Raw genomic sequence first — 121,896 nt, 5'->3', positions numbered from 1 at the left:
ACCAATCAGAAGCCTCTCATTGGTCAGTTCCACTAAATTCCTATAATTGCCTCAAACAAGAACTTGCAGGAGGTGTGCATGATTCTGAGTATGCCTCTGTGGAGAGCTTTCTTTCTGTGGATTGGAATAAGCGCTAATGTATAAATGATCAGGATTCTCTCCCTAACACTAGAAGAGTCAGCTGATTCCACAGCCAAAGCAGTTGCAACCCAACAACAGTTGCTTAACTCATTGGCCAGAGGAGTTTTAGATACCTCATTGCTGAGCAGGGAGGAGTCCGTGCAGTAAGAAACACCACCTGTTGTACCTGGATAAATAACTCTGGGGAAATAGAGATCCAGTTACAGAGAATTAGGGAGCAAGCACATTGGCTGCAACAAATTTCACCCAATAACCCACTAGACAGTGGGTTTGATTTATTTAGCCTGTTACAAACTGTGCTGTTGTATTGTTCTTAATCCTGCTTTGTGTACTTGTTGTTAAACTCTGTACCTATTACCTGTTGAACCTTTGTAAACATGACAAACCTAATCAGCTGATGTTAACTCAAGAATTTCTAATGATTTCTGATGCTTATGATCTTGGACAACTACAGACTTTAAATAAGAGATGCTTGAGAGTTCTCCCCCATGGCCTTCCTTGTTACTCACATGTGGCCTCAATGGTTTCCAACCACTATGCACTTTCCCTCCACCATGGGACATGACTACTAGGAAATGTCCTTCCTGGCACCAGGGGACAAAACCACTACATGCAGAGAACCTGACTTTTGATCAGCAATGCTCTGGAAGAAGATCTTGATCAAAATGGGAAAAAGTGAGAATTAATAAGGGGAAATCTCATTTAAAAAGGAGCTGGGAGGCCAGAAAGGGGAGTTCTCATGCAGTACCACTTAAGGTCAATCACATAAAAGATAATCAATCATAGACCCCAACAGAAGTCATCAACAGGAAAGAATCATCATTTACAGGAAGAAATGTACATTGCATCTCAAACAGAAACCCAGTACCCCAGCAAGGGAGCCAATGAGAAGCCATCGCCACTCTGAACTCTTGCTTTTCTCCAATGGATTTTCCTTCAAAACAACTCCTCCCAATTTCTTCCTTTTTCCCCATGAAATAACATTCCCCTCCTTTGATTGTTGGATTTGCCTATGGTCTGCCACAGCATGCACATTCCGAATTGCAATTCTTTAGCTATTCTGAATAAATTCATTTCACTGGTAAAACAATTGACTTTTATTTTTAAGGTTCATAATCCTTGCCTGCATTTAAATGTCTATGAGCTTCTTAAAAAAAGGCCTTCCTCCATACACATACCTCTCCTTCTATCTTACAACTGCTAGGTCCCTGTAACAAACTTCTTGAAAAAATTGTTTACAATTACATCTCTACTTTCTAATCTTTCACTCACTCATTCAATAAATATTTATTGAGAGCCAACTATGTACCATATACTGTTTCAGGTGCTGATCATTGAGCAATGAATTAAACAAAATCCTTGCTCTTTTAAATCTTACATTCTTGTGAGGGGAGACATGTCCAGAAAAATTGTCCAGAACTTGTAAATGGGCAGAAGAGGATTACTGGGTGCTCTTTCATTCTAGTGCTGTGGTTTACATTTGATTGACTTTATATTGACTAGGCCGTCTTGCAATTTTGTTGGGGTAGAGGTTAACTTGTAGAAAACTGATGGCAAATGCAAATAATTCTTGTCTGAGAGCAATGCAAATGACTCCTGTGCATAGTAATGCAAATGAATTTTGTCCAGTAAAGATAAAATTGATTTTCATCTGGGAGAAGAGATAATCCCAAACATTACAGCTTATTACCTAATAAAATACTGTTTTTGCAAGTATTAGCAAGTTTATTTCAGCATTCCTTCGGCTGATAATCTAAATCTCTAAAACTCAAATTCTCATCTGAATAAGTCTTACCAACTTACTGGTTCCCTCATTATTTAGGATAGTAATGGATGAGTGGTTTATGATGATGAATAAAATCTTCGGGATGTGTTCATTATATATTTATATAAGCATTACATTGGTTTTTACCCCTCTCCTTTTTTTGAGGAGGATTAGCCCTGAGCTAACATCTGCTACCAATCCTCCTCTTTTTGCTGAGGAAGACTGGCCCTGAGCTAACATCCATGCCCATCTTTCTCTACTTTATACGTGAGATGCCTACCACGGCACAGCTTGACAAGTGGTGCCATGTCCGCACCCGGCATCTGAACCAGCAACCCCCGCCTCATAAGCGGAAGGTGGGAACTTCACCGCTGCACCACCAGGCCACCCCCTAGCATTATGTTTCTAACCTTCTGAAAATTACAATTTAGCAGACTATAAGAAAATAAATACATGTCAGGTGGTAATAAATTATAAGAATAAAAGCAGAGTAAGAGGACAGCTATTAACGGTGCTGTGCGGCCCAATCAGTCAACCAATCTTGTAATCCTCTCTTAATCGTAAGTGGAATCCATCCTCTTCTGTCCAGCTTCACTGCCACCACACTAATCCAAATCATCATCTTTTCTCACCTGATCTCCCTGCCTTACTCCTACCTACTCCTATCATCGGCTGTCAAGATGATCATTTTTAAAAACACTCATCTGCACATGTCCCTCCTCTCCACTGGCTCCTTGGTAGACTGAAGTTTTGTGTGGGCTAAAACTTACACAATTCGGGAGGCCTTCTTTAAGAAAAATAATATAAAATTAGGTACAGGGCCTTAAAGGGGGCAGTGCAAATGACACATCCTTAGCTTCACTCTAAATCCGTCCCTACCCACAAGTCTAGCCTAGTTTTTGTTGTTGTTGTTGTTTTTTAAAGATTTCATTTTTCCTTTTTCTCCCAAAGCCCCCCGAGTACATAGTTGTCTATTCCAGTTACAGGTCCTCCTAGTTGTGGCACGTGGGATGCCGCCTCAGGGTGGCCTGATGAGCGGTGCCACGTCCGCGCCCAGGATCCGAACCGGGGAAACCCTGGGCCACCCAAGCAGACCGCGCCAACTTAACCACTCGGCCACGGGCAGCCCCCTAGCCCGGCTTTTATCTACCTTAGGATCTTGTCTCCGCGCAACTTCTGCCTAGAAGGCCCTTCCTGCCCCTTTTTAGTTAACTCTTTAAGTATTCAACTGCCAGCTCCCAGTCCTCCCTGATCCCCCAACTGGGTTAGGGACCTTTATGGAGTCTCTCCCAATGCTCCAAGCATCCAGGCGAAACCACCATTAGGTGCGAACGGTTGCTCCTTTCCAGCGCTCTCAAAGATCTCTGGCGGGGCGGCGTTTGCACCGGGGATGTAAAGGTGGGCGGAGCCTCGGGAGACAACAGTAATTCCCTCCTCTTTTCGTCCAGAGTGGCGCGCATCATCTCTACGGAACCCGCGAGTCTCGGGTTGCGGTTCCGGTCGGAATTACCCGGCTGCGCACGCAGACATGGCTGCGCTGGTAGTGAGAGGTGTTCGGGACGTGCTGAAGCGTGCAGACTTCGCGACCGTCCCGCGGAGACATCGACATAAGAAGAAATGGGTAAGGTCCAGCCGGGCCCAGGAGGGAACAGTGATAGCGCCTCTTGCCGCCACCTCTCGGGAAACCTCTCCAGGCCTTCCGCTGCCAGCCGGCTCAGTTAGGTTCGCTACTCCTCTGGAACGTCTTCGGCCTCTTGTCCCGCCCCTTGGGAGCGTCACTAGGCTCCTTCCTCTCACATCTGTTACGTCATCGCCTCTGTCCGCCCTTTTGTTTCGTCGCGCGTCTTCGGCTCTCGCTCCTGTTTCGTCCGCAGCCTCCTGGCTCCGCCCCTCTAAGTTACGTCATCACCTTCGCCCTCATTCTTTCAGTTATGTCACCGCCTCTTGCTCCCTGGCTCGCGGTTACCTTCTCCTGGGCCGCCACTGCCCCTTCCCCTTCCCTTCCCCCCCTCCCCCGCCCCCCTTCTTTCCTACCCCGCCCCCATCCCCACCTCACCCACTATGACCTCTTCTCCTCCTTTCCTCCGAGAACTTCGAGCCCGGCCGCCCTCACTCTTCGAAAAATGTCGGAGCGACTTCCCCTTCCTTCCTGGGTCTCCGCCGCCCTCCAGGAAAGGAGTCAACTCCCTCACCCTCGAGCTGCCTTTGGTGCCCAGGAAAGGTTACAGTGACCACCCTGCCCTTACTCCCGGCCTCTCCCCAAACCCTGGCAAAAGGTGCAGCGACTCCTCTCACCCCTTGGGCTTTCCCCCGTGCTCCAGACAGCCTTTCTCTGGCCCCGCCTGTTGCCCGGGAATTTCTTCCGTAACCGGCACGCCCCCCTCCCTACCCCGACCGATTCCCTCCCCACCCCCACCACCCCCGTCCCCACCCCCACAGCCGCCCCTGCGTCCGGGGAGATGTTCTTTTGAACCCTCTTCTCCGCTCCTCGGAAGGCCCTGCTGCCCTGAGCCTATCCTCCCGGGCTCGTCCCCTCTGAGCCCTTGTTTTGACCGGTTCAGCCTTCTGCAGTCACCCCCTCTTTGTCCCCGGAGTCCTTGTTGCGGCTGGATCAGTTCCCCGAGAACACCGTGTCCCTGTCCCCGAAGCCCGTACATTGACCAGCAGACGTACATCTGTTACTGTGGTGGATACCCTTTAGCCCTGGTAACCAGCTCGGTGACCTCCCCTCCTCTAACTCATCGGCCCCCAGGAACCAGCCCAGTGACCTCTCCTCCCCTCACTTGTGTGCCTTTGGAAACTGGCCCCATGATTTCACCACCTGTCACTCATCAGCACCCAGCAAACAGCCTGGGGACCTCCCCTCCGCTCGCTCATATAACTTTGGAAACTCGTCCCGTGATTTCACCTCTTTTCGTTCGTGAGCCCCCCAGAGCTGGTACCGTGATTTCCCCTTCCATCACTCTTGGATCCCAGGGAACTTGCCCCATGATTTCACCTCCTCTTACTCATAGGCCATTGGGAACTGGCCTCGTGATTTCACCTCCTCTTGCTCACCGGCCCATGGAAACTAGAGCTATAATTTCCCCACCCCTTTCTCACAGGGTTTTGGAAACTGGGATCATGATTTCCCCTCCACTCTCTCCCTGGTCCTCAGGGAGAAGTTATAGTGACCCTCCTCTTTCCCAAGCATCTTCCCCACCAACGGGCAGCTTTTACCATGGCCACCTTAAGCCTCCAGACTCTTGTGAACCGAAACCACAGCTTGACTCGCCCTGTGGGAAAAATTATTGTGGCGCCCCACTTTCTTCTCAGGCAGGCACATCTGGCTGTCCCAGCTCACCTCCAGAGGGCTCTCATCACTGTTCCCATCTTCCCCCAGAGACCCACATACCTGCCCCTGGGAGCCCTTGTGGTGCCATCCGCCTGCCTCCTGGGAGTACTGGTTCTCCTTGCTCACCCCAGTCCCAGGCTTCCAGGAAGCCTTGCTTTGGGTCCACGTTCTCCTGGGAGACTGCTGGGAGCCCTTACCTCTTCGTAACCCCAGTCGCCATGATTTCTGGTCCTCCCTGTCCCCAGGAACCACCTCTTCCCCTGTCCTCCCCCTGTCCTTGTTCTGCCTTCTCTTTTCCTTCACCCCTGGGCAACCAGTTGATATCTCCACCTCAGTCACCCCCCAGCAGAAGCTATAATGAACCTCCTCTCCCTACCCCAGCTTGCCCCCAAGTGAAGTCCCCGAAATCTTCAGAGTTAAGGCAGCCACGTGCTCCCCACAGAAGTCGCTCCCTGGTCACCCCTCTCCAGCAAACTCCTCCTGATGAGCCCACGCCCCCTAAGGCCAGCACCTCTCCTCCACCTCCCTCCTGCTCGTCTGATCTCTCAGGTGCTTCTTGTATAGTGACATCCGTGACAACTTGCTCAAATTCCTGCCCTAAAGAACTTCCCCAAGGGACTGCCGTACCTACTGTGGTCCCTACAATCCTCAAAACTGTTATCCCCACTTCTCTTCCCCCCCGCCTTGCTTGTGATCCTGTCCCACCCAATAGTTGTGCTCAGAGCAGCCCCCGTGGACCTCTCCTAAGGTCCCCCTGCAGTACCCATGTATATTCTGTGATTCCTCCCACCCCCAATCCCTGCCCACTCTCTGATTCCCTCAGTCAATCCACAGGCCCCCCTCAGTGTCATAGGCAGCCCATGGTGCCCCACTGTGGCCCTCCCAGGGGCCCACCACAACCCCGTCGCCAGAGTGTGGCACCTCCTTGTTCTACCCACATCTATTCTTGTATCCCTTTGAGAACACCCTTTGACCTCCAAAGTTTACCCATTGCCCCCCGAGCCCGGGGCCGCCCTGATGCTATGCCCTGTGGCCTCCATGTCTACTCTGTGGCTTCTCGAGGCTCTTGCAAAGAATCTCCCCAGATTCCCTACAGCTGTCCTTTGCCTTCATCCAAGAGTTCCAGCTGTAGTTCAACTATTATTATTAATGAATGCCAGAGTAGTGACAGCCAGAGAAAGAATACCCACGAAAGCAGAAGTCGGAGCCCAGGTGAGAGTCCCCACCGCTGTAGCAGAAGTGAGAGTCAAAGCAAGAGTTTCCATCCTAGTAGAAGTCACAACCGGAGCAAGAGTCCCTCTGAAAACGAAAATTGGAGCCAGAGTGACTCTACCCACCAAAGTAGAAATCAGGATCAGAATGAGAGTTTTCCACCTAGAGGAAATCGGGGCCACAGTAGCAAAAGTCGGAGCCGAAGCAACAGTCCTCACCATGTCAGAAGTCGGGGCCAGAGCAAGAGAGCCCGTCATAAAGGAAGTCGGAGTCGAAGTGGGAGTCACAGCGGTCACAGACATCATGGTCGGAGCAAGAGCCCCCGCCATAGCAAGAAATGATGATCAGAGCGAGAGAGTTCTGACCAAACCAAAAATCCAGGCCAGAGCAAAATTCGGACAGTAACAAGGTTGCCAGCCACAGCAGGTGTTCCAGCTGTGGCAACTAGGGCCAGCTTGTGGACTTCTCAGCTGAAGTCTTAATTTTCCTTTTAATCTACTTTTATGCTCTTCAAACCTGACTCATGTCCCTCACTGCTACCCCCCATAGCAGTCGTCCTAGAAGTCCCCATTTTGGTTCACACCTCAAGGTTTCTGTGTGCTCTCCTTATCCCACCTTCCTGGGGTCTGGGAACTCTCCCAAAATGACCCTTAATCCTGTGATTCTGAGCATTATGGTGTCAGTCACTGCATGATTGTAGGTAAGTTACCCTCATCTCTCCATCAAATATGGAAGGTTGAAATTTTTTGTGTCCCACTGAGCTATCTGTTGTGATGCTCACATAAGCTAGGAGATGTGAAAGTGCTTTGAGAAATGGAAGGACTGTTCAGAGAGAAAGCGTCTTTTGTTTTTAAGCCTGAAGCTTCCCCCAGAGCCTCTGTACTTTCTTCCAACCTGCTGTAGACTCCCCTCAAGAATCCTCTCCTGAGCTCCCATTCTTTTAAGTTCCTCTTACTCCAAGGCCTCAAGGAGTGTCCCCTTTCTTGGTGACCCCCACATGCTACTGTGAGAGGTACAGCTTCCTTTCTCTCACAAACCTGAGATAGAAAGGGCAGCTCTCCGCTATTCTTTCCCGCACTTCTCTTCTCAGGCAGGATGCAAAGGCAGGAGTGAGCACTAGCTGGATCCACATTTGCCCCAGGGTTCTGAGGTATTGGTGGGGTCAGGAAGTAGGGGGTAGAGGCAAGACTGGAAGATCAATAATTCTGTTCTTTCCCTTTTAGGCTGCCACAGAGCCCAAATTTCCTGCCACTCGACTGGCTCTGCAGAATTTTGACATGACCTACAGTGTGCAGTTTGAAGATCTTTGGCCATCAATCCGGGTCAGTCTCCTCTCAGAGCAGAAGTATGGTGCATTGGTCAATAACTTTGCTGCCTGGGATCATGTGAGTGCTGAGCTGGAGCAACTGAGTGCCCGGGATTTTGTGAATGAAGCCATCTCCCACAGGGAACGGGAGCCTGAGAGTGGCCAGACTGCAGTTCCATCCCCAGCCTCCTTGGCCTGCAGTCCCAACCTTCGATGCTTCACTTTCCCCAGAGGGGATGTCAGCCGTTTCCCTCCTGCCAGGTAGGGTGTGAAGCCATGGTTGGGGCTGTCCTGAGCATCTGCTGGAAGTAGACGGGAAGTGACCCAGCCCCTGCCCTCTTTAATAAGGATCATAGTATTGCTAATATTTACTGAGTACTTATACATGCTAGGCATTTTTCTAAGTGCTGTATATATGTTATGTCCTTTTGTTCTGTCAACAACCCTCTGAGGTAGGTAATATTGTTCCTCTTTTACATTTGAGGAAACTGAGGTGCAGAGAAATTAAGGTAGTTATGTTGCCGAACCAGAAGTGGGTTCACTCACCGGTCGCACAGCAAGCCAATCTCTGACACCAGGTGTAGTGGAAGAAAGTAGGAATTTTATTGCAAAGCGCTGAGCAAGGAGAACAGGCAGCTAACGCTGTAGTTCAAAACTCCCCAAAAAGCTATAAACAAGGGTTTTTATTTGGTGTTTTAGGTAGGGGAGGGGGAGCATGTGGCCTTGGGAGCTAAAGTTTTAAGAATCCTCTGCACAGGTGCGAATGCCTTTCATGTTTCTTCATGGGTTGCATGTGCAAATTTGGGGGGGGTTCTATGTGTTGCATGTGATGGACTTTTAGTGTGTGACATCTAAAATTTACAGTCCGTCATTTTAGCTTTTCTCAGTGCACCTGTGCGATGTTTAGTTGCAGGGGAGCTGCAGCAAGCTGCTCTCTTATCATTGGTCTTCCTGTTGTTCTGTAAAACAAGCTCAGAAACTTTGGTTATTTTGTCTCCCACATCAACTTTGTGGGTACAGGCATGGTTTCACCCTAAATCAGGGAAAGTTATACTCCTTTGTTCTCAGTTTCACTTACTTTAGGTCCCTTAGATAGTAAGTGGTCCAGTTAATGTTTAGACCCAGGCGGTCTAACTCCAGAACCTGTGCTTTGAACCTGTTGTGCTCCACTGCCTCGCATAGAAAACAACCACCTCTTCCTTGAGCACTTACTGCACCCTCTCCAGTTAAAATGTGTGTGATTTACAACTGCTTTCTCAGTTTGCTCTTGTAGCCACCCATCAAAGTGAGTAGGTTTGGTACCAAAGAAGTGGGACTTGCCTAGGAAATGGGGCTTCCCCGGGGGCACAGAGTTAGTAACAGATGAGGTGTGCGGAGAGGGAAGGAGAACTTCTGGTCTTCTGATCCATTCCTCGAATGTACATGAAGTTGAATGAAAAAAAAGACTCCTTAAGGCCAGCCAGTGGCCTAGTGGTTAAATACAGCGCTTCAGTGGCCCGGGCCCGGTTCCCAGGTGCAGACCTAGACCACTCATCTGTCAGTGGCCATGCTGTGATGACGGCCCACATACAAAAAGAGGAAGATTAGCAGCGGATATTAGCTCAGATGAATCTTCCTCAAAAAAAAAAAAGGAGACTCTGTAATCAAATGCTAAATTGTGCTTTAGAAATTGAGAAAAGGAGAGCTCATTGTTAATGTGGGAATTGATTTTTGCAGGATTAGTTCATTCATTCAACAAGTATTTATTGTCTACCAAATGCCAGGCATTCTCAAGTGCCTGGGTTATGGGTGTGCAAACCCTCTTTTTTTATTTTTTGAGGAAGATTAGCCCTGAGCTAACTGCTGCCAATCCTCCTCTTTTTGCTGAGGAAGACTGGCCCTGAGCTAACATCCATGCCCATCTTCCTCTACTTTATATGTGGGACGCCTGCCTCAGCATGGCGTGCCAAGCAGTGCCATGTCTGCACTTGGGATCCAAACTGGCCAACCCCAGGCTGCTGAAGCAGAACGTGCGCACTTAACCGCTGTACCACCAGGCTGGCCCCATGTACAAACCCTCTTGGAGCTTCCAGTCTAGTGAGGAAGACAACTATTAAAAAACTATTTGTGATTGTGATTAACTGCTACAAAGGAAAAGTACAAGATGCTGTGAAGTCTTAAAGAGAAATGTGCCGCATCATGTTTCAGTCAATGATGGACTGCATATACATTGGTGATCCCAAAGACTGGTGCCGTATAGACTAGGTGTGTCGTAGGCTACACTATCTAAATTTGTGTAAGTACACTCTATGATGTTCACACAATGACGAAATCGCCTAATGACGCATTTCTCAGAATATATCCCGTCGTTAAGCGACACATGACTATTAGGAGACCTAACCCGGTCTTTTCTGAGGAAGTGAAATGTAAGCTAAGACCTGAAAACTGAGTATGAATTAAAGCTGATGGCAGGGGATTGGGATGGGGGTGAGAGGCTAAATATGAGGCTACAGAAGCAGGCAGGAGCCAGATTATGAAGGTCTTATAGGCTATAGGGGATTTTGGACTTTTTCTCTAAAAGAAAGAGGGAGCCATGAAAAGTTCTAACCCGGGGAATGACATGACCAGATTTGGATTTTTTAAATATCATTGTAGGGGCCGGCTAGGTGACATAGTGGTTGAGTTTGCACTCTCCACTTCAGCAGCCTGGGGTTCACGGATTTGGATCCAGGGTGTGGACCTACAGACCACTCATTAAGCCATGCTGGGGCAGTATCCCACATACAAAATAGAGGAAGAGTGGCACAGATGTTGGCTCAGCAACAATCTTCTTCAAGCAAAAAGAGGAAGATTGGCAACAGATGTTAGCTCAGGGCCAATCTTCCTCACCAAAATAATAAAATAAAAGAATAAATAAAACAAATATCATGCTAGCTGCTGTGTGGAAAACAGATTGGAGAGGGGCAAGGCTAGAAATGGGGATGTAAAGTAGGAGGCTTTGCAATAATCCTAGCTACTAGCTTGAGGAAAGGCTGTATGCTTAAGAGAAGTAAGAGACAAGGCTGGAAAAGTGTATGGGGGGCTATGTGTGGGAGTGCCAGGAGCTTGCAGTTTGGGGAAAAGGAATTTTTCTGGTGGCCCAGGGTTGCTTATAAATGGCTGGAATTGCCAGGGCTGGGTGGCTTCAGACCATGTGCCTTTTACTACCTATTGCTCTAAGTTGCCAAGATCTGTTCTAGGGAACCACTGAAAAGAGTTTCTGAGCAGGGGAAAGGCAATAACGCACAGTAGTTATAAGCATGGGCTTTGGAGTCAGGAAAATCTAGATTGGGATCCTGCTTGCTTCACTTATTAGACTTGGCATTGGGTAACTGAGACTTGGTGTCCTTCTCTGGAAAATAATGATAGTAATAGCTGACACTATAGCTCACTATGTGCCAGCTACTGTTCTAAGCATTTGACTTCTGTTAATTCCTTTCTCACGGTAGTTGTATCTAGTGGGTACTCATTACACGTGAAGAAACTGAGGCACAGAGAAGTTGAGTAATTTGTTGAAGGTCACACAACTAAAGAGCAACTGGGCTGGATTTTGAGATCCATGCAGTCTGGCTCTGGAATCCGGGTTCTCCTGCCTCGTAGGGTTGTGGTCAGGATTACACGAAATGATGCATATTAAACACCTACTATAGTACCACAATATAGCACTCATAAATAAATCTCTTGCTATTGATGTTATTTTCATCAAAGTTATGCTTCAGGGGAGCTGGCCCGGTGGCGCAGTGGTTAAATGCATAAGTTCTGCTTTGGCTACCTGGGGTTTGCCAGTTTGGATCCCAGGTGCAGATATGGCACCGCCTGTGCTGTGGTAGGCATCCCACATATAAAGTAGAGGAAGATGGACACAGCTCTGGGCCAGTCTTCCTCAGCAAAAAGAGGAGGATTGGCAACAGGTGTTAGCTCAGGGCTAATCTTCCTCAAAAAGAAAAAAAAGTTATGCTTCAGGAAGATCATTTTAGTTGTGGGGGGTGGGTAGAGGAGAGAGATTGGGCAAGATTGGAGGTCAGTTTGGAAGCACTGGCTTTATGCAGAACCTTGGGGTAAGAACCATGTGGTTTCCTACGTTGCCTGAGGGGCTTGGCTCCTACTCAGGGAGGATGCCCTGAGAGTAGCAGGGAAAGCAACCCCTGTATGTTTGGGTTTTTCCTTCTTGTCTTGATGGACTCCTTATAAATCAAGGAATCTTAACCTTTCAGGGTTAAGATTCAGGGTATTCAGGGAGTCCAGGAACCTCTTGGAATTGTCTGAAAACTTGTTGTACTCTTTTTTTTTTTGGAAAGAGGGACTGTAGCTTTCAGCAGATTCTCAAAACTGTCTGTGAACTGAAAAAATATTAAGGAGTGATGCTTCCAAAAGGAAGGAACTTGATGAGAATGGATTTTGTGGGCCAGTGGTGATGTGATAGCAATTCTCAGATTTCTCAGTTTTCTTCTCGTTCTCCTTTGTGAGACATGAAGCACACAATTTGGCAGACAATCCAAGTGTAATTGGACTTTGAAAATATCCTATCACAGCCTGAGCCCATTTGTGAATCCTGGAGGTGTCACAACCTTACTATTGGGGATTGTAGCTCTTGTAGCTGACCCTCAGTGGTTTCTGTCTCCTTGAGTCTGTCCCCAGTGGCTTCCTGCTGAGTTGTGTCTCAGCCTGGGGAATGGCTCTACTACCAGTTGCCCTTTGTCAACTGGCCTGGGAGTGAGGAGTCCATCTGTGACCATTAGGTTGTTGTCTGTTGTTCCTCTCTCTCTACCCACACCATTGCTGCCTCTCTTCATGCCTCATTGGCTCTCACTTGGACTCTTGTAACAGCCTTCTCACTGGTGTCTCTATTTCTAATTTGTTCTTTGTAGCCTACCTAGCTTTCTAAAACTCTATCTAGCTGATCAGGTCATTTTCCTTAAAAAATTTTGGTAACTGCCTATAGGTTATAGTCCAGACTCCTTAGCATAGGGTTTAAGACCTTTTACAACCTGGCCTCTATCTGCTTTCCAACCTCAATCTCATACACCTTGTATTTCTACCACACCAGATTTCTCATTGTTTTCTGAAAGAAGCTGTGAGTTTGCATGCTTCTGTGCCTTTGCTTGTTCTCTTTTCTTCTGCTTGGAATGCTGCTCTTCCCTTTTTTTTAAACCTAATGAAGGCCTATTCCTTCATCAGGCCTAACTCAGATAACTCTGACAGGCACAGTTGATGGCACTTTTCTCTGAACCCACAAAGCTCTTTGATCTCAATATGTAACCCAATAAAACTGAGTTCTTACTATAGGCCAGGCACTGTTTCAGGTGTCAGGGATATTAGAGTGAACAAAGCAGACAAAATCCCTGCCCTTGTTCTAATAGGGAGAGAGAGAGGGGAAAAAATACACACACACCTGTACATGTAAAGTGATTAAGAAGTGTTCTAAAGGAAAATAATGCAAGATAGAGAGAAGGTGATGGGAGTTGGGTGCTGCTAGTTTTAGGTAGAGTAGTCAGGAAATGCCAGTGCCTCTCTGATGAGGGAACTTTTGAGGAGAGACTGGAAAGAAGTGAGGAAGCAAATGAGGGATATTTGGGGGAAGAGCTCTGCAAGCAGAAGGTACAGCAAATGCAAAAACCTGAGAAGGAGCATGCATGACTTTATTACGGAATAGCAAGATGGCTAGCTTGGCCGAATTAGAGTGAATTGATCTATGTTTTAAAAGGATTGCTCTGGCTGCTGTGTAGATGAATGAGTGAGTGAGTAAATAAGTGAGTGTGGGTTTAAGAAGTGAGTTTTTGCTGAGTAGAACTCAGTAGCCCCTGAGGGCGTGAACTTGGTGCCTTGACTTCCAGTGGGTCTCTTGACTTGGAATTTGACTGTAAGGTGGTCTCCTCTCTTCTAGGCTTGGCAGCCTGGGTGTCATGGACTACTACCTGATGGACGCTGCCTCCTTGCTGCCTGTCCTGGCCCTTGGCCTGCAGCCTGGTGACACGGTGCTTGACCTGTGTGCAGCCCCTGGGGGAAAGACACTAGCATTGCTTCAGACTGGCTGTTGTCGTAAGTCAGAGGGCTGATGTCTTGGGCAGGGAGGGCTCCCCACCTCACCCAGCCGGGGGCACCATGAATATGGTGGGCTCTTTGGTCCAAGATCAGAAGGGATAGTGCTTGCTTGCTAAGCTGGTATATTTTTTCTGTTTGCGATTATTTCCTCCCTTTCTCTGTCAGTTGGCCAGCAAAGATTGCTGAGCAGAGCAGGGTCTCAGAAGGCAGATTAAAGCAGGGCCCTGATCAATCTACCGCAGACACTTTCACTCCTCTGCATCTGTTTACTTAGTCTCTGAGATTAATTTCCATTTCCTTAGCCTGCCAGCTAAAGCGATGAGATCTGGCTGCAGCCACCCTTTATAGCTTGTAGATCTTTCTTCCTCCCGCTTTATGTGCTTCAGCCACATCCTGCTACTCTCTGGTGCCTGAATAAGCTTCCACCTTTGCTCATGTTATGCTTTCTCTCTAGAATACCCCCACCCCATCCCAGTGGGCCTATCTACATCCTTTTAGTTTTCAAGCCTTAGCTCAAGTGTGCCACCTCCTGGAAGTCTTCCCTCATGACCTCTGCTGGCCAGTTGAGAAGTGATGCCTCTGTCCCCTGTGCTCCTACACGATGGGCATCACCCTTGCAACTGTTAGCACATTAGCCTTGCACCCAAACTTTATTGGGTGTGCATCTTCTCCCTCTTCAAGACTATGAATTCCTTGGGGACAGGCCCAAGTCTTCCTCATCTCAGTAGCCTAGTCCAGCCAGGGCCTGTGCACTGTAAGTGTTTACTCCAGCATCTACTGGCCAACATCCTGCCTTATACTAGGCAGTGTTTTTTCCTTGGGGACCTGAGAAATAGCCACAAGGGGTCTGTGATTTTCACACTCACCCTGGAGCTCAGCCAGGCTTCTCTTGCCATATGCCCTGGCCTTTTTGTTGGACCTGGACTCTTCTTTTCCAGTTCTCATCAGCCAACTTGCACAGTTTGAGTTAGCTTCCACCCTCATGGTAGGCCCCATGAGTGATTCAGAGAGGTACCACATTTGATCTTAGCCGTCTGGAAATCCACAGATACTTTGGTATGGCTTAATGAGTCCAATGCAAGAGAGCCCAGCCTGTGTGCTGGGCTGTGCTAATCCGATTGAGTGGTGTGGGAATCTGTCAGAAGGGGGATGAATGAGGTAGAGTTACTAGGAAGAGGAGGAACTTGAAATAAGAGTCGGGAGAAGGGCCAAGGAGAAGTAATTGAGAGTTGCTCTTCTAAGGTGTGCTGAATTACCAGCACCTCACCCTCATCCCAGCAACTCACCCAAGTGACTCCTTGATCCCATGGAGATGGGAGCACAGAATTTCAGTGCAAGAAGGGAAATTAGAGATTACCTAGTTCAGCCCTCATGTTTTATGGAGGGGGAAATTGAACTCTGGAGAGATTAAATAACTTAAAGTTTTTACACGAGTTGGAGGTGGAGCCAGAACTGGAACCCAGCTTTTCTGTTCTCAGTTCATATCCTTCTGCAAATTCTTGTTGAGCAGAAAACCCAATTTTTAGTTTTTTTTTTTAAAGATTTTATTTTTTCCGTTTTGTCCCCAAAACCCCCCGGTACATAGTTGTGTATTTTCAGTTGTGGGTCTTTCTAGTTGTGGCACGTGAGACGCTGCCTCAGCGTAGCTTGATGAGCGGTGCCACGTCTGTGCCCAGGATCCGAACTGACGAAACCCTGGGGTGCGGAAGTGGAGTGCGCAAACCTAACCACTCAGCCATGGGGCCGGCCGCTCACTTTTTAGTTCTTTGAGTGCCCTCAAGAGTTGGGACTGGGGCTGGCCCCATGGCTGAGTGGTTAAAGTTCTGCATGCTCTGCTTCAGCAGCCTGGGTTCTCAGGTTTAGATCCCGGGTGTGGACCTACTCCACTCATCAACCATGCTGTGGAGGCATCCCACATACTAAAGTAGAGGAAGATTAGCACAGATGTTAGCTCAGGGCAAGTCTTCCTCACACACAAAAAAAGGGGGAGGGGGGCGCCTGGCTAGTGGTGTAGTGGTTAGGTTTGCATGCTCTGCTTCGGCTGCTTGGGGTTTGCAGGTTTGTCTTCTTCTTTTTTTTTTTTTTTTGAGGAAGATTAGTCCTGAGCTAACATCTGCCACCAATCCTTCTCTTTTTGCTGAGGAAGACTGGCCCTGAGCTAACGTGTGCCCATCTTCCTCCACTTTATATGTGGGACACCTGCCACAGCGTGGCATAATGAGCAGTGTGTAGGTCCACATCCGGGATCTGAACTGGCAAATCCTGGGCTGCCGAAACAGAAGGTGTGAACTTAACCACTGTGCCACCAAGCTGGCCATGGTTTGGCTCCCAGGCACGGACCTAGCGCTGCTCATCAAGCCATGCTGTGGCGGCATCCCACATAAAGTAGAGGAAGATTGGCACAGGCGTTAGCTCAGAGACAATCTTCCTTAAGCAAAAAAGGGAATATTGGCAACAGGTATTAGCTCAGGGCCAATCTTCCTCACACACACAGAAAAAAAGAATTGGGACCATATTTCTTTGTGGGAACACTAAGCTAGTTCATAGTAGTGACCACTCCCGTTAGATAAGATATGCACTTTCTAGCTCTTCACCACAGTTTCCACCTCTCCCTTTCACTCCTTGGCTCTGAGGCCAGGTATCAAGTGCTATTTAGCATCAAGATTGCAGTAATATTTTTTCTTATAGTAGAGCCAAGAGCAAAGTGAGATATTTCTTGAACTCGTGTCTATCACAAAAGGGAAGATGAAAGACAGATGGTGAATCAGGATCGTTAGGATTAGGTTTGGTTATATATGATAGAAAACTCAACTAACTGGCTTAAAGAAGAAAAGTTTATTTCTCTCTTACATGAGAGAAGCTGGGATATAGGCAGTCCAGGGCTGGTATGGAGGCTCCACAATCATCAGGGACTTGGGTTCCTTTTTTCTTTTGGCAACCTATTTTATTGCTGGCTTCTGTCCTCAGGATTCATGGTCCAGGGTGACTGCTGGAACTCTAGTTATCACACTCAAATTCAAGGCAGGAAGAGAAGATGGGGCAAAAGAGGCACATCTAATTGTGTCAGCTTCTTTTAAACATCTTCCCAGAAGCGTCACACAATAATTCTGCCCATAACACTTGGACCAACACTTAGTCATATAGTCATACTTAGTTGTAAAAGGAGGCTAAGAAATGTAGACTTTTGGGGCACATTGCTCTCTCCTCCCCAAATAAAATTAGAGCTCCATTACTAAAGAATAAGGGGAGAATAAATTTTGGGTAAATAATGTGTAGTGTCTGCCAAAGATGAAGAGAGATACATATTTCAAGAAAAGTGCAAGAGAGTGTATTTCTTTAGAAAAAATATTCTTACCTGGTCTACTTTATTTATTTACAAAAACTTTTTGACCTGTGTAGGTGTTTGCTGTTGCAGCCCCTGCTCCAGAGTGTCTAGTACAGTGCCATGCACATAATAAAGGTTTCTCCTCCACCTGCCCCTCCCCTGCCCCAGGGTCTGCATTGATTGGCTCTGCCTGAGAAGTGGTCTGACAGTCCATCAGCGCCATTGCTAATGGGATGTTTCACTGGGCCATGGCACCTGAAGTTTCTTTATTCCCACAGGCATAAAATATCCATACTAACCAAAGCCATCCATAGATTCCATGCAATCCTTATCAAGATTCCAATGGCATTTTTTACAGAAGTAGAATAAATAATCCTAAAATTTATATTCCCACAGGCAATCTTGCTGCCAATGATCTCTCCACTTCCCGAACAGGCAGACTACAGAAGGTCCTTCACAGCTATGTACCTCAAGATATCAGGGAGAGGAATCGAGTTCGAGTTACCTCATGGGATGGCAGGAAGTGGGGAGAACTGGAGGGGGACACCTATGACCGGGTAAGTGATTCCTGACCTGGGACATCCAGCCAGCCAAATCTGGCCTCCCCATCCTGGCTCCAGGCCCTGAGCCAGTAGGATCCAACCCTACATAATTGAGTATGTAGGGCTGTTTCTGGACCTGGGCAGCTCTCCATGGGTGATTGGGAGAAAACAGTCATCTGCGGAATTATCAGTTCAGCTTAGATGACTGGCTACTGTCTTCATTAGAGACAGCAGCAAAAAGAGTTTGAACCTGATCGAGTGGAAAAAAGTTAACTTATTTTATTTCTTGACTCACTTGGTTGCTCAGAAACCCTCATTAAAATAAGTATGAATAAGCCCATTTTATTTATTTTTTAATATTAATTCAGCACATGCTGCACAATTCAGAAGGCACAAAAGGGTATCGAGTGAAAAGTACATTTCCCTCTTACTCCTGTCTCACAGCCGTCTACTTCCTCTCCCTCAAATGACCAGTGTTTGTGTTCTTCAGTAACCTTTAAAATACATCCTTTGTGTATATACAAATATAAATATGTGTGTTTTTTATAAAAATGGGAATAGTAGTATATTATATTGACTATTCTGAACTTTGTGTTTTTTCAGTTAATAACATAACATGAGGGTCAATCATTTTTATGTTTTTTTTTTTTTAAGATTTTATTTTTTTCCTTTTTCTCCCCAAAGCCCCCAGGTACATAGTTGTATATTCTTTGTTGTGGGTCTTCTAGTTGTGGCATGTGGGACGCTGCCTCAGCGTGGTTTGATGAGCAGTGCCATGTCCGCGCCCAGGATTCGAACCAACGAAACACTGGGCCGCCTGCAGCGGAGCACGCGAACTTAACCACTCGGCCACGGGGCCAGCCCCTTTTTTATGTTTTTGAAGTATAATTGCTGGGAACAGTTTATATGCATTTAAGATTTTGGCTGAGGTCACTAAATCTCTTTCTGTGGAGGTTAAATCAGTTTCACTTCTACTGGCAACGAATAAGAGTAATGTTTCCTCACATCCTGCCATCATTGGTGTCGTCAAACTGGTTTTTGCCAAACTGGTAGCATCTAATTTGTATTCTCTTATTGTGAATGATGTTGAAAGTCATTTCATATTTTCAGGTAATCTGTATTTTCTTTTAATTGGCATATTCTAAAAATATTTATTTAAAACATATACTTCTTTTTTTTTAAATTTTTTTCCTTTTTCTCCCCAAAGCCCCCCAGTACATAGTTGTATATTCTTCGTTGTGGGTCGTTCTAGTTGTGGCATGTGGGATGCTGCCTCAGTGTGGTTTGATGAGCAGTGCCATGTCCGCGCCCAGGATTCGAACCAACGAAACACTGGGCCACATGCAGTGGAGCGTGGGAACTTCACCACTCGGCCACGGGGCCAGCCCCTAAAAAAGATACTTCTAAAAAATATGTAACTATTGTCTCTGTGTTGTCATCTAGCTCGTTTATCTAATGTGTCCAGTTCTCACCACCCTGCCTCAACCAGTCTGAGAAATTGAAAGACCAAGGCTTATAGAATCTTAGGTAGGCTTAGGAGATGTGCCTCCTGCCTGTGTGAGAATCCTCTATTCGGCTTTTTTTACTTGGAGTCAGCAGAACAGAGTGGAGAGAGCATGACCTCTGCTGTCAGCCTAACCTGTTTCTCTGTCACAGGGCTGCCACTTACTGACCTTGGAAAAGCTGCTTGATCTCTCTGAACTTCAACTTCTTCATTTGTAAAACAGGGAGTATTACTATGTAGGATTATTATGAGGATTCAATGGGAATGTCCCGGGAAAGTGCTTAGCACATCACCTGGCCATGAAGATTAGGCAGGTAGTAGCCATCATTGTCACTCAGCCTGTTCTTGCACACTTCCATTGACAGGGGCTCACTGAGGTTCTGTGGTTGGACAGGTTTGATGTTAGGAAGTTCTTCCTCTTATTGAATTAAAATCTGTAGATGGGGGCTGGCCCCGTGGCCAAGTGGTTAAGTTCGCGTGCTCCACTTCGGCGGCCCAGGGTTTCACCAGTTCAGATCCTGGGCGCGGACATGGCACAGCTCATCAGGCCATGCTGAGGCAGCATGCTCCATGCCACAACAAGAAGGACCCACAACTAAAACATACAGCTATGTACCAGGGGTCTTTGGGGAGAAGAAGAGAAAAAAAGAAAAAAAAATCTGTAGATTGTATGGTCTATGGTTGAGTACAAGGATTTTGGAGTCAGACTGCTTGGATTGGAGTCCTGACTTCATCACTTACCAGCTAGAGAAGTTTGGGTAAGCTAACCTTTCAGTTAAGCTTCAGCTTCTTCATCTGTAAAATGAGGATTGCAGTGCCTATCCCATAGGTGAAGATTAAATAAGAATGCGTTTAGCACAGTTGCTGGCATATAGAAAGCGTTTAATAATATTATCATCATCACAATCCTTATTATTTCCATTCACTGATCCTAGCTATGCCTTCTGGAACAATATAGAATGAGCTGCCTCCCGTTTCACTTGAAAGTGCTTCAGACATTTGAAAACAGTTTTAATGTCCTGAATATGTCATGATTAATTTATTTGTTGAACAAATAGTTATGTACAACATACTATGTGTTAGGCAAGTGTTAAGCACTTTAGATGCAAAGAAGAATGCTATTTCAGGGCTCCACACACTCTTGATAACTCCTTCCCTCCGCCAACTCTTCCTGGCCATCAGCTGGAGTGAGGACAGGACTCCAGAGCTCTGTGTGTTCCTGGCAAGACACCTACTCCCCTTCCCGCTCACAGCTTTCTTTCTGGGTGCATTGTGGTTATAACTTTGCCTATCCCTTTATATTTAGCCTTGTTGAATCACCTCCTTTCGGATGTGTCTCTTATATACTGCATAGAGTTTGGTTTCACTTTGTGAACCAATCTGTAAATTTTATTCTTTTAAAACAATTGATGCCACTGATACATATGGTGTCAGCTCTGTCAAATTATTTTACTGTGTTTATTTTACTCTGATCTCTCTTCTTTGCTTCTTTGGTTTTCTTTCCACTTCTATTGTTATTTAGGTAGGTTTATATTTTAATTTTACATTAGGTAATTTCAATATCAAAACTGTTTGAGGGTTTAATTCTACTGGTTGTAGTTTCTGCTAACTCTTGCTCAAGGAAGCTTATTTCTTTCTAAATTTTGTGGTTATTTTGGTTACCTGTCATAATTTTCTGACAACTTTTCTATTGGAGTATAACACAAAAGGGATCAAATTGTAAGTATACTTCTTAAGGAATTATAGTGAAATACACTTATGTTATCATCACCTTTTCAAAGAAATGTATTACCAGTGTCCCAGAAATTCTCTTATGCCCGTTTCTACCCTCCTAGAGGTGATCACTATTTGACTTTGGAAACCATAGATGTTTTGAGCTCTATCTAAATGTGATCATACAGTCTGTGCTCTTGTCTGACTTTTTTTGTTCAACATTACGTTTGTGAGATTCATCCATGCTGCTGCCTGTAGCTGTGGTTTGTTCACTGTTGTGGCTGTGTTACATCCCATGGTGCGCATATATGACAATATTCTATTTGTCCCTTCTTTTGTAATAGACGATGGGGTTGTTTCCAGTTTGGGGCTATTACAAGGAACATTGCTGTGAACATTCTTGAAAATGTTTTCTTGGTTCACTGCTGTACCCATTTCTGCTGAATTGCTGGGTAATGGAGTATGTATATGTTTGGCTTTAGTCAATACTGTCAAACAGTTTTCTAAGTGATTGTGCCAGTTTACGTTCCTCCCTACACAATATGAGAATTCCAGTTGTTCCACAACCTCATCAACATGTACTGTTTTTTCCCCATTTAACCTGTGTAATGGTGTGTAATGGTGGTTTTAATTTTCATTTCACTGGTAACTAATGAATTTGGACACCTTTTCTTGCATTTATTGGCCATTCTTTTTGAAGTGAGAATTCAAGTATTTTGCCCATTTTTTCTGTTGTCTGTTTTTTTCTTATTGATGTATAAGAGTTCTTTATGTATTCTGAATATGAGTCCTTTATTGAATCTATGTATTGTGAGAATGTCTTCTTCCACTCTGTGACTTATCTTTTCACCCTCCTAATGGTAAACAGAAGTTCTTAATTTTAATGCGGTCTAATTTATCATTATGGTTAGTGCTTTGGGGTCTTATTTAAGATACCTTTGCCTACCTAAGGTAATGAAGATATTCTTCTGTTATCTTCTAGAGACATTTTTATTTTATTTTTCCCACCTAGATTTTCAATCCATTTGAAACTGATTTTTACATAGAGCGAACAAAGTAAGGATGCCAAAAATGGTATCTGATTGGCACAGTATCAATCATTGACAAGATTATTCATTTCCCACTGCTCTGCCATATCACTTTTGTCATAAATCAAATATCCATATATGTGTGAGTCTGTTTCTGGACTCTGTTCTGTTTATTGGCCCATTTGTCTTTATTTTCAAGAAACTATACTGTTTTAATTGCTATAGCTTTATAATAAGTTTTGATGTCTGGTATAGTAAATCCTCCAACTTTGTTTATCTTCAGATTTCTCTTGGCTATTCCTGGTCCTTTGCATTTTCATAAATTTTAGAATCAGTTTGTTAATTTGCACAACAGAATCATCAGGGCTTTGTCCAGGGGTTACACTGAATCTGAAGAACAAATTTGAAAGATAATTTCGCTGGACATAGAATTCTATGTTGGCAATTGTTTTCTTTCAGCATTTTGAAGATTTTATTTCATTTCTTTTACTATTCATTGTTTCTTTTGAAAAGTCAGCTATAAATCTTATTAAAATTCTTCTAAAGGTGTGTCTGGCTGCACACCCAGTTGTGCAAGCAGTGTGGGATAGGTTGTGGAGAGACTGAAGAAAAGATCCAGAGATGGCATATGAGACATAAAGGTTTATTGGGTCTTACTTATGGGGAATGTCCAGGAGCTGCTGGCTGGATGGAGTTGTGCACCTACACCTGCTACTGTGAACAGAGAGGGGTTTGCTTATCTGAGCAGGGGAACAAAGGCTACATACTTGCCAAGAGGGGCTGTCCTCACATGACAGCATTCCAAGGCCGGGTAGCTCTCATGGAAGGGCTCGGTGTTCCTCCAAGAGGTGGTGTTCTTTGCGAAGTCCCTAGATTGTTACAATACCAAGATGGTTTGCGGCATGCCCAGAACGGGGCCAGAAGGACACATGGTTATGATAGGGCACGTAGGCTAGTGCCCTTACAAGGGGATATATATATTTCCTGCTTTGGGTTTATAGTGCTTCTTGAATCTGTGGCTTGATTTTCTCATCAGTTTTAGAAAATTTTCACCTGTTATCTCTTTATGTATTTTCTCTGCCTCGGTTTTTCTCACTTATGATTTTGGGACCCTAATTAGATGTATGTTAGGCTTTTTCACTGTGTCCCATATATATTTTATATTCTTTTATATTCTTCTCTCCTTTTTTCCTCTTATAATTCAATCTGAATATTTATTTTGACCTGATTCACCAGTCCTTTCTTCAGCTGTGTCTAATATGCTATTAAACATGTCTTTTGAGTTGTTATTTTTTTTTTTTTTTTGAGGAAGATTGGCCCTGGGCTAACATCCACCACCAATCCTCCTCTTTTTTGCTGAGGAAGATTGGCCCTGAAGTAAATTTGTGCTCTTCTTCCTCTATTTTATGTGTGGAACACCTGCCACAGCGTGGCTTGATAAGCAGTGCATAGGTCCATGCCTGGGATCTGAGCTGGCGAACCCCGGGCCACCGAAGCGGAACGTGTAACCTTAACCACTATGCCATTGGTCTTTTTTAAAATTGAGATATAATTGACATATAACATTGTATAGTTTTAGGTGTTCATCATTAAACATAATGATTTGATACATGTATACATTGTGAAATGATTATCACGATAAGTCTAACATCCATCACCACACACACTTACAGATTTCTTGGATGACAACTTTTGAGATTTATTCTCTTAGCAACTTTCAACTGTATGATACAATATTGTTAACTGTACCACCATGCTGTACATTACATCCCAGGATTTATTTATTTTATAACTGGAAGTTTGTACCTTTTGACCACCTTCACCCGTTTCACCCACTTCAACCCCCCACCCCTAGCAACCGCCAGTTTGTTCTCTGTATCTATGAGTTCATTATTTTTTTTTTTTTGATTCCACATATAGGTAAGATCATACAGTATTTGTCTTTCTCTGTCTTATTTCATTTAGCATAATGCCCTTAAGGTCCATCCATGTCACAAATGGCAGGATTTCCTTCTTTTTAATGACTGAATAATATTCCAGTATGTATGTATGTGTGAGTGTGTGTGCACACATGTGCACGTGCCACATTTCTTCATCCATTCATCTGTTGATGGACACTTAGGTTGCTTCCATGTCTTGACTGTTGTAAATAATGCTGCAATGAACAAGAGGGTGCAGATATCTTTTCAAGTTAGTCTTTTCATTTTCTTTGGATAAATTCTCAGATGTGGAATTGCTGGATCATATGGGAGTTCTATTTTTAAATTTTTTTGGAATCGCCATACTGTTTTTCATGATGGTGGCACCAATTTACATTTCTACCACATCTATTGGGTTCTTAATTTTAGTTATTATGTTTTCCATTTTTAGAATTTCCATCTGATTCTTTTTATAAAAAATTCCAGTTCTGTTGAAATTGGAAACTATAAAATTTTCTGTTGGGGCCAGCCCCACGGCCAAGTGGTTAAGTTCGTGCACTCTGCTTCGGCAGCCTGGGGTTTCACCGGTTCAGATCCTGGGCACCGACATGGCACCGCTCATCAAGCCATGCTAAGGTGGTGTCCCACATAGCACAACCAGAAGAACCTACAACTAGAATATCCAGCTATGTACTGGGGGGCTTTGGGGAGAAGAAGAAGAAGAAAAAAAGAAGATTGGCAATAGATGTTAGCTCAGATGCCAATCTTAAAAAAAAGGAAAAAAATTTTGTGTCTTTTCATCTAACTTTTTTTTTTGCTGAGGAAGATTTGCCCTGAGCTAACATCTGTTGCCAATCTTCCCCTTTTTTCGCTTGAGTAAGATTAGCCCTGAGCTAACATCTGTGCCATTCTTCCTGTATTTTGTATATGGGTTGTTGCCACACATGGCTGATTAGTAGTGTAGGTCCACACCCAGGATCTGAACCCATGAACCTGGGTCACTGAAGCAGAGCATGCCAAACTTAACCACTACTCTCCATGGGGCTAGCCCATCATCTAACTTCTTGAACATGTTAATCATGATCGTTTCAAAAACTATGATAATTTGAATATCTGGATCTCATGAGTCAGCTTCTGTCATCTGTTTTTTTCTCTTGGTTTTTGGTTATTTGATTTTGTCTTCTGGTGTTTGTAGTATTTTTTGCTTGAATGCCAGGCATTTTGTGTGAAAATTGTAGGGATAATCTGAGGCTCTAGATGGTGACATCTTTCTCTAGAAAGGATTTGATTTTCCATCAGGCTGACAGTTAATATCAGAGCAGATCGTCTTAATTCAGTCAGAAATTAGTCTGATTCCAAGCTGGAGTTTGTGAGGGCTGTTCTCTTTGCAGTTTACCTCTACACCTAGGGTATTAAATTTCAGGGCTGCAACTCAAGGCATGATGTGTTTGTTTACCAGGACCCTCTGCTCTTTGGTGTGGACTCTGGACTCCAGTTTTTGTTCCCTCAGCCCCATAGGATTGCTGAAAGTTCTCTTGGTTTGCAACAAGCTATTCTGTCTTTACTAGAAGTGGAAAAATCTGATTTTGTTTATTGTCAGCTTAGAATCCTTGCCTGGTTAATTATAAGAGCCCTGTTTTGAGGGCTAATCTGCATTCCTCCAGAAAGAAACCTGCTTTTGCCAGTTGTTTGGGGGATCTGTCAACCCAGGACAATTAATTACCCTCTAGGGGGTTTTCTGGGTCATGCAGGCATTATGAGTTTGAACCGTCTACTTGACTGGTTACACATTCTCAGGGAGACTTCCTTCTTTTTCTCTTTTTGCCCAGAGTTAAAGCCAAAGCAGACAAGTTCTCTTTTTGTCTTCTATTGTGGGCTGAGGCTTTTTTTCCTACTTCACTCTTTGATTGAAAATGAAGCCCTTTGAGGATTTTGGCTTTGCTATGGATTTCCATTCCAGTCTCTACCTCAGGTGGGCCCAGTGCCCTGTTGTCTGTCCACCAAGGCTTTGGGTTATCAGGGGTTGGTAAAAGATAGAAGCCATCAACTCAGCTCCAGCATGCCTCCCTAGATTTGTGCTCTTAGTTTTTCTTTGGCTTCTGAGGATTTCTCTAATTTTCTGTGAGCTGTGCATTTAAAAGTATTTTTGAAAAATATTTTATCCAGCCTTTTTAGGTATTTTGTACTCCAAGGGTTTTCAGGATATCTAATTTACTACATTGCTGGAGATAGAGGTGTTAATTTCTTCTGGGATGTGGTTTCTAAACATCCCACAGGCCCTTCTCTGGGCATCCCTATTTAGTTACTGTCTCTTTTTCCTGTGAAGGCCAGCCCCATCATAGCTCTTGAGATGTGACCTGATCAGAATACAAGGTAATCATTATTTCTCTTACTCTGCATGCACTGTGTCAATTCATGCAGCCTAGGAATATATCAGAAAATTGAACATTGGGTCATTATTAATTTACTCTTGAGTTTTTGCTTAACTAAAAATTCACAGATCTTTTCCATAAATGATTTTACTTTTTAAAAACATAACTATAGGATTTTATTTTTAATTTTTGTTTTTGTCTCTAGTGCCTAGCACCCAGTAGGCTCTTAGTAAATGAATGAATGATTTTACATTTCTCACCTTAAAGCTTTTCCATATTGGATATGACATCGTTTCAACATAAGATAATTTTGAATCCTGATCCTCTTATTCAGTATATTGGCTACCCTCTGAGCATTGTATCATCTGTAAATTGGATGTTTTCATTCAAATAGCTAATGACAGAACCAAGGACAGAACCTTGAAGCACTAAAGACTTCTTCCTAGGCTGATATCAATTATTTAATTATAGTTATATGTGTGTTGATGGCTTTTTGACCAGCCCTGAGTATATCTAAATATACGATTTTCCCACTTATTATTCCACAGTTGTCTACCAGGTTAAAATGAGAAGCTTCGTCCGGTACTCTGCAATGGGAAGATGGACAGAGGGAGCACTCCACAAAACTTCCCAAGCCAGGGGCCTAAAACAGCCCTGGCCTAAGGAAGAGGAGCCTGTAAGGAGCTCTGATATTTTACCCTTTAACACTCTGGGCAGGTGCTGGTGGATGTGCCCTGTACCGTGGACCGCCACTCCCTTCATGAGGAGGAGAACAACATCTTTCAGCGATCGAGGAAGAAGGAGCGGCAGATGTTGCCTATGCTGCAGATGCAGCTTCTCGCGTGAGTGATAGATTTACAAAAACTCAGGATTTTAGACCAGAGTGTTCCGGGTGTCTGGTCGCCTGGGGGACTGGAAGCTCTTACCAAGACCATCAGCTATAGAAGGGTTTTCTGGCTGGGGATCTGCCTGGAGGAGACAGACATCATGGGTTGGTCTTCTCTGGAACATAAAAACCCTATGCGGTAGGACATACATAGCAGGTGAGCTGCACAGATTCACTTATGCTATCCTACCCCCATGCTAGTCCAAGTACCACTGAGTAGTACAAGTTTGAAAAATAGTTATTGAGGTCAAGGCTCTGTAGGGCTGGGGTAAGGACTCAGTCCATAGCCAGCATCAGGGTTTGGTCCATAACCAGAGTCAGAGCTCAGGAGATCATTTCAAGAATACTTCCTGGAGAGAGCCCATGGAGTAAGGTTGGGTTGTTCTCTGCTTTGAGAATGACTTTTCAGGCACTGTCATTGTGGAAGGGACTTCAGAGGCTGTCTAACGCAACTACCCATCCCACAGTAGACTTCTCCATGCTTCCAGCTGCTTCTGTTGCCCTCCTACTGCTGGGAAGCTCACTAGTCACTGCTTCTCTCTCATTCTGGTTTCAGGGCTGGACTCCTTGCCACCAAACCAGGAGGCCACGTTGTCTATTCTACCTGCTCACTCTCACACTTACAGAACGAGTATGTGGTACAAGGCACCGTTGAGTTCCTGGCCAATCAGTACAGCATCCACGTTCAGGTGGAAGACCTGACTCACTTCCGAAAGCTTTTCATGGACACATTCTTTTTCTTCCCCTCCTGCCAGGTTGGAGAGCTGGTAATCCCAAACCTCATGGCCAATTTTGGGCCTATGTACTTTTGCAAAATGTGTAGGCTGACGTAGCCTTACCCCATTCCTGAAGCCCTGGTGTAGGAAGACAAAGAGTGTACCCCCATGGAAGCACCAGAATCTCAGACCAGAGGCAAAGATGCGCTCTGGGTCCTGTCTTCATCCTGTTCAAGTCTTTCTATAGACAGTTTTCAGCAGTCGAAAGTAGGAGTTTTTCAGTCCTGCTGTCCAATTGTGGAGCATCAGCAGGTTTCTAACTTATTACACCTCATCCCAACACCCCATCACCAAGCCTGTGCTAAAGTTTCCTGCCCCATTGGGGGCTTAGGAGGAGGAGCCAGTGAGCTGGCCTACACTTTAAGCTGTAAACTTGGGAAGAAGCATTTAGCCAATAAAATTGTTGAAGCTCCATAGAGCTGGGGCTGAAGTTGAGGGCCTCATGTCAGTCAAAGTGCTGTTAGTTCTGTTTGTACCAGCTACTGCTACTGAGCACCAGTTCCTAGGTGCCCAAAGCCCCGGACCTCAGCCTGGTTACAGGCCTCTGGTTACAGAGCCCTTCTTACACTTGAGGCAAGTTCTGCGTGGTCAGTCTTGAGCCCAGTGGGCCCAAACAAGCCTACCTAGTTTCTCCATATGGCTCATGATCTAATTTAAGGAATGAGTAACTAAAAATGTTAAGCCAATGCGTAATAATCTCCTTACTTACATCAAGAGAGCTCTCCTGAGCTGGATAATTCCACCATTCCTCCTGCTCTCTACAGCACTGCTGCCTAAATGTGGCTGGGGAAGCTGCTCTGCCCCAGGGCTGCGATGTTCTCTTGTGTGTTCCTTCCATTGTTCATTCCTCCAGCAGGTATACCTTGAGCTCCTATCTCACAGGTAGCCAGAGAGCTGCTGGAGTTGTAGCAGTTGGGATCGTGGGAGATAATAAGACCTCATCCTTTGGAATGGCAGCTCTCCTCCTTTGGCTCTCTGAGCACTTAGGAATCTCCTGATGTCTTGTTATATTCTACTTTTTGTTTTGTTTTGTTTTTTCTCATTCCTGGTGTGTAACTGAGCTCTGGCTCCAGTTCTTCGGCCCATCCCTAATCCCTCAGGGCTCTTCCCGCAGCGTCACAAGGCCTTACCTCACACCGTGTTTGGGGCGACATTACATCATTTACTGACTGTATGCTAGTTGTGTTGTTTTTGTGACTTTAGCATGAAGAAGGCAATACTTTAATGGCAGGGATATTAAAAATTGCTTATGGTCACTTGCAGATATTGCTTTTTTTTTTATTAAAATTTTTTTTCTGGGGACGGCCCCAGGGCCAAGTGGTTAAGTTCGTGCACTTTGCTTCAGTGGCGTGGGGTTTCATCAGTTCGGATCCTGGGTGTGGACATGGCACCGCTCATCAGGCCATGCTGAGGCAGCGTCCCACATAGCACAACCAGAAGGATTTACAACTAGAATATACAACTATGTACTGGGGGGCTTTGGGGAGAAGAAGCATGAAAAAAAAAAAAAGAGAGAAGATTGACAACAGATGTTACCTCAGGTGCCAATCTTTAAAAAAAAAAAATTTTTTTTTTCTTGGGGCAGCCTGGTGGCATAGTGGTTAAGTTCATGTGCTCCACTTCAGCTGTCCACGGTTCGCAGGTTTGGATCCTGGATGTGGACTTACACACCGCTCATCAAGCCATGCTGTGGCAGCGTCCCACATACAAAGTAGAGGAAGATTGGCATAGGTGTTAGCTCAGGGACAATCTTCCTCACAAAAAAAAAAAAAAAAAAATCTGAAAAACTGGTTCTTGTGCATAAAAGGGTTCTTCCCTCTTTCCTTATCCCTCCTCTTCCTCATCCCTCCTCTTCCTCTTTCTGTCACTCCCTTTGTTCCTTATGCCTTTCCTGCTAATCCTTGTTTGCATATTACAGGTGTCAGCTGAGAAGGATTTTAGATAAGGTTAAGCCTTCTTCTTTCTTAGGATTTGCCTTGTAACTGAGGGCCCTTGAAGACCTTCCAGGCTCAAAATAGAGTGAAGGTGAGCGGATAGAGCTCCAGGGAGTAGGACCCTAATTAGCCTCCGTGTGTTGTATGTGATCTCTGCCTGCTGTTTATTCTGCACTCAGTATTTGCTGAGGCTGGGAGGTCTCAGGTGCTTGGGCATCCAGCCTGGTGCTAATTGAATGCTAAGCAGTGATAATTCAAGAGGGGGTCTCCTGCCCCTGGGGTCCTAGTCTAATGGGGACAGACAGACCCAGTTAAGAAAAACAGAGATCTGCTTTGGAAAACACTTTTATTATCTCCTGTAATTGAACATTTACCTAACCTACAGCCCAGTTATTCCAATACTAGGGGCAAATCAAAGAGGAACTCATACATGTACACTAAGAGACATGTACAAGAATGTTCATAGCAGCCTTGGTCACAAAAGCAAACCCAAATGTCCATGAGCAAGAGAGTGGACAAATAAACTGAAATATTCACACAATGGAATATTATACTGGTGTCAAAACAAATGAGCTACAGTGATATATAACAATATGGATGAATCTTAGCAATAAAATATTAATTGAAGTTTAGTCTCAGAATATTAAATGTAGCATGATGTCTTTTTTTTAAAAAAGAAACAGCTTTTGTCTTTTTTATGTTATTTACATACAATATAATTTATCACTTTTAAGTGTACTGTTTAATGAATTTTGATAATTGTCAGATAGTATTATCACTGTCACCATCAAAATATAGAAGAAAATTCCATCTCCTAAAAAGTTCCCTTGTGCTCCTTTGCACAATTCCCTTTGCCCCTCCCTGGTCCCAGGTAGTCACTGATCTGCTTTCTGTCACTATGGTTTTGCCTCTTCTAGAGTTTCATATTGTGGGAGATAGAGTTGATTTACAGCTGCATTGCGAAAGCTCTGTCTTTATCTGGATGTCTTGTTTTTCACTCTTGGCCAAGGTAAGGGCATTGGGATTCCTAATGTGCCACTTAAAGTGACTCCCAGGGTTGCTTTCTTTACTGATGGTTTACAACTGGCCTAACCGGTGTTGGTTATGTGGCCAGAATAGCATAAAAACTCTGCCTGGAACTTCTAACTTGAGCTCTCCCAAAGCCAAGATTCCTCACACAAATCATGGTGATGCCATCCGAAGATAGAGCACTTTGCTTCACATCCTTGATGACGCTTGGTATTCTAAGTTTTAAACTTTGTTCTAGTTGGTGTGTTTTGATGTCTCATTGTGGTTTTATTTATTTATTTATTGCTGAGGAAGATTCACCCTGAGCTAACATCTGTGCCAATCTTCCTCTATTTTGTATGTGGGTTGCCGCCACAGCATAGCCACTGATGAGTGGTGTAGGTCCACACCCGGGAACCAAACCTGGGCCGGCAAAGCAGAGTACACCAAACTTAACTACTAGACCACTGAGCCAGGCCACCTCATTGTGGTTTTAATTTGCATTTCTCTGATGACTAGTGATGTTATAAAGTTAAATACAACTAAGAATTTTAAAACATTTTTAAAGAACATATGTGCAGTAAAACTATGTAAAAAGGGAAGAATGGTTCTCGCTGTGGGATTCAGGATGATGTTTCCCACAGGGAGAGGGATAAGATGGGGCTGGAGGGAGCATAGAGTTAGATTAGGTTATTGTCAAGGTTCTGGCTTTCATATTTGGTGTTTCTTACATTGTCAAAACAACTAAATTAGTGAAAAGTTGTGCTTAAAAGTGTGTTGTGGGGGCTGGCCCAGTGGCACAGCAGTTAAGTGTGCACGTTCCGCTTCAGTGGCCCAGGGTTTGCCGGTTCAAATCCCAGGCTTGAACATGGCACCGCTTGGCCAGCCATGCTGTGGTAGGCGTCCCATATATAAAGTAGAGGAAGATGGGCACGGATGTTAGCTCAGGGCCAGTCTTCCTCAGCAAAAACGAGGATTGGCAGCAGTTGGCTCAGGGCCAGTCTTTCTCAAAAAAAAAAGTATGTTGTGCATGATAAAATTGTATCGTGAACAAGGATTATGCTTAGTCTAATTCTGTGCACCTGATGTCCAAGAAAAGAGAGGAGGGGGTAGAGAATGAAGAGTATAACTGTAGAGTATAACTGTGCTAAATGTGGCTTGATGTGGGCTGTGGGAGGGGCCATATCTAGAGAGCTGCCCCAGACTTGCTCCTGCGTTCTCTTTCGTTGTGATCTACAACAGCCCATCGTTGGCAGAGGACCAGGTGTTGAGGCAGCCATGGGTCATGGTAGGGAGACAGCTTGGGTCCGTGGTTTTTACCTTATGGGGAGTCACAAATTGTTGGAGAGTCTGGTAAAAGCTTTGGCTTTTCTCAGGAAAAAAATAAAACACCACATTTTACACATAATCTCAGTGGTTTGAACACTCCCTAAAGCCGATCTGTAAACCCCAAGTTAAAAACCTTTGGATTAGAAAGTCTCAGAATTTGAGGGTCTTGGGGCCAGCCCGGTGGTGCAGTGGTTAAGTTCACACGTCCTGCTTCTCGGCGGCCCGGGGTTGGCAGGTTCGAATCCTGGGTGTGGACATGGCACTGCATGGCACGCCATGCTGTGGTAGGCGTCCCACATATAAAGTAGAGGAAGATGGACACGCATGTTAGCTCAGGGCCAGGCTTCCTCAGCAAAAAAAAAGAGGAGGATTGACAGCAGATGTTAGTTCACAGCTAATCTTCCTCAAAAATAAATAAATTAATTAATTAATGGGCTGGCCCTGTGGCTGAGTGGTGAAGTTCGCGCACTCCGCTGCAGGCGGCCCAGTGTTTCGTTGGTTTGAATCCTGAGCGCAGACATGGCACTGCTCGTCAAACCACGCTGAGGCAGCGTCCCACATGCCACAACTAGAAGGACCCACAACGAAGAATATACAACTATGTACTGGGGGGCTTTGGGGAGAAAAAGGAAAAAAAAAAAAAAACTTTAAATAAAAAAAAAAGAATTTGAGGGTCTTTAGAGGAAGCCAAGGGGGCAAGCAGAGCCCCCAGGCCAACTCAAGTCCCCACTCCCTCCCCTGCCCACCTGCTCTTCTTCCCTGCTGCATTCCTCATCTCCAAACACAGCGCCACCGTCCACCCTGCTGCCCAAGCCAGAAACCACAGTGGCTTCTGATGCCTATGTAATAATAGCAGTGACAGGAGTCACTTCTGCATATCGAACGCTTACCTGAGGCAGGCCCATGCTGAGCATTGTTTTACACGCAGCATTTTTCCTTGTCCTCAAAACCCCCTGAGAGATAGGTACTCTTTTAGTTCTATTTTATAGATAAGGAAATGCACTTAGACCACTTACGTAACTTCCAAAAAGTTACATACAATCTGAAATTTCTTTCTTGAAATATCTCTTGTATCTTAGGTCAGGCCTTATTTCTCACAGAACAATAACAGTAGCCTGAAAATTGATTCCTAGGACTCTAACCAGTCCTAAATCCTTCCGTTCTCCCCACCCTCTCATGCCACCTGTTATCTGTTATGTGGTAGCTGACCACAGTAATTCTTCCTATCCCGTCCCAATGCAGTGTGACTTTTGCCATTCCTTCATCAAGAAACAGTCTGGTTTCCCACCCTTTGAACCTGGGCTGACCTTATGATTTGCTTTGACTGGTTAAATTTGGTGGAAGGAACATTGTGTAAGTTCTAAGCTTGGAGCTCAAGAAACCTTGCAGCTTCCGCTCTCTCCCTGGAACTCTTTTACTGCCATGTGAAGCAGCTCACGTTAGCCTGTTGGATGCATGTGATGGACACCATATCAGACCTTCCAACCTCAGTGAAGTGGTCAAATGACCCAGCCTGCATGCATGACCCAGTCAAAACCAGCCTAAGCTGCTGACCCTCGAATCATGAGCAAATAAAATGGTTGTTTTAAGCCATTAAATTTTGAGGGTGGTTGGTTTCATAGCAATAAGTAACTGACGCATGTTAAAAGCCCAAATCTGATAGCATCATTCACCTATTTATAATCTTTTGTTCTCTCTTTGTTGTCTGCAGGATCAAGTCTAAACTCTGCCCTGGCCCCTGGTTATTGATTCTTTTCCATCTCTGCCATTCCCCACTGCTCTCTTCTCTCACAGATTCTTTGTCTATCCCAAGTGTAACGTGCCCCACTGATGCCTGTGTGTCATGACACGTGGTCTTTTCTGTCTAAATGCCCTGTTCTCTCGGCTCTTCTTGCTAGCCCAAATTTCCCTTCTGAGAAGCCTTCCCCGATCCTTCTAAAGCAGACTGAGTTGCCCTCTTCTATGCTTCCCCAACCCTCCGTGTGTAACGTGAACACAGCACTTCCCATGTTTGATTTCTCTCCTCACCCCATCCCCAGACTGCGAATTATTCAGAGCAGGAAGCTAGTATTCATTTTTGCATCCCTAACCCGAAAGCACTGATATGTTTGGTACATATTAGGTAGTCAGTACATATTGAGTATCTCTTATGTGCAAGGCCTAATCCTAGAAACTAGAGAGTGGTGAACAGAACAGACAAGGTCCTTGTTCTCACGGGACATACGATCCGGTGGGCGAGACAGACAAGTAATTACAAATGAATTACAACTAAATTATAGGTGAGCAAAGTGCTGAGAGAAGGGGGTCATATCCCTGGGGACTTACCCTAGCCTGGTGAAGAGATTTTTAAACAGACCTGATGATGAGGATTAGATTAGTGAGGCCAAGGGGGGTGTTGTGTGAGGGGATATTCTCTAGAAGAGAGAACAAGTCATGTTACTGTGAAGCTCCTGAGGCAGGAAAGAGTACATTCTAGGACATGAAAGAGGTTCGGTGTTCTGCAAGGTGTAGAGAGAAGGGGATGGTTGTGAAATATGAGGTTAGAGAAGCAGGCAGAAGCCAACTGCACAGGACCTTGCAGGCCACTTGAAGGAGTGGGTATTTTACCCTGAGTAATTAGAACCCATTGCAGGAGTTTCAAGCCAGAAAATGATCTGATCAGATTTCCATGGGCCTCCCACTGGGAATATGATTATCAATAATATTTGCCAAATGAGGAAATTAAATAATTGGCTCAACAGAAAATGCTCAAGGCTAGTCCTGTCCTTAAGCTTACTCAGCCCTCATATCTCTGAGTAAATGGGAACTGCTGAACTCCAAGCTGCTCAGACCACATTTTGAGGTGACGCATTACAAGGTAGATTGGCAAACTCAAGTGTAGCCTGAGAAGGGAGACCAGGATGGAGAGGAAATTGAAAGTCTCATCTTGGGAAGAAGAATTGGGGGAATGGGGAGTATTAAGCCAGGAGAGGGGAAGAATTGGGGAAGAAAGATGCTGTCTCTAAATAGGACTGTGCTGAGGCAGGGGGAGCTGATGTGTTTTGAGTGTCCCCAGGAGAAAGCTGGGGCCAGTCGAAGGAAGTTGTCATGAGCCAGATTCTGGTCAACATGAGACAACTTTAAACTAGTGTTTTCTGAACAATAGTTCACAACCATGACTCATTAGTGGTCACAAAATCAATTTTGTGGGTGTGGTAGGCATTAGGGCTCTGCACAGGTACTAGTTACTCCTCCTGGGCAATTGGCAGGGTTTCCTTTCCCACTCCCCTGCAGTTGGGCATGGCCTGTAACTTGCTTTATGAAATATTAGTGGAAGTGTCATCTGTCGTTTCTGGATAGAATCTTTGAGAGTGAGCATCAGATTTCCTATGTCATTCCCGTCACAGTGATCATGGAAACATTTGTTGAGATGGAACCTACATCCGCCTGAGTCCGCAGGTGACTGTGTGGAGCAGACCGCCATGGACCTGAATTAGACATGTGGCAAGAGTGAAAAAAACCATTGTGTCAAGCTACTGAGAGTCTGTGTTGTTACTGCAGTATAACTTAGTCTATCTTGACTGATAACAGCAGGTATAGACCAGCTACACGTTTTTAATGAAACAGAATAGAACAGAAAACATCAGAGTACATCACATATAGTAAGGGTAAATATCATTTTGTGAAGTATTTGCTTGTGTGTGTGTGGGCACACACATTACTAGGTTTTAATTTAAGGTCTATTCATAATTCTATGAATCATGGTAAAAAAAAAAAAGGTATAAAAAACACCCCTTTAAACAATGACAGTGGTCTAGCAATGGAGAGTGCTACTTTGTAAGTGTATTAGACACTTGCTGACATGGCTCCCAGAGATCTCTGCCTCCTAGTACTCATGCTTTTGTGTCATCCCCTCCCCTTGAGTGTGGGTTGGACCAAGTTATTGCTTCTCATACAGAATATGACAAAAGTGATGAGATGTCATTTGCATGATTAGATTCCAAAAAACTATGACTTCCATTGTACTGGTATTCTCTTTCTTTCTTTTTTTTTTGAGGAAGATTAGCCCTGAGCTCTGCCGCCAATCCTCCTCTTTTTGCTGAGGAAGCCTGGCCCTGAGCTAACATCTGTGCCCATCTTCCTCTACTTTATATGTGGGACGCCTACCACAGCATGGCTTGCCAAGCAGTGCCATGTCCACACCTGGGATCCGAACCAGCAAACCTGGGCCACTGAAGCGGAACATGTGAACTTAACCGCTGCACCACTGGGCCGGCCCCTGGTTTTCTCTTTCTGACTCTTACATGTTTTCCCTGATGGAGAAGGCCACCTGGCAAAAAGCTGAGGGCAGTCTCCAGTCATCATCGAGGAACTGAGACCCTCAGTCCTGCAACCCTCAAGGAACTGAATCCTGCCAACAGCCACGTGAGTGTGGAAAAAGATCCTTCCCTGGTTGAGCCTTGAGATGACTGCAGCCCCAAATGATATCTTAATCGCAGCCCCAAATGATATCTTAATTGCAGCTTGGTGAGACATCGTAAACCAGACAACTCAGCTAGGCCATGCCCGAATTCCTGATCCACATAAACTGTGAGACAGTAAATGATACATCTTGTTTTAAGCCACTAAGATTTAGGGTAATTTATTACACAACAATAGATAACCAATACAGTATTGCACTCTGATATTTTCTAGTCTTTAGAAGTTGGAGTGGACATTGTGGTTCCCTCCTTGTCATCCATGTTCCTGTAATGCTTGTCAGTCTTATAGTTTGGGTGGAAGCGACCCTACCCCTTGCCCCAAGACTGGTCTAACCCTGTCGGGGTAAACCCTTCCCTCTTGTCTCAGCAACTGATTCAGTGGATCAGAGTAAAACTAAGGACTTTTGTTCAAGGGTTGTGGGAAGTAATGCTTTCTTCCTGGCTGAAAATGAGGAAGCATTGCTGCTTGACAGCCATCTTGGGACCATGAGAAAAACCAGCCTGAGGGTAAAGCTGATACCAGATTTGCCATGTCGTTCCCATCACAGTGATCATGGAAACATTTGTTGAGATGGAACGTACATCAGCTTGAGTCCCCAAGTAACTGTGTGGAGCAGACCGCCATGGGCCTGAATTAGACATGTGCCGAGAGTGAAGGCAAAACCAGGAGTATTGCAGAGAATGAGTGCCAGCATCCTGATCAAACCAAATTTCACCCTCGTGCTGGTTTTTTCCATTATTTTGGCCAATATCTTTATTACGTAAGCCACTTTGGGTTGGGTTTTTTGTTACTTGCAACTGAAGGCAACCTAACTGCTATAGAAGTATTGATAATAAGATCCAGAATTTGATGTTCTTCCAAGTGTGGAGAATAGAATCATCTGGAGTGATTGTTAAAAATACTGATATCTAGGTTCCATCTCTACTGATTCAGGCTTTCTGCAGAAATATGCATTTTTAGAATTCTTTTCCAATGACTTGAGAGTACATTAAAAACTGAGAATTAGTGACCTAGATCGGCTTGACACAAGGATGTTACTGGCAGGATTTGGGTACTGTTGGAGACTGGACCAAATGACCTCTGAGGTCTCTCTTAAGAGCTGACACGAGCCCAAGTTCATTGACATCTCTCCCATTCTCTCTCTCCTCTTGGCCAGCCCTTATCCTACCCAAATAAGCCCGGTGGAAGCTTACTTCTGTCTTGGAGCATTCCTAATCCTCTGTACTGCTTGAGCTGCCTTTCCAGCAGCACTTACTCATGGTACAGTATTTAATTTCTTCCAAGCGTCTGTGACATGCAAGCCAAGGGTGCTGAAGTTTGGGCTCCGATGGCCCTTTACACTCAGAATCACAAGGTGACCGTCCTATCTGAGCCCTAGATAAGAGCACACGCCCCACACAAGTTACCCTCGAGCTGGAGTCAGCTGCGAAAGAGAAGAGGAGCCTGGCTTCAGGGTCACATGACCTGGCTTCTATTTCCTGACCTGCCACTTCTCACCTGGATGCCACTAGGGACTTCCGTTTTCTGAGCCTCCATGTTTTCAGGATTAAAGGGTAGAACATGACTGAAAGTACAGTATAAACTACAGAACCCTCTAGAGAGATAAAGTATTAATAAAAGGGGATGGTCAACTAGGTGCTTCAATCTGTTAGCCTCAGTTCCATCTGTCAAATGGGAAAAAACATAGTTCCTACCTCAGAGGGCTGATAGGGTGAAATGAAAAAAATATTTGTCACATGCTTAACATGTAAAAGCACTCAATGAGGGCTGACTGTTACCTCCGTGGCTGAAGTAGGATGGGACACGGAGGAGGCATCAGTGGCTGCCAGAGCCTAGGCTTGGTTCTGGGAATCCTGGGGCTGCCCAAAGGAAAGGGGGAGAGTAATAATCAGAGTAGACAACTGACCAGTGAGCTCAGCTGGGTCTTTTATGGAGTCCTAGGGACTTCACAGGGCAGGCAGGAGGGACATTTGTTGCCTGCAGTGCTGAGGATGGCCCAGTGACTTTGGGCTGCCACCTTATTCTGAGTCTTAGGTGCCAGCTGTTGCCAAGAAGCCAGCCAGATGCCAGAAGCTGCAGGTGGTGGGTAGCAGGAAGGAGCCAGAGATGCACATGCCCAGGCCTCAGAGCCACCTGTTTGGTCCTGCATTGGGCCCTTTGCTTTCTATTCCTCCAGGTAGGCCAGGAAGGCTTCTCAGGTGAACCACACCTGATTTCAGTCACTCCACAAGCCCACGGGACACGTGTCTCTGGGTGTACACAGATATATCTGCAGTTTATCAGGACCCCACTGTCATCTGCAGCGACAAAGTCAGGAGAGGGTAGTCTGAGGAGGCTCAGTTTGAACATGGCCATCCTCCTCCTTTAGAGGACAAAGGAATCGTGCCTGCTTTGGGGGACTCTGCTCCTGATCCAGTGGATTGTAGGCTGCCAGCACTTAGCATAGGAGAAGGATTTTTAGAAACTTACCAGTCTTGGGGTTTGACCAGCAAGTCCTGATAGTTTATCATTAAATGTGTTAAGGAAGGACAGTAGCCACCAGTTGCATACACTAGCCACTGGGATGTAAACAGAGGTGTCATTAGTACAATTCAGTACAATATAATACAGTTGCTGTCATTCATTTGTTCCTTCATTCATCCAATCTATTCAACAAATGTTCACTAAATGTGCATAGTGCTAGGAATACGATGGTATAGGACACAGTCCCTGCTCTAAGGAGCATCCAGACAGACGTGTAAGCAGATGGTTTCAATACTGTGTGATAAATCCTCCCATCAGGAGAACACGGAGTTTTGGGAGCACAGAGGAATGGCCCTGGCCCAGGCTGGGGAGCTGCAGTCCTCCCAGAGAAGGGATGCTTCAGCTGAGACGGGAAAGACAAGTGTACCAGCCGCACAGTAATGAAGTAGATGCCAAAAAGAGGAAAAGAAAAAAAGATCAACTACGATCCTTTGAACACTGTGCACCCAACTGTACATTTATAGTTCTTTTATATGTATATATATTTTTGGTGAGGAAGATTGGCCCTGAGTTAACATCTGTTGCCAATCCTCTTTTTTGCTTGAGGAAGGCTGGCCCTGAGCTAACATCCGTAGCAATCATTCTCTATTTTGTATGTGAGTTGCCGCCTCAGCATGGCTTGATGAGTGGGTGTAAGTCTGTGCATGGGATCTGAACCCACGAACCCTGGGCCCCCAAAGTGCAGCCATGCTGTGGTAGGCATCCCACATACTGCCTGGCAAACTTCTATGCAGATGAAGCACATGCATTTACCTTCCCCATTAAAATAACAGAAGATGGGCATGGATGTTAGCTCAGGGCCAGCTATGCAATGTGTGTGTGTTTTAAGCTAAGTGTTTTAAGCAGAACGTGCAAACTTAACTGCTGCGCCACTGGGCCGGCCCCTGGAAAATATTTCTTTTATTACTTCCTGGCTTCTGGAATGCCACTAGATGGATGTTGAACCTTTGGATCAGTTTTCTTGCCTTTAAATTTTTTTCTTACATTTTCTATTTCCCTTTCTTGTTCAGTATTCTAGGAGATTTCTGTATTTTTGTCATCCATACCACCAGGTTGGCCTGTTGTCCTATTTATGACTTTTTCTTTTTTTTTAGGAAGATTAGCCCTGAGCTAACTATTGCCAATCCTCCTCTTTTTGCTTAGGAAGACTGGCCCTGAGCTAACATCCATGCCCATCTTCCTCTACTTTGTATGTGGGACGTCTACCACAGTATGGCTTGCCAAACGGTGCCATGTCCGCACCCAGGATGGAACTGGCAAACTCCAGGCCACCAAAGGGGATCGTGTGAACTTAACCGCTGCACTGCCAGGCCAGCCCCCCTATTTATGACTTTTATTGAGTCTGTCTGTTGAATTTGTTTATTTCAGCAATCCCCATATATTTAATTTCCAGGAACTTCCCCATATTCTTGGATTGCTATTTTTCCATAGCAACCTGATCTGTTTTTATGCTTGTAATTTTGTTGTTGTTGTTGTTGTTGAGGAAGATTAGCCCTGAGCTAACTACTGCCAATCCTCCTCTTTTTGCTGAGGAAGACTGGCCCTGAGCTAACATCCGTGCCCATCTTCGTCTACTTTATATGTGGGACACCTACCACAGCATGGCTTTTGTCAAGCAGTGCCATGTCCGCACCCAGGATCCGAACCGGTGAACCCTGGGCCACCGAGAAGCTGAATGTGTGAACTTAACTGCTGCACCACCAGGCCAGCCCCTATGCTTGTAGTATTTTTAATTTATTCTGAAATGTTTCAGATTCTACAGTATTTTTTCAAACTTCTCTAAGAATACCAGATTTTTTTTGTGTGTATGAGGAAGATTGGCCCTGAGCTAACATCTCTTGCCAGTCTTCCTCTTTTTGCTTGAGGAAGATTGTTGCTGAGCTGACATGTGTGCCACTCTTCCTCTATTTTTTATGTGGGATGCCACCACAGCATGGCTTGATGAGTGATGTAGGTCTGCACCCAGAACCTGCGAACCATGGGCTGCTGAAGCGAAGCAGGCAAACCTAAGCACTATACCATCGGGCTGGCCCCCAATCAGAATTCTTTTTTTTAAAGATTTTATTTTCCCTTTTTCTCCCCAAAGTCCTCTGGTACATAGTTGTGTATTTTAGTTGTGGGTCCTTCTAGTGGTGGCATGTGGGATGCCGCCTCAGCATGGCCTGATGAGTGGTGCCATGTCCGCGCCCAGGATTCAAACTGACAAAACCCTGGGCCACCCGAAGCAGAGAGCATGAACTTAATCACTCAGCCACGGGGCTGGCCCCCCAATCAGATTCTTTTAAAGATTTTTTTAATATAGAGTTGTGCATTGCTTAACCATGGAGATATGTTCTGAGACATGCATCGTTAGGCTATTTTGTCATCGTGTATACATCACAGAGTATACTTACACAAACCTACACACCTAGGCTCTATGGTACAGCCTATTGCTCGTAGGCTACAAACCTATACAGCATGTTCCTGTACTGAATACTGTAGGCAATTGTAACACAATGGTAAGTATTTGTGTATCTCAACATAGACAAGGTACAGTAGAAATACAGAATAAAAGACGAAAAAATGGTACACCTGTATAGGACACTTACGATGAGTGGAGCTTGCAGGACTGGAAGTTGCTCTGGCTGAGTCAGTGAGTGAGCGGGGAATACGAAGGCCTAGGGCGTTACTGTACACTAGTGTAGACTGTAAACACTGTAGACTTAGGCTACGCTAAAGTTATAAAAAATGTTTTTCTTTCTTCAATAATAAATTAACCTTAGCTTGCTGTAACTTTTTTTTTTTTTAAAGATTGGCACCTGGGCTAACAAATGTTGCCAATCTTCCGGTTTTTTTTTTTAAGGATTGGCACACCAGCTAACAACTGTTGCCAATCTTTTTTTTTTTTTCTGCTTTATTACCCAACCCCCCCCCCCCGCCCCCCCCACTGTACATGGTTGTATATCTTAGTTGCAGGTCCTTCTAGCTGTGGCATGTGGGACGCTGCCTCACCGTGGCCTGAGGAGCAGTGCCATGTCCGCGTCCAGGATCTGAACCCTGGGCCGCCGCAGCGGAGCGCGTGAACTTAACCACTCAGCCACGGAGCCGGCCCCTGCTGTAACTTTTTTTGCTTTACAAACTTTTTATTTTTAAAAAATTTTTTGGCTCTTTTGTAATAACACTTAGCTTAAAACACACACACATTGCATAGCTGTACAAAAATATTTTCTTTATATCCTTATTCTATAAGCTTTTTTCCATTTTTAAAATTTTTATTTTTTTTACTTTTTAAACTTTTTTGCTGGAAACTAAGGCACAAACACATACATTAGCCTAGGCCTGCACAAGGTCAGGATCATTAATATCACTGTCTCCTACCTCCACATCTTGTTCCACTAGAAAGTCTTCAGGGGCAGTAACATGCATGGAGCTGTCATCTCCTTTGATAACAATGCCTTTGCTGGAATACTTCCAGAAGGACCTGCCTAGGCTCTTGTGGAGGAGGTGTTACGTCTCAAAATATGTCTATGGTAGTTTGCTTTGTTTCTCTCTCTCTTGTTTTTTTTTTTTTGGTGAGGGAGATTTGCCCTGAGCTAACATCTGTGCCGATCTTCCTCTATTTTGTATGTGGTATGCCTCCACGGCATGACTGATGAGTGGAGTCATTCTGCTCCCAGGATCCAAACCTGTGAACCTGGATCGCTGAAGTGGAGCGCATGGAACTTTAACCACTTGGCCCAGAGTCAGCCCGTTTCTCTTTTTCATCATAGGTTTGAATAAGTTTGTTATCTTCTAAGAATTTTACATTTTTTCTGGCTTGCCAATAACTCCTCTGTTTTTCTTTTAAAAATATGTTTTTCTGTTCTTTTAATGGGGAAGGTAAATGCATGTGCTTCATCTGCCATCCGGAACCTGAGGCCTCTGAATTGGGTCTTGAAGGATGCATAGAAGTTTGCCAGGCAGTATGTGTCACAGGGTGGGGGTGGTTGGAGGAAGAATATAGAGGAACACTGGGCATTAGAGGCCAAGGGAATAGTGTGTTCAAAGGCACAGAATCATACTAGGGCCTAACGTGTCTGAGGAAGGCTTAGAAGTTAGTTAGGACCTTCCTTCATACCTGTGCTCATTCCAACAGCCTGCCAGAGCCATTGGATACTGAGTTTTAACCCTATCCATTTGTTCACCTGATACTGGCCCTGACATCAGTTTCCCTACATTAAACCTAGCATATATGGGGTTAAAACCAAGCACTCATTCCTTGCTTACTCCCTGGCTTCCTGGCCCCAGAATCCACTCTCTGCCCTGGAAACAAATGGCCAAGGAAAACGACCTGGATTCATTATCTCCTCCCCACAAGGAGCTACAGGCTAGTGGGAAAATTGCTGACCAGCAAGGTCATGGGCTCCTTCCTCTCTGCAAGTAGTCTCAAGGCCAAACACAGGCTGGTGGAAAAGCTCTGACCAGCAAGGCCATATGCACCCCCTCCCCTACCTAAAACCCCAAATAAAACCCTTCCTTTTAGCTTTTCGGGGAGTTTGGGATTTCGGCATTAGCTTCCCTTTTTCCTTGCTCAGCACTGTGCAATAATAAAGTCCTACTTTCTTCCACTACACCCCGTGTCAGCAATTGGCTTGCTGTGTAACGGGTGAGCAAACTCACTTCAGGTTTGATATCACAGCTAACTCATAGAACTAGATGTGGGCATCTGCTAGATGTGGGCTACATCTCTCTTAGATGCCCCTGTTTGTGAAGGAAGTTGTAAACAGGTTGTTGCCAGCTAGGGCAGAAGCCAGAGAGCTTGATAGCTGAATATTCAGACTATCAACAGCGTGACAGCAGAGTCACTGAGGACCACAGTCCTGCACCTTCTGGTTTCAAAGGGATTCATCTTGGTAGAGCCAGGAATCGCAGGGTCCCAGTCCTAAAGGGCCAAGGGCAAGAGGCCAAATGAGAGGAGGCAAGAGGCCTCTTGGGGTTGTATTGAGGCTCAGTGGCATGCAGCCCTGGAAACTGTGGGAGGAGCCTGGAAAGAGAGAGAAGGACCAGAGTCCCCTGAGGGGACTAGATGGGCAGGTTTGCTTTAGACACAAAGAAATTCAATCCATCTGTAGTCAAAATTTTTAATGTCCCTCAAAGGGATACTGATTTACTTTACAAAAGCCATGTTCACTTTGCAGAATGATTCCACAGATGAGTTCTTTGCATAACGTACATTTATGTTAGGATTTGATTTATACACCACCTACCAAGAATATACTCTCTGTGAAATATGAGGTAGATGTGTAACAATGTCCTGCCAGTGCTTCTCGAGAAAGGAGGCATGTGCTTTTCTGTGTGTCTGGTTTTCAAAAGCTGGTTTGCCACCCACAAGATGTCTCCCACACCACCTTGGATAGAGCTTATGGCATACCAGCTGACTCAACCCTCACACTGATGTAACCAGATCCAAATGAAAAATATGTAGCTCTCAGGATCAAAATAAAAAGGTTTCAAGAGAATTGCTATTGCTGTGGCTCATTTTTCGTCACATTATTTTATATAGCCCTTGCTATATGTCAGGCACCATTCTAAACACTTTACCAACATTAACTCATTTAATTCTTATTAATAGCCAGTGAGGGAGTACAATATCCCCATTTTACAGATGAGGAAACTCACCTACAGAATGGTAAAGAAACTTACCCCACAGTTTCAAATAAATTTTAGAAGGGAGAAAGCATAGCATTTCACGTATATCCAAAGAGGGCATGGGTTGAAATAGGTTAAGGAAAAAAGATTTAAGGTGAGGTGTGGTTGGTGTGTTTCCAAGCTAACAACTAGGAACTTTTAATAACAGTTCTAAAGTCTAGATGTCTGTTACAGAGGCAGTAGCAATTCTGAGTCTCAAAGACCCACGTTTGACTCTCAGCTGGGCCCCCCACTGGCTATGTAGCATTGATCGAGTCCCCTAACGCGGAGGAAAGTGTAGGGGTAGTAGGGGGCCTCTGAGGTGGTGGTGGGGGGGGGGGGGCGCTCAGACAACTGAGGTCAAAGACCTGACAGTGCTTTGAAAATTATAAAGCGCCCAACATAGTGCTTTTGAGTGTGGTGTCCTACCTCACCTGTGGGACTGTGAGTTCCTTGGAGCACAGCTGTGTCCCCCTCCGGCCCTCTCCTCACAAAGGCTGAGGAAAGGCTCACAGAAGTGAAAAGAAACAGAAGCAGGGCAGTTACTGAGAACAGGGGAACACTCTCTCTGTTCTCACCCCAGAACAAAGTCAGATTGAAAAGCTCTGGAATCTGAGAAGCTCCCTTCCCTTCTGCAAGCTCTCCCCAACTCCTTGCAGCACCGCCCCCACCTCCAAGGGAACTTAGCAAAATATCACCTGTCTTCCCACTCGACAGCTCAGGACACATAAGGATGACTTGCTTAAGGTCACCAGCTAACTGGGGAGGACCCTGATCCTGCTCAGGGAACCCACCAGGACCTGCTTGAGGGACTTACCTGCTACATGGAAGAGTAATTCTCCCTTACATGCACCACCTGTGTGCAGGTCCATGCTCTTCTGGCTCACTGAATGGTGTGGTGTTGACTTACAGTTGCTTCTCTGATGACACTGGTGGAGGCCTGGAAACCCATCTCCACGGGATCTGTTACCAAACCAGGTTCGTTTTTGCCCGCTGCCCAGAAAGCCAAACACCGAGACAGCAAGATTGCAGCAGAGACAGAGTTTACTCACAAGGCAGCCACGTGAGGAAATGAGAGCAGGAGCCTCAAATTTGCTTCCCCGAAAATAGGGACTCAGGGATATTTACGGGATAGGGGGCAAGGTGGTCTGAAATGTGGAGATAGGTGATTGGAGGTGAGGAGAGGTGAGGTAACTGATGATCTGTGCAAGCATAGTCAGACTTCATGCCGCTTCATAGGACCCATGTTCAAAAAATGGCGGCGTGAGCATGATCTGAGTTTTTAGCCTCTTGACATCAAAAGGTCACCTATCAGACATCTGCATGGGCCCAGTTGATGAGCTGGTGGTTTCTACCAGCCTGAAATGGACAAGGAGTTCTAATTCCTGAAAAACAGCTCACACACCCATTACCATGGGGACCCAGGCTCCAGGGAGATGTTATCTATATGAGCCTAGTGGGAGTCAGAGAGCATTTTGCCTAAGCAGCACAGCTAACGATGGGCAGGTCAAACAGCTAAAAGCTGTAATCAGTAGTTGCAAAAACAAAAAAAAACTTTAGTACCTAGATACTTAATCATCAATGGCTGTTTGTCAGTTTCAATCCCGCCTATTCTTTGGTCATTCCTTGTTCTTGAGGGATTTGGGGCAATGATCAATCCAGCTACTTCCTGCTGAATTGGGGCATAGATCTGAGTTAAAGGAACGAAACTCTTTAGCACTCATTTGGAAATATTCTCTTGTTTCTGGCTTACCAGAATGGTAAGAAGTATAAACAACCCAAATTTTAACAGTCCCTGAAAAATAGACCTAATCCCAGTGCAAGTCTGGGTCCTCTGATCTCCAGGTGGGGGCAGACATCTGGTCTCAGTTCCTGATAGTCATTTCTTTTACTGGATATGCATCAGAGACCAGAGCAATGGCCTATACCCTGATCTTTTAGTTGTCATTGATGATGGCCATCAGCACAGACTCTCTGCCTGGGGGTCATCACGTTCCTAAGGAACTCAAAAGAACAAAGTTATCAATTTATAGCAGCTGAGAGGGTCCATAAAATCTACAGAGCATGTCTGGGTTAATCAGAGGTCATTCAAAGTTAGAATATGGTTTCTTTTTTACAATATGGCTTCCATTATGTCAACCTTGTGTTGACTGGTATCAATCTCCCCTTTTGTTGTTCATCTTCAATCCTGAGGGATTATCCTGTTGATGAGGGCATAGGTTGTTCCATCTCATTGAACCAGTCTCTTAGTAAGATGGTGATGCAGGTGGTCTCCCAAAGTTCAGCCTATATTGTGTTAGCAAGTAACAAGGTATTTAATAAGTATTTCTAGAGGCACAAAAAGAAAAACAAGGTTAACAGTGGGAGCAAATTATACACCAGCAAATTATAAACCTTTCTGAGCCCAGGTGGCAGCCAGTCAAAAGATTTCTAGGTGTCAGAGTTGAAGCCTCTTTTGCAGTTTGAAATGTCTCTGATGATGTCATCAGGTGTTCAGGCATCTTATTGAGTGTCTTACACAGCAACAGACATGAATCTCTCTTAAGTTTATATTAAGTTGTCCTGCTTCAGTTTGCAAGGCTTCAGGAAAAAGGGCAGGCTCAGTTCTCAATGATTCCAAATGAAAATGATCCGGAAAAAATTGAAAACATTAATTTAGAGATTTGTAGCCAGATATTTCAAGAGACTAGAAGAATTCAGGATCCAGTCCAGTTAACAGATATAAAATAAAAACCTCAAAGACAATTATCAGGAGAACCTAATATCCACAAATGTGTACTATAGTTTTTACTGAAACATAATTTTTCTCTCTAAAATCACCCTCATTTTTACCAAAGATAGCCAAATTAAGACTAATCGGTTTGCAAAATAAGTTTAGTTTCAACAAACTTGGCCCAATTATTTACATAAGTACAGCAAGAATAGCACTTGATTATATAGGTTCTTTCAAATCTGCTTTGCAGGAACTCTTTATGAGGAATCTCAGATTGAACTTCAAAGGCCTCTCGAGGCCAGGAAAGCCAAGTCAATGACTTGTCATCAGATTTTGCCTGCAATACCTGCAGATTTAGGGGGATTCCTCTCTTGAGGTTCCCCAAAGTATTTCGAAGTCCCAGGCACCTGCCAGATAAGTGAGCTACCTTACTTACCCAGGTTGCTGGAATCCTTGTAAACAAGGTACTAGGCCAATATTCCCAAGTGGCTTTATTCCAGGAAGTCAACCTTTATTCCTCAAAAGCTGTCTTGTCATATCTGAGTCTGTATGTTTCTCTCAAATATGACATTCCAGTCAAAGCTTTGGTAAGATAACCAATGTTTCCAATTGTGTCCTGTTATAAGGAGAATAGATTCTTATTGAACTTATGCAAATAAATATATTGCCATGAAAACAATACTCACTCATTAAGAGTTTTCAAATCCTGGAGGGATCAGGTAGGGAGAGAAATAAATGTTTCAAGTCTGCTTACAAAGGTATAATTTATCAAAATGATATAAGTTATAGTTAGCATGAGAGAAAAAGAGAAAAAGACTTCTTTAAATCTGGAAACAAAACAGAACATCAAAAAATCAGCAATATCTCAAATGAAAAGTCATATAAATCATAATCATTCTCATCAGTTCATTCAGTCCTGTGAAATCGATCCTTGATCTTCATCTTCCGTTGGCAGTTTTATGAGGTCATCAGTTTCTCTGTTAGAGTTCTGTAATTTCTTACTCAGTTCAGTTTTATGATCTGAAAGTTTACCAGAAACCTGTATTCTAAAGTGTCAGAGTCCTTTCCATGGATTTCTCTGAAGATGAAACATATTTTGCGAAAGCATCAGAGTAAAACATTAACTGTCCGTAAACAACAAGATTCCAAAATGGCAACTGACAAAGAAATTTGGTTAATTTTGTGACATGCAATACTTTAAAATAATAACCAGAATTATGGCTGACAACTAGAACCGATCAGAATTTTAGGAATGTTATATAATTTTTAAAACATTTATATCAATAACATTTATCCACATAATACCACCTAACAAAGTTTATTATCACTTATTTGACAATGCTTCCCATGTAGTTTAACATACCACATAAGCCTAATTAGCTTAGTGTCTTCCTCCTTATAGGAAGAGAGAGAAAATCTCTTTGAGAAGTCTCAGAGGCCCTCTGAAAATCCTCAGAGAAATTCTCTCCCTTCTTCCAGGCCAAAAGAAAGCCTTTATTCAGGATTTGAATATTTTGGTGGGGCGGGGGGAGGCTTGTTAAAAATATCAAAAGGTTTTAAAACACTTGTTCATATAGGAAACAACACTCGGCTATCTATTCAAAGTGACAATAGAAACAGTCAAGGGCAAACAGTTAAAACAATCAAAAAATCTTAACAGAGAGACCTTAGTCTTTCTGAACATAGGAAATTATTCTAAGAAAACAGATTCTCTGTCTTTTAGGTACACTTTCTCAAAAATAAAGAAAAAAAATCTTTTATAACCTCTTTATCAAGAGCAGACCAAAAGTTCAAGAAAATTATCCTGAGAGAGAAACTAAATTTTAATTTTTGCACCAGCTCATATGTATATTTTTTTAACATTAAAACTCGTTTTCTTAATTGGATTTACTTCAATCTTAGCCAACTTGACCAGGCATAAAACTCCTTTCAGAATTTCTCTTTCACAAACCTTCTATAACTTTCTTTTTACATTCAGAATTTGTCCCATGCTTGCTTTCTTCCCTTCTAGTACTTGAGGACAAATTTATCGTTCTTAACCCAACAAACAAAAATACTTTCATTCTTTATACCTTCTTTACTGAAAACATACATTTTAATTTCCTTGTATACAGAGCTGTTTGCCTTATTAATTTTTAGTAGCTTTAATTACATATATTAATTAGAATTTTTAACCCTTACAGACCCTAGTAAAAACTAAAAACTAACCAATTATGAACTATTCTTTACATTAGCATCCTGTGGCTTGGCAAATTTATAAATATGTTTTATAATTTCTAGAAACATGCTACTTTATGGCATAATCTTAATAAAATACAAGACAGGCCACAACTAGAAGGACCCACAATGAAGAATATACAACTATGTACCGGGGGGCGTTGGGGAGAAAAAAGGAAAAAAATAAAATCTTTAAAAAAAAAAATTAAAAAATAAATAAAATACAAGACATGTTTACTATTGGACCCAAACACCTTTTAGTTTCTTTGTAATAAGAAGCCAAAAGTAGATAAATCTAGACATGTCTAATGATGTTTCAGTATTTTATCTTATTTGAAAAATGACCCAGGGACTGGCCTGGTGGCACAGCGGTTAAGTTTGCACGTTCCACTTCGGCAGCCTGGGGTTCGCCGGTTCGGATCCCGGGTGCTGACATGGCACTGCTTGGCAAGCCATGCTGTGGTAGGTGTCCCACATATAAAGCAGAGGAAGATGGGCATGGATGTTAGCTCAGGGCCAGTCTTCCTCAGCAAAAAGAGGAGGATTGGTAACAGATGTTAGCTCAGGGCTAATCTTCCTAAAAAAAAAAGAAAAAAGAAAAATGACCCAGATATTCAGTGAGTTTTTTATCATTCTATTTTACCTAGCAACACTTCAAAGTTTCAAGTTACCAGAAAGATTTTTGAAGTTATTTTAAATATACATATCATAAGACAAAATTATTTTTAAAAGTTCACCCGACACTTTTATCTTTTTCACATCTATTTAGTTTAGTCGTTCCCAATAATTATTTACATGGCCTATAAAACTTCATGAGACCTTAGACAAAATTAGCCATCATTTTAAATTCTTATTTTTGGAACCAGTTTTGTAATAGAGATAACATCAGCTTATTTGACCAATAAATGTAGAATAAAGGCTGCATGTCTGCATCATACCCAGTGCTAACTCTGGAGGACATGTCCATTTTAATCAAACCAGCAACTTTAAATAAGCTTTCATTTACCAAAGATTAATTTTATAGCATGTTAACTTAAAAGACATTTGGGTTAATTTCTTTTCCATTTAGAAGTGCTTACTTTAAGCCAATTAAACAGAGCTCTTAATTTCTGGCCATACCATCCCAAGGTAAAAATATCACACACATGTAACATATGTATAGACACACATACACAGAGACTTCACAGCTATTGTTTTAAAATTACTGCCATGAATCAGGTACAAGGCTCCCTAGTAATGAATCCAAATTTTGTTTTTAGCCTTTCTACTAATATTTGTGGAGAAGACACTCCAGATGCTCGATTTTTGGCAAGGGTGCTTTTCTGGCTGTTTTCCTTTTTTTTTTCCTTCAGTTTGAGGAATTAGTGATGGGCTAGATAGTCCCCAGAGGATCTGCAAGCTCTCTGAGACAAGGGAAATGGGCGGAACTGCCCCTAAAGCTGTATTTCCAGTCTCACAAGGATTTTCCTAGGACAGGTGCTCTTGATTTCTCAGATATTGGGTTATAACTCAAATGACATTATGGGTTGATCTACCTGTCCAAATACATCATAAAGGTACAGAGAAACCCCTCAAGTTTTCTCCAAGATGGAATTTCTGAGGCATAACCCATCCAAAGTTGACAGTGTTTCCAATTAATTAAAATGCACCCAATGGGTGAGTCTCCGGGGATGCTTAGGGCATTCCCCATGGTGGTAAAGCACCATCAGTGTCTCGCTGACAGTGGGCCGGAGAAGGGTGCAGAGCCTGAGTGCAGGTGTCAACATAGTTATAAGATTTAGCCAAGTCCCATTCAGCCCAGGCACTTAGTCCCTGAGCCTGCATAAGGTAAGCCAAGGAAGCAGGAGGCAAAGGCCTGGAGCTGGCCAGGGTGGGCTCCCAATGCTAGGGCTGAGAGTTAAGTCCCTAGCAGAAAGTTTTTCAAGTTTTGATTTTACAGGTCTAGGTTCTGCTCGGGTCCAGCCTGAACTGAACCCCCGACTTGATGACAACAGAGGAGGTGACGAATGAGACAGATAAGGAAGGGAAAGAGGTGATCAGGCCTTGCCCTCCCAGCCTCTTCCCAAGAGTTATCAAGATAAAGGTCACACAAACAACAGTTCCCAGGCAAGACAGTTTACAGAATAGATTACCGGTCTCCTGTCCCCACAACTGACTTAGTAGGTGCCTAAAATCCTCAACAAGCTCTTGACAGGAGACAAAGCAGGGTTTTGGGCACCTGGAATCATTCCAGGTGCCCAAAAACCAGAGGAGAGCTCCTGGGGTGGAACATGGACTGAAGCCAGGCAGAGAAGAGCTCCCAGGGTGGAGCGTGGATTGAAGCCAGGCAGAGGTGGGGTGGGGCTGGGGGGTGGGGCTTTTATTAGCATCTGTAAGATCAACATGGAAGCTGCGATTCTTAATTTGATTAAGTTCTTAAGATTAGTTATTGTAAGAGCTCTCTGTGGCCACGTGGTGTTACAGAAAAATACCATCTTCTTCTTTTTCATGGACTCATAACTGAAAGTTGTCCAATTTTGAAGAATGCAGCTTAGGGGGCTGCAGGTGGGAATCAAATTAGCGTAATTTAGACACGGCCAGTCAAAGTATACTTATGCTGCAGCTAGAACCAGATCTCAAAACCAAACCAAGCCAAGCCAAGCGCACTTCTGTGAGTGGATCCCCTAATTCTTCCCTATTAAGCGTTCTCGAAAACGACCCTCACAATGAAGGCCAGACCAAGGCTTCCTTTGTCGGAAGTCGCAGGGGGCGTCCCCTGCCAAACCAAGGCTTCCTCTCGGAAGTCAGACTTAAAGGAAGGAGAAATAAGAATGCGGTCGGCACCGCCTCAGTGGTGCAGTGGTTAAGTTCGCATGTTCCACTTCAGCGGCCTGGGGTTCGCTGGTTCAGATCCCAGGTGCAGACATGGCACCGCTTGGCAGAAGCCATGCTGTGGTAGGCATCCCACATATAAAGTAGAAGAAGATGGGCACAGATGTTAGCTCAGGGCCAGTCTTCCTCAGCAAAACAAAGAGGAGGATTGGCAGCAGATGTTAGCTCAGAGCTAATCTTCCTCAAAAAAAAAAAAAAGAAAAAAAAAAGAATGTTGTCACTTGTACCAAAGTTACTCACCAAAAAGATGTCACCAAGAAACCGTCTCTCTACTGCAAAGTGAAAATATGCGCCAAGGAGCCGGCAGCGCCAAACCAGGAAAGAATCCCGGAACAGTCCCAGGAGAAATGCTTCCAGCAGCTGCTAGACTCGCTCACAGGTTCTCCACACTGGCAAGGGGCTGACGAATCTCAGGCAAAAAGGTCCATCTGGACTTAGCTCCTAGCTGCCTCGCCATTTGTTAGGGAACAGGTTCGTTTTTGCCCGCTGCCCAGAAAGCCAAACACCGAGACAGCAAGATTGCAGCAGAGACAGAGTTTACTCACAAGGCAGCCACGTGAGGAAGCGAGAGCAAGAGCCTCAAATTCGCTTCCCTGAAAATAGGGACTCAGGGATATTTATGGGATGGGGGCAAGATAGTCAGAGATGTGGAGAGACGTGATTGGAGGTGAGGAGAGGTGAGGTCATTGATGATCTGCGCAGGCGTAGTCAGACCACGCCTCTTCACAGGACCCATGTTCACAAAATGGTGGCGTTAGCATGATCTGAGGGTGAAGTTTTTAGCCTCTTGACGTCAAAATGTCACCTATCGGACATCTGCATGGGCCCAGTTGATGAGCTGGTGGTTTCTACCAGCCTGAAATGGACAAGGAGTTCTAATTCCTGAAAAACAGCTCACACACCCATTACCATGGGGACCCAGGCTCCAGGGAGATGTTATCTATAGGAGCCTAGTGGGAGTCAGAGAGCATGTTGCCTAAGCAGCACAGTTAACATGGGCAGGTTAAACACCTAAAAGCAGGGGCTGGCCCTGTGGCCGAGTGGTTAAGTTCGTGCGCTCCACTGCAGGCGGCCCAGTGTTTCGTTGGTTCGAATCCTGGGCCCGGACATGGCGCTGCTTGTCGGGCCATGCTGAGGCGGCGTCCCACATGCCACAACTAGAAGGACCCATCAACGAAGAATATACAACTATGTACTGGGGTGCTTTGGGGAGAAAAAGGAAAAAGAAAATAAAATCTTTAAACAAAAAAAAAAAAAAAACAGCTAAAAGCTATAATCAGTAGTTGCAGAAAGGAAAAACTTTAGTACCTAGATACTTAATCATCAATGGCTGTTTGCCGGTTTCAGATCCTCGCGACCCCCTGCTCTTCCATTCCATGGCCTTCGCCTCTCCTAACTCTCCTCTACATTGCCTTCCCAAAACACTGGTAGGATTGCATCACATCTCTGCTTAAAATAGTGAGCTAATGTTTATTGAGCCCTTTCAACAGGCAAGGTTCTGTTCTAAGCTCTTTCCTTGAATCAACTCGTTGAATCTTCACAATTCTGTGAGGTAGTCACTATTATTATCCTCCATTTTGCAGGTAAGGAACCTGAGGCACAAGAAGTTAAAGTGGCTTACTCAAGGTTACATAGCATATTAAGTGGCAGAGGTAGGATTTGAACTCAGGCAGTCTGGTTCCCGAGCTTGGGCTTCTCAGGCCAGAAAACACCTCTCTGTAGCTCTCTATTTCTCTAAGAATAAATAATAACAATAATAATATAATGATTAACGTGCATAGATTGCTTACTATATGCCAGGCCCTGTTCAGGCTGTGTTACATCTATTAACTTACATGATTCTACCATAGTACTGAAGAATTGGGAAGGGGGACACTATTATTATCCTCATTTTACAGCGAAGTGACAAATAAAAATGGCAAGCAATAGGATATATTGGAGTATATGAGGAAGCCATTTGGTATAAACCTAATTCGGCCTGACTTTGTTTTTTCCAAAAGGGCCTGACTGTGGCAATTGAGCACACACCGTATATCTGCTTAGACATTTCCTATGGCCAGAACAAAGGCCCTTGAGATAAAGGTGCAACTTCCCCCCACATTGGCATTTTCTTAGGGATAAGCATCTTTCCTTAGGCTAGGAACTGATTGCTGCACTCACCTTTGACCACTCAGCTGGAGACAACAGACTTCCACCCTGCTGTGTTCACTGAGACAGAAGACCTACCTGCTATTTCCATCAATTGCTGTGCCGACAGAGCAGTCTCGAAACTATTGTAAAAGGGACATTTCAATCCTATGTGGAACATCCTCTCTGGGGATATATAACCACTCTGTGCACCCCACTTCTTTGGTGCCCTTTCTCCCTTCGGGAAGAAAGGCCCTGGGCCATGGTCCTCAGATTTCAGCTCAGAATAAACTCACCCAAATTTTCATTTATAGATTGGTTATGGATTATTTTCTCTGTAGCTCTCTATTTCTCTAATAATAAATAATAACAATAATAATATAATGATTAAGGTGCATAGATTGCTTACTGATGTGGATTAAGGCTGCCCCAGCTAGAGAAGCCCAAGGTGACCTGGCCTACATGCCAAACTATATGACCCAGTGGATTTTTTTATGGTATGAATTAGGGCTGCCCCAGGGAGAGAAGCCCAGGGCATCCTCACCTACATGCCGATCTATATGGCCAGATTTGTATCTAAAAGTTATATGACCGCACAATAACCAGACCCCATCTGCACTGAAATCATTTAATGACTTTTTACATCATCTTTTCTTTTTCCAGTAAAAATAAGTCACATATCCATGCCTTATAAAATTAGCCCTAACCCTCAACTCAGGGCAGCAGCAGGAGCTCTGACTGCCCGTGGGTCCTGTCCCCATGCAGCAGCAGCAGGAGCTCTTCACTGCCCATGGGTCCTGTCCCCATGCTATTCCACACTATTCTCTAAATAAAAAGAGCACTACTGCCAGATCTTGAGAGTCCAAGAAATCTTTCTTTCGACTCCTCAGCTCACCGACCCTGCATCACTTACTATATGCCAGGCCCTGTTCAGGCTGTGTTACCTCTATTATCTCACTTGATTCTACAATAGTACTGAAGAATTGGGGGAGGGGGACACTATTATTATCCTCATTTTACAGGGAAGGAAACTGGGGCACAGTCACACAACAAATGGGGTACTGGACACTCCAGCTCCAGAGCCAACCTCTGAACCACTGTGCTATCTGGCTTACCTGAGGGCTGTTCAGCCCAAGGGCCAGGCATCCAAGGCCCTTTGGGTTCATGCAGGATAATCTCTGCCTTTGCAGCAAAGCATGCCTTTTCGTTTTTGGTCTCTGCACGGTTTTTCCTTCCCAATCAGAGCTCCACAAGGCCGGATTTGAGATCTGGTACTTGCCTTGGCTCCCCTAGCTCACAGCAAGGGGCCTACAGTAGCAGGGCTCAGTGGGTGTCTGCCGAACTGAACCACAGACTGTCAGAGGGCAAGAGTCCCCGGAGTCTCTCAGAGAACCGACGTGGCCGCCCACAGCGACCTGAACATTAGTCTCAGTCCAGCACTTGGGGCCTTGGCCTCCATACCCCACCGAGATCCCCCAGATCCTTTCTGGAAATTACATCCTGTCTAATATGCCCCCAGGAAGCTACTACTTAGAAAAACTACCATTACAGCAAACAAACGTTAAGTGAATATTTTGTTAATGGCGTTCCTAAACTAACAAATCTTGGCCCAACTCACAACACGTTACAAACTTTATGATTAAGCCTCAGAGATGGCCAGAGTTTCCCCATAACTATAATCTGATTTTCTCCTTCTTGAGAGAGAGAGGGGGTCAGGAAGAATGTTTCTCATTTTACAAAAGGAAAAATTGAGTTACCCAAGGTACCCCAGCCAGTGATGGGTGAATCAAGGGCTAGAATCCCTTTATCCTCTCAGGAGATGGGGAGAGGTGACCTTGCAAGACCTACTTCAGATTGGGCTTTCCATCCCCCTGCATCTGTCAGCTCTCCTCTTCTAGGGAAACTGAGCTCCAGGGATTTGAAACTTACAAAGGGCCATCAACAGCAAGTAGCAACTCAGCAGCATTCAACCATGACTAATGACCTAGTCCTTGGCCCCTCCCAAATATGCTGAGAGCCTGACAGTGACTTGCAATGCCCTCAGGTCCGGATTCTTCCAGCAACACTCAAGGGTCTTCAGAGCTAGCCCTTTCATTCAGTCACTAAACATTTATGGAGGGCCTGCTATGTGCCAGGCACCACACATAGAGGACCTCACAGACTCCTCCTCCCAATCCTGTGAGGTGGGCATTGTAACCCTCCCCCTATACAGGTAAAGGCAGAGATTCAGAGGTAAGGACAGAACTGCAGCGACAGCAGAGAGTTTCAGCAGTGTTTCCAGTCACAAAGCACTTTGCTATACCCCACCCCACAGAGCTTCACTTCCGGGGGCCGTAGTTGGAGTTCTGCTTGATGGTTAAGAGCAATGGTTGAGGATTAGACCCGAGTTTGAATCCCCACTCAGTCACCTGTGTGACCCACAGAAGTGATGGGTAAAATGAGGATAAAACAGGGCCCTCCTCATAGGTCTGTTGGGAGGACAAATGAAATAAAGCACATAAAGTCCTGTGAGAGAGCCTAGACGGGAGAAGTATTTTGTGTTTGTATACAATCCCCCCACCCCGCTAATGAACGGTGCCAGGTCCCCAGATTCCTCCTGGTCAAGAGTTCTTCCTGCTTCCGGGGGTGAAGTCCAGTAGGGCCCAGGACCGGAAGAGGGTGACCCTGGGAAGGCCAGTCTGCGGGAGGTGGCTGAGCAAAAGGTCAAGTGATGAGTGCTTTGGCCATAAAGAAGAGCCCAGGGCGAGAGACACGGGCTTCCCCCCAGCGTTGGGGAAAGGGGAGGGGGCAGCAGGTGGGAGCACTGAGATAAAATTCCTGTGTCCGTTGGGGGGGCTGGCGCCCTGGAAGCCCCGCGCAGGGGAGAGGTGGGCGCCCTTCGGTGCACGGCCCCCACGCAAGACTCTCCAGGAAAGATGCCGCTAGACTGTTTGCAGGGACTAATCAGGTTCGCGAGCCCAGTTGTCGCTGCGGAGGGCTGGGGCTGAGCTGCATCTTCCGGGAGTTGGGGCTCTGGGATTCTGGGGTGCGCGGGGCGGAGGCTGCTACGCTCATACTTCCGAGGGCGCCCCCCGGGAAGCGGATGTCCCTCCTGCTCCGCCTGGCTCAGGGTGGGAAGACGCGGGGAGCGACCCCAGCCGGGCCGCAGGGCCTGACCTTGACCATTGCGCGCCGCCGGCCTCCCGCCCGCTGCCTGGCAACGGCGCGCTCCTCCGCCGCTCCGCCCCTCCCACGCAGGCGGGCCCGGGATCCCGGCGTTCCAGGCCGAGTTTTGCGGCGGAATCGGCGCGTGCTGATCCTTCAGCTGTCGCTCTCGGCAGCGGTCGGCGGCGGGAGACCATGATGCTGGACGAACTGTGGGCCGCGCTCTCCGGCGCCTCCGGGGTTGCCCTGGCCTGCTGCTTGGTGGCGACGACCGTGGTCCTGCGCTGGCGCGGTCGCCGGACCGCCCGGGGCGCGGCGGCCCGGGCGCGACAGCGGCAGCAAGCGGCCCTGGAGAACATGGACAAGGCTGCGCAGCGCTTCCGGCTCCAGGTGACGGTCGGGGTTGGGGTACGGGGGGAAGGGGGGCATCCCCAGCGGCACTTTAAGCCGCGCGGCGCGCTCGGAGGGGCAGGTGGCGGGCAGCGCAGGTTTGTAACTTTCGGAGCCCCTCCTCGCCCTGATGCGTTCTGTACTCTTCCTGAGCCAGGTGGGGCTAAGGGGAGGAAGGGAATCGAAAGGGGTAGGGCAGGTTGTGGAGGCCCTCGCTGCACTGGGTCAAAGAGGAGCTTTGCTCCGTGCCAAAGAATCTCAAGATCACTATTAGAACGCTAAAACGCGAGGGTGAGAACCAACGGGAGGCTAGAGTTTAGGACTTTGGAATCACTGAGTGATGGCCGAGGAAAGCCGGGGAGTTTACAGTTCAAACTCATTGATTTGTGCCTCAGGACTCAAAGAGGGAGCCCGAAGGAGACTTGCCTAAGTGCACAGGCAGTTACTGGCAGAGCCGGGCTGGAATGAACGTCTCCCCAGCTCCTGCCGCCCAGGCTGTGGTGTCCAACCCCGACAAGCCCCTTCCATGAGCAGGGGTAGTTCCAGCCCTTCGCTGGGTGATCTGCCGAGCAAGCTTTTTGTCCTCTGGATCAGTTCACTGTGTGTGTCGGTGGAAGAGGGGCCCAGAAGAGGGAGCTTTTCCTCCAGGTGTGTGAGACACTGAACCCAGGTAGAAGTCAAAATGCTGAACTCTGGGAGATGTTCTTACCTGCTGAAGGAGGAAAGACTTGCTGGGAGTGTTTGAAAGGATTTGGATCTGATGGTGGGAAGACATTCCAGGTGATGGGGACAGCAGGAGTCAGGAGGATGTGCCTAGGTGGGAGACAGAGAGGGAGTCACAGAAAATCGCAGTTAGCAGGTGCTCAGCTGTAGCAAGTGATTTTTTAGTTGAGGCAGAGCTGTAACTAGAATCGAGAGGCCCAGTGGGACTATCCAGCTTCATTCCAGTGAAGAGGAGCAGGGGAGAGAGATTAGGAAGGGAGACCGGGCCTTGGATGCCAATCAAAATGTATTTGGCTCCAGCCTCCTCTCCTCAAGCTGGCTGAAAATTCCATCACTCAGTTTTCAGGTGTTCAATGCAAACTGGCCACTTCCCCTACTTGAGCACAGGTTCTGCACTGTCTAGTTCTCCTTCTCCGGCTGAGCTCCCAGGTGCGGTGCTCAGGGATCCTTGCAATGACCCCCAGCTCAGCCTGGAGCCCCTCGGCTGCTCTGGAGGCCCCAAGTCGTTTTGTGCAGCTAGCTGAGTTCTGTCAGCTCCAGGAGCTGCGTGGAGGCAGCTGCAGGAATGTGCCCACGGTTCCTGCCTACAGAACTCCCCTCCTATTCACAAGGAACCCACGGGCTGGCAGGAGTGTGGGATGGCAGAAGGGTAGAAGGTGGTAGAAATCTTCCTCACTTCACCTCCAAACATCAGTGTCTACACAGCGTCCCTCTGGAGCGACCACCTTTCATTATTTTTGAGAGCTGAATCGTCCAGGGTAGAAGTTTCGACCCTGAAATACAAAAAGCTGTTTACATACCCTCCATGAGGCAAGAGAGCCTGGCCTCAGAACACCAAGGCTTGACCCTTCTCGGTAGAGAAATTTACCTTTTAGTGTTCCAGTGACTGTGGAGAACAAAGGGAGAGTAATTTCAGGAGCCCCATGGTTTTGAGCAGTCAGTAAAGGGGTGGGATCCTGATGACAATAGCTTTGTAGGCCTTCGGGGCAGGTAGGAGGTGGGCTTTTAGCTGAACTCAGCCCCAGCCTTGGGACCAGCTCCTTCCTCCTCCCTGCCTGGCGGAAAGGCATCTTTTTGCTTGGCTCTGGGGTTGCTGGATGACTGAGAGGCGGGTTTTGAGGCTGTCTCAGCAGCCTTTCTTCTGGAGCTTTCTCAGCTCAGCCCCGATTAGCAGGGGGCACTGAGGTGAGCAGGGCCCTGGGCAGGCCCTGAGAGAATCCAGCAGCTCCTGCCTGAGAGACTCTGGGCAAAGCTAGCTGGGAGCCCAGCTCCCTCCTGTGTTCTAAGACAGTGCTGGGGCACGGGAATCCTCAGCACTTCCTCAACCATCACAAGCTGGCCCACCTCTCTCTAGACTCTAGAGCAGTTCTGGAGTGAGGCATGTTTTTGGAAGCTCTCTGTTGACCAGGTGAGGCTTTGCCTGTAACACCTCTTGGCCCGTTTTTTCCCACCCTGCCCCCTGAAAGAGTTTCAATACTCTCTAGACTGAGGAGAGCGAGCCCCATTCATAGGATATTCTGGCCGAAAGAGATAGGACACAACAGCTGTGCCAGTGCACTTGTGGTTTTATCCACAGTGCCTTTTTCCTATGTCTCTTGCAACCCCTTTTGTCAAAATCCCACTGGGCTTCCAAATGCCACTTCCCTCAACTGGATCTGACCTGTAGTTCCATCTCCTGGCCTTCTCCAAGCCCATCCTGAACTTGACCTTAGAACAAAGTGATTCAGTAGAAGAATTGAAGGTCAGTGTGGTTTTCCTTGAGACCAGGATCAGTGGCCTACATGATCAAATGGAATAGATCTCTTGAAATAGGACAGAAGTGATCAAAACCATGAGGGAGAATGAGAAAGAGAGGGAGGACAATCTAGGATGCCTGAAATTAGGACAGTAGGTGCTTCGGAGGGAGAAAAACAGAGGGAGGAGGGGCAGTGATTCCGTGACAGCTCTGGTGTCCCTCCCTTGAAAGAGAGTGCATACAACATGGCCACACGCTTAGGTGAAGTTATGTGTACACTCCCCTGCATTCTCCACACAAAGCGAATTTCCATCCTGCTCGCAGATCGGCCTCCTGGAGGTGCAGACTTCTTTTGGTGTCTTGTGAAAGAAAAAATGTCTTAGCTGCCTGATAACTAGTTGAAGACTTAAAAATAGCTGTTAGCAATGATGTCATCCACTGTCACCACAGAAGAACATAGGAAAGAATTAAAATGTGTGCTGAGAACAGAGGGGAGCTTGCTGGTGGCTTCTAGCTGAGGTGCACAGGGTCTCAGTGGGCACCTTGTAGCGAGATGGAAAATGGTGGTGACCAGACTGTCGGTGGTAGTTACCAGTGTGGTGGGTTCTCTGGTGATCTTCACTTTCTTCCCCATGCTGTCAGGCAGGCTTCTTTTTTAACAGTGTGCACATATGTATACAATCAGAAAAAACATAAAGCAATCTTGCTATTTTCACTGTGAGGTGAGAAAGGCAAGATATAGTAGTGTGTGTGTAGAATGACCCCTTTGTGCAAAAATAGAATCTATACAGGCAATTACGTACATTGTGGGTTTCTCATAAACATTTTTTTTTCCTGTGAGGTTTCATTAGAAACTGTTAGGTGATGGGGCTGGCCCCGTGGCCGAGTGGTTAAGTTCACACGCTCCACTGCAGGCGGCCCAGTGTTTCGTTGGTTCGAATCCTAGGCGCGGACATGGCACTGCTCATCAAACCACGCTGAGGCAGCATCCCACATGCCACAACTAGAAGGACCCACAACGAAGAATATACAACTATGTACCAGGGGGCTTTGGGGGAGAAAAAGGAAAAAATAAAAAAAATCTAAAAAAAAAAAAAAAAAAAAAGGAACTGTTAACTGTAGTTCCCTTTTCAGCAGAGGCACTGGACAAGGTGGTCCCATTTAGAGGTGAGGGGAATGTTCACTTTTCATTTTGTATATCTTTAAAAAAAATATATCACCAGGGGTTACCTAGTGTGTTGGGGTGGGGGAGAGACCAGGGATCCATTTTTCTTCATTGTAGCTCCCTGCATTATAAAAAAAAACCCAAGTAAGTATTGTATCCATTTAACAAATTCAGTGGGGGGTAGAGTGTCCTAATAGTGAGGCCGGGGTACAAAGGTTGTGTGATGGTCTGTGTGGTGGGTGCTTGGCTCTGGGCATGTGGCGGATGTGAGTGGGTGGTGTCGCACTGAGGGGTGCAGAGGAGTTTGACAGGGCCGCAGCCTGGAGGCGCCTCTTGGAGCATGCTCTGGAGCTGGTGGTGCAATGGGGGTTTTTAGGGGAGAGGTAAGGCGTGGTTGGGCTTTGCACTGTCTGCCTCACAGGAAGCGTGGGTGGGAGCGGCAAGCCTTGGGCAGGGTAGCCAGTTAGGTGGCCCCTGTGTGACCGAGGGGGCGAGGGAGGAGCACCGCTGAGGGTCTGGGTACAGCAGATGGAGAGGTGGCCGTTTCCCAGAGCTACTTGGGGGGCCTGGTGACTGACCGGATGTGGGTGGGAGGGAGACGGAGGAATCCAGGATGATCCTGTTTTCTTACTTTAACATCTGGATGGATGGCAGCGCCCTTCCTGAGTGAGGGGACATGGAGGAGGAGCCTCCCCATGGAAAGTGGGGGAGTCGGGGGGAAGCACATCGGGGCATGGGAGCAGCTGGGGCTCAGCTGGGTCAGGCTGGGTGCAGGATCTGGAGGCTCTGGGATACCTAGAGAGCGTGGAGTGGAAGCCACAAGAAAGAATGACTTCTCCCAGCATCGGAGAGGGAAGGGGAACCTCAAGGAGCCTCTGTTTCTCCCCACGTCTGGCTCCTTCTCATTCTTCATATCACAGCTGAAATGTCGCCTCCTCAGAGACCCTGCCCATTCCATCTTAGTCAGCCCTCTATTTCCATCATAATGCTCTGCTTGTTTGCTTTCTCACACTTACCACGATCTGTCCATTGTTGGTAAACTTGTTTATTTTCTTGAATGTAAGTTCTCTGAGAGCAGGACTCATCTGTCTTGGTTGCCTCTAAATTCATAGCCTCTCACAAGGTCCTTGGCACATAATAGAGGTTGAGAACATGTTTGTTGACTGACTGAATAAGTGGATGACAGAAGTAGCAGAGAGGCAGGAGGAACCGCAAGGAGGATAGAATGTCCACGCCCAAGCGGAAACTGAAGAGAGCTGCCGTGTGGCCTCAGCACCTTTGAGCGCCTCAGTGAGACACAGAGCAGAATAAAGAGAGTCAAGTATCTGTTGGATTTGGCAACAAGGAGGCCCCTAGGGACTATGGCAAGAGCAGAGGAGGGTAGAGGTGGCTGTGACTCAGATGTCCTCTCTAGCCGTGTTTACTAATTAGTCCAATACCCTTGAGGAGGAAGCAAGTGGGTTAATGCGATGACTCTGGGAGACTTCGAGGCCTGGCAGTCAAGCATCGGATCAGATGTCCCTCCTCCTTCAGCGAGCTCTGTCCTGATCAACCTCTACCTGCACGCTGCCCACTCATTGTACATGGTTTTATTTTTTTAAAGCTATGTCTAACTATTAACATTCTCTTTTTTTTTTTGAGGAAGATTGGCCCTGAGCTAACATCTGCCACCAATCCTGCTCTTTTTTCTTGAGGAGCACTGGCCCTGAGCTAACGTCCATGCCTATCTTCTTCTACTTTATATGTGGGACACCTGCCACAGCATGGCTTGATAAGTGATGCGTAGGTCTGCACCTGGGATCCCAACTGCCTACCTCGGGCCACCAAAGCGGAACATGTGCACTTAACCGCTGCACCACTGGGCCGGCCCCTACTATTAAAATTCTTATTTGTTTACTTATTAATTATCTGCTCACCCCCAACTTTGCTCCTTCTATAAGCTCCACAGCGCACGGATGCGCCTTATAATACAGTTCACTGATTTTACATGCCTTATTATATACAGTTCATGGCTGTATCCCCAGCTTATTGTGGTACCTGGTAGGGAGTAGACACCTAATCCTGTGGATGAATGAAAAATCCTCTCTCTTGAGTGTGACCTCCAGCCACAGCCCCAACCACTCAGGACGAGATCTTGTTTTCCCCCTCCCCTGCCAGGGTTGGGTGGTCAGGTGCAGGTGGACAGCCAGCGGGCAGCCTGTGCTGAGTGGACAGAGAACTGTAGTTTATCTGTATGGTCCTAAGCAGCGCACTTCCCTCTTTGAGCCTCAGTTTCTTTATCCGTGCAATGGGAATGGTAGTAAGATTTAATCAAAACAGAGCGCACCACCATGGTGCCTGGCACACAGTAGGCAGCCATCGTTGGTCCTTGTTTGTAACCATGTAATAATCAGCTTGATGTAGCTTCTCCTGGGTACCCCCTCCAGGAAGCTTCTCGAAGATATGTATCTGTACGGTTTACAGGTGGCAAGGGCCTACCCAGGCCGGGCCACATTTCTGGTGTCAGAGCAGGGGGCGGGCCTGTCTGTCATGGATTGGCATGTGACAGTGAGCGTCTGCTTGGTGGGTGTGGGGACTTTGGGCCTCGGGCCACAGGTGTCTGCTGCTGGCACACAGTGCGTGTGGGGAGTGGAGGGCTGACCTGAGGTGTCTCCCCAGAATCCCGACCTGGACTCAGAGGCACTGCTGGCCCTGCCGCTGCCTCAGCTGGTGCAGAAGTTACATGGTGGGGAGCTGTCCCCAGAAGCCGCGCTCTTTACCTATGTGGGAAAGGTAAGGCCTGCTGGTAATCCTCTGGCTCCTCCCTCCCTCTCTGCACAGGCTGTAGGGGAAACCTGGCCTGGATTTGTCCTGCTGAGGGCCATGGTGGGACCATAGTGCCAGGGCCTGCCAGGAAGGGAAGGAGACAGCACTGTGTGTGTGTGTGTGTGTGTGTGGTGGGAGTGAGAGGGAAGAGAGGCTGACTCTGTGTGTGGTGGTGGGGACACTGAGCATGTTGTCTTAGCTAGAAACCTGGCTTTCAGCCCAGACTTCTGTCTCTCCCGCCCCCACCCTGTCGGTCACCAAGTCTGGTCTGTTCTCTTCTTATAGCTCTCTCTAGTTCACTAGTTCACTCTCTTCTCCTCACCCCCTTCAGCCCCCCTGGTCCTCCACCACCATTTACCTCCATGACCAAGTGCCAGCCTCCTGGCCAGATGCCCTCTCAGGTCTCTAGTTCTTCAGGTTCTGCTCTTCTGCTGCTCCCCCACCTCCAGCATCCTCCCTGGCTCAGGCCTTCTGGAACTTGGGGCCTCAGCAGCTCAGCTGCTGGCAGTTCCCGGGCACCTGGGGCCTGCCATGCTCTGCAGTGGCTTGCATGAGGTTCCCTTTACCTGGAAGGCTCTTCTCCCTCTTCCTGCCCTGCTTGGTGCAGCAGGCTCCCGGCACTGAGTCAGGGCTCAGAGAGGAGTCACCTCCTCCAGGAAGCCTCCCCTGACTCTCCTTCCCTCCCAGCCCAAGTTAGGATTTCCTCTTCAGTGTTCACTTTCTAACGGCACATTTCTCATCGCGTCACAGGGCTTGCCTTGTCTTTCTTTGTTCCATGTTGAATGTGGGCTTTTTGTGGATAGAGATTGTCTTGTTTGTCTTTGCACCTCAGTGCTGAACACTAGGTCTTTCATATAGTTAGTGCTCAAGAAATGTTGGAAATGAAGCAAAGAAAGAATTGTGCTTTATGAGTGTGACTTCTGTATGATTTCTTGAAAGAGAGTGTGTGATAGTGAGTGTGACCACTAAGCAGGTGGACATGAGTGTCTGGTGACTGATGGGTGTGTATGCCAGTGGTGTGAGTGACGGCAGCTGGCAGAGGGTGAGAGACTGCCTGTGGAGTAAGGCCTGGAAGCCCCTGGGCGGAGTGCGCTGAGAGGACAGACAGTCTCAGCAGACATGTTGCTCCTGCCCCAACTCCCTGAAAAAGTTCCCACCGTTCTTTTATCATCCAGAAGAGAGCATTCTGGCTAGAGATTGGCCTCCTTCCTTCTTGCATGGGCACATTTGGTGTGCCCGAGTGTGGCAGTAGGGCCCACACCCCTTTTCCTCAGGTGTTTCACAGGAACAGGAATGTTTACCGAAGCCTGCACCCCATTCTGCCCTGACCTTTCCCTCTCGTAGGGCCGTGTTGAGTGATTTGAGGGCTCTGGAAAGACCCCGCGGCAGATGGCCACTGTTAGTGCATCCTTCCCTTTAGTCAAGCTCCCACCCCTTACTGCAGTTGGGATCAGTCAGTCCCTCCTCCACGTGGCTTGAGCATCAGAGAGAGTTCCTGGGAGAGGGGAGGTTTAGCTGGGGCAGAGGCAGGCCAGGCATGGGGCAGAGACGCTGCTGGGCTCTGGGAGGCTGGAGCCTGGGGCTAGCCCTGCTCTGCGCCGCCTTCCAGAGTGACCTGAGATGGGGATCTGCTCCTGTCTAGTACCCCTCTGCCTCACTGGGCAGGGATGCGGTTCGGAGGAGGAGGGGGCAGTGGCCAAGGGTTATCTTCCTCCCAGCTCATCCCTTGGGGGGCATCTGAGGCTAGGATCTTGCTCCTTTGACTGTTGTGTCCTGGTCCTGGGAGTACTTTCTCTCCGTCTTGGGTTGGAGGCCAGAGACAACCAGGGTGAGGCTGGGGCCAGATGTCCCCAGTGAGCTGGACGCGGTGCTGGCCCTCGGTTATCCCCTGTGCTCCTGGCTCTGGTGGCTGGCTACCTTTCCCTGGGTATTCTGGAAAAGGCCTAGTTAATGTTATGTATGTTTTACCACAATCCAAAAGGCCAGCCTCACTCTACCTGTGTCCATTTCTCCCTCTCCCAGGCCTGGGAAGTGAACAAAGGGACTAACTGTGTGACCACCTACCTGGCAGACTGTGAGACTCAGCTGTCCCAGGCCCCAAGGCAGGGCCTGCTCTATGGTGTTCCTGTGAGCCTCAAGGAGTGCTTCAGCTACAAGGTATGTGCTGCCGTCGTCTCAGGCCCCCACCCTCCACCCCTGCCAGCCAGCCCTGTGTCCTGGGTCCCCTGGGCCCTCAGAGGAAGTATTAGGCCCACAGGCCTTGAGAGGGGACCATGATGTGCCTTGCCGTGGCCAGGGAGATGGTGGTGGGAGGGGCTGCTGACAGGCCCCTGACTCATCAGCCATGTCCCTCTCGGTGCCCCTCCTGCCTTCTAGGGCCAGGACTCGACCTTGGGCTTGAGCCTGAATGAGGGGGTACCAGCAGAGTGTGACAGCGTGGTGGTGCAGGTGCTGAAGCTGCAGGGCGCTGTGCCCTTCGTGCACACCAACATCCCCCAGTCCATGTTCAGGTTGGGTCTCAGGGCTGCAGGGCGGGGGCCGGGGCACCCATGCCAGCGTGACATGGGCTGACCCATTCCTGCTTCCTCCAGCTATGACTGCAGTAACCCCCTCTTCGGCCAGACCATCAATCCATGGAAGTCCTCCAAGAGCCCAGGTGGCTCCTCGGGGGGCGAGGGGGCCCTCATTGGGGCTGGAGGCTCCCCTCTGGGCTTAGGCACCGACATCGGGGGCAGCATCCGTTTTCCCTCCGCCTTCTGTGGCATCTGTGGCCTCAAGCCCACGGGGAACCGCCTCAGGTAAGGTGGAGGGAGCTTCTGGGCCTCTGGCTGTGTGAGCTTGGCCTAGCATCCCACCTCTTTGGGCTCCAGGCAGGGATTCCCTCACTGGGGTTTTGCTGGGAGGGACTGTCACAGTACCACTGGCCTTGGTTCCTTGTTTTCAAAGTGGGGTGAGTTGGGAGCTGCCGTATGGGTGTGGGGTTGAGCTGCGGGTGGCTGTTTCCTGTTGCCGACATTTTGTGTTTCTTATTCAGCAAGAGTGGCCTGAAGGGCTGTGTCTATGGACAGGTGGCAGGTGAGATCTGTTGTTCCCTCAGTGCCTGGAGGAGGGGGTCTGCCTGATCCAATTCTGCCCCTGCCTCTCCTTGGGGTGCTCTAGGTCTGAGTTCCTCCTTCCTTGTCTCTGCTCACACTCCTGGGCCATGGCCCAGCCCTTGCTTGGGCCCAGCTCCAGAGCCCACTGGGGCTGGGTGATCTCTCTTCCCTCCCCTCCACACCCCACAGTACAGCTCTCAGTTGGCCCCATGGCCCGAGATGTGGAGAGCCTGGCGCTGTGCCTGCGAGCGCTGCTGTGCGAAGACATGTTCCGCTTGGACCCCACCGTGCCCCCCCTGCCCTTCAAAGAGGAGGTGAGCATGGGTAGGGGCGGATTCGGTTATCCCTCGTGCTTCTGAGCACCGAGAGCAGCCCCCAGGCAGTGTGGGCAGCCCTTCGAGGAAAACCCCTGCACCGGGGCCTGAGACCAGGATCAGCTGCTGCTCTGCAGACGGCCACCAGGGGGAACCCTTGCCAGCATTCAGAAACTCAGAAACTGGCGGGTGGGGAACCTCTTCTGAGGAAAGGCCCCACGTTCTGGCCCCAGCCTCTGCCGCTGTCTGAGAAACCACTTGCCAGCCCGAGAACATCTTGAGGGAGAACTCTTGTCCCTCATCTGTGTTTGACCCTCAGCAAAAAGGAGCCTTTCTTACAGTACAGTCATGTGCCACATAACGATGTTTCTGTCTGGACCGCATATACGACAGTGTACCATATAGCCTAGGTGTGTAGTATAGGTTTGTGTAAATACGCTCGTTGATGTTTGCACGATGAAATCGCCTAACGACGCATTTCTCAGACTGTGTCCCTGTTATTTAAGCGATGCATGACTGTATTCATGTCGCTATCCCCAGCCTCCGGTAGGATGCTCGGCATGTAGGCTGAGTGAGTTAAGGACAGTTAAAAGAGGAGCTGTCTTCCCCCCAGAGAAAGCTGGGATCTGTGGGCAGTGTCGAATGCCGGCTTTCCAAAATGTCACCAAAACAGACTACTGATCAGACAAGACTGAGTTTATTACTTTCTGTGGTGAGGGAGAGTGCTGCCTCAACAGAGCCTTAGCACCAGGGTCGGGGGTGAGGGGTCGGGGGGAGGGGCAAAGTTGGGATGTTGGTTGAGATTTTGATTTTGGGTTTTCAACTTGGGGGTTTGTAAGGGTCATGATGTAATACTTTGGGATCGGTGGACACAGCAGGGTGCGGATTTTGAGGTGAGGGTTTCAACGAATGTTGAGCTATAAACTGTCACTTGATACTTCTGTTGAAGAGTTGATGGGTCTTTCAAGAATCGACAGTAAAGTGCTTTATACTTTATGTACAATGCATTCAGGAGTCATCAAGTTAGATGGATGCAGACAGTGGAACGGGAAAGTCATGGCAATGTAGACAGTAGGCAGTGTGAGTAAGCTCCACCTCTCAGCAGTCAGGCAGGTCTCTCTCCTCTACAGACCTCTTGTCCCTACCCAGCCCAGTTGTCTTGGAAGGGCCGAGGGCCCCTGGACAGGCGAGTGGGCCTTAGTGTTCCTTGGCAGGCGGGAGATCTGGGCTGGGCGGGGTGAGTGCCCCCTCCCCAGCGGAGGAGGATGTTCTAACTGAACCTAGTGGTTCATGAAGCCCTTCCTGAGAGGGAGGAGAGGAGGCGGTGAGCTCCCTGTCCTGAGCTTTGGAATAGTTTATTGTGGGAGCCAGGACATATATCTTGGAACAGGCAGTGAAGAGCCTTGGCTTGAGAGACAGGGTGCCTGGGTTCTGGACCTAGTGTTGTCACTGTGCATTGGGTGGCCTTGGGCAAGTCCCAGCCCCACTCTGGGCCTATCTCCCTATCTAGACCTGATGCCTCAGTTTCCTCTTATGACGAATTGAAATCCCCCTCCTTGCTCTGCCCACCTGCGGAGTCATCGTGAAGGGGTTTTATGAAAGGGTCAGGTCAGAAGGGGCTGGTTTTCAGGGGATCTAGGCTGCGCCCTCACAGCTGTTTCTGGGGCTGAGTAGCTTCTCTGATCTCTGGGAGCCCTGCCTTGGGCTGCACTCCCCTGACCTGACCGTGACTCCCATGTTCTTCCCCCAGGTCTACACAAGCTCTCAGCCCCTGCGTGTGGGGTATTATGAAACTGACAATTACACCATGCCCACCCCGGCCATGAGGCGGGCCCTGCTGGAGACCAAGCAGAGCCTTGAGGCTGCTGGCCACACGGTATGGTGGTGGGAGCCCAGAAGTCCTGGCAGGGCCCCTCGTTCAGGGAAGCCTATCTGCTACCCATGGCTGCCACTCCTCCCTGGCATCCTCACACTCTGATTGTTTTGTGGTTGGAGATGGGAACTGTGTCGCTGTGGGACCAGTATTTAGGGAGCTGATTGGGAGTATTGGGGTAAGTGATTGATGGTGAACCCAGCCTGGCGCTGGGGATGTGTGAGCGCTGCATCGAGAGGGCCTCGTCAACCACAAGCAGTGGTGCACAGTGTCGGGAGGTTCCCAGGCCCTGAGGTGGTGGGCCAGTGGGTTTTGGTCTGCTTATCTGAGACAAGTTTATGTGTGGCTCCAGACTTCTCTCATGGTGTGCATTTTACTGGGAGTTTTCATGGGCCGATAAGGCTGCCTTTGTGGCTCCAGTGAGGGCTTCTGTGCAGGCAGAGTTGGTCCAGTCCATCCTCAGGGCTGCCTGGGCAGCATGGGGATGGTGGGACCAAGAGTTTATAGGTCTGGGGGCCTTACACCCCTCAATCCCCGCAGCTGGTTCCCTTCCTGCCGAGCAACATCCCCCACGCTCTGGAGAACCTGTCGACTGGTGGACTGTTCAGTGACGGTGGCAGTAGCTTCCTACAGAATTTGTGAGTGATGCTGGGCTTCGGGGTCTGCAGTGGAATCAGGACATGGGTGGACCCAGGGAGAGCAGCTGGGTGCTATGACCCTCAGGACAGGGCAGTCTAGGGGAAGATGAGGGCCAGGGCTCTGCTGAACATGAAGTTCTGAGCATCCTGGGCAGGCACCTCGCAGCCTCTCCAACTACAGGTTTAGCCTGGAGGTACCTTGCATGAGGGGAGGCTGGGGTGAGCATCCGTGGATTGGCCCTGAGCTGAGCTTGTTGGGAGGTAGGAGGTGGGCAGGGAGTTGCCTATCTGGGAAAGACTGAGAGACAAGGGCAGGATCTAGCAGGAGGGGAGGGGTCTAGACATCCTGCTGTGACTCCAGGCTTTTCTGACTTGAGCCACGTCTTTGCCTTTTGAGCAGATCCTCAGTTTTCACTTCTGTAAAGTGGGTGGGTTGGACCAGACCTACTTTAAGGGACTTTGCAGAGCTCCGGTTTAGAGAAGCTGCTTCCACTTGGATGTTTTCAGTCCTTAAAAGGTGACAGGGGCAGAGGACAGGCCTGTGAAGGTACCTCCTGGTCATGTGCCTGGACTTCCAAAGGGGCTACCGCTCACTCTGGCCCTGGGAATGAGGCCCCAGGGTCGGCCACCTGAGATCTTTCCCTGAGATCTAGAGCGGGAGACAGTTTCAAAGATAAGTGTTGTGGCGGCCCACTCTGGACTGCACCGCATGTCCCTCCAGGCTGGTGTCAGCACTGATAGGGGATGCTCTCGGTATCCAGCTTGGGCCAGGGAGGTGTTGCCCTCAGTCCTTATTGCTCTGAGCTGAGTTTGCTGGGGAGGGAGAGACGGAGTCCTGCCTTGGGGAGCTCTGGTGGGTGTGGGGTGGAGACCAGGCAGAAACAAGTCCATCTTCAGGGAGCAGCAAAAGCAAGAGCAGCAGGAACAAGTCACTTGTTTGAAAGGAGGCAGATGAAGGGATTGGAGACCAGTGGTGACTGGAGTCTGATGAACAGGGAGGTGGATGGGTCACTGTAGAGAATGTGGGGTACAGTGGGTGGGGGTAAGCCGGGAGGGATGCTGGGGTGGGAGTACCTGGACTTGGACCCTTTGTCTCCCAGCAAAGGTGATTTCGTGGACCCCTGCTTGGGGGACCTGGTGTCAATTCTGAAGCTGCCCAGATGGCTTAGAGGACTGCTGGCCTTCCTGCTGAAGCCTCTGGTGAGGGCACAGGGTGTGGAAGGGGTGGGCTGGTCTGGGAGGGGCCTCCGGGGCTCTTCCCCCTCCCATTAGCCTCTCTCAGTTTGGGCAGGCATGACCTCCTCTCTCCAGCTCCCACCCAGACTCCTCTCCTCCCCGCTGCCCTCAATCTTCAGCCAGCTCCCATGCTGAAAGAGTGCCTGCCTGGGACCTGGGGGGAGGGACAGAGGGAGGAGGCATGGGTGGCTTGTCCTGAAGAGGATTGTTATTAGCACTTGGCTCAAAGCTGAGTCACTGACTCTGTGTCCTTCTGCAGCTCCCAAGGTTGGCAGCCTTTCTCAGCAGCATGAAGTCTCGGTAAGAATATCTCCTATGCTCAGACGCCCGCCCCTTTTTTTGCTGACCTGGGTCCAAGTGGTTTCTGACAGGAAAAGATGAGGGAAGTCGCTTCTGAGGCTGGCAGTGGCCCAAGCAGAGTGGCAACCTCGTCGGCCTTCAGGTTGGACCTTGAAGTTGTCTTAGCAAGGTCCAGGTCTGGCTGGGCAGCAAGGGCCTGAGGGAGAGAACAGGATGGGAGAGGGTGGAGAGGAGAAGACGTACTAGCTAGGGCATGGGTGGAAAGGACCAGGGAGAGTCGGTGTGGAGCAGGGGAGAGGGGGATGCTGGGGAACCGTGAGAGATGCTTCTCTTAGAGATTGGAACTGAACTGAGCTGCACTGGGTCCGACCTGCCCCTCGGTGGCTGGATCGGGAAAATCAGGGACTGAACACTCCGTTTTCAGACCCTGACATCTTGTGAACTTGCTCCTTCTCTTGCCATTTAGGATCTGTGACAGCTCTGGCCTTCCCTGTGTCCTAAGAGTAGATAGGAATCAGGTTGGTCTGGTCCTGGCTCTGCTGTGGAGTCACTAAGTGACACAGCCTAAGTCCCTCCTGGGGACTCAATGGGACATGAACTTAGGGGTTTGAACTTCTGGCCTGCACGACTTCCCTCAGAGCTCCCATAGAGTTGAGAAGGGTCCATGGAGGAATGCGATCTGGGAGGTGTTACACGTAGGGGTCTGATGTTGCTCATCCTCACGGCTGAGACCATCATAGCTGTGACTTCACTCCCTCTGCCCAGGTCGGCTGGAAAGCTCTGGGAACTGCAACACGAGATTGAGGTGAGGCCAGAGCCCCTAGACTAGGGTAGGGCAGGGTCAGGGTGGAATTGGACAGGCCACCTGTCGGTGGGGTCTCTTGGGCCACTGGTCCTGCTGATCTTCTGGAGCAGCCTGTCATTCCGCCTTCCACTCCCTGGCCTGGTCTGCTTGGGCCTTGCTCTCTGAGCCTCACGTGCCTGGGTGCCTGTCCTTGGGGGCTGGGTCATCCTGGGGGTCCTGTCCTGGATGCCTCTTCACACCTCTGGTGCTGCCCTCGCAGGACGAATGATGTTCATGGTTCATGTGGGAGGTACAGCAATTGATGCCCCCTGAAAGCAGCCAGGCCTGCATGTCCCAAGTAACTGCATTCCACTGTGGCTCAGTTCAGATCCTGGGGCAGATGCTGGGGCCAGAGCCACCCCCGCCACAGTCCCTGTATTGAGAGTGCATGTGATGGGCTGGATCTGAGTGCTCCACCTGGTGTGCTGGTGTCTTCCCCAGGTGTACCGCAACTCCGTGATTGCACAGTGGAGAGCACTGGACCTGGATGTGCTGCTTACACCCATGCTGGGCCCTGCTATGGACTTGAATGCCCCAGGGAGGGCCACAGGTGAGGCCTGCTGCCTCGCCACACCCCTGACACGCCCACTTGTCTCTTCTCTTCCCTGAGTTCAGCCTTGTGCCCTGCAGGGCAGCTGGGAAGTAGAAAAAGAGCCTTGGGGGAGGGACGCACCCCTGGGGGAGGACCCTGCCCTTGGGGGGCTCGCAGTCTGGCTGACTGGAGAGATAGAAATCATGTAGTATGCCCTCGGAGGGAATGAGCTCCCTGTCCTCAGCACTATTCAAGTTGGAGTCTGTGGTTTGGGGAGGTGGTGTTTGAAGTCCAGGTGAGAAAATAGGAGCAGTGTCCCTGGTGGGGGAAGCTGCCTGGGCACAGGCACAGGCACAGGGACGCATCAGCGGGCTCTCCACCTGCCCTGAATTGCATTCCTGGGCTTTGTCACTCACTTAAGACTCCATCCTGGGAGAGAACCTCTCCCTGTCTGTGGAGGCAGGCTGCCATTTCGCAGGTGGAAGACTGAGGCATAGAGAGGACAGTTGGCACTGAAGGTCACCGCCAGCTCCAGCCACCTGTGCTGTGTCTCAGGGGCTGTCAGCTATACTCTGCTCTACAACTGCCTGAACTTCCCAGCGGGGGTGGTGCCCGTCACCACGGTGACCGCCGAGGACGAGGCCCAGATGGAACACTACAGGGGCTACTTTGGGGACATCTGGGACAAGGTGCTGCAGAAGGTGAGGCCATGGGTCCTGGCCAGGCCCCTGTGGGTACCCCCTTCCCCTGTACTTACACCTGCGCCCCAACTCTAGCTGCCGTGGAGGAAGCAGTGTAAGCGTGTGTAGTCCTTGCCTGTCTTTCTTAACCAAGACCCCTAACGACTGTGCTTGGCCCACTGTGCTGCCCTCCTTTCCGGCTGGGGTGCTGCCTGGGCCTGGGGTGGGGTCCTGCCTCGCTCCCTCCCATCCTGATGCCTGTGTCCCCTGCAGGCCATGAAGAAGAGTGTGGGGCTGCCTGTGGCCGTGCAGTGTGTGGCTCTACCCTGGCAGGAAGAGTTGTGTCTGCGGTTCATGCGGGAGGTGGAGAGACTGATGACCCCTGCAAAACGGCCAGCCTGACTTCTGCCTGCCTGCCTGGCTCCGGAGGACCTGAGACCCACTCGATCTGTACCCGGCCTAGTCAGGGCACAGCTGCCACCCTGCGAGGAGATGTTCAGCCTAGGGCAGAGCTTTCCACGTCCCCCTCTCCCCGTCCCCTACAGGAAGTGCAGACCCCTTGAGTCTGGACCTTGCTTCCCCCTCTGGTCCCCTCTCTCTGCCCTGACCTCCCATGTGGCAGCTAGTGGGTATGACATGGGCAAAGACCCACTAACAATCAAGAAAGGTTCCTGGTCTGTGTCCTTTCTAGCCATCATTTTAGGGTACTGGGGGTTGGAGACTTGACCTTCTAGAGCCCGATTCTAGTATGTCAGTCTCCTCCAAAAGCTCCCCTGGTTTCCATCACCTGCTGAGCGGACACAGGCTTCTCAGAGTGCAGCCGCGGCACTCCCCACAGTAGACGAAGCCCTGCTTTGCTAGACATTGCCCTCTTCCTTCCTTGCCTCCTTCCCTCAGCCGAGGATGCCCTTTCTGCTCCTCTACCATTAAATTCTTTTCAGCCCAGCTCAGATCCCTCTTTCTCCAGAAGGCCTCCCCTCCCTCCTCTGAGCCCTGGAGTAGGTGGGCTGTTTCCTCCCAGTCTCTCCTGTGTGGTGGGCATCTGTGGGTGGGTCTGCCTCCCGTAGCACACTGGCTCTCCTTGACAGCAGGGACCCTGTTGCTACATCTTTGTCCTCAGTGGCCAGCGCAGCGCAGCAGGGAGTCTGGCGTACTGGCCCTGAGCTGGTGCCATTGGTGAGAGGAACCCACAGGCCTGGGAGGCAAGCACGGGACAAAGAGATCTGCTAGAGAGCCCTGACAGCCCCGACCAAGGACTGGATTGTTCTGGGAAGGAGGAGGACCTGTGTTGAATCTGCAAGGTTCCCAGTGACTGAGCTAGGGGACGAGGACATCTCAGGGAGGAGGGACAGTACACTGAAAGACCAAGATGAATTTGGTAGATGGAGGAAATGGGCACAGGAGAAGCAGCAGAGATATAGGTGGGAGCCAGATCAAGGTGGACTTGGGGGCCCAGTTCAGGAACTTGAATCCTGTCTTAAGGGCAAAGGGCAGCTCTTGAAGGATCACACAGGTGCAGCAAGGAGAGTAGACTGGAAGGGCAGAGCCTGGACAGGGATAGGCTGCTGCATGATCCCAATCTGGGGAAGCGGGCCTGAGGCCTGCGCTACAGCTGTGGCCGAGGTGGAGAGGGAGGTGGTCTGGGAATTGACAGTTGGGATGGGAGTGAGCTGTCTCACCTCAGTGTCACCTCTGCCCAGTCTGCCAGCTCGCCTCTTACTGGACTGTGTTGCCTGGCGGGTGGAAGGGTGGCTGGTCTGTGACAGACCCTGGGGGCTTCTTGGCCCTGCTAGAAGAGCTCCCTTGCTTGTCCTGGCCCCAGCCCTGACACCCCTGCTTGCTGGAAATGTTTCTGAGCCTGAGTGCTCAGGCAGGGTAGGTCCCCAGCTTCTACCTGGCCTACTTCAAATTCTTATCAGGGCAAGTTGCCTTCCCCAGGCCTCCTGCATCCTGATTTTCCTACTCCGGAGGGGCTTTCTTTATGGTTGCATGCCCAGTGGCACCTGCGTTCTCTGCCAATGGCATCCCTGTCTTGGTGGGGCCAGTCTTAGGGCAGACACAAGGCCCCACACCTCAGGGCTGACTAGAGGGCCCAACCCACATGGACACCCAGATTGGGATGACCAGGTGGTTGCTGCACCTTGCTGTGATTCCTCGTAACTGCTGTGCCCTTTTATAGAACTGCCTGCCATCTGCCTCACCTTCCTCCCTCTACTGCCCCATTTCTCTCTTTGGTTACTGATGTTCTTGTGCTTTGAGACATGAGGCTGCAGAGTGGGGGTGCCTCTCTTTCATTCCTTCACTGGGTCATTGATTCACCCTTGGAGCTCCAGCATGGCCAACCCAGCCCTGTGCTGAGCGGTGCTGGAGCTCGACCAGGCCTGACTCCCATCCTTGAGAGCTTCCTGGGCTTGTGGGTGGTGGACACTGACACAAACACATCTACTCTCCAGGTGGTCAGGGCTGGGGGCGAGGGTGGACGAGGGGGTCAGATGCTGCTGAGGAGCAGGGGAGGTGGTCACTGCAGCAAGTAAGTATCCACTGCGTTCACTTCCACCGTTGTGCTCTAGTTCAAGCCGCTGCCTCTTATCTGGACACTGCAAAAACCCAGCTGGGTTCCCTGCTTCCATCCTCGCCTGTCCCCCAATCCATTCTCCATACAAAGTATAGATCAGATTGAGTCACTTCTCTCCTTAAGACCTTCCAATGGCTTCCCATCCTGCTGAGGATAAAAGCCAGTCTCCTCCTTGTGTCCTCGTGGGACATGGCCGTTGCCCAGTTCTCCGGCCTCATCTTGGGTGTCTCTTCCTTTCATGCATTGTGCTCCAGCCATATGAACACCTTGTGGTTTCTTGATTGTTTCAAGCTGTCCCCGCTGCTTGGAACACTCGGCTCCAGTGTCCCCTTCCCTGATCACTTGTAAAGCAGCTTCCCTGACACTTTCTAACATGTCACCCTTTGTACTCTGTAGCATTATCACTATCTGGAATCATACGGGTTTTTTTTGGTCTCCTCTGCTCAAACAAGCTTCCTGAGAGCTGTGATTTGCCTTGCTCATCACTGTATTCTTGGCATGTGGAGTGGTGCCTGTGAGACACTCAGTTAATTCCGCAAACATTAGTGAGCATCTGCTAGGGACCAGGCTCCGTGCTGGTGCTGGAGCTGCAGTGATGAAGGAGGCAGACAAGGTTCTTGTCTTCCTGGAGCTTTCGTTCTGGAGGATGTTTGTTGAGTGAAAGGAGGCAAGGAGGCAGACAGGTGTGTTAGTGAAGACCCTAATCATTTCATACTTGGAGTGCTAAGGTGACTTTTGATCAGAAAAAAGGGGAAGGGTATTCTGAATGATATCTATCAAGTACTTACTGTGAGCCATCTACCTTCTGGCACTTTATAGTTATTATGTCATTCTCCTGTTAACCCTGTTGTAGGCATTTTTGTCCCCATTTGTACAAAAATGTTATATACCTTGCCCAAGGTCTAGCAGCTAGAAGCAAGGGAATTAGAATAGAAACCTTGGTCACTCAACGTTATAGCCTGTGCAGCCAGCTCTTCTTGGTGTCCCATGGTGCTGAGGCACAGAGGAGTGATAGCATAAGCCAACCACCTCTTCCCACCACCAGTCCAGTGGCCTCAAGACCCTCTAAGTCATGTGACTGTTCTCAGCCTATACCCCGCTCCCCGTGTCCACTGCCACAGCTTCTTGCCCAGCCTCCCCTGCCTCCGGACTGCTCTCCAATTGTGCTTCATATGGGTGTTGGATGACCTTTCTAAGTGCAAAGCTGATCACGCCTAAAACCCTTAGTATCACTGTGCTCAGTTCAGACTCTGGATATAACCTACAAGGCCATGCTTGACCTGACCATGCTGCTAACCACTCTGGTCTCTTCCCCTTCCTAAGTGCCCACATTGTGGGCACGTGGCCCTCAGGCAGTGCTCTAGACATTGTGCACACCTCCCACCACCATGCTGTCTGCTGACTATGCTTGCTTTTCTTGGAATGCTCTTTCTCATGTCTTCACCTAAACACCTCCCACCTATCCAAGGCAAGGGTTGTCGTCCTCTTACAACTCTCAGGCTGTGTTGAAAGGGCTTCTTTGTGCGTCTGTTCATGCTCAAAAGCAGGGACTGTGACTTAATAGAATCCAGCTTCTCCTAGGCTGTGGAGATGATAATCCATCGTCTCAGAAACAATGGGCGTTGTTGCCTCCATTTTATAGATGGGGAAACTGAAGTTCAGAGGAGGTTGCTGATTTGTCCAAGGCTGAAGATTTGAAGCCACATGCCCGACTCTAAACTTAGTGTACTTTCCTTGTTTGCACAATCATCCTAAGAACGTGCACTAAACACCCTCTGAGTGTCAGGTTCTGTGCCAGGTGACCACAAACACTGGGGACAGAAGCAATGTCCATGCACTGCTCCTCTGCTGGTGTCTGTTTACAGGGAGTGTCTGTCATGTCTCTGTCCACCCTCCCTTCCTCTCCACGGGGTTGTGATATTAGGGTTTAGGACACAGCCAGAGAACATGCCATTTGTCCCTGTTAGACATCTTTTAGGGTCATCCCAGGGCTCCAGCCTATTGAGAGCCTTTGGGATCCTGGCTCTCTTGCCAACTCTTTCGCCTCCTTCTCCCAGCTTGTCCATCCACAAGTCTGAGCGCTAGAACTTTCCAACTTCATCCGAGTCACCAATAAATATATTGATATACATATTGATCAGATCAGGGCCAAGGAAGGAGCCCTGGCATGTGTCACTCCAGACCACCTGCCAGAGCAATCTGATCTACTGTACTCAGGACCCTTGAAATCAAGTCCTGAGCCTCCCAACTAGCCCTGGCTGGACCCTCCCAAGTTTTCCATACATAGATTGGGAGTGGCGAACCTGGGTGCCTTAGGCAGGTGAGGTCACTTGGAGGCAGGGCTGTGTGGAGTTTTCCCTTGTATGTCCAGTGTGGTGCCTGGTACTCGGTGAGTACCCAGCGAAGGCTTGTGGAAGGGAGGAATGGGCGACTTGTTACCAGTGAACCCATTTTGGCCCTCCTGATCACTTCTCTTGTCCCCAACAGGAAATCTCCCAGTCAGTCCCTGCCTTTTTCTCTTAACATTTATCTCATCTACTGCCATGATCTTAATTAGTGCCCGTTAGGTCAAATATATTGCAGTTTATATTCAACCTGTAGCTTTCTGCTGGTCTGCAAGTCCTCATCCACTTCCCCCGTCTGCCTACTCCTCCCTCCCTCCTCGCTCCAATAAATACATTGAATTCCTCCCACAGTATGCTCAGGGTAACCAATCAGAGAGCGTCTCTGGCTAAATGGAGCTTTCACTCTGCTAGCAAGCAGACATCAAATGCCTAGTTATACAAAAACACTTGTTAAAAGTGCAATAAAACAGAAACACTGCTTCATTTCTTTTATGAGAGTAAATCAAGTGGGACCTGATCTGGCCTGGGGGGTATGTGTGTCAGGGAATGCTTCCTGGAGGAAGTGACATTTAAACCAAGAACTGCATTGTCACAGAAGCCTGATCTAATTGCCTTTCAAGTCTAGGGCAGGTCAGTTTGAGCTAGCAGACGGTTCCACCTGTAACCTAAGCCCTTAGTCATTGGTTCGGTCCATAGTTCCATTTGTTGGGTCTGCTGGTTCAGTCCCCAGTTCCATGATGGGAGCTGCTGGTAGTTTAGTTTGCAATTCCCCATTTTTGAGGGAAAAAACCTGGCCCTTGGTTCTGTCCCCACATTCTGCGTTGGGAACTGCTAATGGCAGCTACAGTTCTCTATTTGTTTGGAGTCAGTCCTAAGTCTCCATTCTTTGGGGTCTTCTGGTTGAATCCTTTCCCCAATCCTCAGCTCCCCATTGGGAACTGCTGGTGGTATGCACAAGGTCTTCTACTGGCCGGTCCACAGTAACATCTTGTTTGTTACCACTGATGTGATTGTGCACGCGAGCTAAGGGCTATTGTTAACAGGGATCTCGGAAGTTAAAAGCCGCAAAAATTGGTGGGCATGGGTTGAGCATTTAATAGCTATTAAAGTGCTCACCACCTAACCCCAAAACTCCCATGTTAGGATAAGTTAGTCACAGAACGGGTTAGATTGACACTTGGTCACCCACTAACCTCAAGAAAATTTCCATGCAATGAGGTACACTGTAAAACACCACACAATCTCCAACCCAGCAGCACATCTGCTTGAGGCGTTAGTTTGACTCCAAGAGACCCAGAAGCTTAATTAAAAAAGAATGGGACCCTTAAATTCCAAGGAGTTGAGCACATGACCTTTTGGCATATGAGCTTATTTTATGCTTAGAACTACAGACCTGGAAGCTATAAATATCTATAAAAATGGCAAAATCTTACTAAAAACAACCTAGAATTACAATGGCCATCATGAGAAACATTCTAATTAGATCATTTAAGAAGTGCACTTGAAAGCAAGGGTTCCCAATTCAAACAAACAGAGTGGGATACCTATTTTCATTGGCATGATGAAGTCTCCAAAGGGTTTCGAAATTCCAAAATAGCTTCATTGAAAGATCCATTGCATAAAGCTAATGAAAAATTAATACTATATAAGGTACCTAAAACAAAAGACTGTAAGGCTGATAAAACTCCTACTGCTCCCCCTCTAGCCTCCTTTATTTGAGTACTCATTCTAGTAGTCCTTTGTCTGAATTGCCTTTGTACTCTAAAGAGATTATTAACCAGTTACCTCTTGAAATAAGACCACCTGAGGCTGCAGGTGATCTTTCTTAGGTATCTTTCACTCCTTGGTCAAAGGCTAAACTAAGGGCCATAGTTAAAGAATCTCCTAAACCTGGGGAGGATCCTCAAAAGTTTTTGTAAATGGACTATCTCCTGAGACTAATGGATTGATAAAAAGGCAGAAAATAGGATAGGAGTCCACCATTCTCAGCACTTTGTCAAGACTTTGGAACAAAACTGTGAATGAAGTTGTGAAGTTAGTGGCCTTATATCTACCTACAAAGGAGGGCCCCCCTCATATAGGCCCCTCCCAGAGTTGATAGGACTCTGAGAGATTTCCTGGTCAATTGCTATGTTATTCCCTTAAATAGCCAAGGGAAACTAAAATTAAAATTAATAGAAAATGTTGCCAAATTTTGGTAAATACCAGAGCGACACTCTTCTTTAAACTTCACTTGGATCCTGTAGATGGGATCCTGGGAAAACTGGCAGAAGTTAGCTCAGGGTAAGAAATCTTACCAAAGTCAGCTCCCCCACATCTCTCTCTTAGTATCTGGTAGAGAGAGGAAATAAAATATCTTTTTCATCCTCATTGGGATGCCTCTTAAATCCAAGGGGTTGTTCAATACTGCCAGAAATATTTACTGAAAAGTGACAAGATATTTGAAAGTATTTACTAAAGCTTTCCAAAGACAAACAGCTCTAAATACAGAACGTAAAAATCTTTTGATTTATATCTTAGTTGGTAATCTCCCTGATATAAAAAAGCAAATTGAAGATAATGTGATGGGATGGGTGGATCAACCTATGATGTCATTCAAGTCGCAACCCAGTTCTTGGAGAAATTAAAAACAACTGTCCTTGTCTTATCAATCGAGTCTTTATAGGACCAGAAGTGTGGCTCCAGAAACAGCTCAAACAACTCAAAGTCCATTTATTCTTTTTAGCAATCCCCAAACCTCCCCTATTTATCTCAAAAGGCTTGTAGGTATTATAAAATTTATGGCCTTAGAGAACAAAAGTCCTTCTTGAAGGAGTTTGCATTATTTCCCTGTGCCTTTGAGATGTAAATGTTCTACCTGATCTTCTCCGGGGAAAGTCTTATCTTCTTATCTAGGCTATCTCCTTGAAATGCAAACTTCAGGGAGGTAATTCTTAACACAAAGAAAAAAAAGAGAAAAGAGGATTTTAAAAATACAAACTGCTATAGAAGCTCTCTTGCCAAAATCTAGTCCACGTCTCCACGAGATTAGTTGTCAAGGACAAATACAAATCTTAAAAGTCTTCTCCACAAATATTAGTAAAAAGCTTTAACCATCTGAGGAGTAACCTTGATTATTCCAACTTTCAGAAACAAAATCTGGATCCAGCTTCTTTTATTGTATCTGACTCATGGCTAAAATTTTAAAACAGAAGCCGTAAGGTCTTTGTTTGTCTGTATGTTTATGTGTGTCTATATGTATGTGTTATAGATGAGTGATATTTTCTACCTCTGGATGGTATTGCCAAAATTAATTTGTAAAGAGCTCTATTTAATTGGCTAAAGAAAACTAAGTTAATATAAAAGGTTAACCCAAATGTTTTTCAAGTTCACATGATCTAGGATTCATCTTTAGTAAATGAAAGCTAGTTTAAGATTGTTGGTTTAATTAAAACAGGCATGTCATTAGAGTTATCAGCATTAAATATAATACTTTTATTCTACCTGTGTTTGCTAATCAAATTAGTCATGTTACGTCTGCTACAAAATTTGTCAACCAGAAAAATAACTTAGGATGACAACTGACTTTGTCTAATGTTTAGTGAAATTTTTGTAGACAATCTAAACATAATTGTTATGAACAAATGATTTAAATAGATGTAAATGGCATAACAGTTTCTAGGTGAACTTTTCAGCAAATAGTTTGCAAGATCTTTTGGTTACTTGAAATCTTAAAGTTTTGCTAAGTTAAGTCAAATGATGAGTTAAGTCAAATTCATTGAATATCTAGATCATCTCCTAATAAAATAAAATACTGAAACATTACTAAAAATAAGTTTATCCACTTTTGGCTTCCTTTTAGAGGAACTAAGGATATTTGGGTCTATTGGCAAACGTGTTTTGTGCCACATTGGACAATTTACTGTAGGGAAAATATACTATTAGGAATTATGAAACGTATTCATCAATTTGTCAGTAACAGACCATTCACAACTGTTTAAAGCTACAAGAAACAACGAGGAAAGAAACATCTCTGTATGTAAGGAAAATAGGATGTGTGTTTTTGGTAAGAGAAGGTTGAGGAATGGAGCTCCATTTTGTTGAGGGAAAAGGATGTAATTTTGTCCTAAAGTGAGGCTGGTTATTTCAGAATGAGAAAGAGGAAAAACAGGACAAAATCTGAAAGTAAAAAAGAAAGTTGAAGAAGGTTTGTGAAAAATGAATCTTGGGAAAGGAATGTTATGCGTGGTCCAGCTGTCTAAAATTAAAATGAATTTACTTGAGTAAGAAAAATATAAGTTTTGATATCAAAAGTATGCTAGTGAAAAATTAAAAATTCATTTTCTCTTTGTTAAAAGGACAAAGTTTTCTTGGATTTTTGGTCTGCTTTTGTTAACAGATTGTGAAAGGTTTTTCTTTACCTTTTAAGTAATCAGCCTAGAGAACAAAGATTCTCTTTTGTCAAAATACAGACAGACCCTGACTTACCATGTTTCCACTTATGATTTTTCAACTTGAGGATGGTGTGAAAGTGATACATGTTCAGCAGAAACCATACTTTTTTGAATTTTGATGTTTTCCTGGGCTAGATATGTGGTATGACACTCTCTTGTGGTGCTGGGCAGTAGCGGTGAGCCACAGCTCCCAGTCAGCCATGCAGTCAAGAGGGAAACAACCAACACACTTACAATCATTCTGTTTTTCACTCAGCGTAGTATTCAATAAATTACATGAGATATTCAACACCTTATTATAAATAGGCTTTGTGTAGATGATTTTGCACAATTATAGGCTAATATAAGTGTTCCAAGCATATTTAAGGTGAGCTAGGCAAAGCTATGATATTCGATAGGTCAGGTGTATTAAATGTACTTGCTACTTATAATAGTTTGGGTTACAATGGGTTTATCAGGACGGAACCCCATTGTAAGTTGAGGAGGATCTGTAGTTTCCTGTGCTTCCCGTCTTCTTTATTAAGTCTTTGAGTACTTAGGAAAACTGAGACTTTTCTTTATTAAAAGAGCTAAGATTTTTACAGCTATGTAATTTCGTATTTGCCTGGAAGTCTTTAATTGTCACTCCGGTTAAATAGATAACTGGATGTTGTTTCACAGTGACCTATGATCCTATTAGACCAACTGTTTTTAAAACCTTTTGATATCTTAGACAAACTTCCCCCCAAAATCAAATTCTAAATGAAATCTTTTTGACCTGGAAGTAACTTTGGAATTTTCCAGAGGGTCCCTAGAACATCTCTAAAGAGTTGTTCTCTCTTCTTATAAATAGAGAAATGTTAAACTAATTAGCCTTATTCTATATGTTAAATTACGTGGGAAGCACTGCCAAATAAGAAGTATTCTTTATGTTGTATTTTTATAGGTATATGTTATAAGGGTTCCAGAAATTGTATGAAATTCTTGGAAATTTGATATGTCCTGTTTTAACGTTATCAGTCATAATTCAAGTTATTACCTTAAAATGTTGTCTGTCACAAAAAACCCCCCAAATTTCCTTGTCAATTCTGTTATAATGAACTCTCACCTGAAACTTAACTATGGCCATTTTTAAGTCTTTGTCATTTATAAGGAGTTATTGTTTTACACTGATGCTTTTGCAAAAGTGTTCCTGTAAAGTACTCCATCTTCAAAGAGATTCATGGAAACAACTTTGATGAGTATAGGTTTATGATAACTTTAAGATCATAAAACTGAACTGGGTAAGAATTTCCGGAACTAATGGAAAACTGGATTCAAGCAGAACAAGTATTAATTACATGGGACTAAATGAGCTGAGGAGGAGGATTATAATTTTTATAACTTCTTGTTTGAAACATTGCCGGGTTCCTTAATGTTTTGTTTTTCCAGATTTAAGGAAACCTTTTCTCTTAAGCTATCTATGACTTACAGCAATTCGGTAAAGTATACATTTGTAAACAAGGATAAAACGTTTACTTTTTCTCCCTACCTAATCCCTCCAGAATTTGGGAACTTTCGAGTAATTTTTTCATGGCAACATAGTTATTTGCATAAGTTCAATAAGAATCTGTTCATCTTGTAACAGGACATAATTGGAAACATTGGCTATATTACCAAGGCTTTGACTGGAATGTCATATTTGAGAGATGTGCATAGACTCAGATATGACCAGACAGCTTTAAGGAACTAAGCTTGACTTAATGAAGCCCCTCGGAAAAATTGGCTTGGTATCTTGCTTATAGGGTTCCTGGCAGCCTTGCCAGATAAAGTCCCATAGCGAGTCCTTGACTTGGCTTCCTGGCCTCAGAAGCTTTTAAGAGTTCAATCTGAGATTCTTTATGAAAAGATCCAGCAACGTAGTCTTAAAAAGAGCTTAACTGGTTAATCACTATTCTTAGTCCACTTATGTAACTAATCAGGCCAAGTTTAACGCAAACAAATTAGTTTTACTGTGATTATCTTAGGTAAAAAGTGGGGGCAATAGTAGAGAGGAAAATTATGTTTGCCCCTTTGTAGATATTAGATTCTAATCCTTTTTTTTTTTTTTTTTGCTGGGAAAGATTCACCCTGAGCTAACATCTGTTGCTGATCTTCCTCTCTCTGTTTCTTCCTCCCCAAAGCCTCAGTACACAGTTGTATATTCTAGCTATAAGTACTTCTACTTCTCCTATATGAGCCACTGTCACAGCATGGCTACTGACAGACCAGCGGTGTGGTTCTGCACCTGGGGACTGAACCTGGGCTGCCAAAGCAGAGCATGCTGAACTTTAACAACTAGGCCATCAGGGCTGGCTCTCTAATCCTATTAATTGTCTTTGAGGTTTTGTTGTATGCCTGTAAACTGGACTAGATCTTGAAATTTTCTAGTTTCCTCAAATATTTGCCTAAAACTCTCCAAACTAATTTTCTAATTTTCTCCTGCCCTTCTGATTTGGAATCTGAGAATAAAGGATGAGAATCTGAGAATAAAGGATGCCCTGAGTCTCCTTGGAAAGCACTATACCAGGTCCTCCTCACTACCCAGATGGCAGCCAAACTTGAACCTTGGGTACACATCTCACAGCTAAAGAAGGCGGCAGCTGACGTCTGGTCCTGTACAGATGCTAGAGACCTCCAAATCAAACTGACAAGGAGGAGAAATAGCTGACATCGATGTAGACTTTTTCCACTCAAGATGCCAGATCAAGACTTCCTACTTTAACTAAACGTGAAACCCTTTCTTCCTTTCTTTCTTTCCTTTACTCTGGATTGGCCTGGAAAGATAATGCCATCATCCATATCTCCCAGGCCATTGCTAAGGCGGGTAACCTTTCAGACTGCTGGATTTGTCATCAAAAACTCTGATCCGTCCATTAACAGTGCCACCTTAGCAGAAGTGGTTTGTGCCCTGACAGGATTTATCTTTGTGGTGGTTATCATTCTCCGTGGGCCTATGAATGCTTAGATGGCTGGTGTATAACCGGGTAATGCCTCTTAGGTTATCTAACTGTGCCTGTAACTGTTAACAAATGAACTGAGACACGTCATTAGTCAGCTCCCCTGAATTCACATCATTGAGTTAGAAAGGACCTACCAAGAGGCACTCATGATTCAGAATTCACTTCCTTTGGCAGGTCCCTATTTCCCTGGTTAGGAGTGAGTACAAATGAGGCTGTGATCAGAAATCTCTCCTTAACTCTTGAAGATATTGCAGCTTCCACTGCCAAAGTGATTGCTGCCCATCAAAAATCCTTGGACTCTCTGGTCAAAGTTGTTCTTGATGATAGGATAGCCCTTGATTATCTTTTTGCTGAACAAAGAGATGTCTGTGCTGTGACCAACACCACCTGCTGCACCTGCATTAACACTTCTGGGGATGTTGAAACTCAACTACGTAGGACTACTGAACAAGCCACTTGGCTTAAGAAAGTGACTCTTTTGACAGGGTCTTTCTTTGACTTATTTGATTTAGGTTGGTTTAGGTCTTGGGGACCACGGCTCTAGAGCGCACTCCAGACATTGAGAATTATCCTGCTTATAATAATCATAGTAGTCTCCTCGGCATGCTGTATTCTCTCAAAAGTTTTACATGCATGTTCGTAGCCCCTAACAACCAAGCAAATGATCTCCCTAAGACTGGAACATCAGACAAGAAATGAAGAGGATGACCACCTTAAAAAACGTGAACCCTAAGTTGTAACCTGTGAATACCATAGAGATTCAGCAGTGAAAAAACCCATCATGACCTGTGAATCCCGCACAGAGGATCAGCAAGCCTGTGAGAGCTACAGAGCAGTAGCTGGAAGGGGTGCTAATGCCTTAAATTTTGATCACCTCTCTCGGTTAAGCTGGGATTCTGATCAAAAGGTGGGGGGGGGGGGGGGGGAAGGGATCGTTAAAAAAGGAAACAAGAGATCCAAAATGGAGTCATTTGTGCTAAGCCCCATGTCAGCAAACCAAGACTTAACACCTAACCTAATTGCAGTCTCAGCCTCTCCCAGGAATGTGACCTCTAACCAGTCAAGTGAGGTAACCTGCCTGATAGATCTTCACCTCCTCCCAAAAGAAGGTGACCTTGCAAGAAGCAATCCACTCTTTTCTAGAAACTTCCTTTTTCTGCCCCCTTCTGCCTATAAAAACCTTCTATTTTGTATAGCTCCTTGGAGATCCTTTCTATCTGTTAAGATGGGATGCTGCCCAATTCGTGAATCATTAAATAAAGCAGTTAGATCTTCAAATTAACTCAGTTAAACTTTGTTTTTCAGTTATAAGTTTCCAGATGTGAGAGGGACTTACTTGTCACTAGTGCAGGTGACAAATAAGCAGCCATTCTTGAGTAAGTATTCTTGAGGAGTCAGTTGATGCCTCCACGCAAGCCCCACAATCAATGCCTGGGGTGGCTTGGCTGTCTTACTCTCTGGTGGTGCTACTCCTGCTGGCCCTGCTGGGGGCTGCCCTGCCCTTCTGGCAGCATGCTCCAGCATGGAACAAGATCCCCAGGGCACAGAAGTGTAGGGAGGGGGCCCTGCAGCAGATGAAGGCCCTGGCACAGTGTCTCTGGCAGCAGGTGAGTGGACATCGACCACTGAGGCCCCCAATCTCAATCACAAAAGGTGGATCCCACTGCAGGACAGTGCCCCTCCTGTTGCCCCATCCACTTCAGAAGACAGGGAGCCCAGGTGGGCAGTCCCTGAACCCCAGCTCTGCCTATGCTGACTCTTTGTGTCGCTGTCAATTCCTCCTCCATCTATGTCCTTTGAGCCCCTTGAGGTCTGGGGCAGTGTGTTTTCTCTGTTCACCCAGTTCCTGGCACATGGCTCAGTAATGTGATGGGTGTTCATTTGGGCTATTCATTGAAATAAAATAAACTGATGGAGGCAATTGGAGGCAGGAGGCCAGGCCTCTTTCAGCGCCTGAGAACCCCCAAACCCCACTGAGACAGGAACCCTGGTCTATTCTCTCTCCCATCCCCCACCCCATTCGGTTCCGCAGACATTTGCTAAGCACCTGACAGATGCAAAGCACAGGGGATCACTGGAGGTGGAGGTCTTCCCAGGGGCTATGTGTCAAAGGGGACTTTGACAGCTTGGATGGGGATATTTCAAGGCATTGAGACAGTCATTGTGGCTTGGCTGGGATTCGCAGGTGAAGTGACTGAGCCATGGTATGTCGGCAAAGCCTACTTAGGGTGGCAGAGAGAAGGGTGGGAAGGAGGGGCATGGAGGCTAACTGACACTGTCCCTGGGGGTTGCTGTGTGACCTGGACTGCCCAAGGAGGGATGGCCTCACAGTATCTTAGGGTCCCCAACTTTGGTTGATGGTGGCAGGCTCCCTCTGGCAGCCCTTGGGGTGGGGGAGGGGATAGTGCCTGAGGTGCTGTGCCCATGCTCTGGAGTTCCTGAGTGTCCTCTGCCGTCCCCTGGATGGTGATTGATGGCCCCAGTGGGCAGCTTCTCTGCCCATACTGCTGCGGTTCCTGAGAATGTGTATTAATATTAATTGGGGCTAATTAGTTGGATAAATCAATCTGCCCCCAGAGAGCAGCTGGCCCTCCCTGGCTGGTGAGGAGGAAATCTGGGCTAATGGGGTTGCCGTGGAGAATCACTGTGATGGAGAGGACTCCTGCGTGCGTGTGTAGGCCCCATCTGTGTGCTGTGGTGGGTTGAGTTTCCTTTCCTGCAGACACCAGGGCTGCTTGTGTGTGCCTCCCGCTGGCGTTTCACTGCGTGCTGGTTGTGTGTGCATTTGGTTATGTGCCTGTGGTGTGTACACCTGGCTGGGTGTGTATGTGTTGTATTACTGGTTGAAGCGTACACAGCCAGACATGTGTGGCTGGTTTGGGTCTGAATGTTTGGTTGAGTGTGTATGTGTATGGTCGTGTGTCTGATGTGTGAGGACATCTGGTCCTGTGTGTGTCTGGGCATCTGCTTAGTACAAGTGGAGGTGTCTGGGATATGTAGCTATTGGGCTGGGTTCCTGGGTGGGGGGTGGGGTGGGTGGGGAATGTGTGTGTCTGGTTGGCTGGAGGACTGGAAAGCGTTTGGAGTAAGGTCACCCATGGTGTCTCCACCCTCCTCTCAAGGCTATAGGCCTCTTGGCTCTCAGCACCTTATTTTCTCCACAACAAAATTATCCAGGTCTGTCCTGGGCACCTTCCCAGTCAGGTCATTTCTCCACCAGGAATACCTGCAAGGCCTCACGTGTCCAGCTTTATGTCCCAGGAATGTGGGAGGCTGAGACATAGGTCAAACCCTTGCAGGGTTCAAACAAATCCAATTCAGTTCAGTTTAGCAAAATCTCACAGAGAGCTCCTCTGGGTCTTGCCTTCTGCCAGACCCCGAGAACAAATTCATTGTAAGGATGAATCTGACATCTGACCCAAACTTGCCTTAAAGATGCTCCCAATCTGAGTGGGGTGCAGTGGAAACAGAGCTGTGCAGACCATGGCGAGGGGCAGCTCAGTGGACTGTCACGAAGGCCAGATGCCCATGGAGCTGGGGGACTTGGGCAGGAGGGCTGATTTGTTCTGTCTGGAGAGGGGTATGTGGGGAAGGCTTCACGGAGAGCTGATGTGGGAGCTGAGCAGGATTTGTGGGAGTTTTCCAAAATGAGGAAGGAAGAGGAAAGGCAGTACCAGACAGAGAAAAGCCTGAGGAAAGGCAGTATTTCCATAGAACACATAGAAAACAATATTCATAGGGTCCACTGGGGAGAGCAGACAAGCCGCTCGGGGCTGAAGGCTGCTGGCCACAAGGCTCTGGTCACCTCAGATGGATATTGGCCATGATGAGAGGTGAGGGTTTTTATGATATAAAGCATATTTAACAACCACCTTGGAAATAATAATAATACATCAATTTACTAAAAACTTTAAAAGACGTCTTCTTTGATTTTCAAACCACGATAAGAGGCAGCCCCACTGAGTGTGGAGAAGACCAGATGTCCCTGGAACTGTGGACTCGGCAGGAGGGGGTTATTTGTTTTAAATTATACTGTATATTAAAATGGCTTAGAAGCAATATAAGTTGAGGCTCAATTCTTTCATCAAATTATTCTAATAATTTTCAAACAATTTGCTGATTTTTAAAAAGCCTGTGGGGAGCTTTCGATGTGGCTATCATCTTTTGAAGATGTCTCTATGTTTCAAAGCTGTCCCAAGAGCTTCCCCTGGCCTCCTCTCCTCAGCTCCCAGAGAGGCTGCCATTTTCACAAGGGGCCATGCAAAGACAACTATGGGGGAGCGCCAGCCTCAGGGGTTCAGAGGGACACTGGGCACTTGCCCACAGGAATGCCACCAGGGTGTCATCTCTCCAGGTAGATGTGGAGGAATTGGGACTGGGGTGCAGTCTTGGTGGTGTGCCTGTGGCCCGATGAGTGCTGGGATGGTCCCTGGCAAGGCCTACTGGGGATCCTTAGGGCTGGGGGGAGTAGGGCAGGGACAGCACAGGCTGGCCTTTCACAGTCCCTGAGGGAATCAAAGGCTGTGTGTGAAGGGTCCCTGCTGGGCTGAGCATTAACCCTTTACTTGCTGGACTGTGAGGAGCAGGTGGCGTCCCAGAGGAGGGGCTAGGGCAGCTGGGGTGGTGCGGCGCTCAGGGGAGTGGCTTTTCGCTAAGTGATTCAGAAGGATTTCACTATTTTAGCCATGGTGGAGCTGCTGAGACGCATTCTAGCTGAAGGCCTGCCCTGTCCTAGGGGCTCTATGTTTGGGCCCTCCTGAAAGTCCTTGTGGCACACAGGCTGGGAGTTCTGAGCCGAGGCACCAAGATGGCAAAATGGCACAGTGAATAGAGAGATCGGGCTGTGTGACTAGAGCAGCAGGATGTGGGAGGGAGGCAGAGGAAGAGGAAGCTGGTGAGATGAGCCCACTGTGACCCAGGCAAGGGAAGGGCCTAGTGAGGGCCTGGCACCCAGGAAGTGCTTCGTCAAAGAAGTGTCCCTCCCCGAGAGTCATTAGAAGATGGCAGTGAAGGTATGGATGACCTGGGTTTAGATCTTCTTACATTTATGACCTTGGGCAGGAGAATTAACCTCTCTGTGACTCAGCGGGCCTCACTGGTGAAATGGATATGATCATAAGAACATTTATCCAAGGGTTTTGGTGAGGATTTGATGAAATGGTGCAGGCAAAGTACTTGACGTAGTTCCCAGCCTCACAGTAAGTACTCAAGAAATGTGACTATTGGTGTATCTACACATGAACACATGTTACACGTTTATGGTGAAAGCCTTGTAAACCATCTTGAGGAGAGTGGAGTTGTCACTTTATTTTTGGGGCAATTGGGACCTGTGGCCAGGTTTGGGTTTTATAAGATCTTAAAAGGATCACCCAGGCGGTAGGGAAGAGATTGAGCTGGAGGGGTAGAGACTAGAGGCAGGGAGGCTGGTGAGGATGCTGTTGAGAAAACTGAGAGATAAAGAAGGTTCTAGGCAGGAAGGAGGCTGGAGAGAGAGAAGTGGAAATTATGAAGGAGGCAGGACCACTTATCGGCAGTGTGTGTGGGTAACAGCATGGTCACTGGGCCGGACTGCCTGGTGTGGATCCAGGCTCTGCCACTGACGGGCTGTGTGTCCTTGGGCAGATAGCTCTCTGTGCCTCACTGTGTCCTTCTGTGAAATGAGAAAACAATATGATCTACCTCCTAGCGTTAATGTGAGGAGTAATATGCGCTGTTACATGTAAAATGCTTGGAATGGGGCCTGAAACATATTCAGTGTTACACATCTTCCATGTGATTAAGTATTAGCTATCATGAGCGTTATCGGAACTTGGATGTGAGGGAGGGATCCAGGATGATTCTGAGATTTATTGCTTTGGTGACACGAATATCACCAATTGGGAATTTCATGAAGAAAAACAGATTTGACAGAAAAATGATAATTCTGGGGTGTTTGTGCATATGTGGGTGGGCAAATGGGTCTGAGGCCTGGGCTGGAGAAACAGGGTGATCTGGGCATCCTCAGGGCACATCTGGCCACTGAGGTCACCCCAGGAAGTGGGCAGATGGGGAGAGAGGAGGGCAAGACCAACATTTACAGGAGGGAAGAGGGGCAGGGGAGATTAAGAAGGAGCCACCGAGGGACAGGAGGAAACCAGGAGAGTTGAGGGCACAGAGAGTTTCCAGAAGGAAAGTGTCTAAGAGTCAGAGGCTGCTGAGAAGGAGAGTAAGATGAGGACAAAGAAGAATCCAAGGGATTTAACAACAAAGAAGCCTTGGAGCCCCCAACCTCCCAGGGGAAACTCTTTGTCTCCCACGCCTCCGGTCCAAGACCAAGAAAAGCCCACCATGCTTTCTTCTTACCCAATCTTCACTCTAGCTTGCAGGCATCAGGGTCTCAACTGGGGCTGAGGCGGACGAAGGGAAGACCATTTCACCTTCCTGAAGGCCTGCTGTTGCTAGGTCCTTGTCACGTCATGCTTGTCCCTGACAGGAGTCCTGAGGGGCTGGGCTCAGAGCAGCTGAGGGCCTTGTCTGTGGTTACCTCGAATGGCTGACTCATGATTGACTTCCAGTCCTTTCCTCTCTGAGGAGACCTGGGCCATGGGAGAGGAAGGGATCCCCTCCAGGTTCCCAGCTAACTAATGGTGTGGTCAAGGCTGGGTCCCAGCTCTCCTGCCGCCCAGGTTAGACTCTTGTCTTTCCCCAAGGGCAGATCAGCAGGCATGGGGGGACTGGATAGGAAGGAAAGCTGGGATGCCAGGGTGCCCCCCTTGAAGGCAAACCACACGGAGCTGAATCTCACTTCCGTGACCCCTGAGTCCTAAGATGTGCATATAGAGTCACTCCCACTCCAACTGTGCCCCATCTGGGTAGCAACACGAGAGGCAGGTCCTCCTCTGTGCCAGGCCCTGGGCTGGGCATTGGGGAGGCAGAGACAGAAGGGAACATCTGTGCCCTGTAGGGCTTTAACACCAACCTGGAGACAGACGAGGAAACGTTTTTAAAGATTTTATTTTTCCTTTCTCTCCCCAAAGCCCCCCGGTACATAGTTGTGTATTTTTAGTTGTGGGTCCTTCTAGTTATGGCATGTGGGATGCCGCCTCAGCGTGGCTTGATGAGTGGTGCCATGTCCGTGCCCAGGATCCGAGTCGGCGAAACCCTGGACCGCTGAAGCAGAGTGTGTGAACTTAACCACTCGGCCACGGGGCCAGCCCCCAGGAAATGTTTTTAATGCTAAGGATGAGCACAGGGACCTGCACTGAGCACATGGACATGTATGCAACTGTGTGTCCAATGGAGTGTGTGTGTGTGTGGGAGTGGGCCTCAGAGGATCAGCCTCTGATATCTGCCTGTCCCACCCCATCTCTGCAGGAGCCACACCTGGACCCCAAACCCATCCTGGAGCTGCCCCTGGTAAAGTTGGCCCAGAAGCTGCAGGCTGAAGAGCCAAGGCTGGAGCACATCCTCTGTAGCTACTTAGAGGAGGTGGGGGCAAGACCCAAACCTGGGGCTCTGGGCTGGAGTGGGGGATGTCACCTGTTGTTGTTCCACGTAGAGGAGCTGGGGGGCAGGCGTAAACCTGTGGTGCTGCAGCTAGCTTGGGAGGGGACGCATGCCATGGTCATCCATCACTTCTATTCTGCTCTCGGTTGGGGTGATGCGAGGGGCTGGGGTGACCGAGTGCCTTGTCCCTGGCCTCACCCTGGGCTCCTTTTCTGGTCTCCCTCAATGTTGCTCAGGCACTGAAGGTGCACCAGGATGTGAACTGCTTGACGGATTTCCTGGGGGAATGTGAGGAGCAACTGCAAGCACTGAAGAAGCTCAAGAAGAATGAGAGAGGCCTTCTTTATGGGGTCCCTATCAGCCTGAAGGACCCCTATGACTGCATGGTGAGCCCTGCAGTGTGGGCACATGTACACATGTATGTGTGTGTACACACATGCCACTGATCCTGTGAGCATCCGAGGGTGTGACATTGGGCAAATTACTCAATCAATGATGCATGACTAGAAAGTGGCCACTGGGGATCTGAACCCAGCAATCTGGTTCCCAAACCGAAACTCTTAACCACCATGTTCTTCTGCCACCGTGCATCCTCCTATGGGTGCAGTGCTTGAATCTCAGAGGGCGTGAGAATGCATGTGAATGGGAGTGGAGTAGGGGTGAGAGTCTGCCCACTGGGTGAATCCACCCTGACCCCCATGGGCTGGAGTTAATGTCACTTCCCTAAAGGGCCATGACTCTACGTGTGGCCTCGCACAGTTCCTGGAGAAGCTGGCGGCCAAGGATGGGGTCATTGCGAAAGTGCTCAAGGCCCATGGAGCTATTCCCTTTGTTAAGACCAACGTCCCCCAGACGCTGTTCAGGGTTCTGAAGTGGGCAGGCTGGGGCTAGGGCTGGAGCTGCGCCTGGGGCTGAAACAGCACCTGAGAGTCCCAATTTAGGGCAGAGAGTGAGGTGGGGGCTGGTCACGCAGACATCAAGGACCAAGGATCTTGGGCAAGTCTTTTCTGCATTCTGAGCCTCGGTTTCCTCATCTGATAATGTGTGGGTGGATCCCATGTCTCTGAGGGACCCCAGGCTCTGAGGTTCTGAAAAGTTACCTCTCTGCTTCTGTCCCTGCTTCTCTAAGTTTTCTTCTCCCCGCCTATTCGCTCTCCTCCACACTCAGCCTTTAGTGTGTCTGTTTTGGTGAGGAATCTGTTCCCTTCTAACAGCAGAGCTGTGGCTCCTTAGTCCTTATTTTAGGAGTTGTGGTTGGTGTCTGCTCTTGGTCTTGCCTTGCAGCAGCAGCCCCTCGCCTCAGCTGAAAGGGAGACCAGGAGGTCTTAGCCCCAGGGAGGATCTTATGAGCGTGAGGAGCTTATGAGTGAAGGGGCCCTGGGATTGACTCCTGAGGGTGTCGGTCTCTATGTGGGGAGACGGGGGTCTACCTCAGTTAAACTTCCACCTCTCGGCCCCTTATCTTCTGCTTCCCTCAGCTTTGAATGCAGCAACCCCATCTATGGACAGACTCCGAACCATTTGAACTTAAAGAAGACCCCTGGGGGTTCCTCAGGGGGTGAGGGAGCTCTGCTGGCAGACAGGGGTTTCATCCTGGGCAAGGGTACTGACACAGCTGGCAGGATCCGCGTACCAGCCAGCTTTTGTGGTGTCTGTGGCCTCCGGGCCACCGGATATCTCCTCAGGTACTCATTGGTGGTAATGGGGTAGACGCAGCCCAGCCTAGAGAAACCAGGGGTCTGGGAATAGAGGGGCCTGCTCCACACATCAACTTTCATCCACTCAGCTCAGTCCTAAGGGAAGTGGGTGAAGGTAGGAGGGCTTCAAATAACTCCTGCCTCAGCCACAGCTAAACATACCATGCCTGGTACAGGTGGCAGTGGAACAGACCTTCTGCTCATTTATTAATTCATTAGTTCATTAATTCGTTCATCCGTACATCTATCCATCTACCTACCCTCTCCCTTATTCATTCACCAATCCATCCACCTATCCATCTATCCATCTTCATCTGTTCATCTACCCATGCAGTCATCATCCCAGTCTCTATCCGTCAAACAATTTCATCATTCATCCACCACTTAATTTATTTAACAAGTATTTATTGAGTGTTCACTCTGTGCCAGACACTGTACTAGGTACTTGGGATACATCAGTGAACAAAATGGACAAATATTCCAGCTCTTGAAAAATTTAGACACATCCTTCCTTCCATTCATTTATTCATTCATTCATCTCTCTATCCATTCACTCATCTAGCCATCCATCTATCAATCCATATTTGCCTCCATTCATCCATCCACCCATTCACCCATCCCTATTTCCACTAATCTTCCCATTGATCTTGCATTCATCCATGCATCTATCCATTCATCCACCCATCTTTCTTTCTTTTTTTTTTTTTTTAAAGATTTTATTTTTTTTCCTTTTTCTCCCCAAAGACCCCCGGTACATAGTTGTATATTCTTCGTTGTGGGTCCTTCTAGTTGTGGCATGTGGGGCGCTGCCTCAGCGTGGTCTGATGAGCAGTGCCATGTCCGCGCCCAGGATTCGAACCAACGAAACACTGGGCTGCCGGCAGCAGAGCGCGCGAACTTAACCACTCGGCCACGGGGCCAGCCCCTCATCCACCCATCTTTCAACCCCACTCTGAGTACCTACACTGTGATGGCCCCTGTGGTGGGGACACAGAGCAATCTCGGACCCAGCCCCTGCCCCTGTTGTGCTCTTAGACATCCAAATGACTTAGTCAGAAAGTGATTGGGTCTCTAAGAGAGGGTCAAAGCTTCTGGGAACTCACAGGATGAAGCTAACGTTGTCTTCACTAGAGATTTATTAAAAGCCTAGACTTTAAACTTTCGGCGGCAGGGAAGGGAAGGCTTCCTAGAGGAGGTAGCATTGGAGCTTAGTTTTGAAGGATGAACATGCAGAGATGATGTGGAGTCTAGAAGGCTGTAACTAAGCAGTTTACTTTGCCTGGAGCAATATGTGTTTGCAGAAGGGCTAGAAGGAGAAGCTATGGAAGGCGTTGGTGCTTTAGAGCCTTGAGGGGCAGTCAAAGAGATCAGCCTTTATGCCATGGGCAGTACAGAGTCATGGGAGGGTTGAAGCAGCTCCTATTCCTGTGTGCTGGGCCCTGGGGGGAGTGCATTGGCTGGGTGCTCAAGCCTCCTTTGCACCCCAGGCCTTTCTTTCAGGTGCTGAACTGGCTTTGTGGGTAGGGTTTTGCAGCTACTCTGGCATGGCCTCTGCTGCCAAGGGCAAGAAATCAGGTAAGCTCCTGGCTGTGCCTGTGGCTACACCCATTCAAAGACAAAACTGTCAGCCTTTCTCCCAAGGGCATTTCACTCAGCCCCTGTCTCAGAGAGATGAGCCCCACTGGTGATCAAGGCATAAGGGAGAAGGGCCTGCATGGTGCCCACCTGGCCTCTCCTAGTCCAGTGACTCTTGCCACACTGAGAAGTGCTTCTTGCTATCTAGCTTTAATCTCTCCTACTGGTCTCTTGATGTTCTGCCCCAGATGAGAGTCTCCCTTCAAGCACCAGAGCTGCTCTGGCCAGGCTACCAGTTCCACTTGTCCTCAACCTCTGACTCAGGATGGCCCCAGGGCCTCTTCCTTTGGCCCTGGGCCCCATCCTCTGAGGCCAGGCAGTGTGGGTCCCCAGAGCAGAAAAGATGAGAGGTGTCTGCCTTCCTCCCCTTGATTTGTGCAGTGACCACGGTGGCTGGCCCCATGGCCTGGGATGTGGAGAGCCTGGTACTGTGCCTGCAAGCCCTGCTGAGTAGAGACACGCACCAACTGGACCCCACGGTGCCTCCATGCCCTTCAGGGAGGAGGTGAGCTGGGTGGGGGAGCAGGTCTGGAGGGCTCCTTCCCCTCCCCTCCCCTCATTCCTTGTTGACCTGTCTGCAGTCTGACCATCCCTTGTGAAGACCTCCTTTCTCAGTCCAAGGTGCAGTGAGCCAGAAGCTCACATGCGCAGTCATGTTCATCTCCCACCCCTGCTGGATGCCAGCTGCTTTGGCCTCTCAGCTACCTGGAGCCATAGCCCATGTTGCCCACCAAGAGGGACTCCCTCATCACGTACCCAACACACACAGCCAGAGCACTCAGCAGAAATGGTTTAGAGAGCCTAATGTCCAGTTAAACTGGGCTTTAGTCCTCCAGGTAACTCTAGAGGGGCCAAGGCACAGCTCTTCTCTAGGCCTCATTCTCCCCATTGGGACAATAAAGAAGTTGGACTGGAAAATTACTCCAGGCCCTTCCAGCTCCGGCGGTCTTCGCTTATTCTTTAATTCATTTGCCAACATTTATTGGAACTACTATGTGCACACTCTGTGTAGTTCATCCTGACAGTCACTCTATAGGATGAACATTGCTCTTCCCATTTATTGGTGAGGAACTGAGGGGAAGTGAAATGACTTGCCTATGATCATATAGCTAGCAATTGACAGGGTTGGGCCTTGCACCCAGCTCTATCTGGCTCCAGAACCCTCTCCATAGGGAGAGTCTGTCTACCATTCAGCCAATGTCTATTCATTTGGTTCCTGACACACATCCTAGTACAGTCAACCTGTGATCATTTTCTGGCATCCACTGTTTGCCTCTACAGATCTCTCCACCCACATTCTCTCCTGACAGTTCTTTAGCTTAAAGATATTCATGTCTATTCATCTATTTTCTTACCTGCCCACCAACTCAACTCCAACCATGCATTCATCCGCTCACCCATCTGTTCATTCAACCCTCTGCCCACCCACCCAATCACCATCTTATCCATACACCCACCCACTCATTCATGAATCTATTTATCATCCATCTACCTATCCACTCCATCCACCCAATTTCTCAAGTCCTCATCCATTTATTTTTCTTCCAGGGGCTTCTCCAGAGGACCTAGAGCCTGGAAAGTATATAGAGAGGGTCCAAGGGGCTCTTGGGGAGCCCCTGGGGATTCTTCCAGGTGAGGACAGCTGTGGCCCAAGGTCCCAGCCTATAAGTCTGTCTCCTGAAGAGAGTGAGGCTACCTTGTCCCTAGCCTAATCTCCCCTCAGAACCCCACTCGGCCACTCTTGCCCCCAGGTATATTCTAGTAACTGGCCCCTTCGAATCGGCTGCTATGAATCAGATGGCTTCACCCAGCCATCTCCAAGCATGGACAATCTGTGAGGCTCACCTCCAGGCTGCTCCAGGATGCAGGACACCAGGTAATGTTTACTTAACTCTGGGAAGGGACGGAGTCCAACTGGTGAGGATGCTGAGCTGGACCATTCTTGGAGAGAAAGGAAGTTACGTCTGAGTTTGGGCTGCTGAGATCATTGTGTTTCCCCTCAGCCTCCTGGAGAAGACTGAAGGGGTGGAAGTGAATGGATGCCTGCGAGGAAGGCATTAAGATTTTGTGCCTTCCTGCTTCAGTCGTGGGGACTCAGGTACTCACTCCTCTGGTTCCTATAGCCTGGGTTTCTGTTGCCTCCATCAAATGGCTGCGGGAGCTTTCTGTCCTCAAAATCGCCCTCCTCCTCATGCCCTGCCTCCCATGCCCTGGTAGCTTGTCCTGGCTCTTCCTCCTCTTTGAGAATTGCCGCTTGGCCACACACGTACTATGTGATCTTGGGCCAGTCTCTTAACCCCCCTGAGCCTCAGTTTTCTACCATATGGGCAGCTATGAAGATTAAATGAGCTCACTTATGTAAGCTCTTGGCGTGCCTGGGGCTGGATCCCAGTGAAGCAGGCAGGAAACAGGACTGCTGGAATTCTGCTGCATCTCAGTTGTGGGGGTGAGGGAGTGGGCATGGTAGGACACGGCCAGCCACACAGGACTCCCCTGCCCTGCTGAGGAGCTGAGGTGGACAGAGACGAGGTGTGATGTGGGATCCTCTCTTTAAATCCTGGGAGAGGGATGCCGAGAGAAAACAGGGTAGCAGGGGAGGAGCTCCAGGCCCTGACTCAGCCTCTGTCCCCCAGGTCACCCCCTTTTCCATTCCCCGCATCCAGTATGCTACACAACACCTGTTCACTCGGGGTCTGTATGCAGATGGAGGGGCCACCCTTCTGGAGAAGCTGTACGTTTATGGGAACTTAGACGTGCGACATGATAGAAATGGGATGGGGGAGGGGGCTGGAAGCAACCTTAGCCCTAGTGGGGTACCTGTGGGCCTGGGCTGGTGTGATGCTTCTGGCAAATTCTGTGACCTTAAGCAGCAAGTCACCCATCAGGCCCCATCTTCGGGATGTACATGTTCCAGGGATGGTGGTGGTGGGAATGGAAGTGTTTCTTTGGGTCTGACCTGCCTCTGTGGCTTATCTAAGGAGGGGGAGTTGAGTGGGTGTTGCCAAGGGCTGAAACGCTGTAACTGGCCAGATACATGACTGTAGTTCCTCAGTGAGGGGGACATTGTGGACCTCCGCATAAAGGGGTTGGTCAGCCAGCTCCGCCTGCCAGACCTACTCAAGTGTTCCTTGGCCTGGATCCTCAAGTACATAGTGAGTGTGGGCCCAGGGTGGGGAGGGATTCAGAGGGGGAGGGGCCCAGAGAGAAGAAGGGGCTCAGAAAGGGGAGGGGGGCTCACACAGCGGGTGGGGTAGGGCCAGAGAGGAGAAGGAGGCCCAGAGAATGGTGGTGCCTCAGATAGGGGTTCAAGAACTGAAAGGGGAAAAGGAACTGAAAGAGAAGGATGGGGGGCCAAAAGAGAGCAGTCTCTCAGAGAGGGGAGGGGGCTTCAGAGAGGCCCTGAGCGGGGAGGGCATCTTAGAGAAGGGGAATGGGATCTAGAGAGGGAGTGGAGGCCTAGAGGGGGCTCAGGGCTTGGTGCGGTGGTGGGGGGCTTGTGGGAGGAGCAGAGGGCTCCGTGTCAGTGTGCCGAGCAGTATCGCTCTTCCTGGACCCCTGTCCTGGGCAGGCTGGCATTGCCCTGTGGTTTCTGAAGTTGGTCTCCCCATCTCTAGGAGCCCCGAGCCAACCAGAATTTGGAAGAGATTCGTGGAGTAGGGTGGGTGGCCAAGTCTCCTTAGGTCTGGCTCACAAGAGTTTCCCATGGGGTGGTGGGAATTGGGTGAGGGGCGTGTGGCTAGAGTTGGCATCCACTGGGGGTGAGGGCTATTTAGACTTTGGGATCTAATTAGGGTTTTAGGGTCATGTCTGACACTGGGTTAAATGTAGACTTTTGAGTGGGGCTGGGATTGGGGCTGATTTGGGGCTGGGGTTTGATTTCGAGTTAAGCTCTGAGTTCAGGCTAGGATTGGGTTAGGTTGGGGTAAAAGTTGGGCCTGAGCTGAGGTTAGATTTGGGCTGGGGTTGAGTTTAAGACTGGGGCTGGGGTTGGAGTTGGTTTGAGTTGGGGTTGGGTTAAGGTTGGAATTGGGGTGGGGATGTGGTTGGGGAGGGTTCTGGTTTGGGCTTGTGTTTGCCCTTGGGCTTGGCCTGGTGGGGTTTGGAGTTGAGCTGCTGGTTGGGGCTGGGGCTGGGGCAGCCTGAGGGCTGACCTGGGGCCTCACAGGTTAGGGGAAGGAAGCTGTGATGCTAGGGGGAGCCTGTGAGTCCTTGTGCTGGCAGGCGAGGGGGTGTGGGGCATTGACCAGAGAATGTATACTCTTGGGAACGTTGGACAGGCAAGGTGGCTTGACCAGGGCACAAGACACCGGGTCATTTCCAGCCCATCAGTTGACTTGCAGCTTGCATCGAGGTCAGGCCTTGCCTCCTGGGTGTGATGTCCCCATTTGTACAAAAGGGGGTCCTCCCATGCTGACCTTTGGACTTCCCAGAGTCCTTCTCATTCTCTAGGACACCCAAGAAACTGTGGGAGCAGCACGCAGTAGTGGAGGTGTTGTGAGCCTCAGGAGATCTCGAGGGACTGCCAGAGCAGGGGCAGCAGAGACCTGAGTGGTGACATGAGTAGTCAGACAGGGTGTATAGTTCTGTCCTGACCTGCAGAGGAGGCCTGGCTGGACCTGGATGGGGAGGCCTGGTGACCTAGGAGGTTAATCTAGTCCATCTCACTAGGGCCAAGATGATATGTTGTCCCCAGATCACTGCAGCCTGAGACCCCCCTTCTTATCCCTTCACCTTGGCCCCTGGGAAGACCTTGACCCTTCCCAGATATCTCAGTCTGCACCTCACAGCCTGGGAATTCTTCCTAGTGCCTAACTGGACTGGGCCTGGCAGCACCTGACCTTGTCCTGCAAACAGTGACCTCTGCCGGTCTTACATCTCCTGCCTCCCACTGGCCCTATAGGAATATCAACAAAAGTTCATAGCCAAGCGGAGGTCCCTAGACCTGGACGTGCTGCTGGCACCAGCTGTGGACCCTGCCTTCTACATAGGCTGTTCTGACAAAGCATTAGGTGAGAGGGCACGGGGTCCTGGTGGGGTTGAGACTGGAGGCCCAGGACTTCTGAGTCCTGCCACAACCTCTGTGGCCTTACTTCTTCTCCATTTACTACTTTTTTTTTTTAAGATTGGCACCTGAGCTAATAACTGTTGCCAATCTTTTTGTTTTTCTTCTGCTTTTTCTCCCCCAATACCCCCAGTACATAGTTGTATATTTTAGTTGTGGGTCCTTCTAGTTGTAGCATGTGGGACGCCGCCTCAGCGTGGCCTAATGAGCAGTGCCATGTCTGCACCCAGGATCTGAACCAGCGAAACCCTGGGCCGCCAAAGCGGAGCATGCTAACTTAACCACTCAGCCACGGGGTCGGCCCCTCACTATTTTTTTTTACTTTCTTAAATTGAGATAAAATTCAGATAACATAAATTCACCCTTTTAAAGGGTACAATTCAGTGGTGTTTAGCATATTCAGAATGTTGTGCAACCACCACCACCACCTAATTCCAGGACATTTCCATCACCTGGAAAAGAAATTCCGTGACTGTTAGCAGACACTCCCAATTTTCATTCACTTTTTTTTTTTTTAAAAGATTTTATTTTTTCCTTTTTCTCCCCAAAGCCCCCCGTACATAGTTGTATATTCTTCGTTGTGGGTCCTTCTAGTTGTGGCATGTGGGACGCTGCCTCGGCGTGGTCTGATGAGCAGTGCCATGTCCGCGCCCAGGATTGGAACCAACGAAACACTGGGCCGCCTGCAGCGGAGCGCGCGAACTTAACCACTCGGCCACGGGGCCAGCCCCTTTCATTCACTTTTTTTTAAAAGATTTTATTTTTTTCCTTTTTCACCCCAAAGCCCCCCAGTACATAGTTGTATATTCTTCGTTGTGGGTCCTTCTAGTTGTGGCATGTGGGACGCCGCCTCAGCGTGGTTTGATGAGCAGTGCCATGTCTGCGCCCAGGATTCGAACAAGTGAAACACTGGGCCGCCTGCAGCGGAGCGCGCGAACTTCACCACTCGGCCACGGGGCCAGCCCCCCATTCACTTTTAAAATGAACTTTATTGAAGTATAATTTAGATGCAATAAAATTCATCAATTTTCAGAGTGTAATTTGAAGGTTTTTACAAATGTATATAGTTATATCAGCATCACATAATCAAGATATAGAATATTTCCTTCACCCGCCAAGTTTCCCTCATGTCCCTTTGCAACTCCACCTCTCCCTCCCCGCGTCAACCACTGATCTGCTTTCTGTCATATAGTTTTGCCTTTTCTAGGATTTCATGTAAATGGAATCATAAGGTATGAGGCTTTTGTGTCGAGCTTCTTTCACTCAGCACATCCATTCACTCTTAACAGGCTTTCTGCTGCCCCACCCTTTAAAAGTGTCTTTGGCCCAGCCTCCCTGAAATGCAGGCCTCAGCACAGAGCGGTGCTGGAGGCATCGCTGGGTCCCACGCCCAGCACAGGTGCGGGTCTTACAGGGGATGTCAAAGCAGAATGAAAACCTGCCTCAAGCCTGGACTCCTCTCCCCTGGGGACCCCCCCAGTGGCTGCCCAAAGGCATGTCCCACACCTGGCTCTGCTCTGATGTCCTCTGTTCACATCACTATACCTTCGTTGATGCTCACTCCCTGCACAGGTGGCTGCCTTTGCAACTCAGGGTCGCACTGCACACTCCAGCCATCCTGGAGCCCAGTGCACTGGAGTGCATGGGCTGAATCCTCTGCCACCCTCCAGCTGTGCGGCCTGTGACAAGCCACCCAACCTGTCTGCCGCCTCGGGTTCCTCATTTGTACCCAGGGAATAGTAATCCCAACCTCACAGGGGTGGAAAGGATTCAAGGAATCAGCAATGCAGAGAGGCCAGCACAGTGGCTGGCACGGAGTAAGGCTTCGATGACGCTGACTCTGCCTCCTTCCACCGTAGGGAGGGCGAGAAGCCATTCAGGTGCCCTCTGGCACTGGATGAGCTATTCCAAACCCAAAGGGCTGCAGTTTTGAGAAGGACCCCCAGGGGGCGCTCACCCACATTCTTCCCCACCTGAGTTTTTTCCCAGCCTATTTCCTGGGCTTACCTGGATCTTCCTACAGAGAGCTTCTCCTACACGAACTTGTGCAACATCCTGAACTTCCCTGTTGGCGTGGTGCTGGTCACCACCGTGACGCTACAGGAGGAGGAGGAACTGGCCTTCTACAAGAGATGCTACAGAGATAGTAATGACAAAAATTTCCGGGAGGTCAGTTTCCCTCTCTGCACCTCTCCCCCAGGGACACAAACAAGGACTGATTCTTGCCTCAATCCCAGTTGGGGCGGGTGGGTGGGGCCGGCCAGTCCTACTATTTACCCGTTATCACTTCTGCTGTGGTTTCACCGCATCCCTGAGGACCCACCATTTGATCTCCAAATCAGCCTCTGTCCTTGTCAGGGGAGAATGCTTTGCAAAACCAGTGCTCTCCTTGACACTTGTGCTAGGGAGAGGCAATCCCAGAGGCAGGGAAGTTGGAACAGGGCAAAGGCCTCTGGTTAGCAGTTTGCCCTGTAACTAGACTGGACACTGCCCCTCTCTGGGCCTCAGTTTCTTCACCAGGAAAATGGGAATTCAAACGTCTACTTTGCAGGGTGTGCCAAAGGTTAAATCGAAACAGAGTGAAGCAATTAGCATAAGGCCTTATATGAAGGAAATCTTCAAGAAATGCTACTATTACTGATTCAGAGGTGGCTTCACAAAAGCAAATATTTCCATGGGACTACTCTACTTAATGCATGGTCTAAAATAACAACCATGACTAGGATGAGAAAGAGAAATAGAGAGGGAGAAAGAGAAAGATTGACTCAAAAGTATGCATGTGTCTGAGTCAGACATTAAGTAACTTACTTTTTCTGGAAATTGATTTTAGTGCTAGAGTTACCCAGTGGAACTGCTGACCTGAATTCTGAGAAAATAACAATCATGATACCATCTAATGTGTTTTGAGCTCTTACTCTGTTCCAAGAGCTGTTTAAAAGTGCTGTATATATATTAAATCATTAAATCCCATAACCGTCCCGTGAGGTTTTGCAAATGAGGAAATGGAGACACAGACAGGTTAAGGGGCTTGACCAAAGTCACACAGCCAGTTGAATTGGAGGAGCCAGGACTTGAAGACCTGTGCCCTGGCTCCAGAGACAAAGGCAGATAAGAGTTTATATGATGTCATCAGAAAGCAATGAAAACACGTTTGAATTCCTACAAGTATGTTTGGATTTCACGGCAGGGACTCAGGCTCGGGCCCCATGATCCTGGGCCTGTGTTTGGGGTCAAGACACCTCTTTCACTACAGAAGTGTCACAGGCTCTGGATCAGGGATTTGCACATTCTTCTTTCCTTTGCTGAGAGCATTGGGTGGATACTTGGTTTTATATTTTACCATAAAGTCAGCTCTCTGCACAGGGAGCAAGTTTTACATCTTAACCCTGGAGAATTGTAGGTAAATAAAGTCAGAACAGTTTTCCAAGTTCCACTGAGAGCTGAGAAAGCCTGGAATTTGGAGACCCAGGATCTCTCTACCTCAGTATGGATGGGGGATGAGATGTCTGTTAATCCATTCCTGCAGAAGGCTGGGCAAGGGGCCTGCGGGCAGGAAGCAGGCCGAGGCCACAGACCCTCTCTCACTGCAGGCCGTGGGAGGACCTGTGGGACTTCTGGTGTCTGCGCAGTGCATTGCTTCGCCGTTAGAAGAAGAGCTGCATCTCTGGTTCATGAAAGAGGTGGAGACCTTGGCCAACAACCAGAGAGGATCCAAGTGACAGGCCACTCCTTTTCCTGACGGCCTTCCTACATCCTCATCCAAGTCTACTTCCTTCCTTCTCATGAATACCATATCTGACTCATGTCTCCTCCTCCTGGAAGCCCACCAGATTCCTTTTCTTTGTAGTCCCTCTGTGTGAGTGCACAATACATGGACATCCCAGATCAGTCCAAGATGGAGAGCAGGGTGAAGGGCTCAATAAACATTTTCTGACTGGCTGGCCTCATGATCTCTGGTCTAGGTGTGGCTGTGGCCTCCTGGTGGCCTTCTGCCTGCAGCTGCTCTCCTCCAGCTCAGTCCCCCAGATGCTATCCCAGATTGCAGCACAGGGAAAGAAGCCCCAAACTGAGAGTCTGGAGACCTGGGTCCAAGTCCTGGCTCTGTCACTGGTTTGCTGTGCAATGCTGGGCAAGTTACTTTCCTTCTCTGGACCTCAGTTTTCTCATCTACAAATTGAGGCATTAGATTTGATGAGCTCCACGGTACCTGCTAGCTTGACTATTCCATGAGCTGTGATCCCTAGGCAGTTCCCTGATCAAGAACTTTCCATGCCTCCCACTGCTGTCCACAGAAAGTTTCAGAGAGCAAGGCCGAGGGAGTGAAACCCAGTTAGAGCAGACCCTGGGTTGGGATCCAGACCCTGGCTCACAGTCCAGGGCTTTGCCCACAAACTGCTAATTTCTTGGCCTGACAGCACCTCCTGAGATCCTCCACAGTCTCCTGCCATGACTCCACCACAGCACAGCCTCCCTTTACTCCCACAAACGGCAGCCTTCTTGCTGCCACACCTTGCGCTTCTGCCCCTGTGCCTCTGTTCATGCTGTTCCCTCCACCTGAACATCATCACCGTCTTCTCTATCCTTCAGGTCCTATGTCAAATGCCACTTCCTCCAGGAAGCCTTCTTTTATCCCTCCAACTCCCCCTTGACCTTCCCTTTATCTGAACTCTCTTGAGGTCCTCCCCCATCAAAACTTACCCTTCTCTTATTCCATTCCTCTTTATAGCCCTACTTCCAGTCAACTAGGCAAACTAATGAACTCATTCCTCCCTGTGCTTGATAGCACAGACCTTCTGGATCTAATATCTCAATGCAGAGGAGTGGAATTCATCCATCCATCCATCCTACGTTTGTTACCTCCTCTGAACATAAATGATGGAATTTTGGGCCAAAAAAGGCCTGAGTTTAACTAGGATAAAGACCTCAGGAATCATTAGAAGGGCAGCCCTGACTCAACCTACAATTGAAGGGACTATTTAGGATGTCTGGATGTAGGCGGGACAGGGCTATCGTTGACCTCACCCGGGCCTCCACTTCTCTCCAGGATCTACCACAGAGTCTGAGACCTCTGCTGGAAAAGGAGCCTCGTGGTTTCCCCTCAGTCAGGAGTAGGAGGGCTTCTGCTCTGTCCTCCCTTCCCCATAAGAGGGGTCTAAGAGGCTGGGAGAAGGTGGGGGACAGAGAGGTTTCTATGCCTCCTGCCTCCTCTTCTGCGTCCCACAGGCTGCAACAGTCTGGGCACCAGGGGGCAGCATTGAGCTTCACACTGCCCAGACATTACCCTGCTGTCAGCTCAGACCTGCTGTCACCAGGACTTTCCCAGTCTAAACTCCACTGCATATGGGGAAACTAGAGGGTGGGGAGACGGAGACAGGGGGACCAGGAATAAGCTGAGTGCTTTCGCTTTGGGTTAAACATGTGCAGATTTTAGGAGATGAGGGTGGAATTCTATTTTTGGCTGAAATTAGCCTGGGGAAGTAAGGGGCAGAGTAAATGGGAAGCGCCATCCTGGGGCCAGACCTCTCTCCAAGCTGGGCTTTCTCTCTTTCTCTTGAGCTGACATTTGGGGTCAACAACTGCCTTCTGCCCCATTGCCAGCTCCAGCTCATGCGCTGACCTCTAACCTCTCACTGCCTGCCAGCACCATCTTCAGCTGAAATCGCTCCCTGGTCTGTGTGACTGTGGGCAGGTCACTGGCTTCCTCAGAGCCCCTCACCACAGGGGCTGCTCTGTGGTTGTGTGGAGGGTGCATATGGGACCTCGGGGACAGGGCACGCCTCTTCCTCCCCTTCCCACTCCTAGTCCTTCCCGCGAGGGCTTGATCTGGGCACCACACACATCCAGCTTCTGGCTCTGCCTCCTCCGGGTCCTTGGGCAAGTCTCCAAGCCCATTTCTTTTGTAAGATGGAAATAATGACTACGTCTGCCACAGCCTTAGGATGAGGCAACCACAGAAGGTGAAGGGCAGGTGGGTGAGAGGCTGGTGCAGGTCTGGGAGTCTGTGTCCGGAATTCACAGGGAAGAGCCAGCTCCTCAGGGGAGCCTGTCTGAGAGCAGAAGCGTGGGTCACTCCAGGGAAAGAATTTAGCTCAGAAACAGGAGAAGCGGGGGAGCGGTTCTGAGGCGCCTTTGGGAAGGGTCGCTTCGAGTTCTGGCCTTGTTTCTGCGCTGTGGGAGGCAGGTAAGACCTACTCCCTTTCTGGGCCTGTTTCCCCATTGACTGCATGGGGAAGGGGTGTCCGCGTGTCCCCCACCCCGCGCGGCCCCCATTCATTTCGAAGGCTCTGCTAGTCCCCCGCGTCGCCCCCCACGGCCCAGGAACTGTCCCGGCCTCACCCTACCCGCCGCACTGGAATGTCGTCACCCCGCCAGGTCTCCAGTGGGCGAGACAGACAGACCCCGGCGGTGGCGCCCCCTCCGCTCCCAGGCACTGACGGACAGACGGCCCCGGACGCCACCAGCCCAGAGTCCGGCTCCCTCCCCGGCTGCTCAGCAGCTCGCGCCGCGCAAGGGCCACCCCGCCCGCCGCGTCTCCCCGGGCGCCCGCATTAAAGCGCATATGCAAGCCATGAATTATCAACTGAAAGGAGTCAATTACCGGCTCTAAAAACGAGTGTCTGCGCCCGGAGCGCCCGGGGCCATCCGCCTATTTACGGAGCGGTTTCCCCCGCCCGGCCTCGGGAGGGAGAGAGGTGGGGAGAGACGGAGCCCGAGACCGGGAGGGAGAGAGCCGTGGGGAGAGAGACTGGGAGCAAGAGAGCCAGAGATCCGCAGAGACTGGGAGAGACAGAAACTGGATAGGAAGGAGAGACAGAGACACGCAGCGACTCAGACGAGGCAAAGGTAGCTCGGGTCCCTCTTCTCCCCAGGGCAGGGGGGAGACTTGGAGCCCCCAGGACCTCAAAGGCCCTGTTCCCCTCCCCCAGCGTGGGGGAGGCTGGACTGCGGGCTGGGGCACTGGGGAATAGATGCGGGGCTCAGGGAGAGACAAGGGGGGGAGGCGCCTGTCCTGGCTGGAAACCCGGGAGCTGGCTGCAGCATTGTCCAGTGTGAGGTGAGCTGGGCAGCATGACCTTGAGAAGAGGGAGGTGGGGGTGAGGAACACGCATAAAGTGAGGATAGAGCCTGATGTGGGGTGTCTGGGCAGTCCCTCACACTGAGAGAGAAGTGCTAAAACCGACCCCAGTGGGCTGGGGAAGCCCTGTCTGCCCCCAGGCTCTCACCCAAGCTGTTTCCTCCAACAGAAATGCTTTTCCTGCTGGGCTCCTACTCATTCTTTGACTTGGGGCCTCTCCAGCTGCTGTGCCTACCTTAGCCTCAGCGGACACCCTATTCTATTCCATGATCCAGGCCTGACTCCTCCGCCAGTGAGTACCACAGGGCCAGAGCTGGCTGGGTCAGTATTGTGCCCTCCAGAGGGAGCTACATAAGTATTTGCTGAAGGAAGGAAGGAAGGAAGGAGTGAGCTGGGCTAGAAGCGACCTCGGCCTGGGCTGAGGCTGTGATCAAGGCCCAGAGTTTGGAGGGAAAGGTCGGGTGTGAAGCGCTCCGTGCAGATCACACGGAAGGCTTCAAGACGCTCAGTGCTTGGATCAGGTCACAGTGACTGAGGACAGCCCTTGCTATGCAGGGGGTGGGGGAGAGGGGGGAACAGCAGGGCAGGGAGGGTAGGAGTGCAGGGAGCTGAGGCCTAGCTCACCAGCACCAGCAAGTTGCTGCCAGGGCCCCCGGGGCTCTGCCCTGTGCTTCAGGGCCCCTGGAATCCTAGGCCTCTTCTCTGGGGGGTGGGGACAGGGAACCCCCAGGAACTCTGAGGGAAGAGCAGGGTGGAAATGGCATGGAGGGAAGAGGCTGGGCTTGGGAATCAGAGCCTTCCTCTTCTGGCTGTGTGACTTCCGGCAAGCCTCTCAACTTCTCAGCCTCAGGTTCCTTATCTATAAAATGGGGACAATGCTGTCCACTTTTATGTGACTGTTCTCACATCTGCACAGCACTTTCCCCAAGAGGGAAAGACCCTGCAGAAAGCAAGAATAAGAGCAGCTACTGTTCACTGAGGTTTACAGTGTGCCAAGCACTGTGACTAGTGGATTCTCTCTCTCTTCCCCCGACAGCTTTCCGAGGGTTGAAGTCGCTCTGCAGACAAGGGAACCTAAGCGGGCAAGGATTGGGAAGTGCAGCATCACGTTTTAAAGCCAGGTCTGACTCCGGAGCCTCCTTAACGCCTGCACCTGCACTGCGGGGCCTCCCAGACTTGGCTGGTGTCTCCCTCTACCCCGTTCCCTCAGCCCTTCCAGTCTGGCTGAGCCGGGATCTACCGAGGGGGTGGCTGCACAGTGGGCAGGACAGCTCAGGTCCAGCAGAGGCAGCCCCTGGGGTCTTGTTCCCACCACGACGTGAGCCGGGCATCAGCCTGACAGATCTGCAGCCCCTCCATGCCATTAGCAGGCAGCCAGAGGGGGTGTCTGCAAGCGCCAATGCTGGGGTTCCCGAGGCCGCTCGCCTATTAGTGGCTGGTGGCTTCACAGTGATTTATTGGGGCTTCTTCATTTCCCCTTGGTTCGCTATAAACATATTTATACCACCAGAGTGACCGATAAATTTCCCTTATGAATCCCGTTATCTCCCCCATTAACCATCCGTCACCTTTTATGCGGCCACAACGGGCTGGGCCAGGGCACGGGGGCTGGGTGGGAGGCCGGCAGCCTGCGCAGCCTGTGGGCCCAGTGAACTCTTCACCTCCCCTACTGTTCCCCACACAGAGCAGCCGCTGCCACCTCAGCTGCCTCTAGGATGAGGATGTGGGCCACGGAACAGACTGGACCAGGTGGGCCCTTTGAAATGTGGCTTCCTCCTGCGTCTCAGAATAGGGAAGTCCCTCTTAGAGCTAACCTGAGTCTCTCCCACTGTAGCTCTGGCTTCATCTCTTCTAAGCAAGCAGGAGTCTTCTCAAGCTGCTCCTCTTCCTCCTCTCCCCACCCTCAGCTCTCACCTTCGTCCCTTTAAGCACAGCAGAGAGCTACGACACAGTTAAACGTGGCGCCAGGGGGCCAGATGCCAACTGGCATTTGCTCAGCAACTCTTCTGTGTAGTCACTTTATACCCATGATCTCATGTGGCCCTCCCCACAATCCCAGAGCCAGACATTTATAGTTCCATTTGCCAGATGAGGAAATAAGGCTCCGAGACATTAAATGAAGAGGCCAAAGTCACCTAGCCAAGGGGCAGAGCTGTGATTTGGGGCCTTTCTGGCCCAGAAGCTTGTGCTTTCAGCCATTGCATCCTACCACCTCTCCAGATGCCCTGGACTAGGAGGGGTTAATCCAAGAAAGTTCCAGCAGAGAGGGCTAAAGGGCAGGGGGAGATGGGGGGGAGGGGCCTCTGTGGCAGAAGGCTGGCAGGGAGAGGGGGCGGGGTTGTGGAGTGGGGGGTGAGCTCTTTTTCTTTCCGTTTGAGGAAACTTGCACACCTGTTCAGAGTCAGGCCCCATGCTGCTGGGGATGGGGAGCAAGGTCTCTAAGAGCGCTAAGGTACCTGTCCTGCCCACGTCTGGCAGGACAAGGGGCCTGGTACATGGCCTGGGCTAGTGGACAGGGCTTGGCTCAGCCCTTCTCCGCTGTGAGACTGAGGTGAGGCCCCAGCCTTCTCTAGGCCTCAGCCTCGTGCCTGTACCCGGGAATGGAGGGTTCTGGCCTTTGAGTACCTGATACGTCAGCTTCCTTGGGAGGTGGCTCTGTGTATGTGGGATGCCTGGGAATCCTGTCCCCTCTCCTTCACCCACAAAGTCAGTCAGAACTGCCGAGAGCTCCCCTGGAGTTAAGATGACCCACACTCTCCAGTGGAGGAGAATCTCCAGACTTAGGTAGACCAAAGGCCACCCTGAGCCCTGGCATTGCTTCTCTGGCCCAAGGAGGATGGGCATAGGTGGGTGTTACTCTCCCCATTTTACAGATGAGGAAACTTAGGCCCAGAGAGGGGAGGAATCTGATCAAAGAACTGAGCGCTGGGTTAAGGAATGGTGACTGGCAGGGCGCTCAGCAGCATTAGAGCCAAGAGGTGGCAGAGTGGCGCTGAGCAGGGAGGTGGAGCGCAGCCTGCTGGATCTGGGGTGGCCTCGGTGGGGTCAGGGTGGGGGCCCAGCTCTCTGAAGGATGTCTAATTACTCCTGTCTCCAGCAAAGCCATCCTGGGTGGTCTAGGGGTGGCTAGGGCAGAGGGGATTATAGGCTTAACACCCCAAGGAAACAGATTCTCTTCTGACTTCAAGAGGATACGGGCAGGTTATTCTGGCCATCCTTTTGCCTCCCATGGTCCAGAGGGAGGAGCTGTTGTGGGTGGTTACAATATCTAGTCCATCTGCTTCCCGGCTCCTCACACTTCAGCACCTGTGGGGACACAGCCATGCTAGGAAGGAGACCTGCTGTGCAACCTGGAGCATGTTCTGGCCCTTTCTGAGCCTCATCCCTTAGAAAATCTCCAGCCCAGACTCCAGACTCCTTGCTACCATGTGCCATGGGGACACCCCTCCCCTCAGACCAGAGCTACTGAAGTGGGGACCAGGCCAGAGACCAGCAGGCAGCACAGCCAGACACTCTGGGCATTTCTCCCAGTGTTCTCAGCCTTGCTCTGTCTCCTGTCTCACCTGCTCTGCTCCTTCCTCTCCTTCTGTCTGCCCTCTCTGTCCTCCCGACTGACTGACTGTCTGTCTGTCTGTCTCTCTCTGGGTTGGCAGCCCCCTCCCCCATGTCCTCTCCTCTCTGCCAGGTTGGAGGGAGGGGTAGGGGCTGGAGTGTGTGTGTATGTGTGTGTATTTGAGAGAGAGCCCACGAGCTCCCTCCCTCTCCCTTCCTGCCTCCCCCTGCTCTCTCCTCTCCCACACTCACACACACACTCTCTCTCAGTCATTTTCAATGTCATAAATTTCTACGTCTCGTCTCTCTCCTTCACTCAGCTATTACCTGCGCCTCCGTCACCGGCCGCGCTCTCGCTCCCAGATGGGCTAGGCCATCTCCGCTCCGCAAATGACTCAGAGAGAGAGAGGCAGGGAAGGAGGGAGAGAAAGGAGCAGAGAGACACGAAGAGAGATTGAGAGAGAAGGCGAGTGAGCAGAAGAGAAGAGACTGAAGCAGTGAGGGAGAGAGAAGCGGCCCCAGAGAGGCCTCAGCCTCCTCTTCCTGCCTCCTCCAGATACAAAAGTTGCTACCAACAGGGAGCCTGCCTGTGGAGGGGGCTCTAGGCACCAGGGCAGGAGGGGGTGGTGCTGAGTCTGGGGGTGGAGTCAGGTCACCCAGCCCTGCCGCCCCCACCCTGGGACTTGTTGCAAATCCTTCCCCTCCACTCATGTTTCCCAGGGGCCTCCACATGCCAGTGCTGTGCTAGTGGTGAATGGGACACCTGGCATTTGTCTCTCCGGCAGCTCACAGCCTGGGGGCAGACGGACTGGGAGGTGAGCCCCCTGCTGTACAACATGCTAGGACCCCGTGGGGACACTTGCAGATAGGGGGTGGTGTTAGGACTTCCCACAATCGAGTGGGCTGCCCTGGGAGCTGTGCCTCACCCTTCAGAATTGGAGCTGCTCTGGGCACAGAAGGTCTTTCCTAGACCGGGCATGTCACTACCACTGTGAGCTCCCTCCTCCACGCCTATCCTCATAGGAGCTCTTAGCTTGCTCAGGACTGGTTTTTCGGAAGAGAGCGGGGCTGGGAAGACTCGGGTGGTCTTGGAAAATGAGCATTTCCAGGAGACCCCATAGGATGGAGAGGGAGGTGGATGGAAGTGCGGGTGGGAGCAGAAGGACTGGGGGAGAGTGTGGACAGGGAACCTAAGGCCCCAAGATGCTGCCTGGGGTGACTCGATGGAGTACCAGCTGGTGCTGGTGCTGCTGCTGCTGGTATTAATGATGTGTGTGGGGGGGCTGCTGGTGGTGCTGGGAGGACAGGAACCCTGGGCCTGAAGCTGACACCAGAACCTCCTGAAAGGTTTCCTGCTGTATTCTCAATACCTCCAATTTCTTTTAAAAATGTGGACATGATCGTATCAGTCTCTTGGTTCAGCACTCCAGTGGCCCCACAGCTCACTGAAAACAAAACCTAAACACCTCACTCTGGTTTCAGAGACCCAGGCGTGCTGGCCCCACCCTCCTCTCCCGCCTCTCCCCCGACTTCTCTCCTGACAGGACCTAGGATATGCCCCCGGGCCTCTGCATGCACTGTTCTCTTTCCACAGGGCTGGCTCCTCATCCGGAGGCTCAAATGTGACCTGCACAGAGGAGCCAACCCTGACCACCCCATCTAATGATGGGTCACCCCGTTAACTCTATTGCAGCCTCCTGAATATTTTGTGGCACTTTTTACACTCTGTTGTTATTTGTTTACTTCTGTGTTCACTTGTTTAGTATCTGTCTCCTCTGATGGATTGAACCTTTCATGAAGGCAGAACCCTGTTTGTCCTGTTCATCAAGGACAGCATCTGCCACATCATGAGCCCTTAAGAAGTATTTGTGGAATGAATGAGTGAATGAACAAATGATGTTGATATAGGCACATCCTCCTCACCTTGGTTTGGATTGGGACTGCTGCTGAGATGGATGTAGAGGCTGGGTTGACGGTCTCAGGGTTGCTATTCATGTGGTAAATTTGAAATCCCATGGTGATAGATCTCATTCCATCTGAGAAAGGCACCTTGCACTGATGGTGGGAATTTAGCCTGTGACCCGGTTCAGGCCTCTCAAAGAGTTTTCCTCAACGAAAGCCTTCATACTAGAGTCCCTCCATCTGTGGGTAAACATACATACACCTCACAGACACACACACACACACTCACCATGGGCACACTCATACCCCTGCACAGAGTGGCCTAAGATAAGCCACACTCACACACAAACCAGTATCCTCCATAGAAACCTGTACACTAAGGCCCACAGAGGGACAAGCCCACTTACCCACATGCCTGCACATGCCAGACACAACCCACAGGTATATCTGTGAACAGATGTACACATATACACACACCTACAAATATGTACTGATGTATGCAGACACAGTCATAAACACCAACATAATTAAACACTGAAAGTGACGTCAATGGAGAAGACACCTGTTCGCTCGCTTACTGATTCAGGAATCCACTCCATGGAGTAGCGACTGTCTGAGCTGCCCTCCAGCAGGGGATGCACTACGCTGAGTGGTCCACACTTTCCTGCCTCATCCCTGCACCTCCGCCTGCCCACACCCCAGCCCTGGTGGTCTTGTGAGAGGCTCAGGCTCCAGCGGACTCAGTGGCCAGAGGCAGGGCTCAGCTGGAACTGGGGTTAGGGCTTGGTCTCTGGCCAAGGTCAAGGTTCACTGGGTGACTGGGGTCAGGCTCATCTGAGACCAAAGTCAAGGGTCAGTTAGAGGCTGAGATTTCCTTGATGCTCCGTGTCTTTGCTCACAGGTGTATCCTCCATATGTGCCATCCCAAGTTGCTGCTGGCAGGAACGAGTGGCAGGGTCCTCATCGCGCGTGGGCCTCTGCGGCTGGTGGAGGGTGGGGGGGGGCAGGTGGGGGGCCGAGCGGGCAGATAGCTGTGAGGTACGTTTCCATCTCCGCGGGTCGGGCGGGCGAAGCCATTTCCAATCTGCTCTCTATCATTTTCAATATCATTAATCCCAGACACTCTATTTTCCATGCCTGCGCAGCCAGGCCCCCGAGTGTGCGCCGTGTAAAGTGACACATATTCATCACCGGCTCGTGGCGCCGGCACCGACGCTGATACAATATTAGTGTTGCCCCCCCGCTCGGGGCCCGCTCCGCCTGGCTCCCCGATGGCACGAATCCATCACCTGGAGCCCGTGTCACTTTCCCCAGCAGCCACATTTGTTTGGGCACTTAGGAGGTAATTGTGGCACATTAGCTGGGGCGGGGAAGGGCGCTGGGCCGCCGGGACATGGGGAGGCCAAGGCATCCTCTTCCACAGCCCGACCCATCCTGGCCTGGTGCTGCTCCTGGGCTCGGGCTGGGGTCCCAGAAACCTGGGCTCTTGCTCAGCTTCACAGGGAGTGGCTCGAGGAAGGACCCCAGGTCGGGGAGGTCAACTCAGGCCCCATCAGGAAGTCTCAGAAGGGTCCCAGCTCCCCTGTGAGCCCCAACACTGGAGCTTGCTCTAGATGGGGCCCCAAGCTTAGAGATGATGGCTTTGGAATCTTCTTGCTAACCAGTGCATATCCCGGCACTGAAACCCAGGACGCGGCAGTGCCAGCCCTCCTGGCTTCATTTCAAGTCCCACAGGGGAGAGAGAGGTGGGGGAGAGGCAGCAGGCAGAAGACACTGCTCAGCCCCTGGGAGCTCAACTGTGAGGGAAAACCTGGCTCTGCCTGGGGAAGCTAGGTCTGAGAGAGGAGGCTTCTAGTCCGAGATGGGTGACATGGCTCAGTCCTCAGGAGCCCTGCCTGAGTCCAGGCGGAGGAGGATGTCACCCAGCCTGAGCAGTAGACGGTGGCCCAGGACAGGTGCTTTTGGGAAGACTGCCTGGAGGTGGTGAGCCAGACACAGGGACAGCCTCTGGACACTGGGAGGCCCAGAGTGGCTGCAGTGGAGGGAAGGGCAGCAGCCGGGGTCATTGATCCGGGCAGAGGCCAGGCTGTGCTGGGGCATGGGTTCTCCCTCCTCAGTCCGCAGGGCTAACACCCATTAACCTCGTCAGCAGACAAATTGCCCGTCTTGTCAAATTCCCATTTAAAATGCAAACTCGATTTGACAGAGTAAACGGAGCGGAGGTGGGAGCGGATAATCCAGTGGAAGCTCATTAGCGGGGCCCAATGAGAGGGGCCTGCCGGGCTGGCCTAACGAACCTGCCATGATGAACCTCCCAGCCTTTTAACATCCCACCACCCGCTCGATACCCTTTCTCGCCTGCTGTACTGCCCACCCCCTCAAGGAGTCTGAGGACCCCAGCTGCATGCCACCATCTCTGGGAAGGTGCATCCGAGACCTTTGGAAGCAGACAGAGCCGGGGACCAGCTTCAGACCCTCTGCCTGTCCACTCAGTGGCCTTGGGCAGTGACAACAGCAACTGTGTCCCCCACCTCCACCCCCGGGTTCCCACTGGCATAAGGAGAATTTTAGTAAGTACTTGGTTTAATAAGTACTAAGAGCCACCCAAGAAATATCTGCAGATAACCCCAGGAGGGAGGTGTCCTGGGCAGGTGAAGGCCCTGCCCAGCCGGTCACTCCTGTCCTTGCTGCAGCCAGGCTGCTGCTACCTGTTTCTAATAGTTGGAATAATGGAGGATTAAAAGGCCCAAGAGGGCAGCCACTGACAGCCAATGGGCTGTCACCCCACCTCACTTCCCCAAGGCACCCCCAGCTCGCTCCCTCACAGGTGCACATGGAGCCCCTGAACCAGGCTGGGGCTGCACCTGCCCCTGCCACTGCATGGGGTGCTGCATTGCCCAGCCGTGCTGGGAGCTGGAGCTGGGTGACCTTGGTTGGGTGTCTTCTTTGAGTCTCATCGCTTGTCACCGGCATCACAGCAAGAGCCTTTTCACTCCCAGTCTCTACCCCACCAGTCCTTCACAGGCAGCAAAGCAATTGCTCTGATTCCCACCACTTTCCCACCATGACCCCTCACTACTCCCAAAGTAAAGTCCTAATTCCCCAGCTGGCATTCAAGGCCCTAAACAATCTGGCCTCAGTTTACCCTTCCAGTCTCTCTCATGGCACAGAATGGCCTGAGCTCTCCTGTCTCCCCCCTTTGCCAGGCTGTGAGTTACCCTCATATCCTTGTCTGGCGCCACCTCTAGACTCTTCCTATTCAGCCCCTCCCTGCCCCCATCCTTGCCTGGCTCCACCAGTGAGCTGGAAGAGACCCCTATGAGACCCTGGACCCTGTCTGGGCGTGGGGATGGGCAGCAGAGAAGGAGAGGCTAGGGTGGGGGTTCTCGGCCTCCCTCCAGTTGTGTGCAGAGCCGTCCTCTTTGGCTGGCCTAATTCCCTTCAGAGCCCAGCTCCCATCTTCAGGGTGGTGCTTAGGGAGCTGAGAGCCCAACGTTAATGCCTAAGAAAGTCGTGGGTGGATTAGAAAGCGAGGGGGATTAGGGCCAGAGCTGGTGGCTGATGCAGGAGCGGAGCCCCTCCTCCTGAGGAAGAGGAGGCTAATCCTGCTTAGCGACGGAGGAGCCGGCGGTGCTCAGGGGGGCCTTCTTCCCTTCCGCTCGGGCTGCCTAGACCTGCCCGGCCCACCAGGCCCCGGCCCGGACCCAGGCAGAAGCAGCATGAAGAAGACCCACCCACCCGCTCTGTCCTCCAAACTTTCAGTCCACTGGTGTCCCCCCAAACCATCTCTGCCTGTCCTAGCCCTCCATGTGACCCCAAACCTTGTCATCCTGCCGTGCCCACCCAAACTACCCTGTCTAACGCCACCCAACTTTTATAACTGCCCACATCTCCATGAACTGAGCCATCCCAGTGAGACTCCCAGTGCCCCATCTGTCCACGCTGCCCAGAAAGCCCCTAGTGGAGGCTGCCGCGCTGCCCGGCTCCTCCTCACTCCTGCAGCTACAGGAGTGTTGGCCACTGGTGGCTCATGGTCAAGTTCCTCCCCGGGGAAGTGCCCTCAGCTGCCTCCCCCAAGGTTATGTCCTTTCCCTGGGGACAGTTCACAGGATGACCGGTCAGCACAGGAGAGCAAAGCTCTGCCCCCCTCACCTCAAACTTCCTGCGGGATCACAGTTCACCTTCTCCCTCTGTTGTCCTGCTACCCCACTGCTTCGTCAGTCTCGCTCCCAAGAGCACTCCCAATAAACCTCCTGCTCGCCTCCGCCCCCGATCTCTGCAAGAAGTCTCACCCTTAACTTTCTTTAAGTCTCAAGGTCAAGGTAGATGAGTAGGTTGGTCAGCTAAGAGCTTGGATTTCGGCGTTCCTGACCTCGATGTCCACAATGCAGCTGGGCGAGGACTGGCGGTGCCTTTCCTGGGGACTGATCCTCAGGCCCCTTTGCTTCCAGTGGTGTAGGCAGTCCCGTGGACCGCTGGGGAGGGAGTCCTGCCCTGGAGACCCAGCCCAGCATCCTGGCCTGAAAGGGGAGGCCGATTCTGTCTGGGGAGCTGACTGAGGAAAGAGAAAGAACCCTGGTCTGATGGAGAGCTCAATGTGAGGGGGAGGCAGGTCACTCCCTGCGAGCACGGTTTGAGAAGAGAAGCAGAACTCTGATGTGGGAGCCTCGTCCGAGGGGGAAGGAAGGACTCGACATCAAGAGCTGAGTCTGAGGAAGCAGACAGGGCTTTGGACCAGGAGAAGAGGCAGAACCCTACCCACCCTGCCTGCTCTGTGGGCCCTCCACCCCACCGTCCACCCAGGTCTTCTCTTGCCAGGCCTGGCTCCCCCTCCAGGAGTCAGCCAGGCAGTGTGATGCCTGAATGTGGGAGGACTGGGTTTCTAAATTAATGACGGGGTGTGTGTGAGAAGAATAGGAAGGACGCTCACTACCTGGCTCCTTAGCTCCACTTGGCTTGAAGCTGTGGCATGTGGGGCTAGAGAACATTCTAGCTGCAAGACCTCTGAGAAATTCTGGTCCTGGCGTAACTTGAGAGCAGGGCCAGGGAACTGAACGGATTGACCTTTGAGAGTCAGTTTGGGATGTGGGGGTCCGTTGAGGGGGACCACTCCCACTCTATTCCCTACCCTTGATGGACAAATGCTAATGACATTACCAGCGATTGACCAGAAACGAATAAATAATTCAGTCTGGCCTGAAAATGGGAGAAAAGTACTTAAATGCTATTGACAGGCCAGTCCCTGGCCTCATTACCCATGCAGACTCAGGCCTCCACATCGACCATGCCCCCCCGATTCCTTCAAACCCCACTGTGGGCAGCCTCAGGCCTCCCTCCCACCAACCTGGCCCGAGCCGAGTGTATGGAGGGTGACCTGAGGAGACCAGGTGGAGGGACGAGGCTGGTGGCTAGAGGTGCCCCCAGAAAGGACAGTAGTCCCCCCAAGTCCTTCCCTTTCTCCCAAACACTGGCAGAGGCTTCTGTTCACAGGCAGGGCGTTCCCGGCTGGTCTCTCTCCAGCCCAGCCCCAGGTGCGCAAACACAGGGGAGCACTCACACGCACTCACAGAGCCCAGCAGCTGCTGCATCCTCTTCCAGGACAAGAAGAGTAGTGACCCCCGGGGCGGCTGTCAGTCACCGTGCTCTCAGGGAATACAAACTCATTAAACGTTTCCCTGCCTTGTCACAGGGGCCCGAGTCCCCGAGTCAGGCCTGAGGAGGAGGAGGAGGAGAAGGAAACAAATGTGCAGCTGATCCTTTAAAAGCACATCCTGTATTTCTGACCCCTGGAGAAGAGAAGGGGATTATGGAGGGTGGGGATTACCAGTGGAAGGGCCTCAACGTGGGCTCCTCAGGAGTCGGGATTTCCAGCTCCTGGAGCACACAGAGCTCCCTCAAGCCACAACTCTGCAAAAGGAAACCTCTTCACGTTCTCTAAGACTCCCTCTCTCCTCCTTAGCTGCCTGGGCCTGACTCCCCTTCAGGGGGCCAGAGGAGGCCTCATCTGGCCTCTTTAGGGAGAATTAGAGGGGCCACTGATCCTCTGGTCCCTTCCCTGCTGCCAACACATTTATGCCATAGTCACGGAGCCTCCACAAGGTTTGACAGTCAGAAGCCAACAACGCCCATGGGCAGGGAACAGGGAGCCTCAGAGACCCTCCAGCCCGGTGGCAAGCTGCCTCCTTGCTGGATGGCTCCTGCACAGGCCTCAGTGATGGGGAATCTGGGAGGCAGGGCTGTGAGCTGGGCCTGGAGTGCACGATGCTTCAGTGGGTACGAAGGGCCTGGGCCATAAGGCCCACTTCAGCACAGCCCAAGAACTAGTTCCAAAAGGGACCCCATCTCTCTGTAAGTCAAATAACCTGCTCCTGGTGTGGGCAGAGGCCTGGTGGCCTCCCATTGCCTATCACTGATAGCCAGATTTAGCTCCTCGCCTGCTTTGAGACCAGACCCCCACCCTGCATCTGTAGGGTTTGGGCTGGGGTCGCTTGTTCTGGTCTCCCTTCTGGTGTCCTCCCTGCAGCCTGCCAGAATCCTGCCCCATGAGGGTTTGGCCCCAGGATTTCCCTGGACCAGCCTCTCCTTCCACTTGCCCCACCCCATAGAAGTCCAAGAGCTCCTCAGCTTTCCCATGCACACTCCCACCCCGCTCCCACCCCTGGATTGGGCTTAAAAAACTGCGTCCCTGCTTGTCATCCATTAGGCCCTTCCTCCGCAGTGTCTCTTCCCCCTCGGAGTCCCATGGGGAGTCATTTATCCGGATCGACTGGCTCTCCTCAGTGCAAACATTCGCAGGAGCATTAACAAGCCTAAAACCCAATTAGCCTTCAATTACCCAGGCCTCAGCCTGATTTTCTGTGATGGGATGGGGTGAGGAATGTGTTTGGGCACTTGGGGGCACTGCTGGGTGGTAGCCCCCTCCCTCCTATGGGTCAAACACTCCCCACCATGCACCACTATTCCTGTCCCAGCCAGCCCGCTTCCCCACT

The 121,896-nt window shown here is 48.9% G+C and overlaps 2 protein-coding genes and 2 long non-coding RNA genes across 10 annotated transcripts; 3 read left to right on the top strand and 1 right to left on the bottom strand.

The window, feature by feature from the left end:
• Positions 1 to 3,328: 3,328 nt before the first annotated feature.
• NSUN4 (NOP2/Sun RNA methyltransferase 4) lies at positions 3,329 to 29,145 on the top strand. 4 transcript variants are annotated; one of them, XM_001495067.6, is made up of 6 exons: positions 3,329 to 3,527; positions 7,676 to 8,019; positions 13,661 to 13,815; positions 17,540 to 17,700; positions 26,939 to 27,063; positions 27,664 to 29,145. In XM_001495067.6, exons 1-6 carry the CDS (start codon positions 3,435 to 3,437, stop codon positions 27,938 to 27,940), a joined length of 1,155 nt encoding a protein of 384 aa, XP_001495117.1. In that variant the 5' UTR covers positions 3,329 to 3,434; the 3' UTR covers positions 27,941 to 29,145. The 4 variants fall into 4 exon arrangements, with proteins under 4 accessions (XP_001495117.1, XP_023486401.1, XP_070116130.1 ...); XM_023630633.2 differs by lacking the exon at positions 3,329 to 3,527 and adding an exon at positions 3,826 to 4,182; XM_070260029.1 differs by lacking the exon at positions 3,329 to 3,527 and adding an exon at positions 5,446 to 6,452.
• A 16,665-nt stretch (positions 29,146 to 45,810) lies between these two features.
• LOC138923151 (uncharacterized) lies at positions 45,811 to 57,934 on the bottom strand. Its single transcript, XR_011436366.1, has 3 exons — positions 55,828 to 57,934; positions 52,826 to 53,788; positions 45,811 to 50,291 (listed from the first exon to the last, which is right to left on the bottom strand). It is a non-coding gene; the product is annotated as an uncharacterized lncRNA (long non-coding RNA).
• FAAH (fatty acid amide hydrolase) lies at positions 57,335 to 79,589 on the top strand. Of its 3 annotated transcripts, XM_001916136.5 has the most exons (16): positions 57,335 to 57,659; positions 57,950 to 58,246; positions 64,528 to 64,641; positions 66,697 to 66,831; positions 67,051 to 67,184; positions 67,266 to 67,472; positions 67,709 to 67,749; positions 67,959 to 68,083; positions 69,834 to 69,959; positions 70,497 to 70,594; positions 71,695 to 71,794; positions 72,090 to 72,130; positions 72,896 to 72,935; positions 73,416 to 73,524; positions 74,062 to 74,207; positions 74,460 to 79,589. In XM_001916136.5, the coding sequence occupies exons 2-16, from the start codon at positions 58,052 to 58,054 to the stop codon at positions 74,586 to 74,588; spliced, it is 1,740 nt and encodes a 579-aa protein (XP_001916171.2). In that variant the 5' UTR covers positions 57,335 to 57,659; positions 57,950 to 58,051; the 3' UTR covers positions 74,589 to 79,589. The 3 variants fall into 3 exon arrangements, 2 of the variants coding, with proteins under 2 accessions (XP_001916171.2, XP_070116129.1); XM_070260028.1 differs by lacking the exon at positions 57,335 to 57,659 and having other exon boundaries at positions 57,663 to 58,246; XR_011436363.1 differs by lacking the exon at positions 57,335 to 57,659 and having other exon boundaries at positions 57,771 to 58,246; positions 73,970 to 74,207; positions 74,460 to 75,131.
• Positions 79,590 to 108,340: 28,751 nt separating this feature from the next.
• Positions 108,341 to 110,964, top strand: LOC138920344 (uncharacterized). 2 transcript variants are annotated; one of them, XR_011431375.1, is made up of 3 exons: positions 108,341 to 108,559; positions 109,623 to 109,745; positions 110,490 to 110,964. It is a non-coding gene; the product is annotated as an uncharacterized lncRNA (long non-coding RNA). The 2 variants fall into 2 exon arrangements; XR_011431377.1 differs by lacking the exon at positions 108,341 to 108,559 and adding an exon at positions 109,096 to 109,221 and having other exon boundaries at positions 110,490 to 110,961.
• The last annotated feature ends 10,932 nt before the right edge of the window (positions 110,965 to 121,896 follow it).

Source organism: Equus caballus, chromosome 2, assembly GCF_041296265.1.
Source record: "Equus caballus isolate H_3958 breed thoroughbred chromosome 2, TB-T2T, whole genome shotgun sequence".
Classification (NCBI taxonomy): Eukaryota; Metazoa; Chordata; class Mammalia; order Perissodactyla; family Equidae; genus Equus; species Equus caballus.
This window is presented reverse-complemented; position numbering and strand designations above follow the sequence as displayed.

Coding starts and splice junctions, on each gene's coding strand:
- NSUN4 (XM_070260029.1), top strand. CDS start 6,258: ATGCTATGCCCTGTGGCCTCCATGTCTACTCTGTGGCTTCTCGAGGCT. Junction 6,453..7,675: donor AAGCAGAAGTCGGAGCCCAG/GTGAGAGTCCCC, acceptor TTTCCCTTTTAG/GCTGCCACAGAGCCCAAATT. Junction 13,816..17,539: donor GCTTCAGACTGGCTGTTGTC/GTAAGTCAGAGG, acceptor ATATTCCCACAG/GCAATCTTGCTGCCAATGAT.
- FAAH (XM_001916136.5), top strand. CDS start 58,052: ATGATGCTGGACGAACTGTGGGCCGCGCTCTCCGGCGCCTCCGGGGTT. Junction 67,750..67,958: donor TGTCTATGGACAGGTGGCAG/GTGAGATCTGTT, acceptor CACACCCCACAG/TACAGCTCTCAGTTGGCCCC. Junction 68,084..69,833: donor CCCTGCCCTTCAAAGAGGAG/GTGAGCATGGGT, acceptor TTCTTCCCCCAG/GTCTACACAAGCTCTCAGCC.